The 144,179-nt window shown below is 39.8% G+C and overlaps 1 protein-coding gene across 2 annotated transcripts; it reads left to right on the forward strand.

The window, feature by feature from the left end:
- Positions 1-45,917: 45,917 nt before the first annotated feature.
- On the forward strand, positions 45,918-95,660 carry NDFIP2 (Nedd4 family interacting protein 2). 2 transcript variants are annotated; one of them, XM_054400840.1, is made up of 9 exons: positions 45,918-45,959; positions 68,317-68,473; positions 69,953-70,080; positions 73,943-74,002; positions 76,960-77,047; positions 85,029-85,153; positions 88,082-88,148; positions 91,883-91,988; positions 93,833-95,660. In XM_054400840.1, exons 1-8 carry the CDS (start codon positions 45,924-45,926, stop codon positions 91,984-91,986), a joined length of 765 nt encoding a protein of 254 aa, XP_054256815.1. In that variant the 5' UTR covers positions 45,918-45,923; the 3' UTR covers positions 91,987-91,988; positions 93,833-95,660. The 2 variants fall into 2 exon arrangements, with proteins under 2 accessions (XP_054256815.1, XP_054236632.1); XM_054380657.1 differs by lacking the exon at positions 73,943-74,002.
- The last annotated feature ends 48,519 nt before the right edge of the window (positions 95,661-144,179 follow it).

The following is a 144,179-nucleotide window of genomic DNA, read 5'->3' on the forward strand; positions in this document are numbered from 1 at the left end:
CTAATGTTTCATCTGTTTATTCAGCAAAATGTGGTTGTGTTGGCAGGTGGATTTAAACACTCTCCTCTATCAGTTTTCTGCTAATGTTAAATGTGCTTCTGGTTTTGCATAGCAGATGTAGTCCACCTGGAGTTCCAGACTTGGGGCCCCTAGTGTCTCCCAAAACAAGCATTGAAGCATTAGAGTCCTCAGACATATCTGAGTGGATGATCTGGAGATCAAGGGTTCTACATTCTTGCAGCATACCGTAGTCCCTAGCATAAATACATGGGCTAAAACAGGAGGACTGATGAAACTGGATAGCATCAGGATGGCTTGATGGAAACTTTTTTTTTTTTTTTAAATCTTGTTCAGATTTGTAGTTTGTACTTTCATTGAGTTTTGGGTGTTGCTGTTAGTAGCTATTTAGATGTGTATAAATGTGCATCTGTGTGCCTGTAGAAGTACTGCATTTGGTCTATGTAGAAGGGTCAAATGATGTCACTGTATCACAGTGTATTAGAGGTTGGAAGGGACCTCAGGAGATCATCAGGTCCAATCCCCCTGCCAAAGCAGTATCACTTAGAGTAGTCCACACAGGAAGGTATCCAGGTGGGTGTTGAAAGTCTCCAGAGAAGGAGACTCCACAATCTCCCTGGGCAGCCTGTTCCAGTGCTCTGTCACCCTCACTGTAAAGAAGTTTCTCCTCATGTTGAGGTGAAATCTTCTATATTCAAGTTTGAACCTGTTGTTTCTTTTCTTATTACTATGCACCACTGAAAAGAACCTGCCCCCCTCCACTTGACAACTACCCCTCAGATATTTACAGACATTGATGAGATCCCCTCTCATTCTTCTCTTTTCAAGACTAAACAGCCCCAGGAGTCTCAGTCTCTCTTCATAGGGGAGATGCTCAAGTCGCCTAATCATCCTCGTGGCTCTCCATTGGATTCTCTCCAGCAGGTCTCTGTCTTTCTTGAACTGAGGAGCCCAAAACTGGACTCAGTATTCCAGGTGTGGTCTCACCAGGGCAGAGTAGAGAGGTAGAAGAACTTCTAGACCTGCTGGACACACTTTTCGTGATGCATCCCAGGATCCCATTGGCTCTCTTGGTCACAAGAGCACATCGTTGTTCCATGGAGAACTTGCTGTCCACCAGCAGTCAAGGTCTTTCTCCATGGAGCTGCCTTCCTGATATTCCTTGTCTGCTCTATAGAGAGTTTTATCTCAGGCTTAGGAGGCATCAACATGGGTTTTGAGGATAATGTCACAGAATGGGTCCAGAACTGAAGATCCCTCTCCTTCTTCCATCTTTCACAAAGAGTGAATGTCTGTAAGCTGCTGAACATCTCAAAACTGAAGCACTTCTGTCTTTCCCCATAAATACACCTACAAGTGCTTCAACAGAGCAGAAGGTCAGCTTTGTATTACTTGACTGTGCCTCAAAGAGATCAGTTTATATGAATATCTAGTTCTTTGCGTTTTAATTGTTGATTCCTGCGTAGTGAATTGAATCAAACTGAGCCATTGCCACTTAAAAAGTGTAAAAGCTCTCAGAACAGATAGCATGTAATCATGCAATATGCTGTGGGCATTAGACCACTTTCTATGACCATATTCTTTCTGGGATTGTGTATCTTTCTGTATTTCTGTTTCTGCAGGAAGATGAAAGGTGACAGAGCTGGAGAAAAGGGCCCTGGGTTGCCCTGCTAATGGTTTAGCCCGGATGACCTCTAGAGGTCCCTTCCAACTTCAACAATTCCAGAATTCTATGAAAGGCTTCTGTCAGTGTCCCAAATCCACTGGTGTTGGAATTATTTGTAGCTGGTACATCTAGCATTTAGCCTGAGACTGCAAGTCATAGAATTGAGCATTGCTTTTTTGAATTGACTTAGCTGTCGTTTAACAGGTTTTCTTGAAAGCCAAGGTTAGAACAAGTTTTTATTGTCAAAGGTCAAATCTACAAACTCTTATGTTTTTTTATTGTTGTTTGACTATGGAGACATTACCAGCAAGTGGATATTTAACAGCACTCATCACACTTTTAAAGTCACACTATGCTAAGTCTATATGGTGTATCTCTAAATGGCCTTGTGTTTTAAAAATTAAAATGGGTCAGTTTTGTAATATAAGATGGTCACATTATGGAACCTCATTAGCTTGTACTAAGGCAGGGACAGGATTGCTCCACTTTGCCAATGGCAGCAAAATTAAGCTTAGCCTCCGCTTGTGCCTGTGGAAAGGATGACTAGGAAAGGGCCCAGGGTGTAATTAATACCTCCTTTTCTTCCCAAAATGCTGTGGAGCAGGAAAGACATAGCTCATAACTCAGTCCCTATGACACCAATCAGCAGAACTTCATCTTCCAGAAATCTTCTTAGTGCACTCAGCAAGTACCAACTGTGTAATTCTGGTCTGTGAGCAATTATGGGGCAGAGACACACCTGGGTTTGTTCCTGCATGTGGGGTAAGTAACCACCCACATTCCCCAATTTCTCTTGAGCAACCTGCTATGACAGAGGTGACCATGAGATCCCCATGCCTTGCAGAAACACAGTGGCTCCATGAGCCTGGGTGAGGCTGGAGGCAGCTGTGATGCTGATGACAGTGCTGCAGTCTCAGCTTTTGTGTCATGAAGCATATGCTCTGCATGGGGGATTCACTGCTAGGGAAGAGAGGCTGGCTTCCTAGTAATTAGGCAGGTCCATCCCAAATGTTGTTTCAAAGTCCTGTCTTCTATGTGTCTTATATACCAGCTAATGATCTGTTCCATATTTGGTCATAAGCATACATTTTTGGTGCTATTTAGTGTATTTTGCTACGTAAATCCTATGTAGAAATAAAAGACAAAGTATCCTTTCAATTTCAGATGTTAGTCATACGCAAAGCATATGAGGAACCATACAGGGTCTTGATTTTGCGATTCCTGCTACTCCTTAACTGTGGCCCACGTTCCCATTAAACTGAACAAGTGTGGGGAAAACTTGGTTTTCCAAGCCAGCTTTTGTGCAGGATATGCCATGATGGAGGTAAGGCATTCCTCAGCCACAGCATAGAATCATAGAATCATAGAATCATAGAGTCAACCAGGTTGGATGAGACCTCCAAGATCATCCAGTCCAACCGATCACCCAGCCCTATCCAATCAACTAGACCATGGCACTAAGTGCCTCATCCAGTCTTCTCTTGAATGTCTCCAGCGATGGTGACTCCACCACCTCCCTGGGCAGCCCATTCCAATGGCAAATCACTCTCTCTGTGAAGAACTTCCTCCTAATATCCAGCCTATACCTCCCCTGCAACAACTTGAGACTGTGTCCTCTTGTTCTGCTGCTGGTTGCCTGGGAGAAGAGACCAACCCCCACCTGGCTACAACCTCCCTTCAGGTAGTTGTAGACAGCCATGAGGTCACCCCTGAGCCTCCTCTTCTCCAGGCTAAACAACCCCAGCTCCCTCAGCCTCTCCTCATAGGGCTTGTGTTCCAGGCCCCTCACCAGCTTCGTTGCCCTTCTCTGGGCACGTTCCAGTACCTCAACATCTCTCTTGAACTGAGGAGCCCAGAACTGGACACAGTACTCAAGGTGTGGCCTGACCTGAGCTGAGTACAGGGGAAGAATAACCTCCCTTGTCCTGCTGGCTACACTATTCCTGATACAGGCCAGGATGCCATTGGCTTTCTTGGCTGCCTGGGCACGCTGCTAAAGCATGAACCTTCTTTGCTCCTGAGATGGCTCAGTTATCTCAGATCATAATCAGACTTGTAGTAAATGAAAAGAATAATTGCAAGTGGCAGAACATACTTTATCCATTTGTCTTGAAACCACTAATTTAATTTTAATAAATGGTTTTGTTAATACTGAATGTCAGCCGTCATGGCTGAGAAGCCATATGACTAACTCATCAAGGATGGCTTCATACTACAGAAGTAAGAGCTTCATGTTCAACATACTAGAAACACTGTAAAAAAAATCGAAGCATACCTTCTGTCATATTTGAGGTGAAAGTTGTGTTTTTTACCTGTCTTTCTTCACAATAGACTACTGCATACAGAATCACATATAGTGAAGCCTTGAAGTCTTGGTTGTATGAGTTCTTTCTTGTGGTGGGTTGAAAGTTTCCCTCAACATTGAATTGCCAGACCAGCCCAGTTGGAAGCAAATGAAGCTGAATTTACAAGCAAAACCACAATCTAAAATGAAATGCAATGAATATGTATAAAATACACAACATTTACATATATTTACAGGTATTTACAATTTGTAAACAGCACAAGAACTCCCTTGGCCAAAAACCAGGAGAGCTAACAGCTTCCCCTTCCCTGCTCCCCTCCTTTACCCCCTGGATACAAAAGGGCAAGAGAAAGAGCAGAGAATTGTTTTGTTAGGATGCTCAGCCACAACAAAGAACACAGCCAAGGTCAAAAAAGCCAAGCAGAAGGCACAAGTTAGTGCTTCCCAGAGTGAGGAGTCTGAAAAGAGAGAGAAAGTTAGCCTACACAACCAGCTTATGTTTGTAATCTATCCAATGGGATTGTTTAGAACTTATCATTATTTTCATTTTCAAATTCAACAGTGATGTATTTACATTCTACTACTTTCTTCTCAAGATCTGTGGAAAATTTTCTAGGCATTGCCTGAAACTGCCACATTCCTACAGAAATATACAAATAAATTGCTCCTGAGATGATGAGCCTATCCAATTTTTATTTCCATTACTGTTTATTTTGGGGGAGTTATTTGTTTTGCAATTAGGCAATTTAAAAGGATCTAATTTAAATATTTAAAAGGTTATTTAAATCTTTGCAAACAATTTATTAGGTAAACTAATATTTTGAAGTTTTCAGTTTACCCATCACAGAGGTCAGCAGTTCTATAACTGGCTTGGTTATTATAAATTACTGCAGTATTGCAAATGTTGGGAAACACTGTTGTCCATTTTGCAAGGCATTTTTCTAGATTTCAACCATTCGATCTTGAAAATAAACTTTCAGAAAGTTTGGAAATAAAATATTTGTAAACCATTTTAATTCCCATTTGAAGCAACTTTTAAAAGGAAGCTGAAACAGTACAGTACTTTACATTTTTGTTCGGTGATGTGCACAGGCCTCAGCCCTGATGTCAGCATGGTTAAGATTTGCTTAGGTCAATGCTGCTGCGGAACCAGGAGAGGGAGCACAGACGTTGATTGCTGGTCATGCTGTAGAGGCAACTTGGATTATTTTGAAGAGGAAAATCGATAAATCCATTTTTAGAAGAGGTATTGTAGCATTGTTTTTTCCTTCCTTCAAAAAATACTTTAAAAAAATTAAAATAAGATTTGATTAAGGGGAAATGAACTGGATATTTTGACCAATTCTTATCAAGCAAAAAAAATCTGTTCATAATTTTATGGATGGCTTATATAGTATTTTAACACATTTAACATTATTTTTGGAGTGTTTTTATATTTTATTCTGCATCCATGGAGGAAGATGAAGCTTATCACAATCCATATATAGTAGAAAACTTGATTCACTGCAATCTGGTACTAGAAAGCGCCTTTGAGCATGTTAGTGTGTTTCATAGAATCATAGAATCAACCAGATCATCCAGTCCAACCCATCACCCAGCCCTACTAGACCATGGCACGAAGTGCCTCATCCAATCTTCTCTTGAACATCCTGTTATGATTTCTCATACCATTTTGATGTTCCTGACTTTGTAGAGAGAGTCATCAGAAAGTGCCTTGTTGCACCTTGATAATAATTTCTACTGCTTCATCTGTTGATATAAGAAGGTTGCACTGTTTTCTTGTAGCAGGACTTGGGTGAAGCTTTTTTAATAATTCCCTGAGTTTGAGGCCAGACAGATCCTCTCTTGCCCTGAGAGGGACAAAAGAATGACACTCACACAAACGGATTGGAGAGTGATGGAAAGTTTAAATGGAAAGGTGATTGGTGAAACTACAGAAAACTACAAAGCATAGTGACAAGAATATCCCAAAGCATACAGAGCCCCTTACATAACACACAAAGACTTCCCAATTCTTCCCTTCTTCCCTCCTGAGGGTATACCCAAACCCCCAGGGCTCTTTCTTCCCCCCCCCCCCACTGCTAGGCAAGTCTCAGACTGGCCAGGTCTGAGACTGCCCTCCCCCCTTCTCCTCCTGGCATTAGGCCTAGACAGGGCAAGAGGCCTGAGATACTCCCCCACCGTTACCCGATAAGAGAGGACATCTCCCGTGGGAGCAGAAAGGGAAGAAAGAGGAAGAGGAAGAGAATGACTTTGCAAATGGATTTATAGGGGGCAGGATTTCTGTGTAGAAATACGCTGTTTCCTGTGTCCACCTTATTGGGTGGACAGTCGGAACACTGGAGGTGCAGCTTATGTGGCAGTAACAGGAGGCAGCCAACCTAAACTGCCATACTGAGTAAAATTAAAATGTGTAATCTGCATGGATGGCTTTATGCTACTGAAAGTTCACTCTTATGCCTTTGGTGTTGCCTAAAATGGCTTCTGTGTGGGATTTGTGAGAGGAGGACCCAAGATCATCTATGGATTATTCCTTCCAAAAGTGAATATTTGCAAGGGCTGTCTGGCATTATGATCTTGGTATCTTAGGCCAATATACTTGAGGATAAATACTGCACTTGCTTTTCAAGCTCCAGCCTTTTGCTACTCCCTGTGTGATAAATTACAGTCCCAGTAAATGAATGGAAGCTTAATCAGCAAATTTGGGCCTCACAACAGATTTAAATGAAAATAGCTTTTTTTTCTTATGCTTTTTCATACCAGCATCTGTCTTTTCAATGGTACCATACATGTTTCTTCAAATCTCTTCCTAAAGTCAATGTTCTTTGCAGAACTGCTTGTGGGTGCTTAGATTATTATTTATTCTCATTTACATTTGAAATTAATCTTATAGATCCTAAAGGCATTAACACAGGAGAACTCCAGAAGTAGAATTATTTTGGTTGGCATCAAAACAAAATAAGGAGAATATTGCTTATACTCGTTTCTGCATATTCTTCTGAATGTATTATATTTTAAGTACATATTCCTGTGTTGACACCTCAAGATGGTCATGTTCACAAACTCAAAAGTTTATATCTTAGAATAGTTTTGTTGAAGCCACACAGAATCACAGAAAACATGCGTTTGAACGAGACCTCAAAGATCATCCAGTCCAACTCTCAACCCAGCACTGAAGGGTCAACACTAAACTATGTCCCTAAGTGACAGGTCCACACGCTGCTTAAACACCTCCGGGGATGGTGACTCCACCACTGCCCTGGGCAGACCATTCCAATGTTTGATAACCCTCTCTGTGAAGAAGTATTTCCTAATACCCAGCCTGAACCACCCCTGGTGCAGCTTGAAACTATTTCCTCTCATCCTGTTGCTTGTCACCAAGGAGAAGAGTCTGGTCCCCTCCTTGCTTCAACCTCCCTTCAGGTAGCTGTAGAGAGCAATGAGGTCTCCTTTTAGCCTCCTCTTCTCCAGACTGAACAACCCCAGCCCCCTCAGATGCAGTTCATAGGTCGTGTGCTCCAGGCCACACATCTGCAAGTCTGTAGCCTACCATGGGGCTGTTATGACCTAGGTGGAGAACCTGGCACTTGACCTTGTTATTAGCATTGGCCCATAGGTCTAACCTGTCCAGATCCTGCTGTAAAGCTTCCATACCCTCTAGCAGATTGACACAGCCACCCAGCTTGCTGTCATCTGCAAACTTACTGAGGGTGCACTCAATCCCCTCATCCAGATCATTGATAAAGATATTAAAGAGGACAGGCCCCAGTACTGAACTCTGAGGGATGCCACTAAGTAACTGAGTGCCAGCCAGACTTAACTCTATTTACCACCACTCTTTGGGCCTGGACATCCTGCCATTTTTTTATCCCATGCAGAGTGCACTTATCCAAGCCATGTGCCATGAGCCAATGGAACTGCAGTCTACAGGAGTCTTTTTATGTGATGTATTCATCCCTAGGACAGCCCTGCTACCATAGGGATTGAATTTGATTGGAAATTCCCAGATTTTGCAATTAATTATCAAAAAAGAAGAATCCAGGTCCCATCTGCCACTGAGTCAGTCTGGGACTTCCCTAGTGCCTGCCCTCATAGCATCAGTGGTGACATAATTGCCATCAAGGGGCTCGGTTCTATATTGCTTTTGTATATATTAATTTGTTGTGGTGGTTGTTTTCTTAGGGTTTTTTGGTTTGGTTTGGTTTTTTAACTAATGCTGTTTTCATTTTCTTTTCCAACACGTAAGTCTCTCTCCCTTATTCCCTTTCTTCCTTTTTGGGAAGGGAGGGGAGTTAATAGACAGTCTGTCACGCGTTTAGTGGCTGGCCCAGGTCTAGCCCTTGACACTAACTCAGGCCATAATCCCCAGTAATGTCACAGGGAGCCCCTCAAGTCACAGCACCCATTGCTTACTACTCTAGCTGGAGGCAGGACGGTATGCTTTTTGGCTTGTGAAGCTCTTAAAAGTGAAAAGAGCAAGCCCTTCCCACCTCTGCCCAGAAGGTCTCTGTGGAAGCTAGAAATGCCCCTTTCCCCCTCCCCCCACCCAGTGACTTCTAGGGTATGAGCCTGATACTGCCTGGCAATGGCCCCAGCGCCAGTCCCCAGCACAGGGACCTCCTTGGCACCTTTGCTTGGGCCAACTGGGTACTCTCCTGAGCCCCACCACTTTGCCCCACACAAGGATTCTCAGCTTGTCTGGGTGGGCGAGCTGAACTGTTGCTGTGGTTTCGGGTAGGCTTCACCCATAGCTCAGGGACATGTCAGAACAGCTGGGCCCCATAGCAGCTGCCTTTCTCATGCCTGGTGCTCTCTGCTATGCAGGGACAGCCCTGACCACAGCTGTGCAAGCAGTACCCACTTGTCCTAGCATCGTCCAAGCTACTTCTCCATCAGTGTGTGCAGCTGACCCAGGGCCATATGACAAGGAAGAGGGACCTTCTCTTCAGCAATGCCTTGCTCATTGCCAAGACCAAGTAAGACTTGTGGAGCCCAGCTGCCTTTCCTCCAAAACCCTGGACCTGACACCAGGGCAGGGACAGCCAAGAAACAACCTCCATACCTCCAGCACCATGCTTGATGCACCCAAGGCTGCACCCATGGCAAGAGGGTGCAGAGGGGACCTTGCACCCCCTGCTCATTCACCTTCAGGTCACTCCCAGATTCTCCTTTCTGCAGACATGGCAGCACCCTGTGCCCACAGCTCTGCCTGGCCCAGGATCAGCTGCAGGTACTGATCAGCAAGAAGGGGGTTGGCTGGAGATGCTGCTAAGGAGGAGGAAAGCAGGCCCACCAAATCCCTTGTCCTTTTCTGGCCCCATGGCTTCCGTGTCATCAGTCACATGGCAGGGTTGGACAGCACCTCTGTACTACCCCATGGGGCTTTGTCCTGCCTCTGTGGCTGTTCCCACAAGGCAGAACTGTGCCAGTGCCTGATTCTGCCTGCAGGCTGGGGAGCAGCAGACACTCATGCTGTTTCTCCTCTCTCTCTGCAGCTTGAGGGCCCCTAAGGAGCTCTGGATCAGCATGCACTATGGATAATATCTGCTAGAGACACAGTCTGGGGCACTTGCACTCACATCATGGGAGGATGCTCCAGGCATAGCCATATGATGTGGCAACACATTATCACTCAGCCTAGGAAAGCTGCCACCAGAGCTGCAGGTGGCTCTTGAGTAGGCAGAGCTGGTGGACAGGATTTGAGCAGCTCTGTTCAACCAACACATGCCCAGTCCCACCCTCACCACTGCTGGGCAGTACCAAGTTATTCACTGAAGTTTGGAACTGCTCCCCAAGCTGTCCCATGTGTAAGCACAGGACATCATAAGGAGTGGAAGGAACTTGGCTTTACAATGACCTGAGCAGCTGCAATGCTGTGAGTGTCCTTCCTGTCCCTGCTCTGCCCCCACAGGCTGCTCCAACCCGGCATCAGGTGCATTGCTTCTCACCTTCTGCTCTTTGCCCCTTGCCCAGGTGATGACACAACACACCGGCAGCCTGGAGAAGCTGGTTGAAGACCAGGCAAAGATATCTCATGGCGCAACCACAGCCAGACTTAATTCTCACACATGTCTAAGGGCTGATTCAGCTCACTGGGAGAACATTCTGATGCAGGGTTCCTCAGTGAGATCAGTGTATTTCTTCCAGATTAGGACAGAGCAATGTCTAGTTTCTGTACCTACCATCAGAGAATGTGGACTTGGCAACACAGCCAAGAGAAGGGAGCGATGGGATATCTTCTACAATGATACTGAAGAAAGATAAGGACTCATGATTCATGCAGATTACTGGATAGGCTTTCCCATGGAGATGGAAGGTGGATGACCCAGTTTTTGCTAACTGGCCTCTTTCAAGCACAGACCAAGACAGGGTCTGGGCTAGAACATGGTGCAATGCCTTCCTCAGTCACAAATCCAGAGATGTGCTACCTTCTACAAGGATACTGACACAAAGTTAAGGAATCTTGTAGAGCCCTTGGAAGGAGTTGCCTGCAGTCATGGACAATGGATGATCCCTTTGTTTGTTGATATCATCCTGCCTTTTCAAGTCTCAGGCCCAAAGAAGGAGAGGATCAGAGGATCAGGCACACTCTTCTCAGCCACAGGGCCTCTGCTGTGCTACCTTGTTTCAGAATACTGACATCAAGTTATAGGATCTGAAATGACACAAGCACGCAGTTATAACCGAGGTAATATGCCTTGTCACAGTGGGCAGCAAGCTGGTTGTGACCCAGGCTATCATGGGATGGGTGTTTTCTTGCTTCCAGGAAGATGACTGCACCCTTGGCTTGAGGTTGAGAGAAGCCTGGTCAGGGGTCGCCTGTGGTGAAGGAGCTTGGATGCTTTGTTTGTTGATGTTATCCTGCCTGTTAAATCCTAGCTTCCAGAGCTCATCTCTGCTATACTGTGATGGCCTCAGGACACTAGACTTCTTCTGAAGGCTTTCTACCAATACAATGTTGTTTTAGATACCACTCCATTACATAGTACTTGCTCATTAATAGGTTTCCTAGTGAGAACCAAAGGATATAAACTTGTTCTTTGTTGGCAAAGTTAAAAGCACCCTATGGTGAGGCTTCCCAAAGCCTTCCTGCTGTGCTTGAGTAAAACTTCAGTTGAATTTCAATAGAAAGGCTGAGTGCACTTTTGGAACCTTGTCTCCAATACAATGAAACACATCAGGTCTTTGTTCAGAGAGCATTAACACCACCACAAGGATGCCCACTCCAGTGCCTATAGGGAAGGCTGCTAGCTGTCCTCAAGTCTGTCTCTCATTTCTTGCCACAGCCACAGACTTTCTTTCCCATGCAGTGCAGAAGCCTGGCTTTTCACTGACAGCACATAGCCAACACCTACAGGCTTTGTAACTCACTGTCTCTCTCCATGGCTGCTTATCTTATTATCTTTTTTTTGTGTGTGTGTGTGTGTGTGTATACAGATAAGGACTCTGAGGAGATGCTACAGTAGGCCACAGTGATCACAGAACAGTTAAGTTTAAAATTTTTGATGTAATAAATTTAAGGTCAGCAGAGTTGCTACCTTGCATAACAAGAGAGCAAAGTTTATGCTGCTCAGGGAGCTAGTCTGCAGTGTCTGCTGGTAATCTGCTTTTGAGAGGTTAACTGTCCATTAAATCGGGTCAATTTTAAAGAAACACTTTCTACAAGGACAGAAGCAAGCAATCTCCTTTTATTTTAAGTCAACCTCAAGCAAGTGGGGCAGAAGACCAGCTTGGCTGAACAGGGAACTCGTCTCGGAACTCAGGTGGAAAAAGAAATCGCATGATCTCTGGAAGCTAGGTCAGGCTTTGCAGGAAGATCACAGATCTGTAGTTCACAAATGGAAGGAGAAATCACAAAAGACCAAACCTGAGTTGAAACTGGTCAGTGTTGTGTCAGACAGTGAAAAGTTATTTTCAAAGTATGTTTATAGTAAGAGGTCTAAGGAAAATACTGGACCAATACGTGAAGATGGACACCTGACAAACAGTGATAAAGAAAAAGCAGATACATGTTTCTGTCATTTTTTTTTTGCCTCCATTTTTAATAACAATGATAATCCTTGTGCCCAGTGCTCATAGGCAGAGGACCATGAGTGCAGGAAGAATGACTTCCCATTTGTGGACACTGAAATTGTATGGGACCAACTGTATCAGCTGAATGTTCATAAGTCCATGTGGTCTGATCAGATTCATTCCTGACTACTGAAGAAGCTAGTGGATGTTATGGCAGGATGCCCCTCCATCATCTATCAAAGTTTCTGGGAGTCTGAGGAAGTCTCTGATGACTGGGACTTGGCCAGTGTTATTGCAACATGCAAGAAGGACATGAAGGAAGACCCAGGGAACTACAGACCTGTTAGTCTAACCTCAGTTCCTGGGAAAGTCATGGAGAAGACCATACTGGGGCCTATTGATAAGCATTTGTAACAGGTTAATCCCTGAGAACAAGTTAACCTGTCTGTTCCCCCAACACAGAAGTGAGGGAAAAGAAACACACACACACATATACACAAAACCCAACCCCAAAGCAAAAAACTCTGAGTTGAGACAAAGAGTGAGATAAGAGTTTACTGAATGAGATAATAATAATAGTAATAATAATAATCATCATCATCAATCATCATAATAATGTATAATTCCCTTAGCCTATTTGCAGAAAAAGCACAGCAGAAAGCAGCAGCGAGCAGAATTAAGTGAGCTAAAAACCCAAGCTGCTCTTCCATCCCTCCTTGCCCCACTGCCATCTCAGCAGAAGCGAGCCAAGACCCAAAACCCCCTGGAACCCAAAAGCAGCAGGAACGGGAAGCCTCCTTTTTTTCTCTAGGAAAAGAGGAATTAAGACACACAGAAGATGACAACCACATTTTATACAATTCCACTCTAACCTGGCCTGATCTACAACGACTTTTTTTTCTCTTTTTCTTCTTTCCTCTCCCCATATTGCAGTGTAGGGCCACCGTCTGTTTCAGCCATATGGTGTGACAGGAAAAAAATCTCCACTAAAACCTCTCCGGTTTTGCCACTAGAGGGCTCTCCCCAAATAATTATGGGAAACGGTTGCACTAACACAGACGCTTCTACTCTGGATAGGCTTTTATAGTAACGTTTTGGGGATGGTAAGGGCTAGGCTACAAGGAACTGAACTGAGCTGAACTCAACTGAACTGAAATCCCTGCCAGCTTTTGCAAAAATATTGGTTAGTTTTGTTTTGTTTTGGTTTGGTTTTTTTGGTTGGTTGGTTTCTTGTTTGTTTGGGGAGTTTTGGGTTGTTTATTTTGGGTTTGGTTTCATGTTTTTGTTTTTTTTTTTGTGGGATTTTTTTAATATAGGCATGTATTTGCTGAGGGGTTAACTGCAAAAAAATAAAAAAAAGAAAAACAACCTATGCACATTCTGAAGACTGAAGTAGGCAAAATTGTAGGTATATAAATCTTGGGAAAATATGAATAAATGAATACATACATAAGTATTTGACTTCTTCATTATCACTCTCAATAATATGTCTATAAAGGTGGTGGCTCAAGAAACCCTATTACAAATCTGAAACTAAACCCTTGCACCAGCACTTGGTAAATATGTTGTTTAACTAAAAATAGCAATTACTGTCACCAGCAAAGGGTATCCATGACAGAATGATACTTCCTATAAATACCCTAAGACATGTGGATTAGTTTAATCTAAGGAAGATGTAAACAAACCAAAGGACAGAGCTTTGAATAGAGGAAGTATGATGCTAAGAAAATGTTCAAGGGAAACTTACCTGCTAGTTAAAATCCTTAATATTATGCTTTGTTTAAAACAAAACCAAAACCAAAACCAAAACAACACACTAAAACCCCCACAACCCCCCCCCCAAAAAAAAAAAACAAACAAACCAAAACTCCAAAACAATTTGTTGTTTGTTTAACAACTATTACATTAAGGACTTTTACAATACTATCCCTAAAGAAGTCAACTAATTCTAGGAAGAATTTCATCAGGAAAAGGATTTCTTCTATACCTATCTTACATTTTAAAATATCAACCTGTGATTTTGAGTATCTAAATTTAAATTTTCTGTCTGAGATAGCTGAAAGGGGGCAGATTTTCAAAGGGTAATTGCTTCGTGTTTTCTAATTGTAGTGGTTTCTCAAAGCCAGACACATTCATAACTTGGGTGGGGCTCCCAGAAACTCATTCAGAATAACTGGTGATATTTTAAAATTTAGGCCATCAAGTTACAGAATGTTTTATAAAGAACAATTTGTTTGCCTGCTTTAGCTCTTTTTATGTTTCCATATTTATCTGTAATCAGAAAATGGCTAGAAATTAATTTGATATTCAGAGAATTTGGTGGAAACTCACAAAAAATAGTATCAGATATTCTAAAATATTAATGAGAATAATAGCATGGATAAAAATACTGATAAATAATCCAGTTTACAGTCAGAGGGTACAACAGAACTTCTGTAAAAATAATTCCTTTATATTTATTTGCCATGAAAGCACAGATGCAAGACAAAGAAAGGGAGCTTTTTCAGCTCCAGAATTTGACTCCTGTCAACAATTATTATAATCTTGTCGGTTTAAAATCAGTACTCCTCACTATTTGCTCAAAGCGGGTGTGGGGTGTAGAAAGCCCACAGATAAATGCCACGTCACGTTTTGAGGGAGCAAGAGGAAGACACAGCTTCGCTGACTGAGGAGTTCCATGCAAGGAAAATACCAGCTGGCTTTGAAGCCCAGCCAGATTTAAGTGGGTTAAATTAGTTCAGGTATGGCCCCATTAAAAGCGGGTTGTATTTGGAGTCAGTGGGCAGTCTTACCTAAGGGCACAAAAGAACTCTGAAATAGATAATCTATTTTTTTCTTTGGCAAAAGTTATAAAGCTAACTAAACTGTAACTTAAGTAAGTACAGTTAATCTCCACACCCCCCTCTCCCCCCCAACCATTTTAAGTAGTGGCATCTTAACATTTATCAAAAACATGCAGACATTTTTCTATTGATTTTCTCAAGGGTATATCCCAAGATTATATTGAGATATACATAGCCAGATATATATGTATTCAAAATAATAATAAGGGATAACGAGCAGGAAGAGAAGATAATATATACTAGACAATACAAAAGTTGTTGGTCAGCTATCCTGCCAGCACTTGGCCTTTTTTCGCTGTAATTTTGGCATTTTCTTGTTGGTAGAGGTCATACTCCTGTTATTGATTGATCCTCAATGCATGTTTGGTTTTGTATGAATACATTGAAAGTAGCAATGTTCCTGCTCCAATATTATCCAAAACATTAGTTATAATTCTCTGAGACATATATGAAGCTACAAGGCCATATTGGTGGGGAAAATCATGTATAAATCTATAAATCTGTAGCACCACCTGTAGTAAAAGTACCCATATATATCTTCTGGTGCTCAATATACAGCTGTGTTTTCTTACTGCTTTACAGCTAGGCTCTGTCAGGAAGCAGCAACTTGTCCACAAGGTCCAGAGGGAATGGCAGCTAGGAGTGATGTTGGTGCTGGCAGTGCAGCAAGTCCATGGTGAGACATAGTCCCACAGCACCCAAACAAAAAGAAACGAGGAGAGCTGATGATCATGACCAGGCCAACCATCAGTCTGGGCTGCTGGACATATCCATGAGCATATGGCAGGGCTGAGGTCAAGGGAAATCAGATCAGTAGGTGGGGGTCATGCCGTGGCAGCAAGCAAGCTCAGTCATCTTCCAGCAATCTCCTTGAACATCTATAAGTGATGAGGCAAGTCCAAGGTCAGGGTCCTGGCACAATGGACAAATGGATTAGGAAAATCTTGCAGCCATTCAAAATTATGATATACTGCAAGTTTTTTGTTATTAGTCAATGTTTCATCTTAATTATTGGAACAGTGCTGTTGCCAGCAACATGGCCAAATGCTACGCTGCTGTTCTTCTCCTTGGCTGTTTCTATTTTTTTTTAATACCTATAAATTCCAACTGACCCTGAGAACTATGTCAGTCAGAATAACAATGCATGCTGAAAGACTGTACTGGAAGAGGTTACAAGCTATACAAAATACACAAATATGATTAGCCTCATTTTCTCAGATGAGGAACACCACTTGATACAGATTTATACAAGAAGACCTAAACTCAGTTTCACAGTTTCTGTGCAGGATCAACCTTCTGTCCATCACTTGGCTGACAAGTGGTCCAGGTCTCCCCATAGCAACTAGCAGGTGTGTATTCCCAGCTGGAATTACCCATGACAGAGAACCAGCAGCAGTACTGGATGGTTTCTGTGCTCTAACCAAACTGGGGGAAGCATTTTCACTGCTTGAGCAGTGTGTGACCAGAATGGTAATTTTTGTGTTATCAGGCCCACATATGCTATGGGACATTAGCAAATGCTGGAATCCGTGTCTACTTCCCTCATTTCTGAGGGAAAGAAAGAGGTACTGACACTAGACTGAAACTAGAAAGCCACAGCTGCCTCCATGTTTGTTCATCAGGCATTCAGGACTCCACAGCATGACCCAGCAGGTCACACTGGACACAGACACAGAAACTTACATGGCTGCTTAAGTCTTTTCCTTAAACAGAAATGCTTTTTGAATTGAAGCATTTCCTGTCATCACTTAACCCTCAAGTGCCTTGTTTTCCCCACTACCATTTAGCTCCTTCCTGCACACACTGACCACTGGGCAATGCAGAGCATCTACATTCTTGTTTCCATCCAGCCTTTTTCCTCAAATTTCTGACCGATGAAACAGCCAGGCATTTATAATGTGTCCTTCAACCAGGATTTAACTAGTCTCTCCAACACATACTCAGTTCAAACATGTTTTAAGTCTAACTGAAGTCAGTAAATTTTAGCTCTTCATATTCTGAAAGTAAACAGATTCTGGACCCCCTCCAAAAAAAGGGCAACTGACCAGTGCTCTACATAACCTCCTACACCTGTGGCACTCTCATAACATAATTGTGTTTCATGGGATTAAGCAAAAATGACCTTTTCTTTTTTGTGTCTTACCCCAATAACTGTCAGCTTATGCTCCTTGAAAGTTAAGGAAAGGATCCACTACTGCTTCTCCTCACTAAGTATTGACAGGGTTCAATGGATAGAATAACCATTTTGGTTTAGGCAAAGAAAGTGCAAAGATATCTACTCTGAAGATGTGGAAACATCAGAGCTGGCAGTGGCACCATGTATTTTACAGGATATCAGACCCGCAGAACATCAGGCTCTGGGTGCGTAGTACTTGGTACATCACATCATAAGACCTACCTATCTTAGCCACTTTAGACAGACTTTAGGCACCTAAATCAACCTTTAAAAAAAAGAAATCTTCAGTTCTTCAGTAATCAAAGACACATCTCGTCATAATGAGATACTTAGTTAACTAAAGATGTAGGCACCCGCAATCCCGGGTTTTGTACTGCGATTAATTTGTAACTCGCCCTTGACCTAAAGGCAGTAACATTGACAAGAGTTATAATTCAGTATACCTACTGTTGCATCTATAAGGTTAACAAGAACAGGGGCATCTTCCTGAGGGCAGTAGATGATTTGGGTGGCAGCAGATACAGATAAGTGTGAGAGGCTTGGTAACTTCTCTCTCTCTGCCTTTGCCAACAAGGTCTTCCAGGCCCCTATGCTTAGAGACAGGGTTCAAGGGGAGGAGGAGCAGTCAGCTCTGGGTGAGGACGAAGTAAGGGATTGCTTCAGAGTGATCATGATAAACAAGTCCAAGCAACCTGCAGGGCTGCATAGTTGAACCAGAGAGAGCTGGTCAGTGTCCTTGCAAGGCTGCTTATTATCATATTTTAAAAGTAGTGGAGATCAGTGAGGATGTCTGATAACTGGAGGAAGTTAAATGTTGCACATATCTTCAGAAAAGTCTGAAAGGATGATCTGGGAAAACATAGGCCGGTTATCCTCATTTCAGTCCCCAGGGAAAACCATGGAATGAGTCCTCTGGTAATAAACTTGTGGCGCACAGAGGTGGAAAAGGTGTTGGGAACAGTCAGCATGGATTAACTACTGGCAGGTTATGACTGACCCACCTGACTGCATTCTGGGATAAATTATCTGGAAAGAATAAGGGAAGAACAGAGAATAACACTCAACTTTAGAAAGGCTTTGAAGCTCTCTCTCTTCTTGCATCCATTTCAGGGCTCTATGATTGAAATGGGTGAACAGAGGTGAGTAAAGAATTGGGTGGATGATATGGGGTCAGAGGGTACCAATAAAGATCTCTGCTGTGACCTATCCTGTTTAATGTGTTTATCAGTGACCTAGAGGAGGTGATTCAGTGCACTCCCAGAAAGCTGGAAGTTGCTAGACCACATCTAAATAACAGGATGACAGGGAGGTAATTAGAGTAGCCAGTATGACTTCACAAAGAGCAAATAGTGCTCTGTAGAAGATATGATGATCTTCTGCAATGGAGTAACTGCACTGGTGGGTAAGGGAAGAGCAACTGGTGTCATCTACCGGAGTTCAGTAAGGCCTTTGATAACAATCCTAAATGCCATCCTTGTCAATAAATTATAAAGATATGGGTTTGCTGTATGGACTCTTTGATGGATAAGAATTGGATGAATGACCATGTCCAAAGAGTTGCAGTAAATGTCTCAATGTCCAAGTAGAGACCAGCAAATAGTAGTGCCCCACAGGGCTCTATATTGATACAGATACAGATCCCTGAGGGACACCACTTAAGAAAGATACTGTTCAGTATCTTTATTAATGACATAGTCAGTGGGTTTGAGTTCATACTCAGCAGATTTGCAAATGACACCAAGATGAGTAATATGATTGATTGCCTAGAGGGAAGCAATGCCATCCAGGGAGATCTTGACAGACTTGAAAAGTGGGCCAGTATGAATTTTTTGAAGTTCAGCAGTACCGGATGCAAGGTCCTGCACCTCGACTGGTGCAATCACCAGTGTCAGTACAGTCTGGGTGGTGAATGGATTGAGAATAACCCTGTGGAGAAGGATTTGGGGACATCAGTAGATGAAAACCTTGACATGACCCAGCAAGGCGCACTCACAGCCCAGAAGGTCAATCATATCCCAGGCTGCACCAAAAGAAGCATGGCCAGCAAGTCAAGGGAGGTGATCCTCCTCCTTTATTCTGTACTCCTAAAACCCCACCTGGAGTACTGTGCCCAGTTTTAGGGCTCCCAACACAAGAAGGATATGGACCCATTGGGGTAGATGCAGGAGGGCCACAAAAATGATCAGAGGGCTGGAGCACCTCTCCTATGAGGAAACGCTGATGCAGTTGGGGTTGTTCAGTCTGGAGAAGAGAAGGCTCAGGGGAAACCTAATGGTGGCCTTTCAGTACTGAAAGGGGGCCTACAATAAAGATGGAGACAGACATTTTACCAGGACCTATAGTAACAGAACAATGGGCAATGGTTTTAAATTGAAAAAGTGTAGCTTTAGATTGGACATAAGGAAGAACTTTTTTATGATGAAGGTAATGAGACTCTGGAACATGCTGCCCAGACAGGTTATTAATGTCCCATCATTCAAGATCAGGTTGGATGGGGCTTTGAGCAACCCAATCTAGTGAAAGATGTCCCTGCCCACAGCTGGGAGATTGGTCCAGATGGTCTTTAAAGGTCCCTTTCAACCCAAACCATTCTATGGTTTTAGAAATACTGCATCCATTTTGGGGCAATTAAGTGGAGGAAACTGGGGTGAGTTCAGTGGATGGCTACCAGAGGGTCTGGAGCTGAAGCATTTGGCCTGTGAGAAGACGATGAAGACAAGAGCTTGTGCAGCCTCCAGTGAATGCCTCTTGGGAGGTCAAAAAAGGAGGTGGAGACTCATTCCTCATGGTGAGACAGGAAGAGTTAACAGCCAGGAACTGAAAATGACTGGATACAAGAAAGATTTTTTTCTTCATGAGGACAGCTGGATAGGAAAACATGCTGCCCAGGGATGTTGTGCTGTCTCCATTCCAAATCTTGACTACCTCCATTGGAGGTAGTCAAGATTTGACCAAATACAATACTTAGCAACCTGGTCTGACCTCAGTGACTAGGGAGTTAGACTGGGGACTTACTGAAATCCCTTCCAGCCTGAATTATCCCATGCACTTATGATCTATATGTCTTCATTAATCACCTTAGGCTCCCTTTATGATTGACAACAGTTCTAGGAAGTCATTAATGTGACCTATTTATTATGAGCGTTTATTTTAACTGAGAGGAATGGTGCTATACAACTTGGCTGTTTCATTGCTATGCAGATAGTCCAGACAGTAAACTCCTATCTAATTATTATCCTCTTAATTATCCAAAATTAGGACAGGTGGATCCCATCCTTGATGTTTATTCACACTGAAGGGCCTAGTTTTATACCATGGGTGGAAAGGAAGAAGTTATTTCTGTACAGCATCATAGCAGTTATAACACTTGTCCACCACCCCAAAAATATATCTGAAGTCTGGACCATATTCTCCAAATTCTTACTTTTTTATCCAAAACCCCATTGATACCAACTGATAAATGTATAGAGCATGGGCTTTTTCATTGATTGTGTCTATTTTCTTGCCCAGTTCATTGTTTGGTCACCTTACGTCTTGCATGAGGCTGTGCCCTCTGCCTTGTGTGCTTTCTTCCACGGGCCTGTGACTTCTTCCTGGGCAAACCACAGGGCCAGCTCTCCCTGTTCCTCAGGAAATGACCTATATGTTACTAAGCCTATTACTAGCTTGACAAAATTATAAATAGTTCACTTAGGTGCTTCTGCTGGGGCTTTGATGTGTGGCAAAGGGACGCATTCTGATTTTTAAATTGAATTGCTTAAGAATACCTTTCTTAATGTAATTTTTAAAAATAGACTACAGAAATAACATTCATGCTACCACGAGATCTTGCCCCTTTCACTAGTGTAAGAGTGACTCTAACATAATCTGTTTATACCTACATTTTGTAGCTTTATGTAGACATAAAAAATATTGCCATGTTTATTTATGTTACTAAAAATGTGGTGGCAACAAATAACAAAATTAAGTGCACCAATAAATTATCAGTGTTGATTTTCCCCTTGAATACGATGCTCAGGTCAGATAGTTTGATAGTTTTCAATCCATTTCAATGTGAAGATCTCCTATACAGGAGAAAAATATACCAAATTTAAGCTTGCTAGAAGTACTGTTGCTGTTCTTGGCTATTTTAACTTAAAATAGTACACAAATCAAACAGTGTGTCAATACCACTCTGGTTTTTAGACATTTCAAAACTGTGACTTTAGCTTAATTATAGCTGGTTTTTTATGTCTCATTAGTGTTCTGTGCATCATGATGTTTGACTTGTTATTCATGTATATTCATTATACCAAGACACTTTATGCTGCTTTTCTTCTGTGACTTCGAACTCTAGTGCCTTTTTTTTCCTTTGTGATTCAAGCAATATCTTTGCTCATACTAATTCAAAGCAAGAATGTGATAACTGCATTTGACAGCATAGATGTTGCTGATATAACTCTTGCTTCTGTGAGGTGTATTTTGTCTTCAAACACAAGCACCCCAAGGAACATGTGTGCCTGAGCCTTGGGAATGGGTATTTCATTCTGAAGTTTGTTTGCATTGCTAATTCACAACAGGGTGTAAAATTAAGATTTCTGAGCACAGAAATAAGGACTGATTACCATTCTTTTCAGCATCTCATCCAGAGACATGCATTTTGTTTCCATAATTATGGCAGAGTGTAGACTTTGGACATCCTGACAGATTAGTTTTGTACTAGACTCTAATTTAGAGACTGATTTGCATCTATTTGCTAACCTACTATGAGGAAAATACCTTCTAACTACCAAAATACATTAAAAGATCATATTCACTGAAATAGCATTTATTGGTATGTACAATACAGATTAAACAAAACATATTGGATAAAAATATGAGACCTGTGGCTTCATAGGAATGAAATGGCTGCATACTTCAAGAATATAAGCAGTCCTACCTGTATGAATATTTGAGCTATATTTTAGAAAACTTCCTCCTACCTGCTTTGGTCAATATCCAAGCTTAATATGCAATTTTCTGTATTATATCTTAGATCTGTTATAAATGCAAACACTATTCAAAATTATCTATTTTATTACTGCTATTTGGCAACGTAAATGCTTTTGCTTTTGCAAGGTCTTCATTGGAACACCTGCCATACACTGGAGTCCTTCTGTACTAAAATGCTTCAGTTATTTGCCTGAAGAATACTGCAGAAGAGTCACAGTTTCTTTGTAGGAACTGTATTTATCACTAAGCACAATTAATTACTGGTATGTCTCCAGAATTTTCCTTTCAAATATTGACTCTTGACCATGAGTGACCTAGGACAGATCTTGTTAGAGGCTTTTTTTTTTTTCATGGTGGTTTTGTTATAATTGCCCATTTAAGATTCAAAGACTTTTTTTTCTCCTCTACATTTTCTTACAACTGTAGTGGGTTAAATAACTGAACATATTTCCAGTAGATAATCACAGAAAAAACTGTCAGGATTTACAGCAAATACCATATGCTCAGTCTTCTGTTTTCTTTTAGTGAACTCAGTCCAATGATTAATCTGAGTTGTCTCTAGATGGGGAACTATGAAGCTTCTGAACCAGTCAATATTTTTGTGGACATATGTGGATATCACCTACTTGAATGACAAAAATGAAAATACTTAGTATTGAAATGTGCTCTTATGCAAGTCGTCTGTATTTTTCATTTAAAAATATCACCTGATTGTTAAAACTTGTGTTTTATTAAAAATCCATGTAATTATTAAGCAGACATTGCTCAAATATGGAAGCAATTACTTCCATTCAGTTAGTTATCTCAGTTGCACTTTAGTTGCAAAATATATGCTATGATAAAACAGAAAGTGACTTTTGATCAGGACACATTCACTTGAAGGTCTATGATTATTTGAGAGATGAGGGGTGTTTAGAAACATAGATTTCATTCCTGATTGACATAAGTAAGTTCACAAGACAGTAAGCTGAAGCACCTAGCCGGAGCCTTTTTTTCAGTGGCTATGAATAATATTTAAAAAACCCCTTATAATCATAAAATGGTAGGGGCTGGAAGGGATGTTCAGAGATCATCAAGTCCAATCCCCCTGCCAAAGCAGGATCTCCTAGGGCAGGTCACACAGAAATGCATCCAGATAGATCTTGAAAGTCTCTAGACTCCACAATCTCTCTGTGCAGTCTGTTCCAGTGCTCTGTCACCCTTACAGTAAAGAAGTTTTTCCTCGTGTTGAGGTGGAACTTCCTGTGTTCCAGTTTGTATCTGTTGCCCCTTCAGATATTTGCAAACATTAATAAGATCCCCACTCAGTCTTCTCTTTTCCAGACTAAACAGCCCCAGGTCTCTCAGCCTTTCCTCATGAGACAGATGTTCTTGTCCCTTAATCATCCTTGCAGCCCTCCATTGGGCACTCTCTAGTATATTATTGCCCTTCTTGAACTGGGGAGCCCAGAACTGGACATAATACTCCAGATGTGGTCTCATTAGGGTAAAGTAGAGGCAGATGAGAACCTCCTGTAACCTGCTGGCCACACTCTTGTTAATGCACCCCAGGATACCATTGGTCTTCTTGGCCACAAAGGCACATTGCAAGGGCACATGTGGATAGCTCATTGTCCACCAGGCCTCCAAGGTACTTCTCCTTGGCGCTGCTTTCTGGCAGGTCAACCCTTAATCTGTAATGGTACATGATGTTATTCCTCCCCAGATGCAGGACTCTACATTTATTTTTGTTGAACCTCATTAGGTTCACCTTTGCCCAGATCTCCAGTCTGCTCAGATACTAATTCCTTGCTTGTTTCTTTTTTTTTCAGAAAAAACCCAATATTTTGATAATGACTGTGGTTGATACATATACCTTCCATTGTGTTCTAATAGCATATTAAAATTTGTTTTTTACATGCTGGCCCCCTCCCCTCCCCCCCCAAAAAAATAATATTGTGGTAATATGAGAACGTGCAACCATTCTGTGCACCAATTTGTAAAGCCTCTCTACTTTGCCAGGTGTTACTTCTTTTAAAATTAAGTTACAGATGACACACAAGCTTTTTGAATATCACAGTTTCAAATGGAGTTTAGAGCTCAAAACAAATGCACAGCCCTTTGCACAGATTGAACATGAAGATTTGTAGACAAAAAAATTGAGAATTAAGACTTCAATAGTTCTTATATTCATGAAACAGCATTAGTCTGATCATGGCACAAACTATAAAGAAGTTTTCAGTATAAACATTAAACATCTATATGCTTCAGATTCAGTTCTCCTTACTTCACTAGCATAATAAAAAAGATGGATTTTACCTTACAAGTCATTTAAGGGAAAATAAAATACACAAAAAGACTCCTCTCTGAAGAACTGAGAAAAACATAGTAAATATCTTCTAGAACCTTTTTCTATTTATGTTTGCACAGCTGATGTATTGAGGCAATTCAGCTAGAGATGTAAGTACGATAGGCAGCCACTCTAGTAACTCTACAAGGTGCTTAAAAGCTTTTCCTTGAAGTTCTCTTAAGATACTTTTCCTTTGTCTGAGGGATCATAAGGACCTGTCTTTTTACTTACTTACAGAGGAAACTTAGGTCTTAACCTTAGCTTTTGTTGTCATTTTGCTGCTCTTTTACAGTATTTTAGAACTGAAAAACAGTTTTGAGATCTTATGTGTAGATATTTATCTCTTTAAATTGGTACCAGAAGACATAGACAGCCACTCTGACAAAAAAAAAAAAAAAAAAGGTTTTGGGTTTTTAATAGCAAATCAGGAGGAATAGGAATGCCTTTTATCAATTTTTGTGGTCTTCATCCAAACAGAAGATAAGAAAACTTTTAAAATTAAGTTTAAAATTAACGAACTCAGTTTGAGTCAGCTTTCAGATTGCAATTGTCACTTACAGGAGAACTGGAAGCGACCTCTTTGACACTTTGTGTGGCATGCTGTACCATAGTAGACTTAAATAAAGGTAGACAGCTGTTCTCTTTCTCAGACTTTCTAAACATCAGAAAGAAGCAATCTCAAAACAATCTGAGGTCTGAAAGAGTACCGTTTTCTTAAAACATGTGATTAGGCTCTGACCCAACTCTTTAATGTCAATTAAATCTAGGAATTTTCCTAATTTCCATATATATAATCCTGATGGCAGTGCTCTTTTGACTAGCCTTGCTGTCCTCACATGACACAGTTCCCATCTGTACATCTCATATCACCCTTTTTTGCCACTGCCTGCAGGTAACTGAGGAACTAAGGATACATTTTTTCACACAAGTGAAACCAAGCAATTCACAAAGGTAACTTTGTAAGAGCTGTCTTTGGAAAGTTCACTATATTTTGACTTTCCATATAAGTAACTCTATTCTTTTTGCTAGAAAGCTTAAATGGATATGAAGAGATGCAAATACTTGTATGACTGATCCTTCTTCCTTTTTATATAGCTTCAGTCTTACCAGGGACAACTTTAATTTTTAACTTTTAAACCAGCACTGTGATCTATTTTTCCTTTTCTTTATTGATTTACTGCATTGTGAAATGCTTCAAGTTTCAGCTGCTGTGTGACAGAAACCCAAACTAACCATGGAAAATATAGTGGGGAGTGACTCCCAGGAGCTACAGTTTTATTTTCACCACTGTTATTTATTTCCACCAGAAACAATCCCACTGACATCAGAGGACTACTCAGAGTGAAATAAAATTTAATACAAGCAAGAGGATCACGGTCTGGCTGCCTAGAAAAGTACAGTACAAGTAACAGAACTGAATGTTCAGAGTCCTGCACCAGTCTACATCTAGCTTTCATGTGTCAATGTGTAATCCTGTATCTAAGAAACTGAGGTGGTGAAAAGCTGGAAGGAATATACTACTCTAGTTGATAAGATATAATGGATGGTCTTTTCTCATTGCTTTTAATAAAGAACCAGAGTGGCTTAGGGTAATGTTTTCCAAACAGGTATGGTAAAAGAGTAAGAAAAAAAACCCCAAGAAGCCTAATTTTTAGAAATTCCAAGCACCAAGGTGTGCTTACTAGCCATGCCTGTGCTAGTAGTTTAAAAGACTGGGGAATATCCGCAAGCACTGTAATTTAATGGCATCTATAATTAAACTGCAAGTACAATCCCCCGAAAAAGCCTGGGCTTTGCCCAGCTTTCTAACAATTCCCAGCATGATTTGGGTAACAGCATGAGTAAGAGATTGTTCCTCACAGGCAGTTGAGGCTAGGCCACCTCGTTTTGGAGAGTCTAGTCATACAGGTAAGGAGATAGGGGCTGCTCCATGCCAAATGCCTTTAGTGCCAAAGAACAGTCCTTGGTACATTTGATTTCTTAATATAGATCAGCTGATGTGGAAATTTCCAGATGCCTGACAATTCAGAAAGTCTGGTTGCTTAAGTTGAATGTATGGATTTAGGGCCTAATTACAGACCTATTTTTAAAAAATGTTGGCCTGAACAACAGAATAGGTGCAGGGCAAAGAGTTCTTCCTTAATGCAGTAGGAAACTTGATGGCTAGGAGCCTGCTGACAGCTGGCTCGCTCTCTCCAAGCACTATATTGGCTTTCTTCTCCTCTGGCTGCTCAGTTAATGCCCAGAAATGTTCCATTCATTGCCCATTTGTATATAATTCATGCACACAGAGTGTCTTAGGTTATCATTAGCAAACAGTTGCGACAAAAATAGCAACACAAAAGACTTAATTTGGTTTGCTTATACTCCTCCACTTCCTGTATTACAGCACTGCATTTTCCAGAGTGTTATGTCTAAAAATGAGCTGATGAGATAAGTACTTTCAGGCTGCAAAAATGTAAAATAAATCCTCACACTACATGCTCAAAGAGGAACAAGAAAACCCAATGCTCAGATTTCACTCCTTGAAGTGCACAGCTTTTTTTGGTTTTAAAGAAATGTGAAAACATCAACAGGATAACTTGCACCTAAGTATTCTGATGTCCATCAATCCTCAGATTGCTTTAGAAAGAAAAAATGTTGCATCATGCAGCATTGCATCACATACTTCTACTTCAGGTTTTTGGCTGATACGACTCTCTCAATTTTTTAGTTCTGTTAAAGAACATAGATTCTTCACCACTCATTATGGGATAATGATCCTTAAAAAACCCACAGAGGAAAAATGTGCAGGGACAAGTGGAAGAATCAGCCTGTCTCTTAAGAAAATGACCCTTGAGTGTGACCTTTCTTTTGAAAATATTTACTATCGTAAGGTGTTACTAATGAAGGGATGGAAAATGCAAAGCACAATTATGTTCCTATAAATTCAGTGAAAAAAAAAAATCACCAACCCAAACATTAGTTGGTACTTTATTTTACAATATATTGAATTGTCTTTCTTACTTCACAGAATCACAGAATGTTAGGGGCTGGAAGGGACCTCCAGAGATCATCTAGTCCAACCCCCCCTGCCAGAGCAGGATCACCTATACCAGATCATGCAGGAACTCATCCAGGAGGGTCTTAAATATCTCCAGAGAGGGAGACTCCATAACCCCCCTGGGCAGCCTGTTCAGGTTCTCTCACCCTCGCAGCAAAATAGTTCTTCCTCTTGTTTCCATGGAACTTCCTATGCTTCAACTTCCACCCATTGTCCCTTGTCCTGTCATTGGGCATTGCTGAGAAGAGCCTGGCTCCATCCTCTCGGCACCCTTTGTATACTTAGAAACATGAATGAGGTCACCCCTTAGTCTCCTCTTCTCCGAGCTGAAGAGCCCCAGCTCCCTCAGCCTGTCCTCATAAGGAAGATGTTCCATTCCTTTAATCAATCATTTTCATTTACTTAAGTATTCCATCCACAGAAACAAAAACTTTTAAGAATCATTTATATAAGACACAGTCTTTCACAATGAATTTTTGAAGCTAAACTTATCTGAAGAATAATCTGAGCATTCTGTCTGTGCAGCCAGACCTTAATTTACTGTGTCCCCAAATAATTATCCATTAATGCTTGTAGGAATTTAAACCACTTTAATTTGTTATCATTTATGTTTACAGGCTGTTGGCTGATGCACTTTGTCAGCTTACTGTTGATCTTTAATTACTTTTTCCTAATTAATTTTTTTTCCTACTTCTTGCATACCTTCTATAATAACCAAATTATTGGCATATTTTAAATGATGGCAGAAATCTTCTGTAGCTGTGATACTCTGAAAATTTTACCTTCTATTAAACTATTTTTTTTCAGCAGTCACTTGAAAAAGGATAGAATATATTCCAGACTATTCATAAGATGATGCTATATTATAGACAGATTTCCCTCTCTACCTATTTAGGACAGTTTTTTTTTCCAGCTCCAAATGTCTAACTTTAACATTCAAATGTTTTAAGATTCCTGATTTTTGTCAAAATCAAAGGCTGTTTTATAGAATGTCATGATGTGTGGTGGGGTTTTTTTTGTTTGTTTGTCTGGGGTTTTATTGTGATTTTTTGTTTTGTTTTGTTTCGGCAGGTTTTTTTTCTTTGGGCTGTTTGGGGGGTTTTGTGGGGTTTGTTTGGTTGTTGTTTGTTAGTTTGTTTGTTTTTCAAATTTAGTAAAATCAATATACTTAATAGTATTTTCCATTTTTTTCTTGAGGAGCTGACAAATGTAAAATATTTCATCACCCAGGGACCTTTATTCTAAATCCCATATTGATGTTACCTTCTCATTTCCTTTGATTTTAGGATAATATAATGAAGATGGCATTAATGGTACAGATGCCATGACAATCTTTCAACTTGATCCCATAATGATTTCTCATAAATTGGTATGTATAAGAGATCTTGTTCAACATTTTTGTCAGTGACATGAACAGTGCCATTGAGTGCACCCTCAGCAAGTTTGCTGATGACACCAAGCTGTGTGGTACAGCAGACACGCTGGAGGGAAGGGATGGCATCCAGAGGGACCTTGACAGGCTGGAGATGTGGGCCCGTGACAACCTCATGAGGTTCAACAAGACCAAGTGCAGGGTCCTGCATCTGGGTCGAGGCAATCCCAAGCACAAATACAGGCTGGGCAGTGACTGGCTGGAAAGCAGCCCTGAGGAGAGGGACTTAGGGGTGCTGGTGGACAAGAAGCTCAACATGAGCTGTCAATGTGCACTTGCAGCCCAGAGAGCCACCCAGAGCCTGGGCTGCATCAAGAGAAGTGTGGCCAGCAGGTCAAGGGAGGTGATTCTCCCCCTCTACTCAGCTCTGGTGAGACCCCACCTGGAGTACTGCATCCAGTTCTGGAGCCCCTGTTACAAGAGGGATATGGACATGCTGGAATGTGTCCAGAGAAGGGCCACCAGGATGATCAGAGGGCTGGAGCACCTCTTCTATGAGGACAGACTGAAAGAGTTGGAGCTGTTCAGTCTGGAGAAGAGAAGGCTCCAAGGTGACTTCTTGTGGCCTTCCAGTATCTGAAGGGGCCCTACAAGAAAGCTGGGGAGGGACTTTTTAGGCTATCAGGTAGTGATAGGACTAGGGGGAATGGAATAAAGCTGGAAGTGGGGAGATTCAGGCTGGAAGTGAGCAAGAAATTCTTCCCCATGAGAGTGGTGAGAGTCTGGAATGGGTTGTCCAGGGAGGTGGTTGAGGCCCCATCCCTGGAGGTGTTTGCAGCCAGGCTGGATGAGGCTCCGGCCAGCCTGCTGTAGTGTGAGGTGTCCCTGCCCATGGCAGGGGGGTTGGAACTAGATGATCCTTGTGGTCCCTTCCAACCCTGACTGATTCTATGATTCTATGATTCTATGATCTTCAGACTACTTTAACCTAGCTTGATAAATCTTTTTGCTATCTTATGTGTTTAATAATTACTCAAGAGATTTACCAGTATGTGTTATCTTGCTGTTCCCAAAAAATCTGATTTTCTCTACAGTTTGTTTTTTTAAAAAAAAATGCAACTCCCATGTTTGTATCCAGAAGAATTTGTTTGCTTTTAAAATAATTAAGATGTGGACTCAAATCTTCCCTCACTTGTATTCTCTGAAGTGAAAAGATGCCAATTCTCACTCTCCATCAGATCATTTTCTCCAGTTCAGTGATAACATCTTCCCATGTTCCTTTGCCCTACTCCATCTCCTTCAGCGAGAATTACATATGCAATGCTTTACCACCAGCTCTTTGCTGGCTCTTCCAACACCAGACTTAGAAGGTCTGAAAAAGAGAATACCCAAGAGAAAGATGACAGCAGTCTACAAAAGTAGGGTGGAGATTATGTGTAAAGATCAACTGCTCATTGTCTCTTTGAAAAAATAAACAATCAATATCAAATAAAGATAGTGAGTGACGGATAAAGCAACAACAGAACAAAACGGAACAAAACGGAACAAATAAAAAAACAACAGAAAATGAAAGGAAATACTTCTTGACACAATGCAGAAGTCTTGGCCTAGTAGCACTGGAATATTAAAATGTTACAAGAGTTCAAAGAAACAATTAATACATTTATTGAGGATACAAAAATGGTACTTAGGGTTTGTAAGTCACAGGTTGCTGGTTACTGGGCAATATTCTTGGGATGTGTTACCATATGCTTGTCTTTATTCTCTGTGCATCTACTGTTGGCAGCTTTTGGGAGTGAGATCATGAGGGAGTGGGATATTTTATATAACCTAGAAGCCAAAGTTGTTCTTGGCTTCTTTTCTGCCTTATCAGATTTTTTTCAGGGATTCTGTTTCCAAAGACATGTAATCTTTGAAGCACATCAGTTCTCAGTTGTTCCTGTCTTTATCAAGCCACTGTTCATGTAATTCCTGCTTCCATGCTATCCATTATCCTCCTTGTTTTCATCAACATCAGCCATAACATTCACATGTTTTTAAAATCCACAACCTTTTTTAATTAACATTATCTGATACCCTATCTTTATTTGGATTCTTCCAAAACATAGTATTTTAAGAGCAACTCAGCTATTTTTTCCATTCTTTATTGAGCCAAGGTCTGTTTTGTTCACTGCCTTTCAATGCTTTAGTTTCACATTCCACTCTCCTTATTAGTATTCTAACAGATAAAAGCGGCATCTGACATCAAAAAACCTGACATCATAATTTTTCAAAGCATCTGTATTTTTAATTTTGAACATGTAAAATACATCTATAAAGTCTACATATCTAACAGAGAAAACGAGTCAGTACAAGTACTGCAAGCTAGAGATATTCCTTAAATACAGAATGATCGAGGAGTAGAGGCTATTAGAGTAGTGTAATTACTGCCCCTATGTTTTTTAGTTTTAATTAATACTCGATTGAAATTCATCCAGATTCCAGAAATGAAATGTTGTACCACCTAATTTTATTGTCCAACAAATCCCAGGAAAACACGGCGTTTTCCAACAGAGCCAGATAATGGCTAGGAAAGAGAATCTGACAGCTCAAGTTCTGGCTATTCTCAGTATTCTTGATCTCTTGCTCTACCTCCCCAAAAAGTTTAGCATTTATGTATTTTATAAAGTATGTGTGGATATAGCCCTGTGAGAGAGATATTTTAATTTAACAAATAACTGCTGGAACTGGGAAAAACACAAGCATAAATGTCTTTGTTCAGGATATTACCTCAGCCTACCCACCTTTCCTCCTTTATGTAACAGTTGCATAATTTAATACAATCTGTTATTTGTCTGGGCATTTTTTGTAATAGTAGATTTTTAACAGAAATAATTATGGATCTATACATTATTTTACTACCTTGCTGGGCTGTTGTTATTAATCTGTTACACTTTCATTTATTAATAATTTGTGTCCATGAGAATTTAAGCCAGTCTGTCCATTTTTAATTGTTGAGAGTCTTAAAAAAAAAGTTTCCTCAGAAAGATATTTTTATCATTTAAAAAATTAATTGGTACTGTGCGCTCCTTCTTCATTTATTCAGAGGCTTCTGTGGCGGCTTCTTGAGCTAGATTGGGAGAATGAAGAGAATTAAACAGAAAAGATACAAAAGGCTGGTTCAGCTTCATCAGCTTTCAGTCGCCACTTCAAGGCTTTAAGTTTTCTCTGTAGATGCCATCTGACACCTCAAAAGCTGAAGTATAACCAAGGTTTGGCCTGCGCTATAAATATACCTTGAGTGTCTTAGGGCATTTCAGATGGCCCTCCCCTAGAGTCTTGAATGATGGAAGTGTGAGGAGTTTTCTGTTGGTTGGTTTGGTATTAATCTAGCCTTTCCAGTTGATTTGGTAAGTTGTGTAGTACAACCATAATGTGAAGGGAGATATTGAAAGGAAATGATTGCAGTAATCAAGTCTTGCCTTTGTCAGGAACATGGGCAAGCCTAGCAACCGCCATTAGTTAATACTGTCTTATGGCTATGTTTTTGGGTTTGTTTCATTTTTTTTCCAAATCCATTGGTCTGTGTTCTGATTCATGGATATCTAATCTGTTCCAGAAATGAATTATTTAAAAAAAAAAAATGGAGCAATACAGCAGCTTGATGACACCTGAGAATTTATTTCAGAAGGATTTACACATCCTGTTTTTATAGGTGCTTCATGTCTTTGCACAGATCAAAATAGTTAGGGATATGCAAAGTATCTGGCACTTATAGTTCAAAGATGTTTATTTTAGCTTTGCTTATTTTAACTTTAGGAAGTTCTACTATTATCTTATTCTAGGCTCATTTAAAATAAGAAATGATAGTGAAGTACTGAGTGAATTATTCATACTTGGCTGAAGTGACAACATGTTATTGTACCAAGATACAGGAAAATATAAAACTGTATTTGTTCTTTACCTTTGGATACAATGGTATTTAAAGAAAGAAAACAAATACTGACGTGTAACTTGGCACAATGTCTTTAGCATTTGTGCTTCTATCTGATAAAAGGTGATGCAAGAACTTTCATCCAGTCTTGGTGCAGATAAGGACACTGTTTCGGGAAAATGCCAGGCAATGTAGCAGCTCTTCTGTAGTAGCCAGGGAAAACACTTCCACTTACAGTTAGCAGCTAAGTAATCTTGTCTTTATCCTCTTTCCTTTTTAAGTATCCAGTCCTGCTCTCCTTAAGGCTCACGATACCTTTTGCAGGAAACCTGCTTTGATTTCACAGAAATCTATGGGAAAGCAATAGTCCTTTGGGACAAGTTCATTCCTGTGCCTTTATACATTTTCTATAGCAAGGTTCACAGCAACAGCAATTCCACTACATTTACCTGCAATTCGGAAATAACCTTAAACTCCCATTGATGTTAACTATGTGTGTGTTTAGCTGTCTTAAAATCAAGACAGACATTTAAGATCCTCCTATGGCTGTAGAAAAGCAACTTTTCTATACTTTTATGCCTTCATAAAACATAAAAACCCTTCCATTTATGCCTTTTTGCATCCATTGCCACCTTCTTGGTGAGATATCTGGTGCTGAGGCGCTGCACATCAGCTGCCTCTTCTGTTTTGCTCTTAAAGGAAAACTGCAGTTTGTGTCCTTGTCTGTGTTACTATAAGAGAAAATTAGATTACACCTTGCACTCTGAAGCTAAAAGAAGAATGGAATTGCAGATTTTACAGTCTAGAAGAGTTATGAGTTCTGAAGGGATTATTAAAAAATCACAAGCAACTCTTACACTCACTTTTACTTGCTTCATTTTGTGAAGACAGCAGAGAGCAGCTGCGGTTCTTGTACAACTTGTCTTGATTATCGTGGACACAAACCAATCACAGATTTGAAGACAATATTTCAGATCTTGAGCTCTGCATGAAATTCAATACCAAGTCAACATATAGGGGTTTATTTTTCTGAAGAACCAAGGCTGAGCACTTGCCTATGAATATTCCAACTGTGGTGTACTTAGTGGAAATGTTCAGGACATATTCTAGTTAGTAATGTCTGTTGGGATTATGCATGTAGTCTGAATATTGCCTTTCTTCTGTACTGAGGACATGAAGAATAAAAGAATCCTAATCACCAGTTAGTGGTATTTTTTTCCTATTCATGCTCTTGGGAAGTAAGCCAGTTGCTTAGTATTAGGGCCATACATAGACTCTGACTCATTGATGTTTTTGCCCTAGTTGTTTCTCCATGCAAGGCTTTTGTTTTGTTTTTCTGGTACAGGTATTTAATGTAAGTCTTTCAGATTTAAGAGCTCTTATAGCAAGGCTGGAAGACGATGATCACATAAACCAATTATAATAGGATTTACAAATATAGGCACTAAATATAATTAGTCACCTTTAGTGGCAACACTACTAATGGTGAAGAGGATTAGCAACTTGATATACTGGATATATTAATCACCCAGATTTTGGACAAATGTAGTATAAGAGAGCGTGGTCTCAGCCCATTACCCAAAAAGAGACAGTGATTTCCTGAACACCAACTGATTCGTTATTATTCTCTCTGACATATGAATCACTACATTTTTCAGTAATAAATGTCAGGTATAACATTTAGAAACAGCCAAGTAATGAGTTACAGCAAAGATCCATACTGCTTTTTCCTTTGTTAAATCTGAACTTTACATCAGGTATCTCTACCCTGATGATAAGTAGCCTTTTCAGAATTAGTTGAGGCTAATTCTGCAACTCTCATTACAAAAATATTCCTCTCCTCTTTTAAAGGTACCTTTGTTTCTTTGAGAAAAATGCCTGAGAAGCTGCCTTTCCCCCCCTCTTAGCTCTATTCTTACAGATATCTGGTTCAGATGGAGTTAAGGGTCTTCTAGTTCATTCAAACATCTGGAACTATAAATATTCATGCCCTGGTAGGTTTTCAATTTTTTTTTTCTCATTGGCTTCTTTTCGTAAAAAATATGTGAGGAGTTTGTATGAGGGGAGCTTTCCTCCATCTGAATGCTTGCTCAGAGTTATGACTGTATCTCCAAAAACTTCTGAAGGAGGAAGAAAACCAAGGTTGTATAAAAGCAGTATAGCTACACTGAGTCAGACACCAAAAACCCCCCCAAACATTTAGACCAGTATCCTCTCTCTGATACTGGTCACCCACACAACATATTCAACAGCACTAGCATGATTGTATGCTGAGTTCCTCAATTCTTCAGTAAGCATTTTCCGAAGTTAGCGGAGAAGCCCTTCTTACAGACAACAGAAGGAATGGAGTAAATGCTGACTCCAGTAGAAACAGATTCTCCATCCTTGGACACATTCAAAATTTGACTGGGCATGGCTTGAGGAAACTGATCTAACTGGGCCTGGTCTGAGCAGAGAGTTGGACTGGCTGACCTCTGCATTTCTCTTCCAACCTACATGATTTGGCGACACTATTTATTCAGCATCCGTGAATCCACTGCTAAGAAAACAAAATCCTTCTCATGCTTATCCGGGATCTATTCAGTTATGCAATGAGAACGTCAAAACACACATTCATTAGCTTTTTGAAAGCACACAGGGTATAGCTAGATTCCCACAGGTGAGCTAGATGCCCAAGGTCCCATTACAGTCAGTCAAAATCAAATCAGTAGAGTTGATATTTGCACAAAATTTTAGGAATCTAAGTTGTCCACGTTCTCAACAAACTCGTTAAAAATTTGTTGCATTTAAATTATGGGTTAAATCACCCCTGCCAATATGGTGTACTGCAATTTTTGCAGTTTATGTGGGTCACACATTTTATGCAGTGCTGGGAATTTACTGTTAGCCTAAGTCTTAACAGTCTAATCAAAGAATTATTATTAGTCTGGGCACAATGAGAGTTTAAATTATAATTCAAATTATACAAACATTATGGCTTATGCCAATAACAATACAGTGAAAACTATAATATCTAAACTTCACTGTAATTCTTTCTCTGGTATTTTGCTCACCCTTCCACTGTCACTCTGGTGACACAGTGATCATGTCCTAGGGTTTATGGCTTCTGTCTAAGAGAAGGATGTTCATGGTGAGTCATTTGTGGAAGAAGAATAATATTGAGGTGGGAAGAAGTTCCTCCTGCTCTTTTCTGGAAATAAGATGTTAGTGTTAATGGTTTTTTTCTCTTTATGCTTGGGCCTGCTTAGTGTCACTATTATGTAGTCGCGAATGCAGTTCACTTGCTTCTTGTTCATTAGTTCACAATTCCATAATATATCCAAATCCACTATGTTTGGTATGTTTTACATATATCAGAATCCCATTCTTTGCTCTGTTACCCCTAAATTGTTTTACCCAGATCCCCAGGTTACATTCCTTTGGTGGCAAGTAACTGACTACTGCTTGAACTGTTTACAACTCAAAGGCCTCTGTTATCATCCTGTGTCTGCACTTCCAAGACTCCAGTTATCATCTTATGCCTGTCCTCTACACTGCATTTTTATTCTAGCATCATAGATAGATTGCTATAGAAAGGAAAACTATGTGTTGTAATCTACTACGTATAAAAACGTGTATTACAAAAATTTATATTACAGTATTATATCATTCAACTGTACAGAGACTGAAACCTGGTTATGAGACGACTGCTGCTGCAGCTAAACAAACTAAATCCAACCTCCAGGCAGGTCGAGGCAAGTGCAGATGAATCCTAACATCCTAATGCCTGTGTCTTCAGCTTAACACAGAGCCTACAGCCTGCTTCTAATGTTGGTAACACTGTATGTGTTTGGCTGTAAGGCTGAAGTGTCTGCAGAGCTATTCAGCTCACCCTGCAACAGATGCCTCCATTGGAAGAGTCCAGTCCTACCTACAGTATCCTGAACGTGTTTTGAATCCTGACAATGCATTTCTTCCTCTTCAAGAGGAGTGAATTATTAACATTCTCTTTACCTAGTTCTGATAGTGCTAAGATCAAATAATGTTTCTCAAAGTTATCCTGCATGCTTGGCAAAACTGTTTTGAAATGCAAATACCATGGTCTTATCTACATATGCTTTACCTCTGCGACAGCTCAGAGATCAGAACAACTGGTACATTACACATTTGGAATTAGTTTTTCTATCACTCATAACTCTGGTGTCCAAATGAGCTAAACAAACATGCTTCCTTCATGACTGGAACATTTGCCTCACAGTAGAAATAGCTGAGAGCAGCAAATCCTTCCAAGTGGGCATTTGTGTGCTGAGTTGAACAACTCTCTATGTTGCTTGTTGACATATGAGTTGCAGTCATATTCCTGTAGCGTTTGCTGACTTGTCCCTATACCTGCTACCTGGAAATTCACTTTTGCTTGGCTTCTTGCACAAACCCCAGATATTCATCTCCAGCAAGAGAAGAAAATGCTGGAAAATACTATGCACTCCATCCAACTTGCAATTCCGGGCTTTGTTTCTGTTGAAACTTAGTACAGTATACATTAAAAGCTAGGAAATTTGGTATAATGCATGCCTGAGTCTGTCCTTCAAATGAAGCTGAGATGAGGTCAAAAGAAACACAACCTAGGAAATCAATCATAGATCTGTAAATACAAGCAGAAAAGCCCCATTTCTTAGTGTCAGTCAAATTCTCTCAAAGTATCAGCCAGCACCTCAGGCAGGATGCTTTCTCACATCCATTGGTTTCTAGGTTTCCAAAGGTTCTTGCAAATAATTTTTCATCCTCTTTTTCTTGTCTGGTGCCTTCTCTTCTTTCTGAGACTTAACATTTAGAGAGGCTCTCATTTTCAATTCCCATCATCTTGCTTATTATATTTGTCAGTGCAAAGAGCTTAATAGCAGTATTGTCAGTGCATGATTCAGCACTTCTGGAAGCTCTCCCTGCAGAGCATTCCAAATGACAAGGAAATAAACTCATTTAAGTCTCACTCAATGTTATGGCTGGAGCATACCATGGTTCTGATCCTCAGTCACTCGTTTTGCTTCCTGAGATGGGCACACTGCACAACTAGCATGGTGGTTGATTTCCATAAGGTTTTCACTTCCATATGAGTATGGCTGGCATATGAAGACAGTTCCAGAAATACTGGAAACTGGTCTCCTATGCCTAGAATTAAACTCTTGAATATCCTTTCCTCTTTCATCTTTTCCTTTGTATTCTGTAATGAGTAAAACTAGCCCTTCAGTGGCCTTTTTCTCAACTTCCCAGACAGAAAAGGCTAATCAAATGAGACATCCTTAAAAAAAAATCATTGAACACTGAGAAGTTGGAATAGTCTTTCTTGAACTTGGCAGAGTTGATCTCTGAATATCAACCAGCTCCCCTGGACCCATCTTTCCAGGGTCATATACCATGGAATTCTTCCAAGAGGATCTCTGACAAGGTTGGAGTCTAATCTCCTGAAATGCAGGTTTGTGCTCCTGGATTTTTTTTTTTTTCCCTGCTTCCTCTTCTTACGATCCTCCTCCTGGATCTTCCTCGATCCTGTGTCTCTAGTGATCACATGGCTGCTGCAGCTGAGACTGTCTCCAACTTTCATATTCCTGACCAATTCTCCTTTGTTGTATGTGTCAAGTCCAGGACAGCACATTTGCTTTTTGGCTTCTTGAGACTGATAGAGCTGGGATTGTTCAGCATGGAGAAGGAAGACTCGGGGGGGGGGGTTCCATCTATGTGTATAAATACCTGAAGGGAGGGAATGAAGAAAACATGGCCAGATGCTTCTCAGCTGTGCCCAGTGACTGGGCCAGAGTAATTTATCTTAGAATGAGATGAACTGCATCATGAAAGAGACTATTTTTCTAGATCTGAGCTGGATGTTAGTAAAAGCAACATCTAAATTTAGATGAGCTAACTACTCTGTAGTGGAATAAATATGGGCAACACAGCTGACAAGTATTTCAAGATATGTCCCTCCTTTTGTTCAACTGAACTGACATGACCATCTTCAGGATCAAACTCTTACTGAACTTAGTTTAGAGCACTTCTGTACATTCTTGGCAGCATTTAAGGTACTCCAACAGTGCTACATACAGGCATCACATAACTGAACAAAAGCTAGCTTCACTGAAATCTGCCATTGAAGTTTATTTCTCAAAATTTATTTTCACTTTGTCATAAATAAGCCAATATTCATAACACACTTCCTGCCGCTGCAGTCCTAGGTCAGTTCAGGTGTTGATGGACACTTCCTCTCAGATTCAGTGAATTGGACATTTTTCCCACAAAGTGACACTTTGAAATCAAGAATATGGAAAAGATTTGAGCAATTTTAATAACATTTTTGAATATACGTTTGCATATTACTAGTGCCTTAGGTGCGTCTGGACAAAATTTAGGCAATTACAGAATCACAGAATGTGATAGGGGTTGGAAGGGACCTCCAGAGATCATCAAGTCCAACCCTCTGCCAAAGGAGGATCACCTAGGGCAGGTCACAGAGGAACATATCCATTCAGGTTTTTGAAAGCTTCCAGAGAAGGAGTCTCCACAACCACTTTGGGCAGCCTGTTCCAGTGCTCTGTCACCCTCACTGTAAAGAAGTGTCTCCAGGTGTTGAGGTGGAACCTCCTGTGTTCTAGCTTGTACCCACTGTTCCTTGCGCTATCACTGGGCACCACTGAAAAGAGACTGGTACCTTCATTTTGACACCCACCCTTCAGATATTTAGAGATGTTGATAAGATCCCCTCTTAGCCTTCTCTTCTCAAGACTAAATAACCCTAGGCCTCTCATTCTTTCTTCATAGAAGAGATGTTCAAGTCCTGCAATCATCCTTGTAGCTCTCCATTGGACTGTCTCCAGCAATTGGGCGAACCCATTGGACTGTGTCTCTTGAATCGGGGGAGCCCAAAACTGGACAATTCCTCAAGCTGAAGTAGTACTGTGTATTCTGGCAGTGGGGCACGTGTTGTTTGACTGCTAGCATGCTAGGCCAGCGAAAAAGACCGTTTTTCTCCACAAGTGACCTATTGAGATAAGCAGTCATATTCAGACAGTTTTAACTGTTACTGAAGCTCAATAGGTAAAAATGATGCATGTCAGAAATCCTCTAAAAGGCATTTGAAGGGCTTTGCAAGGTACAGAATGATTACTCAACAGGAAGCTCAAGGCATGGGGCCTTACACAGAATTTAGGGTGAGTGAGCATTGCAGCTGGCTAGGTCAGGTTGATGATGTGGTGGTTAATAGTATGGTAATGCTCTATTTTTGTTTATTTTCTTAGTTAAGATCAAAGGAAAATAAGCCAGCATTGAGACACTGTAACATTGCAGCACTGTGTGGTTTTTAATGCAGTTGCATTACAAACACAGAATAAAAGGATGGTGGTTCCTAATCCAAGAGGTTTATAATTTATGCAGAGTTTTCTTTTATATAGAAGAAAATCAATTTAGGCATAAAGCCTGCTCAAGAGCTGTATATACAGGAAACACATATAATAAAGAACAGACTGAAAGTTATTTAGAACAAAACCATTAGTTGTACTGTGCAGGACAGTGTGTCACAGGACATCTAATTTGAATGATCAGCATAATTTTGACCCTGAACAGATCATTTTCATTTTATAGCTTTTAAAAATAGATTTTTATATTATGTTATAATTGTTAGGAGAAATGCCAATACATTAGACTTACTGACCTAGCAGTTATTTACAGTGAATATATATACACTCAGTTTCCTTGTGTTCCCGCAGCACAGAGAGCAATTACCATTAATCTTTTAAAGCAATATTGGCACTACAAGAGCATGGAGTTCCTTGTGCAACTATTACTCGGTCTTTCCTTTTATAGTTGCATAATGAAATGATTTCCAGACAATATCCAGACCTTAACAGTTTAGATTTTTAGTGTACAACAAATTTCAAAACAGCTTACAGATTGATGAATAAATGTTTAAATAATCCTTTCCCTAAGGAACACACACAAAACCTGTTTTCTAATTCATTGTCCCTTATTGCTAGTACAAAAAAGGTAAGTATTATCAAGATCAGAGTGGAAATGTCTTACACAAATAGGACTTTCATAGCAGCAATAGATTTCTTCTTGCAGAATCCATCTGCACTGATATTCAATGAACAACTTATATTGCCATCTCTATTTTCTACCATTTTCTCTGTTTTTTCCAACAGATCTCAATGGTTTGGAGCTTTTGCTTTTGTTCTTTATTTTCTAACCAGACGTATTTTCTCACATATTTCCCAGAGTCCTTCACAGTTTGGCATATATTTACACTCTTTATTCTGTATTTCTACCACATTGTCATCAATTTTATTGACTCTGCCTGTCTTCTGCATGATCCATTTAACCCCATCTGTTAAATGGAAACTTCAAAACCATATGGGGATTGTTTTGTTTGCTAAATATTGTTTATTCCCATAACAGCACATGCTGGCTACTGTCAAGACTAGGTTATTAACACCAGATCTGTCTCTGAAAAAATACGGATTCTCAGTTCTCAGTTGTGCTGTTTGGGGTTTTTGTTAGGCAGTGACGACCACTGGTGTGTGTTACCCACAAATATTGAAATGATTATATTTTATTACAAAGCACGTTGAAAAAATAATTATAAACTCATAGATTTTAAAGAAACAGCGTAGATTTAAAGAGAATAACTTCAAACTGGCACACACATGTTTATTGCTAAGATTCTTCTGCTACCGACATCTCTCTAAAGATGTGAGACTTAGATCCTTCTTACTCACTTTTAGACCATCCTCTGTCACCTGTGTGAAATGTCAGCCTTTGCACTCTCTCTTCACAGCAACATCTAGTTTGTGTCACATTATGAGTAAATATAACTTTTTAAGAAGAATCCAGTCTGAGAGACAAGCACACACTACCTCAGCTGTTATTTGCAGACTCTGTACCTTTCATTTCCTCTGGATTCATAGCTTACTCCACAAAACTAAGTGATCATCTCACAGTGGCAGCTCACTACACTTTTTTTTTTTCTTCTGCAAAAGTAGCAAGCTATCCTGAAGAAGCTGTACTGCCATTACCGTGGGCATTGGCTCCCTGAATTTGTCTAAAGGGTAGCTATGTTCCTTTGGCAGACAATGTTTCTACCCTTCTATGGTCTCCCGCTTTAAAAGTGCTTGTGGCCAGAAAAGGTAATTAATGTAAGTTTAAAGGGAGAAAAAGACACAGGAATCTGACCATACCCATACCACCAATTTAGAGAAATTACAGCCATGCACAGCTGTGACAAGCTTGCCAGAACATACCTGAACTAGTTTAAAACTGTCTCTGTGATCAACAGGAAATAGCTGTGGCAGCACAGAGATCCATGTAGACTGCAAAATCCATCCTAGACCAAGGCAAATATTTGAGATGTTTCCCACTCTGACCCCTGTGTTACAGTATGACATTTAAAGCTGTATTCACAGATAGTATCTGGACATTCAAGACTATACACATGTATACACAGTGAATGAGGATGACGACAATATAATTGGAAACCTGCATTCAGCTATGAAATCTCAAATGTAGCCCAGTGTTCCTGTTAAGAGTGGCTATGGTACTGCCAGTGTTGCCTAAAAAAGACAAAAAGATGAAGAAAAACAAGCCAACCCCCTCCTGTTTCCTTCTAGGAAATTCAGACCCAGTGGTTTCTTTTAGCCAACTTCTTGCTTAAAGAAGCTATCTAAATCCACATAGAGATTTCAAGTTTTGTGCAGTTTACATAACCAAAACCAGGGAATTTAAATGGAATAGCTTATAGATGCAATTTGAAAACAGTGTGGAAAACAACCCGTAAATTCAGTGCCTGGTTTCAGGTCAGTTCATGAGCAAATTAGGTACATGAATTTCATTAGATTTATATTTGGAAAAAAAAAATCTATTTATTCCCTACTGACATTATTTGTATTAGATGCTGGAAAAACAATGTTATAACCTATAATGTAAATGAAACTACAAAACCTGATTTTTTTTTGTTATTCAGTTTCCAAACAAAAATATACAACTTTTATTCTAAATTCTTTATATGGTACAGCAAAGTAGGACAGATAACACAATATTTACTTAAAACAGTACAAATTTGTAGAATAACACATGTTGAGTTTATGTATGTTTAGTAAGATGAAATTAGCCTAGCAGTGAAATCAACCTATTACATAAGTTCCATCAGAAAACTTAATAAATTTAAGTAGGCTTAGATGTGTGAAGAAGTGAAAAATGTAAAGCAGTCTTATTTGCTTCCTATTGATAGAATAATGAATGAAAAACAAGTTTAAAATCACTAAGTCTTGTGCTCCTTTTATTTCTGCAATGGCATACAGACTTGTTTGAATTCAGATCACTTCCTTCAAGTCAACTTTTCACAGAACTGAGCTTGCAACAGCGATTACTATCAAGAAGATTCTTTTCTTGGCTTGTTTCCATGGCGGAGCAAAGTGTAAATTGTTGTAAACTTGCTGAGTAACAGTAATTATGTTTCTTCTCTCCTAAAACAGATCTGAATTACTACTTTATTTTAAATGCCATTTTGACACTATTTTGTTTATGTGTTATTTAGAACACTATGTTTTCTTAAATGCAGACCTTTATTACAATAAACAATTTATGGTAGTATCTAGATAACATGGCTATATAAGCCATTAAGGTTTAAGAAGGTCATACTGAAAGAGTAAATCTTGAAAACTAGTATTCAAGTGGTTTAGTCAACATGACTTGTTCATCTAAGTAATAAAGTTCTAACAATCCTGAAATACACATTTCTCATGTATAAATACCTAAAGGGTGTGGCAAAGAGGACAAGGCCAAGCTCCTTTTTGGTGGTGACCACTGACAGAACCAGAGGTGACAACACAAACTGCAACACAAGAGATTCCCTCTGAACATCAGGAAACACTGTAAGAATGACTGACCAGTAGCAAAGATTGCCCAGATGGCTTGTAGATTCTTCATCCTTAGAGATATTCATAAGCTATCTGGACATGGTCCTGGGCAACCAGCTCTATGCGGCCCTGCTTGAGCAGAAGTGGCTGGAACAGATGACCTCCAGAGGTCATTTCCAATCTCAGCCATTCTGTGATTAAAGGTTCCTTAGTGCTTCCTGATTACTTTGCATTATGGGTTAGTATTATGCCATATTCAAAACCTCTGGAATGAGACAGTTAAAATATTCAGATAGCACTATTTTGAAAAGACAATGATCTACCAGAAATGCATGACCTTCCTTTTTCAGCCTTCTACCAGTACAATGACTACCTTCCAATGGATCAGATAGCTCAAAGCCCTTCCAGCCTGGCCTTGATGATGTCACATGCAACACTTCCAAAAGTTTCATTTGGGGAAATTTATTTCTAGCAGTATACAAAATAGTATAAGTAAAACTTATTATGTGAATAGTGCAAATTCTATTTCTCATGAACTATGGTACCATAATAAAGCGATTTTTCTTCTATTTGATAAAAGAAGCACAGTGCAGTACTCTGTACAAACTATTCTTCAACTTGATATCACCTTTACCAACAACTGTTCCTTTTAAGACTGAATAATTAAACATAGAAACTTCCATTATGTATAAAGAGGAAAAAGGAGAAAATCCTGTTAGGAAAATAATAACATTAATCCATTTCTAGCCTATATTTCTCTGCCAACCGTGTTTTCTAACCAGGCTTTTGATGCGCAACAGAGTTCTTACCAATGTAACAAATACAACAAATAGAGTAGGCCCACACTTTCCAAACCTGTTTTGTTTGGGTAGCTTTAGTAATTGTTGCATTAGATAGATAGGGGCTGCAAGTGAGGTCCTAGGTGCATGCAGAATGCCTCAAACTTCCACCTCCTCCTCCCTCATAATCCTCCCTCATAATAATAATTGAATGTCTTCACTCCCACTCCCATCTAGAAACAAAACCCTGAGCTCACTCTCCAGTTCTCTGCTCTCCTACACACACATATCGGGACTTCACTCCCTCAGTCGTCACCCAGCTTATCAGTAATGACTGCCTGCATGAAAACACTTACCCTCCTGTGCAGGTCAGCCTCCATTACTAGCAATCAGCCTGGATAAAAGCAATGATCTAGACTAACATTCTGTGATTCTGTGTGTGAATACAGGATAAAGTTCTGTGTGCAAATCATTTGTAATAGTACGAAGCTGCTTTCCTGAGAGTATTTACCATACAGATCTGCTACACATACAGACATTCCTCTCCACTGCTGCTAGGAGCTGTATCTACAGTTATTTCAGAATGACTTCCCACCACAGCTACATCTGACAGTTTGGGAAGTCAGGAATGAGTCAACCTATGCATAAAGTTTTTTTCACTGGTTTTAGTCCAGGAGGACGAAAACATAGAAAGACATAAGCATTTACAATTTCAGGAGTTAAAAGAGAAGAAGGAAGTCACAATTTTGTCACAGAAGGTGCATTGCCTTCAGAGGAAACAGAGGTGCAAATGGACTTAGGACTCATAGTTAAGTAAACTGTCTATTCAAAATCACTCTCCAGGTCCCCAGGATGTCTTATGCCATATCCAGTTTCTTCTTGCCCCACGGAGATATGCATCTAAACAAGGCATGGGTTTGGGACAGAACAGCCTCACAGGATAGCACTACAAAAAAGTGGAGTGGGAAAAGGGCCGAGGTGCAGACACCCGGGAAGCACCCCAGGACAGCTGCCAGCACGGCCAAGTGGCTTGGCACGACACGGCACGGCACGGCACAGCACAATGCGCGCGCCTGCAGCAAGGCTTCTAACAGTCCTCGCAGCAACCCCCAGAGCCTTCAGCAGTACAGCGAGGAAATGGCAATGCTCACAGGCGAGAGACCGCAGGCTCAGCAGCCCCAAAGGAAAAAGGAGAAGAGAAGCGACGCCGGGGCGGGAGACAGAGGAGAAGGGAGGCGGAGAAGGAAGGAGGCGCGGCCAGCCCTGCCAGCGCGCAGCCACCACCATCGCCGAAGGCTCAGGACAACTTTCATTCGCGCAACCGCCCCCACCCGCGTCACCTTCTAGGACCCGGGCTGCAGATGCACGCGGTTCGAAGCGCGCACGCGCGCATGACGGTGCGTCACAACGACGAGGCGGTGCGTGCGGTGTGACTTTGCCGGCACCGCCGCTGACGGGGGCGTTGCGCGTGGTGGGCGGGGCCGGCTCAGCCGCCGGGCTGGGCTGGGGGCGGCCGTAGTGGGGGAGGGCCGTGCCGTGCCAGGGCGGTGGCGGCGGCTGGGCCGAGCCGAGCCGGTCGAGGAGCTGCGTCCGCGGCTGTGTGTGTCCGCGGGCGGCCAGGATGGATCACTACCAGCCCGCCAGCCGCTACCGAGTGGTAAGTGTGGTCTCCCCGGCCAGGCTCACTCGCCTTTCCCCGCCTTCTCGGGTCGGGGAGGCGCGTCGGGGGAGGGGGCCCCCGGGGCGCCCTTCCCTTTCACCCCTTGGTTCTGGGCTCCGACGCGCGGGGGCCTGACAGGGACGTCCTGGCGTTTCTCCAGCGCCGGTACGGGCCCGAGCGCGACTCCATGCCATCGTTTGCCCCGAAGGCGGCGGGGCTTTGACAGCTGGGCCTTGCCCGGGCGGCGCGGCCCCGGGGGGACTTGCTTCCTCTCACCTTCTCGTCTCTACTGCAGCCCTGGCACTCGGCCTCTGAGGGGGCAGCTAGCTGACTTCAGCCGCACTACTCCCCTGCTCGACAAACCGTCTTTGCCCGGCCCCCTTCTCCTCCCTCAGGCTTCCCTTCAGCGGTTGGACCCGGTCTGGGGGCGGCGGGTTTTCCCGAGTTCGGCCCCCTGCCCGTGAGGAGGAGGCGGCGGGCCTCTCCGGAGAGCACAGCTGAAGCAGGACAGAGGTTCACGCCTGCTTCGCTGCGGAGTTAGAGAAGGGGTAGGATTAGTTATCTGGTTAATACGAGCCTGAGAGTGAAGCGGCGCTTCTCCTCTGAAACCTATTTGTATTTAATAGCTTGTAGCAATCTGGCACAAGGATGGCGTGCAATGGTTATGTGTGTGTGTTGTCACCTTTAAGCTAATGTGTGTGTGCACACACACGTGTATGCTGGCTTACTGAAGATTAGATGTAGGGATCTGTAAAATGCAGAAGACTGACCTTCAGCAAGTCTCTGTTTGTGTGTTTGCATGTGCACAGGCACAGATGCATAGAACTAGACTGTCTTCCTAAAGAACAGTCTTCAGTGCTTTGCAGTTCATTGAGTCCAGTTTAAATATTCATTCTTTCTTGAACATCACTACAGAAACAATCCTTTAGGGATGCAATGATCTTTCTTTCTGCCCAAACTGGTAGTACTGTTTATTTCCGGGCAGTTACTAGTTTAGTGTCAGTTATACTCATCTGTCAATCATTAGCTTAATGTCAATCATAATAAAAAATATTTTATAGCTTTTCCAATTATTGGTCGCCAAAAGAAATTACTTTGGTGCAGTCAGTCTCCTCAGAAGTTTCTATTTTATCTGTCAGTTCTTTGTACTTCATGGCTTTGCTATGGAAGTAAGGATATAGTAAAGAATTCCGAAACCTTTGGCTGCTCTGTGTAATTTAAGTTTCTCCTGCAATCTTCTAGCTAAATCTGGAATTATTTATCTTAGCGTTTGTGTGTTATAGCTTCAGCAGTGAGAACAATGTTCACAGAAGTAATCACATTTACATCTGCATGTATGTAGGACTAAATACTGATATTCAGATTGTTCCTAGGCTGTGGCCTAAAAGTAATAGGTTTGAAATATTTGTTTTGGAAATCTTCCAGCACGGGAAATTTCTGCATGTTCTTGGACAATTGTATACTGAGATTGTCATACAGCTGTTGAATGCACTTAGCACCCTGCAACTTCTCAGGAGTGACGTAGGCCTTTAGGATGCTAGTCGGTTGCCCAGTGCTTTATGGGTCAGTGCTTTCCAGCACACTCCTTTTCCTGCACCATGCTACCATAACTTGGAATCAGCAGAAGTTCTAAAGTCATTCCTTCTTCTTTGCAACGGAGAACGAAAATGCTGGCAGAACATTTTCTTAAGAGCCTACAAACACTGTCTTCCTTGAGGCCTGAAGTAACCTGGGTATGTTTTAAAGGGCATGAAAGTATATGCTGTTAAACTTCAGAGAAATATAAGGGAAATTTTAATTCTTTTATTAAAAGGACTAGGAAAAAATGGTAACATGGAACAATGGAATAATTTGCCTCTATAATATTTTTATATTATGTTTGATTAGGAACTTGCAGTAAGGGTGCTGGTGCCCAGTTTTGGCTAAACGCAACCTTCCGAAAGAGCTAATCTTAATATTTGACAGTAGGAGTTGGCCTGCTCAATTCTCTGCATACATTAAACTTTGTGGTCAATTCACATTACTGAATTTTGTTATAGAGGCGTTCTCTGAAGCCTTAACTGTTACAGCACATTAAGTTCCATTGAATTTGTGGTGAATCACAATGAAAGTACATCTTAATGTACTCCAGAGATTAAAACATAACCTCACTGATTACTGTCCTGTAGGAAAGAGTATGTTTTATTTTTTCACTGTTGTATCTGCCTGCTAGACATTGAAGTTTTTGTAATGTTTTTTTTCTTACTATGTTGGGTCAGAAAATTGCAGATACAGTTAATTAGCACCTGATTATTCAAGCATGTGTTGTGAGGTATTTGCTTGCATAATGGCTGTAAGAAGTAGTAAGCAATGGATTATTGCAGATTTTATAGTTGTGTCCTAATTTTTAAGGACAAAATATAGAAGAAAAATATGACTTAACCTGGCTAATACTGCATTAGTTCTGTGAACGTCTCTCTCTGTAGTGCTAAGCTTATGAAATCTGATCAGTTCTGCTGTGCTTGCTTTTTTTTTTTTCCAATTGTGCTCATTCTGCCTTTACTTCTAACTGATCTGTTGTTCTCTACTCAAGGCAAGTTCTTTTCTAAATAGAAAGAGTTAAAGACATACAGTATTATCAAAAGAATTACTGACTTGCATTTCTGTGGCTGGCAGTGACAGTACCACTTGTGAAACTGAAGGAGCTATCTCACTGCGGTCTCTTTTTATTTGTGGTTCCTTCAAGTGAGTTGAAGCCTTTAAGAATAGGAGGCAATTTAGTTTTGAGCTTTGGCACAACAAGCTGGTTTTACGACTTCTTATGAAACAGAAAATGTGTAAGCATAGAGCTAACCTTCAGCTCCTCTTTCTTTTTAAATCTCTCTCTGAAATAGCACTAAAGCTGCGTCTTACTATTTCTTGTGCATCTGTGTTTAATTATAAAACCGTTAAAATGTTTAAACTAGGCAGCTATTAAAAAGCTGATACTTGGAACTGCAGTGAAGTAAGTGTTGTGAGCAGAACGGTCAGTACATCAGCATTATGTAACTGTCTGCTGTGGGCATGTGTGATTTGTATTGCTTTCTGCCTCTCCTTTTTTGTCCTCTCTTTATAGGGCAAAAAGACAACTAATTGATGGGTAAGAATTTGTCATGCTTCCCTGCAGGGATATGACATCAGAAATAAATTACCCAACCTTCGTTTTATTGCTTTAGTTCCTTTTTTCTTCCTTAGTCACTTTGCATGCTGCAGTCCTGTTGGTAAATGTGTCTTAAATTTTACGTTTATTAGAGGTATAGTCAGTCCAATTGTGTAATTTCCTTATTGTATTTTTTTCCTTCCCCTGTTCAGCTGTTATTGTATAAGGGGACTGAGGCATCAAGTTCAGGAAAATTATATAAAAAATTCTTCAGTGAGTGTTCTCCTGATTCTTTTTACCTTTTAGCTCTTTATCATCTGACCTTAATTTGTGCATTATCATCTTGTCTGAAATGTCTGCTCTTAGTCAAGCTCGTTTCGTGAATCTGTACTGAAAGAGTGTAAAAGAAATGCAGCTCTTTTCTGTGGTGCATAAAACTGGCTGAGCAGCTAAGTAGTAAGGTTTGAGATCACATTTTTTTCTTTTTCTCCTATGAAATGTAATTTTCCAGATAACTGAGTCATGAAGAAAGACTTCATGTGCATATGAGTGATTGAGGCACAGAAATTCTATTGAAGCATGCAGAACTTACATGCTGAATTGCTTAAGAATTAGGATCAACTCATCACTCCCCCCAGTCTTTCTTGATTAAAGCTTTGGGTTATCAATCTGGGGTCAGGTTGTCATCAGTCTTTGATTGGGATAATCAGATATATAGGTAGCAAACCAGGACAGATGGAGCCAAAAGCAAGAGTCACCAGTGGGTGTCACTGAACTTGCCATGTCACTGTAGCACCTGGTCTCGGTGGGCTTTCCAAGTGATGTGTGATGCAGGACTTGGAGATGGCAGCATGCTATGGTACAGAACTATTTGTGAAAGGTATGTGAGTGTAAATTTTGTGTACATTTTAGAAACAGGGTTAAGAGGTGAAAATTGCTACTGTAAACACTATTTCAATTCAATTGCCTTCATAATGGAATGTGTTATGAATAGTTTTACAATTACATCAGGTAACGTTTAATTTTCTGTATCCTAACTCCATTGTCATTGACTCTCGAAATGTTATCTGGTTAAAAACCTTAATCCAAGTCAAGTTGTGTATGTCTTTGAAACATGTAAAAGTCAACCTACACAGAAAATATGTACAAAGAAAAATATTTTCTGTCTTCCTTTCTTCTCCTGGTACTGAGCATAGTAGTGATTTGAAAATAAAACCCTAAATATTGTTTATTGTACCTTTGATATAATGCCCCTAGCTTGTATCTAGCATATTTGCTGTAGTATTTACTGGGTTTGGAGAGCTCCTGTCTAATTGGTGTCATTGAACGGATTGAGCTAACTTACATTAGGGAAGGTCTGTTGCTTTCCACAGATTCAGTGGTGTTGGTGTAACTGCATCTAGGAAGTTATAGTTCTAATACTAAAAAATATTGAGTAAAAATGTGTTAAGTGATAAGCATTAGTGTTGCTTGTGGCAGTTGCGCTGATATTTTTGGTGATACAAACATCGTAATCATTGAAGGTGAAATTTTTCAGTACACTGGCTTTTTGCATGTGAAACACCTAGCATAGGTTTTTAGTACTTCAGAAGGGCAAATGTGGTAACGACACTTTCAAACAACAGGGTGTCCTAGCATCTTAATTAGTAACACCTTTCCTTATTTTTTAATGAAGAATCCTGCCACAAATGAATAAGAAAAAATGTCAATGTTGAGGTGTGTTTGTAGATACAGTGGTGGTGCAGTTAATGCTTAAATAGTAATACGTTTTACAAATTTATACGATTAAGGGAATAAACCTCAAATCTCAAATATGTTTGTCCTAAGTCAAGGTGATGAGGTACTGGACAAAAGTACGTTACTGCCTGTTACGCTTTGTAAATTTAAAGTGGAGTCATTTAACTTTCCATAATTGCCATCTCTGGTTTTGGATCTTTTGGAGGGCCACAGATGAACCATCCAGCTTTGCAACTGATTCACAGGAATAAGAGCTGACTCACTGGTGCAGTAGAACTGACAGCTGCAATAGCTGTCTGATTTTTTTAATGTAGTTTCTTTTCGGTGTGGGCACAGAGGGATGTAAGTTTGCACACTAATTTAGTTCTGTAGAGCACCAGTTTTACTGTACTGAAAAAAACAAACTGTAAAATGTATCTGGGTTGCTCCACTTGGGGCTTTTCTCCAGAAGGTCATGGTAGGCCAAAGTTAAGGCTGACTCTGCACAAGAATAGTGCAGGAGGAGAAAGTCTGTTCTTTCTGTTGGCATTGTTGAGCCTGTCTTGTGAAACTGCAGGATTTTTAGGTTCTTGAAAGATGCACAAAGCCAAAAAAAAAAAAAGTATCTATCTATGCAGTGACACTTGAGTCATGTAATGTGAAAGGACAGCTTCAGGCTGGGGCATGCATACATGCCATATCTACTAAGTCTTCTAATCCTACTAAGAACAGCAGAATTTCTGTAACAGGAATAAAATGCCTTCAGATTTCAGGGTTCTTAGCAGAAGTTGGCTATAATGTGGCCAAGCTGGATGTTCTTGTCAGGGTGCTTTTTAGAAGAGAAACTGTAAGACCTCTCTCAGCTTGTTTCTATCTGAAAAGTGTGGTAGGTGCTACGTTAATACAAGCTATTACTAGCAGTCTTTTAGATGAGGAAAAAAAAATTGAACTTTGGACAAATGGCTAATTCTAGGATTTCTTCCCAGTGACAAGGTGTTGACAAAACAAGGAAGATGCGGCAATGGGTAATCTTATCACACCGAACTTTGTGACCTCAGTGTACCATCTTAGGTTTCAGTTGTCTTGAGTTTCATAGCCTCAAACCTCTGTCTGGACTTCAGGTGTGTCAACTATTTTGGAAGGGGGAGCGAACAAATGGATACGTACCCATACATCCACATTAGACAAGCCATTTTCAAATGGAGAAGAAAAGTAATCCTAAGAGATTAGGAATAAAAAAGGAATGAAAAAATTTGCAACCTGTTAGGTCTGAGAGGTACTGCCCTCTCTCCTGCTGAAACTGAGTTATTGCAGAGTCAAAGCTGTGGCTTTGAGCTGTCTCAGTCTTTGGTCTCCTACTTCCTGGATAAATACTGTCACAACTGTCTGATTTTAGTAAAGTGGGTACCCCCCCTTACTATCTGTGTTTTTGATGAAAATGAGTAACTTTTTCTGTTTTCTGCAGAGGTAATTTCAGATTTGCACAGCCAGGGCTCACAGCACGTCAGGATGCAAACGCTTTACAGCTTTGAGGTTTTACAGTAGAAGTGGAAAAGAAATTTCCATTTTAACATTTCACTGTTTATTCCACTTAAGCATAGTTTCCATTTTCATAGGGTAAGATTAGCCTAAAACTGATACCATCCAACTTACTCCTTAGTCATTCTGTAGCCAAAACATTAGATACTGAATCACTCCTTAACTCTAGCCCTGGAAAACTGTATGAAAAGGACAGAACAGTTTAGAAAACAAGCCTCCCAACTGGTGTAGACAGAATGAAATCTAGTTAATAACCTGTATGTTAGTTTATATCTATTTGGAATTCCATTTTTCTTTTTATTGAATTGTGATTCATGGTGCTTGGCAACTCCCTTCTTGAAAGGCGTGTCTTTCTAGTAAAAAAAAAAAAAAGAAGAAAAATTTTGTCTCCAAACTTGTGTGGTAACATTGTGTATTTACCCCATAGTTCGTCCATTTTAGCTTTGAACAATATTTTACCTTTTAACAGTAATCCTATTAATGTTGACTAATTACTGTTGTAGGGGAGGTCAGAATCATGTCCTTAGTAAAGATATATGTGTAGCTTGAGTTATTGAATGGTTTTGCTTTTCCTTGATTAATCTGAAAAGATTACTTAGAGCAGCCTTGAGGAAAGGTTGACAAGAGGATGCTCACAATATCAATTGAAGAGTTACCTCCTTATTGTAGAAAATAAGGTGGTGGGTTTTTTGTGTTTGTTTCTTGTTTTTTCTTTGGCAAGTAGCACAAGCTCATGTTTAAGCATTGCCTTGGTAATGGTTAGTGTAGCTAATATTTGTAATTTTTGAGGAGTGATGCCTTCAGTAAAGCATGAAAAAATTGGAATGAGAGGCATGGATGTTGCTGAGGTCAGTTGTCCAGTTTGATCATGATACTTTGAATCAGTTGCCATATTTTGGAATGTAAGGGAAAGAGCATTTAAGGTATTTTTAAGGAATGTGGTGAAGCATTAAGACTCTTGAATTGAAACTCCAAAGTCACAAAATTGACTTGCATCAAATATGTGGAATAAATTATTAGTAGTAAGACTTGCACAAGCTTTTTGTCCTTAAAAACTTGTTCAAAATTCTAGAATGTGGATGCATAATTTGAACAAATGAGCAGGCCTTTACAGCCCTGCAATGCTGGACCACACCTGGTGATGAGCCATGTGACCTATGTTCCTTTCTTGCTTACCACAATGTCTGCTGTTTTTTTTTTTTTTTTTTTCCCCATCCAAACCAACCAACCAACTAACCAAGAAAAACCTGAGACAACTCCCTGGGATTTAGAGGTAGCACTAGTCTGATTATCTTCTGCTGTCTTCTGAAGAGGTGAAATTGCTAGACTACTGACTTATTTTTTTTGTTGTTTTGCTATAATTAAACAACCTGAGAAAAGTGCCTGCTCCCACATGTATGCATCATCTTTCTAGTAACTGAGATGTCCAGAGAATTGTTCTTTGGACCACATAGTTTGTAGGGTAGCTTTGAAATGCTTAGCTAGCACTCTTTAACTCTCAACAGTACAGTTGAAAAAACTTGGTAGTCTCTGTTGAGACAAATATGCATTCTCTAAAGACAGGGCCCTTTATGTTCATTGCTGTTGTGTGAGATGTTTCTTTGCTACTAAACTTCATTCAAGCTTTGAGTCCCATAGTGGATGAAAGAGGACCACAAATCAAAATGGGAATCTTTTCAGTAGAGCCTGTTCTTCTGCCCGTAACGCGCAGTATGTGTTCACTTGGTGTTGTGTAGGTGTGGGATTTTTTTTAAGATGTTGAAATTTCTGTCTCTATCTCTGTAAATTGAGGAGCTTAAGTACTCCATTTCCAGTTACTGAGAAAATGAAATATGCTGAAGAAGTCAAGAATGACTGACCTGCTAATAAGAATAGAAAGTGTTTACTCTTACTGATTATAATTATCCTCTGATTTGTATTTTAATTAAAAATTTCATTTTGGGCTACTCTGTGTTGTTCAGTGAGCAATTCTTGTGCTTGACTATCTTTTTGTGAGTACACAAGCCATAAAACGTCTTCCTGCAGAATTTGCAAGGACACTTAAGTGCGCTATAGAGATGTATACTTGCATCATTTCCCCTCTTCTCTGAAATGAGGGACTTAAGGTGAAACTACATGCTTTTTCTGCAGTTCAGTTTCCATGATACTTTTCCAAGAAGAAAATCCTCTTTTTCTTTATCCCTCCCTTTATAAAATAGAATTTGCCATTTTTAGTGTCCTCATGCATTGTCTTCATTATGAAGCTTTGTGCATGAGTGTTCTACCATGCTTGGGCCTTTTCACTTAGGGTAGTGAAACATGCATAATATGTTTAGAGAAATATTAAGCTTTTTAAATCAAGATTGGATTTTTCAGCCCAGATGAATGTAAATGGAGGCTAAAATGGAAACTGGAGCTGGAACTAACTGTTGAATGTTGACTTTGCTCATTGTGACAACCCTATCTATTTCCTGATTTTATAGGCTTTCCTATTCCTCTCATTTGTACATGTTCTCTATATTGTATGTAACTTTAGATCTGCTTTCTGTGCTGATTCTGTAAAGCTGCTGGCAAGTAAAAATGTGAACTTCTGACTTGCAGTTCTTGGAGCTGCCACTGATGATTTCCTGATGCTGTCGGTTAGTTGCAGCTGCCAACAAATCCGGATAAAACTTTGCCCGTCATAAGGGAAGACAGTGAGATTGAACAGGAAGCATCGTTGTGTGAAAGCTGGGACCTGTCTGTATGTTGGATACTGTAACCAGTTTTGGTTTCTCACAAGAGGAGCCAAGAGGAGAAGATAAAAGGAAAGCAGACTTCTGAAAGCGGTGTCTGAAATGAGTGGTGGGAGTTGGAAGTGATCAATACTTACGAAGTCAGCAAGGCAGTGACTAAAACAGTTGGGGCGCTGTTATTCAGCAAATTGTGCAATATTAAAAATGGATAGACCTTGCTGAAGTTTGTTTTAAATTGTGGAGAAGAAACTACAAAATGAGCAGCAACTGTATAGTTGCAGGAAGGAATACTGAAAGGAACAGGAAAACAGTTACGATTAATAAGCGGCTCATAGGCTGGTGCCACCAACAGAATTTTAGGTTTTTTGATCTTGGGGAACTTCCTGTGGCACCAGGTCCACTAGCAAGAGATGGAGTATGTCTGTCACAAAGGGGGAGAAAGATCCTAGCACGTGAGAATAGCCTATCCCACAGGGGGAAAAGGGCTTTAGGAAGGGAGTTGGCAGGGCTCACTGACAGGTCTTTAAACTAGATTTGAAGGGTTGAAACCAGTCTCTCCAGACAGAAGAGTGGTAAGCGGGAGTCAGGGGTGAAACCAGCAGCCCAACTGAAGTGCATGTACACTAATGCACGCAGTATGGGTAACAAATAAGAGGAGCTGGAAGCCTTGGTACAGCAGGAAAACTATGACCATCACAGAAACATGGTGGGATGACTCACATGATTGGAGTGCAGTGATTGATGTCTATAGTCTCTTCAGAAGAGACAGGCAAGGGAGAAGGGCTGTCCCTATACGTTAGGGAGGCTCTAGATGCCATTGATCTAGAGATTAAGGATGATCAGGTCAAGTGCCTGTGGGTGAGAATTAGAGGGAAGGCTAACAAGGCTTCCTGGTTGGAGTCTGTTATAAACCACCCAACCAGGATGAAGAGGTTGATGAATTATTCTATAAGCAGCTAGAGGCTGTCTCAAGATCACCAGACCTTGTTCTTATGGGTGACTTTAACCTGCCAGATATCTGCTGGGAACTTAACATAGCAGAGAAGAGGCAGTCCAGAAGGTTCTTGGAGTATATGGAGGACAGCTTCTTACCACAGCTGCTGTGCGAGCCTACTAGGGGTAAGGCTTTGCTTGACCTTCTTTTTACAAATAGAGAAGGGCTGGTGGGAGATGTGGTTGGTTGGAGGCTGCCTGGGGTGCAGTGACCATGAGATAATTCAGTTTTCAATATGCAGTCAAACTAAGAGGGGCATCAACAAAACCTCCACTCTGGACTTCCAGAGGGCAGACCTCAGATTACTTAAGGAACTAACTCAGAAAGTACCTTGGGAAACAGCCCTTAAAAACAAAGGGGTCCAGGAGGGCTGGACCTACTTCAAGAAAGGAATCTCGAAGGCTCAGGAACAGGCTGTCCCCATATGCCTGAAGACGAGTCGCCGGGATAGACAGCCAGCCTGGATGGGCAATGAGCTTCTGAATGAGTTAAGGGAAAAAAAGAGGGTCTATCACCTTTGGAAAAAGGGGGAGGTAACCCATGAAATGTTTAAGGATGTTGCTAGGTCATGTAGGAAAAAAATTAGAGAGGCAAAATCCCATTTAGAACTTAAAGTGGCCACTGCTATGAAGGACAATAAAAAATGTTTTTATAAATATATTAATGGCAAAAGGAGGGGCAAGGACAACCTTCACTCCTAAGTGACATGGAGGGGTATATAGTAACAAAAGATGAGGAAAAGGCATAGGTGCTTAATGCCTCTTTGCCTCAATTTTCAACAGTAGGATAGGTTGTCTTCCAGACAACTTGCCTCCTGAGCTGGCAGATGCAGTCAGGGAGCAGTATAGCACCCCTGCAATCCAGGAGGAAGAACTTACAGACCTCCTGAGCCACTTGGATCCCCACAAGTCTATGGGATCAGATGGGATCCATCCCAGGGTGCTGAGAGAGCTGGCTGATGAGCTTGCCAAACCACTCTCCATTGTTTTTCAACACTTCTGGCTCACTGGAGAGGTCCAGATGACTGGAAGCTGGCCAGTGTGATGTCCATTCACAAGAAGGGCCAGAAGGAGGAGTCAGGGAATTACAGGCCTGTCAGCCTGACCTCAGTGCCAGGCAAGACTGTGGAGCAGGTCATCTTGAGTGCAATCACACAGCACCTACAGGATGGCCAAGGGATCAGGCCCAGCCAGTACGGATTTAGGAGGGCCAGGTCCTGCCTGACCAACCTGATCTCCTTCTATGATCAGGTGACTGCCTGGTGGATGTGGGGAAGGCTGTGGATGTAGTCTACCTGGACTTCAGCAAGGCCTTTGACACTATCCCCCATGGCAAACTCATGGCCAAGCTGTCAGCCTGTGTCTTGGACAGATTCACTCTGAAATGGGTCAAGAACTGGCTGTAGGGCCGTGCCCAGAGAGTGGTGGTGAATGGTGCCACATCCAGCTGGCAGCCAGTCACTGGTGGTGTCCCCAGAGATCAGTGTTGGGTCTCATCCCGTTCAATATCTTTATTGATGATCTGGACAAGGGGATTGAGTCTATCACCAGTAAATTTGCAGATGACACCAAGCTGGGGGCAGGTGTTGATCTATTAGAGGGTAGGGGGGCTCTGCAGAGGGACCTTGACAGGCTGATCAGATGGGCAGAGTCCAACAGCATGAGATTTAACACATCTAAGTGCTGGGTTCTACATATTGGCCACAACAACCCCAGGCAGTGCTACAGGCTGGGGACAGAGTGGCTGGAGAGCAGCCAGACAGAAAGGGACCTGGGAGTAGTACTGGTTGACAGTTGGCTGAACATGAGCCAGCAGTGTGCCCAGGTGGCACAGGGAAGTCATTCTGCCCCTGTACTCAGCACTGGTTAGACCACACCTTGAGTACTGTGTCTGGTTCTGGGCCCCTCAGTTTAAGCAAGATTGAGTTGCTTGAACATGTCCAGAGAAGGGCAACAAAGCTGGTGAGGGGTCTGGAGCACAAGCCCTATAAGGAGCGGCTGAGAGAGCTGGGGTTGCTTGGCCTGGAGAAGAGGAAGCTCAGGGGAGACCTTAGTGCTGTCTACAGCTGCCTGAAGGGAGGTTATAGACAGGTGGGGGTTGGTCTCTTCTCCCAGGCAACCAGCAGCAGAACAAGAGGACACAGTCTCAATCTGCGCCAGGGAAGGTTTAGGCTGGATGTTAGGAAGAAATTCTTCACAGAAAGAGTGATTTGCCTTTGGAACAGGCTGCTCAGGGAGGTGGTGGAGTCACTGTCCCTGGAAGTGTTTAAAATAAGACTGGATGAGGTATATAGTGCCATGGTTTAGTTGATTAGATGGCGTAGGGTGATTGGTTGGACTTGATGATCTTGAAGGTCTTTTCCAACCTTGTTAATTCTGAGATTCTGTGATATGCAACTTGATAGTAGGCAAGATCCCTGTACTAGCAGATTCAGGAGCACAAATTCACACCCATCAAATCTGGAACAGATGCAAATGGAGTAGACATGGGGGGACTTAACCAGCCACAATGTAACAGCCCTGAATGTCTGGGAAGTCTGAGGAAAAGGGATGGCAAGTAAGTGACTAAGGCTCATGTGTTGTTCCTGTATCTCCTGTTGATTGTGGTGGAGATGAAATGTTTTCTTTGTGTGACTGCTGGTCTCAGCAACATACTCCTGTTTTATTAATGTATCTCTTACTTCTAACTAGAAAGCATTCAAAGAGAAGAGCCTAATTTTGTACTTTGTTTATAAAATTCAAATCAGTTCCTCATGCTGTTCTTGAGATAGTATTTGACAAATAGGAGGCTTCCTGGTACATGGCAGTCTTTTCAGTAACTTCAGAATTCTGGAGTAGATCAGAGTTGCAATGTCTCATTGTGTATGAGTTCTGAGTAAGCTTTACACAACTTTTTTTTTTTCCCTTCTAGAAAAAAATACTTTTTTTATTCTAATGCTTGATGATTTGGAAAATATTGGTCCACAGATAGTATTTTGTTTGTATCGTTTGTTTGTTATTATTGGAGACATTAGGTTTTTGTTGGCACTTGTAATGATTAATTCCTCTGACAATGCAACAGGAAAACCTCTTGGCAACTATGTGAAATTTATAATTTTACAGTAAATAGGAAACATATATCTGTTTGGATCATGCCAAAACACCAGTACTTAGGATTTTTTCTGAATAGTTTAGTAGAGAAGAAACCTAAGTACAGAAGTGGAGAGCAATGGATATATTTTTAATGGATAGCACTAAACTTTGAGTAACATTAGCCTCAGAATATTTACTTTTCTGATAGAATTCTTTTATTGACACATGGTATGTTACTGTCCTTTACTATTAGCTCTACCTTTGCTGTTGGTGTGGGTGATGGAAAGGAATAGTAGCTGTGAAGTGTGAAAGCAAATGTGTGCTGTGCTGTTAAATGTTTAATTTAAAAATTACCTCTGGGTTATAATTCATGAAAATGAAATGACAAGTAAAATATATGTAAAGTAGCCACTAGGATGGAGAGAGATATCCTTATGTCTATTTACACACACATGTGTATTTTATTTTATTTATTATTTTCCTACACAAAGTCTTGATCACCATTGTTTGAGTGGGTTCTGTTTGTTGGTTTTTTTTTTCTGACATGCTTCTAAACTTTTGTAGAAAACCCCAACCAAACTTGAAAAATTGAATAGGTTACAGATCCCTAGTCAAAGAGAACTAAAATGATTTAACTATCACTTAAGTGTGTGTAAAACACTTTCACTTGATATGGATCACTCCATTTTTGCATGAGGAGTCTCACTTTGGCAGAAAAGGTTTTCTGTTGCAGCATATTTTTCAACAACATGCAGTATAAGTCTCTTTGGATTCTTTTCAGCAGAGTTTGCCTCCAGAGGTTGTGGGTTTCCATGGTACCTAATCCTTATTTAGCAGACACACTTGGTATTTCTACACAGCTGTGGAGTGACAGCAATGGACTTCTGTTCTGCTTTCCTCCTCCTAGTGCAGATTTTACACCTTTGACCTTGTAACTTACTGACTGCTGTTGAAAACTTCCTGTAGAGATCCACCAAAAGGGGAAAAAAAAAAACACCACAACACTCGCCTGTCATGAAGGGCTATTACTAGATCTAGGTATATTATAGTTGATGCTTGCCAAGTGATGGAATGGTGGTTAAAAAAGATACATGAATCTGTTCTGTGCAGTTGGGAATTTTGATCAAATTGGGTGGCTTAGTTTTAAATACATGAAAGCAAGAAGTAGTTACAAGTTGCTGGACTTCTGTGTTTTACTGGAATGTACTGAAATGCTTTAAAAGCTCAGTTGTGTCATTCTTTGGTAGAGTAAGGCTTTCCAGTTACTACGGGCTGATGTCTTTCTGGGGTATAGTGGCTGTGGTCAGGATTGTTTCAGGAGTGTGTTTAGTGCAGAACGGCAGATAGCTGCCTTCCAGTCTGATATGCGTGGGTTCATGGAAGGATGGTGTTATGGATTTGAAGTAATGATATTTTTATAAGCTACCTTACTGACAAACAATAAGAACTGATACTGAGGAGAAACCCAGTAAGTTAAAATACAGTGTTTTCTGTTGTTGGTGGTGGTGGTGGTTTTGTTGTGTTGGTAATTTTTTTTGTTTGTTTGGTATTTTTTTTCTCTCTAGAATTCTTGTATTTTCTAAAATCATGAAATATTTATTTCAAAGGCCATTATGGAGACTTTTTTTTCCCCTAAAAATGAGAAGTTGCAACATTTGTTTTGTAGAAGGATTTATTTATTTCTTGCATTCTTCTAAATCTTATCTAAGTGTAGTTCCAGCTTAATGGTTTTAGTTTTGATTGTTCATTAACTACCAGTGATCTAAATTAGGGCTGATTGATCTTAGCACTTCAATGATATTTATAAAACATTAAAAAGTAAGTTAACAGCATGAGATGTTTAGACTATTAGGTGTTATTCAAAGCCGATAGAAACTGGTAAACCATTCAAAGCTGTCTCCAATGTAAAGTATATTTTAAGATTTATAATTAAATTTTTTTTCAAGATTTCTTCCTCTTTTTTTTTCTCTTCAAAATCCTAAGATTAGTATTTTGCTATTTACACATGAATAAACCTATTTTTAAACTACTGAAGGTTAAAAAAAATAAAGACAAAAAGACAAAATGTGTTTACAAAACAAGCTTCTAAAACACAGCTGGTGTTTGTTCAGGTGAAATTATTTTCATGTAAGTGGAAAATTCTGCTTTCAAGCCTCAATCTCATCTGTATGAAACATTTACAAATCAGTACCATTAGTCACAGAATCACAGAATACATCTGGTTGCAAAAGACCTCAAAGATCTTCCAGTCCAACCCTTGACCCAGCACTGAAGGGTTAACACTGAATCATGTCCCTAAGTGCCAGGACCACACACTGCCTAAACACCTCCAGGGATGGTGACTCCACCACTGCCCTGGGCAGACCATTCCAATGTATCCTAGCATCCATCCTGAACATCCCCTGGTGCTGCTTGAAACCATTTCTTCTAGTCATGTCACTTGTCATCAAGGAGAAGCAGCTGGTCCCCTCCTCACTCCAACCTCCCTTCAGGTAGTTGTAGAGAGCAGTGAGGTCTCTCCACAGCCTCCTCTATGCTGTGTCAGACGCTACTCATAGGTTGTGTGCTCCAGCACCTCAGTGTCCCCCTTGTAGTGAGGGACCCAGAACTGAAGACAGTACTCGTGATGTGGCCTCACCAGTGCTGAGTACAGGAGTAGGATCACCAACCTATTCCTGCTAGCCACAGTGTTTCTAATAGAAGCCAGGATGCCATTGGCTTTCTTGGCCACCTGAGCACACTGCTGACTCATACTTAGTTGATTGTCAACCATGTCAACCCCCATGTCCCTCTCCAAGTTGTGGCTTTCCAACCACACATCCCCAAGTCTGTAGTTTACCATGGGGCTGTTGCGACCCAGGTGCAGAACCTAGCACTTGGCTTTGCTGAACTTCATACAATTAGCCTTGGCCTACAGGTCTTACCTGTCCAGATCCTGTTTTAAATCTTCCCTACCCTCCAGCAGATTGACACAGCCGCTCATCTTGGTGTCATCTGCAAATTTACTGAAGATGCACTCAATTCCCTCATCCACATCACTGATGAAGACATTAAAGAGGACAAGCCTCAGTACTGAATCCTGGGGCACACCACTAGTGACTGAGCACCAGGCAGATCTATAGCTTCATTCATCACCACTCTTCAGGCCCAGCCGTCCAGCCAGTTTTTGATCCAATGTAGAGTGCACTTATCCATCCCTTGTGCCATAAGTTTCTGACGGAAAATGGTGTGGGAGGCAATGTCAAAGGCTTTACTAAAGTCCAGGCAGACAATGTGCATGGCCCTTCCCTCACCCACTAGGTGGGTCATCTTGTTCTAGAAGATCAGATTAGTCAGGCAGGACCTGCCTCTCATAAACCCATGCTGACTGGGCCTGATCACCTTGTTGTCTTGTAAGTGCTGTGTCATGGCACACTGGATGACCTGTTCCATAACCTTTCCTGCTACTGGGATCAAACTGACAGACCTGTAGTTTCCCGGATTATCCTCCTGGCCCTTCTTGTAGATGGGTGTCACATTTGCTAGCCTCCAGTCAACTGGGAACTCCCCAGTTAGCCAGGACTATTGACAAATAATGGTTAGCTGCTTGGTGAGCACATTTGCCGACTTGGGTGAATCCTGTCTGGTCCCATAGACTTGTGCACATATTAAGAAGCTTCCTGAAAGCTTAATGAAGGTAGTGGTAGCTTTCTTTTTAACTTGCTGTTGCTTTCACTGCTCATATTTGCTACAGTAAAATTTCTGTGGAATATTTAAATACCTGTGTAGCAATATGAAAGATGTCATAAATCTAATGCAGAAATATTGGAATACTTTCTGTGCACTGCACAGGCAGTCTTGAGTATTTCATTGTCTCCCTCCAGCACTAGAAGCTGCAGTAGGTGGATATTTTTGGTTGACTTTTTGGTATATTCTGAAAAACTGACTATAGAAGACCAAAATAACTTCTGCCAAGTGAAGATAATGAACATCTATTGCTGAGTGGTGTTTTTTGTGGAGGAATTGTACCAATTTACTGGTTTCATAGGTTGAATCTGGGTGATCTGCTTAGTTGTCTCAAAACTTTTACTTATAGCAGAATGTTAGGTCCAGTATGACGGAGCTCTGTGTTGTATTTGTTTAACTTGCAAATTGATCACTGTGAGGTCAAAACATAAGGATCTGAACTTCTTCCAAGGTGAAGGATGATTTGAAAAACTAGAAAGGACAGCATGTTAAAAGTACTTGTAATTTCTGATTGCTAGTGTGAATGCAGTGAAGCTCTGTGATGCTTCAGACTGAAATATCACTACTAAGACTTGCACAAAAGTTTAACTAAAAGTCAAGCTGTGTCAACATGAGCTGGTAATAAAGGTATAAAAGTAAAGGGAAAACATCACTGGCTAGTTGTTTGGTTTTGTGTTTGGGTTGTTTTTCTTTTTTTTTTTTTTTTTTTTCCACTATATGGCAGTATCTTCCGTGTAACTTTGTCCTACACTAAAAAATAGAAGTAGCTTGAAAATGGCACATGTTTATAAAGAATATCTTTCAAAATGTTTGCAATGTGCTGTTGAAGATATTTATGTTGCAATAATTTTATAATGCAAATCTTATTTTATGGAATGGGAAAACAGCAGCTTTTGAAATGTGCATGTAACAGAAAATGCTGTTTGTGTGTTCCACTGAGTATGACTAAAGCTAGCATATACTACTTTAATGCACCTGATCAGAAAACATTGTTTTAATCTTGTATATGTATGGTACAAGTGACACGCATCTTATAACTTTTTCCCTTAATTTAAAAAGATTTGGCATTTTTTAATAACTTGTCTATATTGCCTCTCTTGTACAGTCAATTCATCTCAAATGAAGCAAACCATTTATCCAGGCAAGCAACATTTTGTAGGTCAGACCAAATTACTATCTGAAGGTAAACGGATTAAGTAGAGAATAAGATTTTCCTTCCAGTTTAAATTTATATTTTAAAAACGTAAAGAGTAAAAGCATATGCATCAGGCTCCTCAGTAAAGCCTTCTGTACTAAGTGCTTGTGATTTGTGTTCTTTATAGGGTGTCAGCTGGTTACTTTGGAAATAATTGAACAAAGTAACAGACTTAGGGAAATAAATTGTAGGAGAAGATTCAGTGCATCCATTAAAAATTTAAAGGTACCTCTGTTTTCCACAATATTTTGTATACTTCCTAGTACTTGCTGTGAGATTGAGTCATTGGCAGTGGAAGAGCCATTGTTTCTTGATTAAACTTTGAAGTATCCTGACATAGGTATATCTTGAGTATATGAGCAACATGACTTTCAAGCCTTTAATGATCTGTAGGTCAAGAGCTGAAAAAGTAGGGGTTGAAATACTTCTGTGAACAGTTTGAGTAATATGTCTAATAACGAAATACTTGGGTTTTTTTGTTTTTGTTTTTAATTGTAAAGCTCTATGATATAGATACTCTGCCTGTAGACCAAGGTGTGAAGAAAAAAAATTGTTGTGTGTCCCACTCTTAAAATGAGAGGATAGGGGCCAGGGCAAGGTACTAGTTTACTTTTGTCTGTAGTTAATAGGTCCTGGCAATTGTTCTGACTATAATCTTGGTAAAAGCAGCTGTATTGCTTACTGCTGTATAATGGTTCATGGGGGGCTTTGGGAGGAGGCTGGGATGATGAACTGTGAGTTCTCCCTAGTCCTCTAATTAAAAAAGTCAGCAAAGTAATCTTACTGTTGGAAAAGAAAAAGATAGTTTTCAATATTTTGAGTTTTAAATGCTGTTGTAGGTAACATTTAAGTACATACCATAAGTGATGCCTTGATATAGATGTTTTCTGTTCCCTTTTGAGTGTTTTCTGCTTGGTTTCTATGGCAATGAAACCTATGCAGAGTGTCAGGCCTCTTCTTCCCCAGTCTCCAAAAATAACTTCTAAATTTACCAGTCAGTATATGCCAAAATTAAATGTGAAAGAGGAGGCTCAAAGATAGTCAGATTCCTACTGGTTTCAAGCAAACTGTTGACTTCACAGGCGAGAACCAGTGCAGTGTGAACACAAGGCAGAGGTCCTACAAAACCAAATTATGTAACCACATCTACCCTGCTGGCACATATGAAATTTCTAGCTTGCTGGGGCAAGTGATGCTGCATGTGTGGGTTTTCATTGAATTGTTTTGATTTTTACCCCAGTGGAGTTCCCTGGTAAGGAGTTTTTACGGTAACGTTCAAGAAAGCATGTAGACGACACAAAATAATTTCCACAGTAATGGCACTGTGGGTTTTGAGTAGGAAAATGATCTTTGATCAGTGAGCCACTGTGGATGTTTATGTGTCTTCGGGACAATGACAGCACCTGCTATGGCTCCATAGGGAGCAAAGGTTGCAATTGTTGAAGTGGAAGGTGAAAGGAGAGGAAGAATGGAGGTAACAGACAGAAATCCATTAACTAGGCTTTACTTCTTCATCTGCTTCTAAAGCAGGTGGTTGTGGTGAGATAGCCAGAACTCTACACGCATCTTCAAATAAGCAAGGGTGTAACAGCCGTTATGGTAAGATATGCCAGTAATGTTTTATTTGTCTTATTGCTCATCAAATGACAATTTTATTTTAAAATAGTTTTATTTTAGCTATATCCATTGCAACACTAGTTTTTCCTTGTGAAGGATTGTACTTAATTTAGAACCATAGCATTTATAACTTTCAGGCTGTTTTTGTGACCTGCTTGACTTTTTTTAGAATAAAATGTTTTGTTTTCTCACTTGCTTTCTGTTTCCTTGAATATATTGGATTATTTTGAAGTAGCTTTGTTTTCTTTGGCATTAACTACTTTAAATGGCTATTCATCTCTCCCAGGTTACTAATTCTTCTGGTTCAGTGGTTAGCCATTAAATGCCCTGATTTCTCAGTGCCCAGAACCCCTCAGCAACCTCTGTCAGATCTTTTGAAGATGTCTTGTACTTTCATAGTTGTGCTCGTGTGTGTTCTGTGCCTGCGTATGTATATACTTATATATGTGTGTGCCTATGTATGTAGTTTATGTATACATAAACCCTTATGTTATAGCTCTTTGAATGCAGTGTTTAGAAGGACACTTCGAAAATGATGAGAAATGCTATATCAAGTAAATATAACACTTTTCTTAATTTGATACATTTGAAGAGAAGATTGTGGTAGGAGCCATGTGCAAGTTGCATGAAGTTGGTCTATTGCCCTAATTTTTGAAGAATTTTCTGGTTTTGGCCTTGCTCTATGAGAAAGATATTGAGGTGCTGGAGCATGTCCAAAAAGGGGCAGTGAAGCTGGTGAGGGGTCTAAAACACAAGTCTTACAAGGAGTGATTGAGGAAACTGGGGTTGTTTAGTGTGGAGAAAAGAAGGCTCAGGGGAGACCTTACTGATTTTTTCCAACTACTCGAAAGGGGGTTGTAGTGAGGTGGGAGTTGGTCTCTTTTGCCAAGTAACAAGCAATAGGACAAGAGGAAATAATCTCTTGAAAATTGTGCCAAGGAGGCTTAAATTGGATATTAAGGAAAAAAATCTTCACTGGAAGGGTTACTGAGCATTGAAACAGGCTGCCCAAGGAGGTGGTGGAGTCACCATCTCTGGAGGTATAGATGTAGTGCTTAGGGACATGTTTTAGTGGTGGACTTGGCAGTGCTAGGCTAATGGTTGGGCTTAATGATCTTAAAAGTATTTTCCAACCTAAACAATTCTATGGTTCCCTTTAACTATCTTTTCAGTTTACCTACCAACTGTTGAAATGTCTTCTAATCTTGTAATTCCTGCTGTTATCCTTAGTTTTTCATTAGAAATAAAAATGTGGAATTCATAACCTGCAGAGCTTGAATATGTGCCAACAGTGTGCCCTTGCCACTGCAAAGGGCCCACTGATGGTATCTTGAGCTGCACTAAGGAAAGCATTGCCACTGAGTCAAGGGAGATGACCCTTCACCTCTACTCAGCATTGGTGAGGCCACAGCACTATGCTCAGATCAGAGGAGCAACCCAGTGTGAGAGAGATGGACATGCTAGAGAGAGTCCAAAATTGGGCCACCAAGATGATGAAGTGTCTGGAACATCTTACATATGAGGATAGACTGAGAGAGCTCAGACTGTTCATCCTGGAGTAGAGAAACCTAAGGGTGGAATCTTGCCAATGTGTATGTATGCCTGAAGGAACAGTGCAAAGGTGAAACCAGGTGCTTTTCAGCATTGCCCATTGGCAGGACCAGAGGCAGTGGGCACACACCTAAACACGAGAGATTACCAGGTTCTCTGAATATCAGGAAACACTGAAAGTCTTCTCTTACTTTTTATGGTGTAAAGGTGACTGAGCACTGGAAGAGGTTTCCCAGAGAGGTTGTGGAGTCTCTGTCCTTGGAGATACTCAAAAGCTGTCTGTATGTGGTCTTGGGCAACTATCTGTGGGTGGCCCTGCTTGAGCAGGGGGATGGGGCCAGATGACCTCCAGAGGTCTCTTCCATCCAATATGGTACTTCAGTGGCTGCCTTGTAGCATCTTATCTTGCAGTTTACACTGGTGAGAATTAGCATTATTTGTTTAATGCTAGTACTCTTAAAGTTTGGTTCATATTCTAAACACTATCAAGTTACAATAATAAAAATGCAACAACTTGGTTTTGTAGAGAAAGGATTCTTTTCAGACTAAAGAAAATCAGAATGTTTCCAAAAGTCTAAGAATTTACGTGGAGAAGATATCTGATCAGATGCAAGAATAAAAAAAAAAACGAGTTACGGAAGTAGAAATGTGCTGTATTTATTTCTAGATTAATACAGTAAAAGATAGCTTTGCTTACTTGTTCTATTATAAAACAGATTAATACATTTTAGGAATGTATTTAAGAAAAAATAAAAAACGTAGTAGTGTTAACATACTCATATTATAGAATGTATTTTGTAGTCAGCATTTTCCCATATAGTAAAACATTAAAAGAACTTGTATTTTTAAGACTCCGTGAACATCAATGATGAGGAGAAATCTGTTTCTGGAGAAAAAACCAATGTAGTTAAGATTATCTTTAGCTGTTTGCTTAAAAAGGTTTAAATGGATGTCCTGGTTTCAGCTACTTCAAGTGGTCATGTGCTTTTTTTGTACATCCTTGTTTTGTTGAGGAATAATCCTTTCTCTTCTTGAAGATGGTTCTGCAAGTATTAGGTTGTCATCGAAAATATTCCCTGAATGCATCTCAAGTTTGTGTATTTTTCTTCTAAGCTACACAATGAGGATGATCCCCCAGAGTCTTCAGCAGCTGAGCAGCCTTCCACGTCTACAGAGACTACGCAGACTCCCCAGACAGCAGCCTTATCTGAAGCAGATACTTCCCCTCCACCTTACTGTAGCATAGCTGTAGAAGCAGCTGCAACCTCAGGTATTTTTCTTACATAACAGCTTCTCAGGGAGGAGTGTTTATGAATCAGCACTTGCTTCCAAGTGTTTCGATGCTGCAGTATGGTTGGGCTTTTTCAATGCACACACTTGTGATAAAAACCCATGTACAACTCTGTATCTGGTTTGTTCAGACGAAGCATACTTCTGAATTACACTGATTCTTCCAAGTTACTAGACTAAATAGATGTTCATTAATTAATGAAATAGACTTAAATAAAGTCTACATGTAGTTCAGTTTCATATTTAACCTGTATCTCAGAGCAGTGCTCCATTATTAGACCTCATTAGCAATTTTCGTTGACGCTTTATAAAAAAGCAAACAAGAAAAACAAAGCACTGATTTGTCAGAACTCAAACTTTTCCATTGTCTGGTGTGAAAGTATTGCCATGAAAAGATTCAGTTTAAAGGGTGCTTATAAAACTTCTTATGAAAAATGAGTAAGAGCAGTCTCTTTTTCCATTTATTCACTGCTCCCTTTTTCATGAGGTTGTGACTTTTCTTTGGGGTCTGGGAGACTTAAGAGCAGGCAACATTGAAGTCCTTTTTCAGGCAAAGTTGCTTGAATTCATATTTCTCATGTGCCAAGTAAATATTTTAGAATTAACCTCCAACCTAATTTTTTTCATGTTGATTAAAGGAATATTTTCCCATCTGTGCTCTTTGGCACAATGTTTACAAGCATAATAACATATCTTTACATAGAATAATACATAGAATTATCCCTATGTATTACATCTTTGTGTTGGTGTGCTGACACATCTTATTACAATGTGACCTGCACTGACAAATCTTTTACTACATAAGCCATTGTGTTACAAACTACTGCTGTAGGAGGAAGTTTGAGGTGTATTTTAAATCGCTTGTGTTCATTTCATTAATAATTCGATTCTATATGATGATGTTTTGCAGTTTCAATATATAAGAATGAAGTCTGTAGTCCATTTTGATAGAAGGAAAATTTTTAGGATAATGTGGTTTAATGGATATCTTGAACAAACTGAGCTTCACCAAACAGCTGGACTTAGCAGCAAGGCCATGCCAATAAAAACAAATACAGCATAATTATTACTGGACTTAAGTAATTAATTGATGTTGATAATTAAAAGTGCTTTTTGTAGGATGTTTCTATGCATGCCTTCTGTATGATTAGATAAAATATCTTTGTCTAGAATGCCGAAGGATGTAACTCATCAAATAAGACTTTTGTTCATTAATTTATTGGCTCCTTGCTGCATCTAGATTAAGGTTTCTGCCCTAAGTTGCAATTTAAAGCATCATCAGGTTGTTCACTCTTTCATTTTATAAAGCTGTTTTGAAACTAGTAAAAGCATGAAATACAAGTATCAATGTCAGCCTCTGTTGAAAACAGCGTACAGCTTAATAGGTATGTGCATGTAAAATTTAATATTCTTGACAACTTTCTGGCTTAAAAATTCATAACCTCTTTATTTTGAACAGAAACACACAATGAATTTTATCCTGTACCACCTCCATACAGTGTAGCTACCTCTCTTCCTACTTACGATGAAGCAGAGAAGGCAAAAGCTGCAGCAATGGCAGCTGCTGCAGCAGAAGCTGCCCAACGAGTAAGTGATACAGTTCTGCTTCTTTTCAGTTTTGTGGAACATTAGGATAATCTAATTATTTGTAATAATGGGGCCCGTATTATGGCCTATTTATTAAAATAATGGTGGGCTAGTGATTAAATATTTCGAATGTTTAGGTTTTGTATAGATAGTGTAAGTTATTTGTAAAATACTACAGGACATGTATCATATTAACTCTTTTGAGGCATAGCTGTGTAATTTTGCCCTGTTTTAATAGTTTATCCAGTACTTTGCCATCTTCAATTAGATATACACTACTAATATTGCTTTGTAGAGTCTTTGCTACTATTTAGTCTTTCACATGGTAAAATAATAAACAAACAAAGTAGGCCTTTGGAGAGGAAGGAGAATTCTAACCAAACAGAAGGGGTAAAACCCCTTAAATATTGTAGTGGGTTTTTTTTTTTATTGGTTTTGGGTTGTGGGGGTTTTCTTTGTGGTTGGTTGGTTTTTTTTGTGTGTGTTTTGTTTTGGGTGTGGTTTTTTCCCCCAAGTGAAAAGTCTGTATTGTTTGCTCCATGAAAACTTTAATACTGAGATTAAAAGAAATGTTCCAAATACTTAAAAAAACCCATACCATGAATTAAGGATGAACGATAAATTAAGTAATATATTCTGTGTTTACAATTTCATCAGTACTAGCATTATGAAGAATACAGTATTAGAAATGGAAAAGCAATATCTGTAATTACCGTTAAATGTTACTTTTGCAAGCAGAGTTCTTCCCTTTTGTGTCCCAAGTTTTGGAATGAGGAATATCTGACATTTTGTAGTATTGGCAGTAAGATACTATACTAAATTAGGTTTCCAGTGTTTTCACTAAAAATCTCCATCTTGAGATCAATTGTGACTGCATTTGACATGCATTCAGTATTTTACTGACTGCAGTATGTGTGTGACAGAGAAAAAAATTCTGCTTACCTAGTGGGAGTCTTTTCGTTGACTGCTGTGCAGTAATCACAGTGTACTACACTCTTAAATGTGCACAGCTCAAGTTAAAGTGGATTTGCGTAACATTGCCAGTGAGGCTCTTACACAAATCTGTTTTACTAAGTGCATCAGGAAACCAGGAACATGTGCATGGTTACCTGCCAAGTATCTGCTATGAGGTGATGATCCCCAGTTGTAGCCTTTTAATTGCTTTTAACAGGAGCATGGATTCTGTACAATCTGTCCTTACTGCTTCTCATATGAGTAAAACTTTTGCTGAGTATCTGTCTGAATAAAACCCTCAGTCTGAAATTATGAGCCTTAAGCTTACTTGGAACACTAGCAACCCAAGCCTTAAGCTAACCAGTCCTGACACTTTAGACAGGACATGTGTAATTCTCTTGAAAGAGTCTTATTGTTTGTAACTTTTGTGAGTGTAGAACCCTGAATTTCAGAATGAAAATCTCAGGCTGGAGTTCAGCCAATTTCAAGAATAAAGCTAAGCAAAAAAGACCCACCACAAAACAAGCAAACAAACAGAACCCCCTAAAGCCACCCCAAACCCCAACCCAACAAATCACACAGAAATCAGTGGGTTTTGCTTGTCATTTTAAGGTTGTGGGGTTTCTGTTTTGTTTTGTTTTTACTTTGGAGAACTCTTTCACAAGTTCAGGTTGCTGTGTCAGAAACATCTTTAGCCCTTCCTTAGAATATCATCCTGGTTTTGACCAAATTACAAGTTTTTTGAAAAATGAGTTTCTACAGTAGATACATAGAGCTTCCAGTTTAATAAATCTGTGGAGACTGTCTTGCATTGACAAATTGAGACTGCTCATAACTCTGAAGGGAATGAGTCTGTGTATATACTGTCCCCAGAGAACATTCTTTCATGTCCTGTATCAGAGTAGGATTACAGTACTAAACGTAGGATACACTTTATGACTGCTATTGACTGCTTTTGGTGAAAACACTGAAACTGAGAAATAGGAATTTCTGTTGTACCCTGAAATAGTTTTATTATACTTGGCCTTCAGTTAGAAGGGAAGTGGAAAGCCACTTCATACAACTGCAAGAGTAGGTGGAGAGAAAGGCAATGACTCCAAGCTTCTGAAGCTTGTGTTGTGGGAAGAGAAGTCTTGTTTTGATTGGGCAAGGAGGTAACTTGTTCAAAGGGAACAGAGTTGGAAATCAAAGAGGATGGGTCTAAGTCAAAATAAGAAAATGCAGGGGTGAATGGAGAGTAGTGGTGTGAAGAGAGTACAGAGAGATTTAAATGAGAAACAGCTGGGAAAAGGATGAACAGATTTGTGGAGAAAGGAATGTGCCACTGGGAAAGGAGCTGAAGCTAGTGTGTGAGAAAAGAGTAGAGAGGGAGAAAGTTAAGAGGCAGGAGAACAGGATACAGTGACAAAGTGAGAAATAAACTTTTACATAGTCTGCTTTTCCAAAATATGCAGTGGAACTTGACACTTACAAACCTTAATGCTGACATTGCAAGAATTTCACGTATGAGAAGTTGGTAGGAACACACCATCATAGACTCAGGACAGTACTAGGTTAGTATAAGAAGTCCTGCTCAATCATCCTAAAAGCTAAAGTCTTGCTGATTGCTAAAGATCTCAAGTTGGACAGAATTTTTGCTCAGTTTGCTTCTGTGTTTTTTTTTTTTGTTTGTTTGTTTTGTTCTGTTTTGTTTTTTTTTTTTTTAAGCACATGCATGCGGACACACAAACTATATTAAACAGTATTAAAGTTTCAAAGTTGACATTTCTGGGAAAAGTAGGAAATACTGAGTTGAGTTCCAGTTTTGTAGGTGATACTAAAATTATGTAACAGTGCAGTTTTAATTAATGTCATTTTAATTACCTTACCATGTGATACTGACACAAAATCCCTACCTTATTTAATATGTTTGATGGACCTACACTGGAAGGGACTAAAACTCTCATAAAACTGTCTTGATCTGGCAGATGACTGGAATAAAAAAAAAAAAAAGTTATTCTATGGTTAGGGTAGTAGTTTGCCAACTTGAGGGCAAAGGATTTTCATCTGTAGTTCTGAGTGAAGAAGGGATAAGTGACTTAAACTTTGTATGGATTTAATTGTTTTCTCCCTTTCAGTGTTAGAGAGACTACGGGCAGTGACAGCTGCAGACAGCATCTGACTTGTATATTGCACATTTTGCAAAGCATGTAGAAACCATATAACACAGGTTTTTCCAGTTTTTGTTTTCAGCATTAGGAAGTTAGTGATCTTAGAAAAGTGAACTCTGCTGTGATCTGTGACTCTACTTTCTTCCTTGTAAAATGAGGATGTGTATTGTCTCTTCACTGCAATAATGTCAAGAGGTGGAAAAAGTTAAATATCCTTATGTCACCTTGAGTGATACATGATTCTGGTAGTCCAAAGTATGCAGTAAAGAAGGCTATAAACAAAAGAGAGGAAAACTACATGCAAAGGCAGTGTGTTCAATAAACAGCTTTCATATTTTTTCCCTGAGTCATGTAGGGATCATACAAAAACCAGTAGTGTGATCATATTAAATGTTATCATAGGCCCTGCATCTGCGGGTTGTATGAACAGAACAATCTAAACTTTCAGTACTTGTAGTTATTTGTGTAATTTGTTTTAGAATAGATTATGTATAAACATGTATTACTTTCAAATGCTCTAAGCAAAATGTATCAAAAAAATTGTGGCAGCCCTATGTCATCAGTAGTGGCAGCAGTAGTTACCCTGGCTTTTGATGTTTTCCTTTTCAAATTCTCCATGTCAGCTTTGAAAGGTTAATTTAAATGGACAACAATATTGCTAACAGTTAAATGACTTGTTTGTATGTTGCAATGAATGGCTTTTACTTAATGCTTTTCAGTTGCATTTGTCTTACGTTTTTCTGTTTTTACATGCTTAGCACGCCCAGTTTAGGGAGTCTAGGAGTCTGTTTGATGAAATATTCCTCAGTCGTCCAGAGGTATGGTACAGTTCTCTCTAGTTTAGATTTTAACTGTGAATTTTCCTGATGGCGAACAAATGCTTTTGGGGTTAATTGTGCTTTTTTCCCCCCACCATTAATTTCTCCATATTGTTTTATATGCTAATGGTATCATTCATGGGGTTTATTAAGTAATTTTACCCTTTCCTGAGAAGTTTTTTCTCTGTAAATCCAATGCATTATGGAGAGTTGTATCAGTTCAGTCATCCAAGGGGTTCCTGAAAACTCAGGTTCTATCTCACAATGTGCCATACTGACTTTCAATTTGAAAGATGTTAAAAAGCACTGTGGAGGAAAACAGTCCTCTTTTTTTCAGAATACTACAGATAACATTGTTGTTTCCAAGGAGTTAATAGGTTCAACTTCAACAGATGCTCTGTAGCATTTGATATTCTTTTGCTTAGAGAAATTACTCTGTGATATGCCGTTTATGCTGATAAAATATTTTGCTGTTTAGACGTTTCTCTAGTCATAGGAGCAGTAAGCTTTGTTTATACAGATCTCAGCGTATTTAGCAGACAGGAAATATTGTCCACTATCCTTAACATGGCTAAATTTATCAAAAATCACTGTGAAAGTGTATTATATATTATATGGATTTGTGAGTGTTGTGTATCATTCTTCTTACTAAAAAAAAAGTATTATTCTCATTGGTAGCAATGTCAATATCTAATGGAAGTATTACTGAGTCTTGAGCAGTGGCAAATCAGTGTCTTCATGTGCAGCTGGTCATAAAACCACATAAAAATAAATATGTAGATATAGATTGAACAGGATTTAAGCACAGGAAATGTATTTAATTTCTTAAATGTTCTGGGAATGTCATATGTCAGTTTTTGGAGAGAGTAAATAGGACTAGGTTTAATATAATCCCTTTTTGACGCAGAGCGTGATAAATTACGACTTGTTTGCACTTACTACCACAGTGCCTATTTGCATGTCTGCCCTCATCTCACTGGGATATATATTGACCTGTGCTTCTCATAGGCATAAGCCTTAGAGAAACCTGTGCAATACAGGGAAATGTGCTAAACTTGTTATGGTAGCTGAGCAAAACTTTCTGAAGCAACACTTTGTGTTGAGTATAGTTCACTAGTTGGTTTGGAAATGCCAGTCTGAAGTACAGTAGTTAGCTGAGTTTAAATAAGTAACAACAAAAAAAGTCAAAGATTAATTTTTATGTGGGGGGTTTTGTAGACCTTCTGAAATGATAATTGAAAATACTTTTTGTTGCCCTGACTTGTAAAAGGAACTGTTGTGGCATACATTTCAGGGATAAGCACACTCAGATGCAGCTCTTCCTTTAATGCATTTTCAGCTGTTTTCTCCCTTCCCCTGTGTCAGTCTTGTAGGTGCAGCAAGGTTGAGCTAAATTAACTACTGCGTTCATAGTCACTTAGGGTGACCATTTAGGGATGCCTGAAATTGCATTGTAGCCCCTTAAGACAGTTTTTCAGCTAGCTTTTCATGCTTTCCTCAGAATTGTCTAGGTGAATAGCAGTGTTTTTGAAGTAAGTTATCTGATAATTTTGTTAATTAGTCAGAAATGAAGAGCACAGCTGGAAGCTCGCAGCCATGTTGTAAAGGGTAAAGCCACCTGCCTTCAGTTGGTACAGTTCCTTCTAGCACATTTTTAACTGTAATCTCTATACCGTAGTAAATTATTTTGCTGTGTTGACAAAGGTGAAAATGTCAGTCATATGACAGGGCTGTAGATCACTGTAGTTGTTTAATGCTCATTTAGTTATGAACTTAATATAAAAAAATGACATTTGGTACAGTGACTGAATAATGTCTTAATATTAGAGTTGCATTATTTCCATAGTAAGAATTTGGTGTAGGTGAAACAGCTAAGTAAATCTCACTTAAACAGATTTTCCTTGATTTCTTTTTTTTTTAATTTTTTAGCTTGATTCTAATATATTATGATCAGTCGGAGAAAAAATAGGGGAAGAATGGAACTCGTGCATAGATCTAGACCATAGTACTGCTGCTACTGACAGTATTATTTAACTTGCATCATCCTGCAGTATCTTGATGTTATTCATTTAAGTATAAAAGTAGTGTGTTTAGCTGGCTTTACAGTTTTCATCAGACTCTCTTTAATAAGTGCTGTCATCATGAAAATTTTTGTTTCCCAGTCAACAGCTGCAGCAATTCTTGGCTTGTTTTTTATTTTTTTTTTTTTTTGTTTTATTTTTTATCATTTTACTGGTTTACGGAACTGCATACATAAGATATGCTAAATTCTGTAAAAGATAAAGTACTGAGAAACCAAAACCCCCTATACTTTCTGTATTTTAAGATCTAGAATTTTGACATGATGGGAAAAATCTTTGGATCGTTTTGACCAACATTTTTGTTCGTTTGTTTTTTTTACTTGAATTACTGTTGTGCTTTGAGTGAAGACTTTTAAACACTTTTAACGTTCTTGCGCCCTCTAGTGTTCCTAGAGGTTTTCTTTGCTTTGCAATTTTTTTTTTCCGTATGTTATTGACAGTCAAATCGGTCAGCGCGGTGCTGTTGCATCAGCAGTTGGGAATTCTGTGTTTTGGGAAAAAAAAACCAACAGAAAACTTAGAACATACTGTGACTTCAAAAAATATTTAATAGTTTGGCTTTATATCAAATTAGCTACAGTTAAAAAAAATGTTTAGATTGTCTGTCTGAAATAATTTCTAGCTTCATTCAAGATGAATAGGCAGTATATACATATACAGAAAAAATACAGAAAATTTGGGCTATGTCAATATCAGCAACAAATAAAACTTGTTCTATAGATATGAATTATTTTTCATTTAAATTTCCTTGATGTGGATGTGTTACAGAAATGTAAATTATCTTATAGCTTTAGAAACATAATGAATACTTTGATCCTACAGATAGTTATTCTAAAATAAACTTTTCACTAAATTATCACTAACCTGTAAATCCAGGAAGAAGAGTATCCGCCACGGGATGATTTCAGTGATGCAGATCAGCTTAGAGTGGGCAATGATGGCATCTTCATGTTGGCATTTTTCAGTAAGTTATCTTGTATAACAGACCTACTGAGGTGTATCTTAACTGTATCTTTTCTTTGTGGAATATAAAAGATAGCTGTGATAAACTGCATTAATGTACTCTAATGAGTTTGATTATTTTTTGTTATCTTTTTTCCTGTACACAGATCTAAACACTTTCTGTTCTCCTTGGCGCAATTTTTTTTTTTCCTACAGTTTTTTTCTGTGGCATCTGTCACAGATAAGGGGACAAAGCAAAACTGTAAGAAATTATTTGAGGCACAGCAAAGCTGCAGTACTACCTGTGAACTGTGAAATTCTGTTATCTTCTAGTTGGACTACCAACTTGAATTAAAGGCTGGATTGCAAAAATCTGGCAGTGGATTTTTAGGTAAAAGTGCAAGAAAGATGTGCCATATAAAAGCTGCTGATGTTAGCTTACTGAATTAAATAGTTGTGTGTGGGTTTTTTTTGAACTAATACAACCATGCTTATTTTCCAGTTCAACTCACCACTAGTGTATAAAAATGTACTGTCTTCAGGTAATGTGTAATTGCAACCAGCAGTACTATATCACTTCTGCAGGTACTCTGTGTTTGCACTCTGCATGTCTGGTAACCTATGTACTGCAATGACCTAAGTTAGATTTAGCCACTCTAAGTCACTTCTAGAAACAAGCTGCTTTCATTTCACCAATTGTGTATTTCTTACTAATTTCTGAGGATATTTTTTTCCTTTTTGGAATAAATGTGTCAGCCTGGATGGAATCTTGGGGATCTAGCTGTTCTTTTTCATATTCATTGTTATGAAAGCTGGTAGATTAGCCACTGAAATATCCTTTGTCTTTCAGTACAGATTGTGTCTTGCTTTTTTTTTCTTTAATGTCTTTCATAGTCTCTTTATTGAACTGTTACAATGCAGGTTACAGAACTTCCACAGAAGCTTTTTTTTTTTTCGTATTGGTGTACAAAGTGCTAGGACAATGTGGTGTTTGCATGTTGAGATAAAAATGTGTTTACCTTGCGTAGCAAATATATAAATATATATGTAGGGTTATAAAGTGACTTCTGTAGTCTAACCTCTTTTTGTAGTTGGACCATAGAAAGGGTATATATTCTTGAGGGCAAAGGGGCATATGACTTCATTTTCCTTTTTTTTTCCTTCTTCCTTTCCTATGTGCATTTTGTATTTAACCTGTTTAGGTTCTGTTTTATGTGAACTCGTTCTCGCTTTTAAATCCTGGTTCAGACCTTTGCTAACACTGCACTTGTTAGATGAAGTGGATTGTTGACTCTAACATGGTTTAAGTCTGGCTGAAAATGGACTTGTTAGCTTGCAGATAGGAGTACAGCAATAGTAAAAATCTAGCCATGCAGAAGCTAAACTGGAATGAGAGGCTCAAGCTCCAATAAGGCTCACATGCAGTTGTCCAAAACTGCTTGCCTAAAACCTTGTTTCTGAGTTCAAGAATGCAGACATTTACTTGCATAAATTGGCAGCTTTCTCTTCAAATAGCTGTTTAGCTGAGACTGGCTGTACAGAGCATGGCTTTTTCACATTTGTCAAAAATACTCTGTAGCTCATGATTGTTCTTTTTTCTTCTGTTATACTGTCAACATGTTTCGTCCATGAATTCAATGCATAAAATGAGACCTTACACATTGCAAGGTATTTATGCAAGTGTATGTTTAACTGAGATCTGTGTGGGCTATTATGGATAACATTTAGATATGGAAATTGATAGTTTACTTGTTCGAGTTCACAAAACCTCATATAATTTGTAGACCTGCAACAATGTTCAGTAATTTTTTCTTAAGGAAATTGGAGAATTAAATGAAAAAAGCATGTTTAATTTAATAAGGTTAGGTTATAAATCACAGGATCACAGGATGTTAGGGGTTGGAAAGGGACCTCCAGAGATCGAGTCCAACTCCCCTGCCAGAGCAGGACCATAGAATCTAGTGCAAATCTCACAGGAATACATCCAGATGGGTGCATAGTAGGTGATGTATTCCTGTCCCTCTAATAGGGAGATAAGAGTCTCCATAAAGTTGATATATGTAGATTTCAGAGATCAGGAATTAAAACGAAATTTATAGTATGGCTATCTTTTGGGTTTTTTTCAAAGTGTGATATTTTTAAGTGCTGCGAGCGGAGGTGGCAGATCACAGCCTAGAATAAGTTCCTTCACTTAGGGAAAATGCAGGTGAACAGTGTCAGGAACTCTAGCAAGAGGAGCTTGTAAAGAAGCTTGTTGCAGATGTGCTCAAGCACTTCCTCCTATGACTGACTCTGCAGTGTTGGTAGATAGATCTTGGAGGAAGGTGGGAGCAGACTGCTGTTGTTTTAAATATAACACAGTTAACTTTTCTATTTTCATTTTATTCAACTGAATAAAATGAATAAAATTGAATAAAATTTCATTTTATTCAACTGAAGTTGAATAAAATAAACTTTTTTACTGCCTGTAACCACATCGTGTACGTCAACTAGTGATATGTAGCTACCATCTAGTGGTAGCTGCCGAAGTTGCATTAAATTACTATTTCGAGGCCATCTAGTGGCCAAATCTGTTTGTATTTTTCTTTTTTTATTTGTTTTTTTGGGGGGATTTTGTTTTGGTTTAGTTTACCTGTTAACCAGCTAAGTTTTGTTTGTTCAGCACAGCCTAATAGAATGAGACACCATACTCTGAAGGGCAAAAGCCCTTTGTGGGAACAGGTGGGGTTCTTGCTTTAGTGCTTGATTCAGAAATAGCGGAAAAACTGGGGAGAAAAAACCCTGTTTTTTATTCCTAATATGATAAAGGCATGTGTTTTAAGAGATTGCTCTTGAAATCTCTGATTATCTACTCTGTATTAGTCAGGGTTGATATTTGATTGTTGGTTTCTGATATATTCATTTTTTAATGAATAAATGATGTGAAGATATTAATTTTGGTCTAAATGCAAAATGCAGTAAATTTTGCCTTCAGACTACATTTTTTTCTTTTCTATGTAGTCTGAAAGAAAACTGTGTCATGTACAGCATAGTAGAAGCTTTCCAGAATGCAAGGGGAACTTAATATGTGAATTTCTGAGTAATTTCAAAATATTTTCATTTTTCTCATGCACAACAGAAAGGAGGAATTTTGTTTTGAACACCATAGTGGTGTAATGGTGATAGAGCAAAGAACTCTTATGACTGAAGGGATTTGTTTCGTTTTTTTTTTTTTCATGCATAATCTCTAGTGGAAGTCTTTTGAGTCCACGCTGATTGACTCATCTTGATTGATTGTGTGAAATAGGGTGTTTTGGGCAGTAATAAAAGGTTTTGTGTTATATTTAAGGAGTTCTTTAAAAATATCAATTGACCTTCTCACCTGTGAGCCCCAGAAGAAACTGTGGAGCTCATGTGTGTTCTTTGAAACCATGGGAGTCTTGGGTTGTCCCTGCAACCTAGGAAAACCGAATGTTAATTTCAGCTTCACAATTGAGTTAATAGAGTTAAAAATGGAGAAAAGTGTTCAACCACACAGTCAAAGCTGAAGTTCTCATATAGAGATCTGGTTTGTTCTTGAACTACACCTGAGCAATGTGTGCATCTCAACACCAATAAAATCTCATGATGTGGAGAAATGTAAATGTGCATTTTATTCCAGATGCTATTTTTGAATGGACAATAACCATGTTAGCATTTTGTAAACTAATGCTTATACAGCTTTCAAAGCTATTCACTACATCAAAGTCAACAAACTGCACACAAGCTAGGATATGTACTTATGGGGTTTCAAGTGGGTACAAGTTGGAAGACACAAGCTCAGGGTGAGCACAGCCTCCTGTTACTGTATGCTTCCTAAGGAGTGGTAGGCATAGTCTAAATTTGGTGGGAAGATTCTGCAGTATGAATTTGGGAAACTTGAAGATTTTATGTCCATGTCATGAATATTATGCAGGTTTTCCTTAGACATGTAAGAGAACTTGAAGGGAAGTCATTTGACTTGTTAATGTTGCAAGGAGGTAAGGAACTGTTTTGGGAGTGCTTATCTGGCTATCTGGGGACCTTGACTGGCCTTCATGTACAATCACCTAACTTCTTTCTTTGTGCAGAAAGAATTTGACTTGCATGGTTTCTCCATGTGTGGTGGGTGTAATGCAAAGTAATTGGAATGTTGAAGCCTCCAGTTGGGCGTTAAGAAAAAATTACAAATAAGGCTAATGAAGCAGTAGAAATAAATTGCTCAGGGAAGTTTTTGAGCATTCATCTCTGAGCAGAAAAAAAACCAGAGATTGATAGCAAAGCCGTTCAGGAAGGAGCAAAAGTATGTCCTAGTTCACAAATAGAATGAATTCTGTGCAGGAGTAAGAAGAATAGTTTCTAGTGGTGTATAAAATTTGGCAAGTACTATTTATGGTAGTATGCTTAGTAAACCTAGGACAGGTGTGAAACACAACTGAGCATGGCTGCTTTTTTTTACATATAGGTGTTACTGCAGCAGTCTTTTCACAGGCTTGAGGCATGATTAAAGTTTGGAATATGCTTAGGTCTTCAGACCAATTTTCCTAACTTCTTTTCATGATACTGAATATAAACTTTGGATGAATGATTAATGTGTAGCTGTGGAAAGCTAAATAAGGAAGATGAGTTAAAAAAAAATGAACAAGTGACATGCAAGACTGATTGAGGGAAAAGCAAATTTATTCCACTCTACTTGTTATTCTTGCATCTTCCGATGTATGGCAATATGTACAATACAAAACCTTTTCAGAAGACCGCTTAATAACTTGAAACACAGTCTTTGTTTATTGTAAATTGTGGGAGTGGAATGAAAGAATGTGTCAGTATTGCTTTGCTATTTAATGAGTTGCACTGACAAAGTAAGCATGGGTTAATAAGTTATTAATGAAAAAGTACAGCTTTTACGTGTCATCTTTGCATTGCTCATGTAGCTACTGGAGAACGAAAAAAAGGCAGTGGATACAAAGCAGTGTCAGAACCAAGTTGTATTATATTTTACTCCAGCTTCTTTGGAATTGCAGTAGATAAAAGACTTTTGATTTGTAACTTCAATTTTTGATATGAAAAATCCTATGCTGACCGCTTTACCCTAAGAAGAGGGCTTTATGTGTAGAAATAACTGATGGATAGCCTTAGTTTGCATGTTAGAATCTAAGACTTGTAGAACACCCTGTGCTTTGTTTTCTGGGAGTATCTTACTGCAAACTATAAGGAGAAATACTAGTATAACATAATTGTTGTAGTCATTGGATTACATTACACTGTATGGCAAGAAGACTTTTTATCAAAAAAAGACCTTTAGTCTAACCCTTCTCTTCCCAGAAAGCAGCTTCTTACTAGTTTTTCATTATGACTTTTGTTGTCATGAGAAAATAACTCTAATTGTTATATTATTTTTCTGTGTATTACATTAATATGGATTTGCCTTGTTGACACTTCAGGAATATATAAAACCCAAAAATCATACTTTTATCAATTGCACTTCTGTCTGGTGTTAGAGTAGCAGAGCGAGGCTGAAATGATGATACCAGTGAAGTCAGTGTTTCATCTGAATGTCTAAAATTTATTAAAAGAGTAAGAAAAATTAAAAGAAAGAGGACAATAGTTTAAGTTTAGACTCAAGCATGAATCTGAATGCTGATGATCTCTGGGATAGGAAAAAAAATCTTGCTGCAGAGTGATTAGTCTTACAGTGGGAATCAAGAAGATGAATGCAGAATGTGGCTGCATGAAGAGGATGTGTAAACAGTTAAGAATAAGGGTTTTTTTTTAGTTAAAATGCGTGTACAGATCAGGTGTTATAACAATCCTTATTTTTTTAATATATACCTATTAAAACTGAAGATATTCTTCGAATTCCTCTAGTCTGTGTAGTGCATTAGAAACATGTCTGCCTTCTGTACTTAGCATAGCTATCGTTGGAGCCACAATCAAAGTCAGCATTTATAGTAGTGGGGAGAAAGGGAGAAAGCAGTAAGCTGATTTACTGAGACAGGAACAGAGACACATTGAAGAAAAGAACTAGCTTCTGAAATGTTACTTTAAAAAGTAAGGTGGATTTGGAGAACTTGCCTAAAATAGTGAAATTCTATTTTTAAAAGAATGCATCCAAGCTTTCTCAGATGAGTTTTTCTTCTGTTCTAGTTCTTACGTAATAGATTTTTTTTTTCTTCTCTGCATATTGCCATTTGAATCAGCATTTATTCAGTTGTTCATTATGGGTTTTTTGTTGGTTGGGGTTTTTTGTGGGTTGGGGTGTTTCAGGGTTTGTGTTGGTGTCCTCTTTTTTTTTTTTTTTCCTAAAGATTTTTTTTCTAAAGCTAGCGTAAAAGTAAGCTTTCTTATTGCCATCATCTGTTACCTATGTCTCTATATGAGGTAAGGTGTTTTCTGACATGTACAGAATGACTGTACTGATTTTTAAAGTCTTCCAAAACTTATGTTGGAACTTCATTTTCTTAAAAATTAATGGAATACCACTGCAGTTTTACAGACTAATTTTGCATTTGTGGGCAAATCATTGCATCTTCATGTAGATTGTTGGAGCAGTTGTAATACAGTTATAAATTACCAATTAAAAAAAAGAGGGGGTTGTTTTTAGATAATCCTTATTGTCTTACATCTGAGAAAACTTTTGACCAGATTTCTGTTCCAAGTTAGTATGGTTTGGGTTGGAAGGGACCTTACAGATCATCTGGTTCTAATAATGTGGCAGGGACACTTTCTGTAGATCAGGTTGCTCACAGTACCATCAGCCTGACCATGAACAGGGGACTTCCAGAACTTTTCTGGGCAACCTGTTCCAGTGTCTCATGTTTTGCTAGCTTTTACACCTTTACTAAAAAGAGGTTTTTTCCCTGTGGTATTTTAATGTTTGAGTTTTATGTGGGTGGTTTTTTTGTTTGATTGTCTGTTTTCTTTGTTGTTGTGGGGCTTTTAGGTTTGTTTTCCCCTGAGTTTGAGGATTTAAAACATTAAGGATTTGTATGCAGGGGTTGTTCCCCTTTGCACCCTCCTTCCATTCCTGCTTGCCTCTTCAGTGGATTTTCCTGTCCCCCTCCCCATGCTTGTTGTGGTCTTCCCAAATGTTTTCAATTTTCTACTATCTTGTCTTCTCCAGAGTTCCTAAATTGTCTTCTACAGTTCCTCTAGCTTTTCTGGTTTTCTCATTAGTTGCCCTCGCTTACTCCCCAAACTGGGAATTAGACATCACCTAGCTTATACTTTAATTCCCACTAATAGACACAAGCCGAAATCAATACAGATGATGTTGTTTACTGTCAAGTAAATATGCAGACATGAAACTTTAAACTGTAAAACTACTACTGAGAGTTGCGTTCATTTGTGAGTTGAAGTAACAGTGGTACTTATGCTTGATGTCCTTTTTGTGTCTTGATTTCTTAAGCTTCTTTGTAAAACTTCCAAGCTTTTTTTCTGTGTTATACTTGAATATAGATCTAAAGGAGAAGACAATAACCAATGCAACATCAGCTTCTCAACTTACCTTCATTTCTATACTATGTTCACAGAGCAAGAGCGGATACTTTTATTCTGTTTGATGCAAACTGGATAAAGCTGAATGTGCAGCCTTGATACATGCACGTATGTGTGCATATAACTATATTTCTGGTTATAAAAGTGTAGCAAGGTTTTTTTCCATTGTTTTAATCCAAGTTTTGTATGTTTTAGTCCTTTGTTTGCATTTGCTCCTCATGTCTAGTGTGATCTGGTTAGACTTCTGTAGCAATCTAATACTTTCTTTTATGTTGGAATTTTCTCTTGTTTAAAGTAGTGGGTTCCAGCCTGTTTACCATTTGCTTTGTTATTAAGTGACTATACCATGGGGAATGTCTGGGTTCAAAGTCAGTCTCTGAAAGCCTGAATTACCAGAAGGGAATTACTGACTCTGTAAGCATGTCCTTATTAGTTTAAAAGTGAAATTAATGTTGAGTCTGTTTGCTTAGCTATACAGATTAACAGAAGCTACTGTTTCTTTTATTTTATAGTGGCATTTATTTTCAACTGGATTGGATTTTGCTTGTCATTTTGTATAACAAATACCATAGCTGGAAGGTATGGTGCAATCTGTGGATTTGGCCTGTCCCTGATCAAATGGATTCTCATTGTACGGGTATGTTTCTCAATTCATACTGTACAGACTGCTTGTATACCCAAATCTAACAATTTATTCAAAGATATATAATAATGGAATTAAACCCCAGTATATTAAATTCCAGTGCTTAACAGAGTGCCCAGAATTTTCTCTTGATTTCCACTTCAGTAGAGAATTTACTTTCTGTATATTTATATGTGCTTACCAATAATGAATCTTAGTCTTTTTCATCTGACAGCATTTTACGTTCGTGTTTCCACTGAAATAAATGCAGAATGACTCATGCTTTGCACAAATACTTAAAAGCATACAAAAGTGGAGCAAATACCTAAAACGTCACTGGTACTAGTGTCATGTATGAAAGATTTATAAATGGCTCAGCCCATCAACACTTCTTCCTTGTATCTGATTCAAACTTGAATATGATGCTAGTCACATTCTTATCTTCTCAGATGCCCAACTTCTTGATATTTTCACTGCAAGATTACATACTTTTCAGTAAAGTATATTAGACAAATGATAGTTAGCTGACTAAGTGGATGCTGGATGAAATGTATTGATTCTTTCACAGCCTGAAATCTACATGTCAGTGAGACACAATATATAAAACTTTATCTTGTCTAATAAAGAAAGAAGTCTTGGATAATTTGCACATCTTTTCTGCCATACCAACTCTGAATTATTACTTACTTATTTTTTGTATGTGTGCTAGCAACTTAACTTGATCTTAGCGTGATAGCAAAAGGATTGTGGAGAGAAGAGATGGGATGGTCCTTACTGGACATGTCCTGCATCCTTCTTAGAACTGAGGGTGATTTGGTAGAATACTACTGGAATAAATGTTGCTCTGGGGGTTTGGGATGGAATTTATTTTAAGGGAGAGAGAAGATGTGAATTTTTCAACTGTGCATTCATTGTGTCAGTTTTATTATTCCTGTATGCTTGAAAATGTGCTCATTAGAAACACAAAGCAAATACATGCTAAATTTTCTTGAAGAAAATTGTGTTCTAGATTATATTTAAATTCTTGTATATAATGTGTTGCGAATTATTAGAGCTGACCAGTTCCAAGACCTCAGGGGTGGGATTTTTTTTCATGGTGAACATTGTCATCTTGTCTCACTTTCTAGACTAGAGACTAGACATCAGAAAGCTCAGAAGGGGTATGTCAACAGTTTTTATGGTGACATACAAGCATGTGCGTGTGTGTGCACAAGACTCTTCTGTTCCAACTTTGTTTCAAGCTCCTCTGAAGGCTTGTGCTGCCCTTTCTCACTGAGGGTCAGTTGTACAAAACTTTGTAGTGTCTAAACAGGCATATGCTCGCTCTGTCTCAGTTTTTCTAAGAGCGGGGAAGAACCAAAGCATAATTTTGTTGTTGGGGAAATTCTGCAGCCATGACTGCTTCTGCTTAAAGAAAGTGTAAGAGTAAAAGAAAGAGTTAAAATACACCAGTGTTTTTAGTGATGGCTGTAGCAAATCTTTCCAATTGAATTAAATTATAACTTTAAAGAAGCATATTAGCATGTTTAGAGAACTGAAAATACTGACTAGCAGGTGAGGTGGGATTAATAATGTTGTCAGCTTCCTGGCAACTGAGTATTCATTCGATATTTTAATGAAGTGTCAAAATGTGAAATGTTTATTGTGCCAAATTATAGAAATGCTAGTATGTATATAGGAATAATGTAAGTACCAATTAGTAATTCTGTTTCTTGATTTTTCTTTTTTGATTGACCATAGGAATGAATATAGTACAATACTAAATCTTTAAGGAAAAAAATACATGATCTAGCTTTATTCTTGAGAAAATGCGTGGATCTCAGTGTACAGTTACTTGAAAAAAAAAAAAAAACCCACTCCGCAACAGCTATATTTAGAGTTTTCTTAAATGTCTTGATTTTTGTCTGGTGGCAGATCTGTAGTCCAGTATCCAGTATCCTTCCCCCCCCCCCACCCTGTTTTGTTTTGTTTGTGTGGGGAGGAGAGGTTTGTAATTCAGTTGAGTAAACTGAATTACATGCTACTGAAATATCAAAGAAAAGGCAAATGGGAAATAATTTGGCAGGATGCAGCAAACATACCGAATGATCATGGGGTGGGGAAGAGTATGAACAGTGTGCTGAAGCTACCACACAGGTTTATTTCGTGGCAACTTTTTACACACCTCCCTATTCCTACTTGTTTTGTGTGAGTTTTGGAGACATTTGATTAGCCTTTTTTATCAGTGAAGCATGCAGTCTGGAGTCTGGTAAAGGCACAGATACCTGTCTCCAATACCATCACACCCTGCCCTCCAGCTGCCTCCCACATCAGAGGGAGGACAAAACTGTCTACCATGGTCACTAACAGGAACAGTTGAAATGGCACTTCAAGGTTCATTTAGTTAGGTTCAGCTCACTGCTGGGAACTGAATGCTGGTTTGAAAATGAAAAGACTTTAATGAGTTGGGGGTCTTTATGGGGCTGGTATTCCTGGCAGCGATTAACAGTAGGGGGTATACAGAAGGTCAAAAGCTCTTCTTTTGAGGGGTCAGCAGAACATCCCTGTCTGATAAGATTAAACTAATGTGGCTTTTGGTGTTAATATCTAAAGCAGCAGGCTGCTGTAATGTGTTTGGGACAGCAGGCATTGGGGGGGAAAAGGAAAATCAGCAAGCGGTGATTCATTGAAATGGAAAATGTCAGTTGATTCTGGCAAGTAATACAAATTTGAGTTTATTTACACACACACACTTTTTAGAGGTTTTGAAAGACCTTTGCCACAGACTCACCGACATTGGAAATGTTACTTGTATGTTAAACTGCTGTACAAACCCCCTTTTTTCATTTCAGTTGAGTATATTACTTTTGTTTAAATTTACTGTGCTTTCTCTGTTTGCATGGTGCATTAAATGTGTCTTAGTCATCTGTCTTACTGCAACTAAGCCCTGTGTATGAATTTCAGTTTTCAGATTACTTTACTGGATATTTCAATGGACAGTACTGGCTTTGGTGGATATTTCTTGTGCTTGGTAAGTGGCAATTAAAAACATTTCTGGTTTGATGTGGATGTCGTTAAAGATGAATTGTGTCATTGTAAGTGGGATTTCTGTAACATGTTTATCTCTGTATTTTTCTTTATCTGCTGATAGTTTCATATGTTGTTTTCATTTCTATAGTATTCACAATGCTGTTGGTTACAGCAGTGGTGTTACTGTGTGAACTTCAGACTCTCAACCTTTCAGCCTGAAAAAATGTTTCTACATATTTAGTAATTATGTGCATACCTGAGACTTCTAATTTGTGATTTTTAAGCTGCTGCTTCTGATCTAGGGGTGCAGTACTGTGTAATGAAATTTTGGCTTATGTAGAGAACATAAAAAAGTGAGTGCTATGTAGTACTTACATGTATAAACCTGTATATCAGGAATTAAATTTTAAGAAATGTGACTGATCCTAGGAGAGTAGAGTCTACTGTTTGTACATGGATCACAAAATGTCCTTTCCTAGTCCTTTGAAATGCATTCTGCATCAGTAGTTTCTCAGTCAGACGAGAGAATGGCTTCATGCTTTCTGATCACAGCACTCCCATGATGTCAGCTTTCTCTTATGAGATCTGTCTTCCCATGTTCAAAGTCTTACATGCATCAAATTATGCTTTTCTCTCTATTCTTTACTACGATTTACCAAACCCCAACCACTATATATTTTTTTTTCCTACTATGGATTTTGTAATTTGAATACGGAATCTGGAACATGATTTTTACCAAATGTTTTGTTGCATAGAAGTGATTGCTGTTCTCCATTTTATTTTCTAGCTCTTGAAGTGTAGTAAACTGTTGCTGGTTCAGTAGGTGGCAGTCTTCCCTTTGAGTCAATTGACTCAGATGCCTAACAGCAAATGCTAAATTGCAGTGATGAGTAAATTTAGAAAAAAAGGCCAAACAACCCAACACTGAGATCCTGACTGTTTGTTACCTGCTTTTTATCTTATAAGAAATGCCAGAAATCTTAAAAAGATGTTACCTGAAACTTTTCCAGTCTGCCTTTTAGTGAAGTTCAGGGGCATTCATCAGACTTCTTAATACTCAACCTGCTTTCTGCTTGGTTGCTTGAGATGTATAAAATCTGCAAGTGTTAATGCATCACAGCACCAGTCCCTTGAATGCTTTTGTATTCCGTTTGAGGTGATTTCATTTAAGTAGCAAGTGAAATGACTTTGTAGAAGTACCAACCTCCATGTCAACCTTAAATTAAAATAAACCCTTTAATTAAAATAAAACCTTTAATTAAAATAAACCCTTTAGGTGCCTGAAATTGGAATTTGGCACTGTGTTCCCTTGGATGAAAATAGTTTCTTCCCCCACCATGTCTGTGGAAAAAGATCCTTTTTTTCCTAGTCTTTTGCAGTGCTTGCTCGGAAGTCATCTCTGTTAAATTTAGGAAAGCCTTATCATCAGCCTGAGCTGTTTCAAGTTTTTTGTCTCATTTTTTTTTCTTGTGTGTGTGTTTTTGTTGTGGTGTGGGTTTTTTTTCTTTAACTCACAAGGTTTGTAATATGCTTTGGAGTAAAAGGTATGCACTATGCATCCAGCCATCAATGTTCCCTTGCCTTATGAATGTTTAGCATGAAATATGCCAACAGTGTTTTTAAACTGATAAAGTGGATATACTGAGATTGCTATAACACCATAGAAGGATTTAATCCAGCAGAGCTACTTGGCAGGACATGGAGGAGTATTATCAAGTCATGGGAGCTCTGCCAACTAGATCTATCTTTCATCATTTTGACTGACTTTCTCATTAGAGCACACAAAGTAGTATGTCCTGCACCTCTTCAGAAGTGAATGAACAGAGTTGGATTCTTTTGCATAGGCTTTTGGCATAATTGAACCTGCCTTTTGCCATCTTCTCTCTTCTGGGATTCACCTGTCAGTTTCTGATCCCTTCCCTTCTTTCAAATTTTGGAAAAATTTGCTTATGCTGCATGGAAAAGTGAAGTATTCTGCTTCCAAGAAGCTGTCATGTACAGTGAATAAATTGAAGAGAGAGACAATTCTAATTTTTAAATTCAAATGTTAGCCAATGTTTATTTTTGAGAAACATAATGGAAAGTGTTTTCATTTTTTTTCTTCTCTAAACAGAGAAATATAAAATATGAGTTGAAATGGACTCTCTTCCAACATGTAATGCAGAAAGTATGCCTTCAGGCACCTTAAGAGCTTCCTGCACACCTTTTTTCTATTTCAGATGCTTTTCAGCTAGGAATGGAACTATCTCTAATAATGTCTGGGTAGCACTTTCGTAGTAGACTTTTCATTCAGACTTAGTGCTTTCCTCTCTGTGCAAAATCTACCTTAATCACAAAATGTATCTGCCTTAGGTCAAAGTTCCAGTTGTTAGAACATTCTAAGTGTTTGGTTTTTTTCTTTGTGTGTCATAATGAAATTCTGGTTTTAAAAAAGCAAAAGGAATGTAAATAAAATAAAAGTTTATAAGTAAAAAGCATTTAGAGATGAAATGAGCGGAGGAAAAAAAATCAGTCTCTCAACTTGCAGAAATTAAGAAAAACTGCATCACAGAGAAATATCCATGTAAACATTGAGATTGTTTATAATGATCTAAGATGATGAAAAATATAAAGTCCTGTGCTAAAGTTGTTAATGTTCAGTCTAGGTTTTCATGTGAACCTTTGGAATCTTGTATACACAGATAAATACAGTAAGCATCTGTATTACCTCTTCAAGGTACCTATGTGTTTATTAAATAAGGAGAAATGCACTCAAGGCTTGTGTTTCTCTCCATGGGATATAGAATTCAAGTTTTGACAATCCCCTTCCCTAGAACTCTTGGGCAGATGGTTTTATGGGTATGAGATTCTCCTTCTTTCAACTGATGAATGGATTAATCTGCTGAGGTTTACTTAGTGGAGGAAAATGAGCCCAAGAGCTGTGTCCACCATGTGACAATGTGCTTTTCTGGGCTTGTTTATTCAGATGTCCAGTAAATCTCTAACTTGATAAAATGATTTTGGCAACATCATATTAGCCATTTCCATTGTTGCAAATTTAACTTCTGGGTGACTGTTCTGTATCTCTTGTTCCTCTTACGAGAGCTGAAACATTTTCAAATGCAGTTAAACTGAAATATTTTAAATAATGCAAAATGTGGAGTTGTTAAAAAAAAATAATGTAATCCTAACACATGTTGTGTAATTGTGCTTGAATTGACTGCTGTTCTTTCTCCTTTTGGACAGGTGCATTTCTGTGGGCTGTTAAGTCTCAAGCCATAATCTACTGTAATTTATTATGGGGTTGTAGCTTTGTAACTAGAGCAGTCTGTACTGTCTCCCCTCCTCCTCCCCCCATTTTGACTTGCAATACATTCATCTTGTATAAAAGGTGTGGGGTGGTTTTCTTTAATTTGGGTAGCCTTCTAACACACTAGCAACTTAGTTTAGTAATTTGACTTGAAAGGAATGGGCAGTATGTATTCTTTTTATTTTTTCTTTTTTTTTCATGCAACCTTTTTTAGTGGATGGTACTTGAACCAGGAGTGTAACATTTCTGAAAGACCTTCCATTAAGACCGGACCCTAGTATCATAAGATAAAAGCAGAAGACGTTCTTGTTGAATTTGTGAATGATCTGTGAAGGCCTCACATTAGTATAATCTAGGTTTTTTAAAAGTTATTAAAATAAGAATACTGTGGGATAGCATGTGCTTAGGTTGATATACTTCAATATGTACATTTTCTACACTTTCAGGACTCCTCCTGTTCTTTCGAGGCTTTGTTAATTATCTTAAAGTCAGAAACATGTCTGAAAGCATGGCAGCTGCTCACAGAACAAGATTTTTTTTCTTGTACTGAAGGTAAGCCTTTTATAGCAATAAGATTATCTCTCCCAGGGAAACTGAGAAGAATAAATTACTTATATTAAAAATAAATAATCAAACTTCTGTCAGAAAAGAGAAATCACATATGTCATGAATGAACATATGTCATGAATGTTGTATTTATTCTGAATGGACTTGGAAATATATGAGGTCTCTTGAAGGCATGAAATTTGAAAGTAAATAATCCATCCTTGTTGCCTCCAGCCCTCCCTGGAACCAAGCTCAGTAACAAAAATGAAGAAGGACTTGAGAAACAGTATCTGCTGCCTGTCAGGATACTATCCTTTGTGTTGGAAAACTGGCTTTAGCAGTCACCCTGTTGTCAGCAAGTTAGGAAGTGCTAATCTGCCTGCATATTAGATCTGATTGACATGGGTTTGAACATGCAAACAATAGATGAGCATTGTTTCTCTTTAAATGATTGGATTAAGACAGTCATGTACAAATATGATTATTGTGTGTACAACAACGTGCTTTATATATCCTTCAGGTAGCTGACTAATCAGTCTGGCACTTACCCACTTTTTTTGTTTGCCTTTTTAATACTTTTTCGTCCATTAGGTGGATCTATTGGACTTCACTATGTAACTTAAACCAGAGGTCTTCATTTGTCTTCAACTTTTTCAACTTAAACTGCGTGATGGGATGAACTTAAGCCTAAAAATAACTACTGTAGCATTTTCATTACTCATTTTACTTAGCATACTTAAATACTATATTATACTTCGCTGAGAAGCTGTTTGATGTAGTAAGCAGGTTTTCTCCAAGATGGGTCACAAGATCAGTATGAGGTAACTAGGAACACGTTGTTAATGCCTGAAAAAGTAGATGCAGTACTTGCCTACAAAAAATTGGTTACTTTTATGAGAGGTATACATCTGAAAACACCTAATGATTAATACCTATGCTATACTTCCAAGTTCTTGATCGTGGGGGAAATCTGTTAACACAACTGTGGCATATTTCTTTTTAATGTGTCATTTTGTCAAAGTGATGCCTTAAGTTCAATAACTAAGGTGTCTATTGCCTTTTAGTAACCAACCTAAATTGGCAACTACATGGCAGCATTTAATTTTTGTGACAGCTACATATTGATCCTTTTCTTAATAATGTGGTAAGCTATTGAGAATGGCAACATTAGTAGAGATGAGACTGAAAATACCTGTTGGCTTTTAGTATAATGAAGTTCTAAAAAGACTATTTTTAAAGGAATTGTTAGGATTAATTGGTATTTGAAAATTGTGCCTTGAAACGAATAATGCCAGTGTAGGATAATGTGATCTGGATTCTTTGCATTCCTGCAGTTAAAATTCTGCTTTGGAAGAAACACTTAATTCAGCATTAAGTGAAGTTAATTGAGTTTTTTTCTTATCTGAATTCAGTGCTTTGAATTTTTCTGTTACCTGTAAGCATCACAGAGGTCTATGGGCTGGTAAGGTCTGCGGAGTGTTTAGAGACCTGGACGTGTTATTACATACAATTTTTTTCAAGCATTTTAAGTGTTAAAACAAGAAGTGCAGATTAGTTGCTGTCATACTTGAATATCCATATTCTTGCATGGACAGATAACTTCCTCTACAGGAACTGTTGCTTTTAATAAATAGCAAATGTTACCTCTACACTTGCAAAATATTCTCAGGTGTTCTTTTGAAACAATAACAAAATAACAGTAATGTTCCTGCTTTTTTTCCTCCCATCCTGACATGAGGGGAAGAAAAAAGGCGGCTGCTTTGCTGCTTCTAGTACTAATGCCAGTTAGCAATGCTACTTCTACTGAATCTCTGTGATGAACTGAAGTACAACTCTTTCTTTATCTCCAGACTGCATCGAACAGACATTCCTTTCCTCAGTGTGAGACTTCAGATGGTCTGTAACCCTACGAGTTAATAGGATAGAAGACTACTAAAACCAGAAGACAAATTAGTGGCAATACAGCTTCAAAAATGAATGACAGGATAGTTTATGCTCAAATACCAGTTCTGGTCATTCTAGGAAATACTTATAATTGCTGCCTTTTGTTTTAGCACATTTGTATATGTGCTTATTAGAAAGATAGTATCAAAGTAAGGACGAACCATCTATTAGCATAGATTAGGTACAGTCAGACTCAGTTAATCTGCACTTGTCGTATCTGAAAGATTCCAGTGGTAATTTGTTTCACAGTGTGTATCTACTGCTGACGTGATGATCTGAATTTTGAATGCAATAAAATGCATTAAATGATTCAGATTAACCAGTTCAGACAGGTTTGTTTTGCTTTTTTAAAATACAATTTAGATTCGTCTAATAATTGTGTAGAACATTTTTAAGTTTACTAAGCCCCAAAGTTCTTTGTTGTCACAAACATATTTGCCAATATTCTATGGAATTCAAACCATTGTACTGGTTTGCTTAAAACTGATACTCCACTTTGAGTCCCTTGTAAATAACTCTGCATACATGACTGTTTGAATTGCTTCTTAGGAAATACGTCAAAATATATTTTGTAACAGCATATTCTCTAGATTTTGTTTAATCTTAGAGCTACATAGATATTTTTTGTTAATTGGCTATTAAGGGTATAGTTGTTACTATTAGGTGTAATTTTGGAGGTAAAGGTATTGAATTGTTTGTCTCATCCTAACTTTCCTCATATGAATTATATTAACTGGTTTGGCCTTGAGCCTGAAAGTCATTATTCATATGCATTATCCCATTAAAAGATAGTTTGTTCATGTTAGCAGGGATGGACAGGCTTACATCTGTAGTCCTTGGATTGTGATAGGTGCAGCTTTGTTCCCAAAACAAAAGTATTGTAAATGTATTCCATAGGCTATAGCACTGGTTCTGTTTAAGAAGTCTTGAATTCACTATGAGTACAACTTTCACTCTGAGGGAGTCTCAAAAAAAAATTCATATAGCTGTTTTACAAAAGTTGTTTAGAATAAATACTTTGCCATTTCCTAAGAATAAAGTAATTTAAATGTGATTTTGGAAATCATCTATGAAAATTGTGAAATGATTGTTTTTAAAAAAGTTCATGAAGTATCTATGAGAATAACCTTACTTTTAAAGCTCTTAAAGTAGAAAATGTGTATTGCACCTCTCCCAGCCTTCATTTAAGGTACACCATTGCTTTCTTAAAAATATCATCTCTTTAAGGGGTGCTGTCTGTTGTTCATGCATGTGTAGTTTCCTTTGAAATGTGTGAAATCTATGCTTCTCCTTAAGCAGGAGAATACATCTCTCAGTCCTTTGTACAACTGGAATCTCAGTTGCAAAAATATGTTCGTTGTGGTTGCACCTTTAAGAAAAAAAAAAGAAAAAACAACAAATGCTTTCCTCCAGTTTTTCTTTTTATATTGGAATTATGCCTTTATATTACTAACATAAAAACTGTGAGGTTTATGTTGTTATAAGCTAGTGCTGTATTCAGTTTTGTATCTATAATGAATGTTTAAAATATACATATATAAACTGGTCACATCATTAATTTTCTTAATCTTTCAGAGATACTGAAAGTGACTAAAACTTTAGGGGCACATCCACTTCCCAGTTTTTTATGGAAATAATAAAATTAAGTATTGTGTTCAATATCTGACTGGGATTTCCTTCTAAATTTACCTGTTTGTTTCTGTGTTTTCTTTTGCATTTATTGTCCATATGAAAAAGAAGAAGATAATAAAACATTGCTTTGTTTTGCTAATTGAGGCTTTCTGCCTTTTTTGTAATTCACACCAAAAAAATGCAAGCTGCAATATTTGGAATATTAGAATTATGGACAAATCACTTTGCAAAATATGAGCTAACCAATCCTCTCTACTCTTTTCATCTCATGTTTTGTAGCAAAAAAATAAAAACCTGTAAGGACATTTCTTTTAATTAGTTAATACAACTGCGGAACATGCAATAATGACTCATCTTCTAAGTTTACTAAGTACTTTTCCAGCTATATCAATTTTCCCAAATTAAATAACAGCCTTATGACTGAATTATTTGTTTGCTCTGCTACATTTTACAGAAAGCTTCCTACAGATACTTGTGTTGGTTTTGGTTTTTATTTTTGTTTTGGTATTGGTTGTTGTTTTTTTGTTTGTTTGGTTTTTTTTTAGAAGCTAGCCCTGGAAAAAAACAAATCTCATTTGGCAAGAAAGAATATACAGGGTTAAAAATGTGCACATTATCTAATCTGTGTAGTTGATGCAGCAGTTTGCTAGCCTGAAATCTCTTCAGCAGGAGGAACGAAATTGGGACACTGTTTTCAAAGACTCTGCAATCTATTCCAGATGTGTCAAATGCTGCATATTTTCCTTGCTATTTCCTGTGAGCTTGGTTAGGAGCAGCTGGCTCTGTGATTTAGAGACACCTGGCCAGCTTTGCTTTGTGTCTTGGGGGGATGGGAAGGGGAAGGGAAGCTTCCAGTATCAGTGAAGTTGACTGTAAATAGATATTGTATTAATGCAAATAAGGCTTTGAAATTTGGAGCAGAATTCTATTTTACTCAAACAACTAGTATGAATGTAATTTCTTTAGTTCATCTACTTTCATTGATGTGGACATCACAGGAAAATTGATACCTTGAATACGGTTCACCTAGCCTGTGACTCTATTAATGCGTTTCAGAATCACAGAATGTCAGGGGCTGGAAAGGACCACGAGATATCATCTAGTCCAATCCCCCCACCAGAGCAGGATCACCTACACCAGATCACACAGGAGCTCATCCAGGCAGGTCTTAAATATCTCCAGAGAGGGAGAGTCCACAACCCCCCTGGGCAGCCTGTTCCAGTGTTCTGTCACCCTCACAGTGAAATATTTTTTTCCTCCTGTTTCCATGGAACTTCCTATGCCTCAACTTCCATCTATTGCCCCTTGTCCTGTCATTGGGCATCACTGAGAAGAGCCTGGCTCCATCTTCTTGGCACTCACCCTTTACATATTTATAAACATTCATGAGGTCCACCCCTAAGTCTCCTCCAAGCTGAAGAGCCCCAACTCTCTCAGCCTCTCCTCATAAGGGAGATGTTGCACTCTGTTAATAGTTTTTGTGGCTCTGTGCTGGACTCTTTCAAGCAGTTCCCTGTCCTTGAATTGAGTGGCCCAGCACTGGACGCAATATTCCAGACGTGGCCTCACCAGGGCAGAGTAGAGAGGGAGGAGAATCTCGACCTACTGACCACACCCCTTCTAATACAACCCAGGGTACCACTGGCCTTCTTGGCCACAAGAGCACGTTGCTGGCTCATGGTCAACCTTCCATCCACTAGGACCTCAGGTCCTTTTCCCTGTCACTGCTCTCCAGCAGGTAAGTCCCCAACCTATACTGATACCTGGGGTTGTTCTTTCCCAGGTGCAAGACTCTACACTTGCCCTTGTTGATTTTCATTCAATTTCTCCCTGCCCAACTCTCCAGCCTGTCCAAGTCCCACTGAATGGCAGCACAACCCTCTGGTGTGTCGGCTACTCCAGATGATCCATCACTCAGGCTTCAATTTCTCTTATGGAGCAGAGGTTGTCTCCTCTTTGTATCTGGGTTTATCGCCAGTGTAATACAAGAAGTTGTTCATTGTTTCGTAATTACATGTGGCTGCACAGGTGCCCACTCTAATTTTTGAGGTTGGTGTGGTCCTATGACTTCTCAATGCCCGGTTTCAGACAAAACAGACTGCAGCTGTTATAAATTGTTATTAAAATAAAGCACACTTTGCTGCTTGTATGTGTTCTGAGTTCTGAGAGCTGATGCGATATGTTGGACTTGGCATATTACATATGGCTTGGGTCTCTACCTGATTGTTCCCATCATAACACTGATGAGTGCTGCTACACAGTCTGCTCTTGATACAGTGCAGACTCAAGCTGAGATTGCTGAGCATTAAGCAGAGATTCACCCTGGAGGGAGGAAGAGAAACAAGGGAAGGGAGAGTGCTTGGACGTTTGACTCTGTGTTTCCAACAGCTGATGTAACAGGTGTTTCTGTCAAGACGATGGGAGCACATCCAAGTGCAGTCTTCACTGCTGTCCTCCCCAGCTGACCAGCCTCTTTGGGTACCTATGCAATTTCTGGAAAGGGCCCTTAGGTTTTCTTTTCTTCCTGGAGACAACTGGAGCAGTAAATTCTCCTCCATTCAGATAGAGAGAAGGAGATTCCAGTTGGCTGGCTGTGAAGGCGTTTGACCAGTAGTTGTTAGCCTAGCTGGCCCCATGGGAAATGCCTCTGGCTGTTTCCCTGCCTTGCCAGCAGGAATGCAATCTGCATCCCTGTCTTCAGTTATACAATCTGCATGGCATATGCAACCACCTCAACTCTTGCAACACTGAGGTTTACATAAATGAAGAAATCAGTGTTGTCAGCTTTTTTTTTTTTTTTTTTTTTGGTCACAAATCTCATGCTTCTGGACATCTTATCATTTCACTGACTGTAGCTACACAAGATTAAGTCTAGGGTGGAGAACAAGGTATGTTCCCTCCCAGCATGTTTTTTCTAAATCTTTTAGATGGATGTGATGCATTCATGAACTGTTCCTGGTCTTATGTGGACCTGTCTGTAACTATCTGGTACAAAGGGGTCACTAAGGTTTGTTACTGACTTCTTAACTATTGCCATTTTACCCATAAAATTTGCACTTTTCTATTAAGTGGCACTTTATCTTAGAATGTTATCTCTCCAGTAACAGCAACAGCTGTAGCAGGAACATAGCCCCAGACATTAATAGTTCTTACTAGTAGTGTCTAATGTAATATCTTTCAATGAAGGAAATGTTTAAAGTACTGTGTTAAATTTTTTGTATTGAAGTGAGGTTTTTGTTTGCTTCTAACTTTGATTTTTCAATTTAATTTCTATGGAGGTTTCCTTCCATTGGGGAATGTAGACAGCTAAAGGATGAACGTTGCAGTTTTCCTAGGCTGAATCATTTCATTTGGCTGTTCTTAGAGGGTTGTTCTTTGAACTGTGTGAATGCCCAGTTTGATTCTTAAAAAGTCATTGCTTTTGGAACATCCTGAAGCAAACTGACCAAGGAGACATACACAAGATAAAAAGGAAAAAAAAAAAAAGAAAAAAGGAAAAGGAGTTGTGCAAAAATAAACTTAGTTCTGCAAGTCTTGCCTTAACAGGTCAGTGTTAATAAAATCTCAGCAGAGGGAAATGTCCTTCAAATTATGCTCTTACAATGGAATTTGTGTTCAGAGTCATCCCACAATTAGCATATATATAATGCATAATGTAATAATTTGCTACAAAGAAAGTTAATGATTTTTATAAATCAAGGAAGGTATCTGTCCTTTGATAATAGCTGACTTATAATTTTGTGCGCTTGCCTTTTTCTGCGAAATATCTTCAGTGAGGTGTTGGGGTTTTCTTTTTAACTCTGTGATTAGGCTCTTCAACGGGATGTTGTGAATGAAGTGAATGTAGTTCTTAAGATTGGTTGTATGTGTTAAATGATCAAGTGGCTGGAGCACCTCTCCTATAGAGAAAGGCTGAAGGATTTGGGGTTGTTCAGCCTGAAGAAGAGCAGGCTCTGGAAAGATCTTATTGTGGCCTTTTAATACTTAAGAGAGCCTATAAGAAAAATTGGGACAATCTTTCCAGCAGGGCTTGTTGAAGCAGGACAAGTGTAGATTTAGACTAGATGTAGGAAAGACACTTTTTACAATGAAGATGATGAGACACTGGCACAGGAAGCCCCATCCCTGGAAACATTCAAGGTCAGGCTGGGCAGGGCTCTGAGCAACCTGAGGTAGTTGAAGGTGTCCCTCCTCAGGTCACTGCAGGGAGGTCAGACTTGATGACCTTGAAAGGTCCCTTCCAACCCAAGATATTCTATGAGTCTATGAATTTAGCCATTCCTATGTGTGCTACCAGTAAATGTTATCACAAAGCATTTTTTGTTTGTTTTTATTTCCTTGTGGCTTTTGTAAAGCTTTTCTCATCATATTTGGGCTATATAAGTACTATACATAGAATGTGCTCTCTGTGGTCCATGCTTATAAAATGATCTAATGTATTTTATGTGCATGCAGTATACATTTCTCTTATGAAGCCAAGAGAAAAGGTGGTATGTGTTTTAAAGAAGGAAAAAATAAATCAAATGGTATTTATTTTCAGTTTGCTTTGGAAGTTTCAGCAGATCATTTGTTACTTCTCCATCACCCTACCCTGTAAATTGAAGTGGTTTTTACATCTTTATTTCCTTGGGATTTTGTGATTCTGGTTTTTGAGGCCTGCGTTAATGCTTAGCATGCAGTGCTTAGCACAGTCCCGCTCCCCATCTCTTTTAGAGCTTCTAATTATACAGCATCTGTGTTACAAAAGTGTTTAAAGAGCTAGTGTATGTGATTTAATCCAGATTTGGGGCTTGTCAAGTGCAAAAAAAATGCCATCCAGTAGTATTTGTGTTCCTAATTAGTACAGAATTGTTTTGCTTTTCAAATGGGAAATACCATACAGTTAAGCTGTCTCTGGGTAGTTGAGAGTTATCTGTGTGACGAATCAGTGAATGCCATGGGATGACACCTGCGCTGGTCTTGTTTGCCTTCCAGCTCTCACTCATCAGTTTAGTTATGGCAACTATAGTGCTGTGGGCCTCAGTTTAGGTTTGAGTTTGGCAAAGTTGTCACAGCCAGACGATACTCCAGATCCTGAGCTAGTAAGTCTTTTGCAACCAAGATATTTGCATGTCTTTGCTTTCCAAGGCTGTGTCTCGTATCTGGACTACTGGGATGCAGAAATTTTAATATGGAGACAGCCTGGGTTTGATATGTCAGATTGTAACTCAGGGAAAGCAAATTTGGTCAGGCTCTAGTATGTGCCCTTTGGGCCAGTCTGATTGTGACCATCGCTCTCCAGCACAATTTGTCTATCCCTTTTAACTGTCTTTTTTCATGACAGTGAGGAGTGAGTATCAGGCTTTTGTACATAATATTTACGTTCCTTTTAAACCCAGTTTTAGGTGTATTGTTTGGTTGTACAATAGTTTGAAGCTGAGTTTCTGCTCTTGGTATTATGTCTGTGTTTACGATAAATATAAAATTTCCTCCCTGAGAGTCCCAACTCCTACCCAAATGCTATAGCTAGGTTAAAGGATTGAGTAGCCTCTTGTCTGCTTTACTTTGGACCAATACTTTCTGCACTCACTGCAGAATGGGTTATTTGGGATGGAGGGGACCACAGGAGGTAATCTAGTTCAAATTCCTGTTCAAAGCAGGGCTAGTGCTGAATTCAGTCCACATTGCTTCAGACTTTGTTATCTGAGTCTTGAAAACCTGAGCACAGTAATCCCCCTCTCTTCCTGGGCTGCTTGTCACAGTATTTCATTATCCTCATTTGTGTTCACTGACCAAAGTTTGATGTGGGATGTGGTCAATGGCTCCTTCCACAGCACCCCAGAGCTCTGTTTACATAAGCAGATACTCTGCTTATCACAAGTTGACGATGCTTAGGAGGTTGTCTTTCAACTGGTTGTGATCATGTTAATAGCACTGCATTCCATGTTTTTTTACAGGTTTGCTAGAATGAGTACTGTAGCTGGATTTTTTTAAGATTCTAGTAGTCCCTCTTATCACTGTTCCCATGAACAGTGCATTCTGTTCAGCTTACATAGCTTCTACAAACACCAGCATGAGGAAGGATGTAACTCTGCTCTGGGTTACTGAGCAGCCCTGCAAATTGCTCAGCTGTCATGTGGCAAAGGGGAAGAAAGCATCTGGAGAGGAAGACTGTCCAATGGGTCTTCCATTATTTCTTACCAGCTTGTTTAAGCATTTGTCTCAATACTCAGAGCATTGGATGCTGGCAAGTCTCTTAATTTTTCCTAAAATTGTATCTTTCACAAGGCCTCTTCCTCTATACATGGCACCTGGGTATTCTCCTGGGTTTTCCATTTTGGGCTAATTGTAGGTGTAAGTATCTGGATCCAGATACTTAAATTGTGGATTCTGGCTGCATCCAGAATGACAGCAGAACTCATGCCCTCTAATTTCATTTGCTTAAAAGTTTAGTCATCTAGCCTAAGCTAGTCACTAAGGATTACTCTGTAGTCAGATCAAGTAATGCACATGCAAATGATGATTTTTTTCCACCTGAAGCCATATGTCCAAAATGGGGTCAACTGAATCAGCATTGAAAAGTATTTGGACTGCAAACCACCGCTTTCAATACCTTTTTTTTAAAATGTGCCCTGCAGATTCTTAGGAAAACAATGGCTTTTGGTCACATTGAACTTTGCTGAAGAGTTCCTCATTTATAGGAAAATTGCTTTTCTTTCTTTGAAATTCAGTTGAGCAATGTGCCTCAGCTTCCAGTGTTCCTGCCCTCCAGAGACATCTGTCCTGTGACTGAGGATACCACAACTTCCAGAATTGCCAGTCTCTTGGGTTCCCTCAGGATCCTGCCTCACATTTGGCAATAGACTTCACTCTGTGGTGTTCCAAATGGAATGGTTTGGTCTTTGTGAAATCCTGTTTTCCTACAAACTTTGTTTCACAAGCAAATAAGGATCAGCTGTTCTGATCTGAGATCTGGAGGAAGAATCACAGAATGGTAGGGACTGGAAGTGACCTTTGGAGATCATCATGCTAAAGCAGGTGGCATATGTCTGTTTTGTTGTGGTTTTTTGTTTTGGTTTTTTGTTTGGTTGGTTTTGTTTTGTTGGGTTTTTTTCCTTGCAAACATGTCATTGAGCTGTGGGACTCCTTTCTCAAGTATTTTGTATCTTTTGTCATTAGAGTGGTTAAGTTCTTGATGAAGACCACAGAAACCAACTTCTGTGGCCAGGCTCCTTTTTCATATTGCTTGCACGGGCTGTATGTTTTAATGATAAAGCTGGTAAGAATGCTGTGCAGTGGCCTGCTAGTCCCAGCTTGTTTACCTAGTTCATGAGAAGTATTTGTAGCTGCTATTTGGGGATCAATTGTTACTTCAAGGATTTTGAGATTTCTAGAGGTCACCCAAGTGCTCTGAGACCTACAGCCCTGTTTGAGTCTTGAACCGACCACCTGCAAAAGCAAGAACTCTATTTAAATTCTGAGCCTTACTTAGCAGCTTGGTATGATGAATAACAAACCTGCTGCAGGACTGCTGCTCAGCAGCTAAACAGTGCTTTCTAGGTAGCACTTAAGGACTCAGTGTTGTGAATTAAACCAGTTTTGAGACACAGCCTGGGACTCTTAGTGCACTGCTAAATAGCTGCAGAAAGGGATCCTTGGCCAGTGATGCTGAACGTCTTGCGTCTCTGCTACTCTGATCCAGCAGACCTGCAACAGGCTGGCTGCATTCACAATGCATATATGTGGCCTTGGCTGTTGTTGAATTCAGATAGAGTATTATTTTACAGTTTAGTTCAAAGTACTTGAAATGTGGCCTACATTGCAGATTTTCAGGCTGTGCTTTTCTAGCATGAAGCAAGATGGTCTGTAATATTATGGACTGCTCAATGGTTCCCAGGCTGCTGAGGCAGTGTTTAGAAGACTGAGTAGCAGAAGAAAGAGACTCAAACATAGTGCAGTTTTAGTTATGATGCCTTTTGGGAGCCTCCTATGGAATAATTTCTTACCAGAACTACATCCAAGTTCAGTTCAGTCATGTGAAGCGAGCTTAGCTAGAGCAGTTCAAAACTGACAGACGATGTCCTAACAGCTAAGCAGTACAGGACACCAGGGCTCCTGAGCTTGTGTTCAGTCCCTGACTCCCTCATTGAGCAATGGAGGCATAACCTTAAAATCTCTTTTCATGATGCCAAAAAATTTACTTAGCTACAAGCTCAGTCAGATAAAAACCTGGATCAAGCCTCTATACTGTTTAAGAGACTCTCAGCTCCAGGAAATTGTAGGTTTCTCAGGAAACTGATCGAGTTACTCCAATCAGGATTTTCTTGTGAATTGAAACATTAAGCCTGAAAATTTTAGTCCGTTATATGAAATGAGAAGTGATCCAAAACAGTGCAATAAAGATGAAGAAGTCAAGGAGTGTTTAATTATGGCCTCTGGGGAGCTGGATGGTCTACCACCACTTGAAACTTCAAACTGCAAAGTTAAAATGCTGTGTCTATGTGACTTCCAGGCAGGTAGTAGGAGGTGTACATGAATATTTAATTTTCATCCCGTGTGATGTAGGAGTGCTCTCTGCTCCTGACTCTGCTCCACATCTCATCTTCTGGCAGGCTGGTTTCCATACAAAGGAAGGGAGTTGCAGCAAGCTCTGAAAATATCCCCAAGTCTGAACTACGAAAGGAAAGTGTGTTACTGAATACATTCATCCTGCCCAGCCAGAGAGACCATGTTTTCGATAGTTTCACAAGCCTTAGGGCCTTATATCCTGCCAATGTTAGAACATAATCTTTGCTTTGCATTTCTAAGTGGTCATCTTGCTTTCAAAGAGAAGGGGGAGTTAAGAAGAGAGGCCTCTTTTTGTAAGATTGGCTTTTAGTCTGATTTAAAAAAAAAAAATCGGTGTTTTGCTTAAAAAGAAAAGACAGCAAATGTAAATTGTACTGTCTTGTAGCCAGGTTTTCCTCCTTTGAGTTTCGGTGAAGAGGCGCAGAAAGGATCACAGAGCTGTTGATGCAAGGATGAATGATAACTGGTTGTTCTGTGAGGGGCTGGATGAGTATCTGGATTCACTTTTAGGCTTACATGTTGTGCCCACCCAGAAGTCTCAGTAAAAGGAGGCTTCCTGAATTCAGCTGTATAAACATATTTATGAGACTCCTTTCAGCATTGTGAAATAGCATGGTTGAGAAGGAGCTTCTCATGCTCTCTGTACCCTGGCCGCCTTCTCCTCCCCATTCCCTCTCAAGCTACCCAACTGAGGCAGAGAGAGCCTGACCTGAACTCACCAGCCATGAAGTGCAGTGGCTGGACACAGCTTTTCTGCACCTTGCTGTATGAACATCAAAAAACACAGGGACTATGTGGTGAACCTGATGGTGTGCCCCATCTACCCAAACCAGTGAGACTTCTCAAGCCTAAAGCAAACAGCCCTTGCTAAATGCTGAGGTCCACACTGTTGTTTACACAGCAATAAAATAGTGTTTGCAGTATACAGCATCCTTTCTGTATCATTCTGGAGATCATCTCTAGCCACATGGAAGACAAGAGGGTCATCAGGAGTAGCCAACATGGATTTACCAAGGGGAGATCCTGCCTGACTAATCTGATAGCCTTCTATGAAACCATGACCAAATGGGTAGAGGAAAGAAGAGCTGTGGATGTCATAGACCTTGACTTCAGTAAAGCTTTTGATACTCTCTCCCATAACATCCTCATAGAAAAGCTCAGGAAATGTGGCATAGATGGCTGGTCAGAGAGGTGGATTGAAAACTGGCTCCACAACAGAGTTCAGAAGGTCATCATCAGTGGCACAGAGTCAACTTGGATGCCTGTGGCCAGTGGTGTTCCCCAGGGATTAGTACTGGCTCCAGTTTTGTTCAATATCGTTATTAGCAATTTGGATGAGGAGTCCAACAGAGAGCCACAAGGATGATGAGGGGACTTGAACATCTCCCCTATGAAGACAGACTGAGATCCCTGGGGCTGTTTAGTCTTGAGAAGACTGAGAGGGAATCTCATCAATGTGCATAAATATATGAGGGATGGGTGTCAAGTGGAGGGGCCCAAGCTCTTGGGTGGTGCACAGTGATAAGACAAGGAACAATGGATGCAAACTTGAACATAGAAGATTTCACCTCAACTTCTTTAGAAGTTCTTTAGAAGGAGAAACTTCTTTACAGTGAGGGTGATGGAGCACTGGAACAGGCTCCTCAGGGACGTTGTGGAGTCTCCTTCTCTGGAGACATTCAAAACCTACCTGGATGCATTCCTGTGCAGACTACCTAAGTGATCCTGCTTTGGCAGGGGGGTTGGACTCAATGATCTCTGGAGGCCCCTTCCAACCTCTATCGTTCTGTGGTTCTGTGATTCTTTCACTGATTTTGAAAGGTGTAGTGTGTCTGAGCCCCCAGTAACAACGGATTCAAATCTGGTGTGTCATGCTGTAAAAGAAGAGATGCCAGCGTCTGCCTGGATGGGGCATAGCAGCACTCATACTGCAAGGTTTGGGGCTTTTCTCCATACACAGGAATCTCTGAATTAATTTGTCCATACAAAGAAACGATACCTTCCTGAAACAATATTTATTGGATGTTAATATTCTTCAGATTTAATGTATTCCTGAAAAGGGGATTAAGAACTAGAACTGGGGGTGAAAGCCCCAAACCTGGATTAAAAAAATTAACAGTGATTGAAAAAGATAAAGTTAAGATAAACATTAAGCATTCTTTGAAACCCGAATGCCTTCATACTATACAAGTCAACATGGGAAAAAAAGGTTTGCAATTAATAATCCAGTTCCACATATAATATTCCAGTAAATACTGAAAACCAGAATTATTGCTCAAGGTTATGCAGTCAGGTTGGTTTTTGTGAAAATATTATTGAGTTAACTTTTATGGACAACTCTGGTCAGAATTTGTCCCACAGACAGTTTACTTTTTAAAGAAAACATTACTGATAATAGCTGTGTCCTCCATCTCTGACAGACTTGAAAGATGAAATGTGTACGTTACTTCTGTTGTAAAAAGACAGGATACATAGGAGAATAAACAAACATCGATTAACTTCCAGTTTTAATGAAGATGGATGTAGGTTTCACATCTCAGACTTTATCCTCTTTTAACATTCACATACCAGCACCTTGGAAACCAGTTATATGTGCTGATTGAAAGCAGAGTCCACCTTTCATGTCTTTGGTACCTAAAAATATGTAGTTTTTGCCTACATGCAGGGAGAAGGACAAAAACCATCCACTTTTGTCTTGTAAGTGAAAGAAAGACACCCATTTCAGATCTGCAGAGTTACTCGCTGTTCCAGTTGTTTCCCACTGAGCTGCTCTGTAGGCCCATTTTCAAACCTGTAAAAAACCTGTCACTACAATTTGCTTCCCTGTATTACACCTGCTGTTTCTCTATGGTAACAAAAAGTATAAGAGTAGTAGCCATTTGAACAAGTGGCCAAATTTTGGTTACAATGAAGTTCAAGGTTCGAGTAAATATCTTCATCCTGAATCTTGTGTTCAAACATTGGTTAATTCTGTATGTTGGAAAGAGCCTCATAGTTTATGTGTACATCTCAAAACCGCTGCATAGTTTGGCATGGAAAGGGAATAGCAGCAAACTGGCAGGTCAGGAGCGAGGTCAGCTGGCAAAATGGAAACTTGCACAATACCTGCCTGTCGTCGCTTCGGCTCTGGTTGATGCTAATGTCCCTTGTCGCCAGGAGCTCGGAAGCAACCCACAAATCAAACACCGCTAAAGAAACACCCGGTGTGTTGTAGACATTGTAAACATTGCATGACATTGTAAACACGAGTCAGTTTTATGAAAGAAATGCATGTTTTCAATGGAAAGGGCAATCCAGGTTTGGGGGGAAAAGGTTGATGGAACATGGGTTTTTTTGGGGAGTGGGGGCCAGAGGAGTCTCTTCTGCAGAATGAGATTCATTCCTCTGCAAGGTCTCCACCAGGTGTTTTGGTGAAGTCCTGTGGAGGAATTTGCAGTAATAAAAAATGGAGATACAGTGAACAAACCAGGAGTCAAGGATAGATTTATGTCCTTGGCAGCTCAGGCCAATCTCCATATGTTGTTAACATTAGATGGTGAAAGAAATTAACTGTATCATATGCTGTTGCACAGCCTATATTTTGAGCTTCTCTTGTTTAAAAACAACTTAAAATAAATGGAAAGGATAAAATGAGAATTTTCCTCAAGTGAGAACAGATGGTGAAGTTTACAAGCTCTGGAAGGCAGACTTGTCCATGGCCAAGAGGAGGTGGGATGGAGGAGCTCTCCTCAAGGCACCATGTCACCTCTTTCTGCAGCAGCAGTGTTTAAATCCTCCAACAACATGTTTTTTGTTGCAATGATTTACCTTACATAGCCAACCACCCTCCCTTTGCTTTACTGTTTAGAAGCTGACAATACTACATCATTACTCCTGATGACACTTGGTTCATTAAGCTGCATCTTTAAATTCCTTCTTTGGCAAGACTTGGGGCCAATAATGTCGTACTATCAAGCATCTTAGTCTTCTTCCATCCTTATATGTGAGGAAATGTGGGAGTCTATTATTGATTTTTGTGGTATCTAAGTTGTTCTCAGGCGGTCTCTGCCCAGCCGGCACGTCTAGCTCTTCCTGTGCTGTGGTGCCAACAAGCCAAGAAGCTGTACCAGATGTCAGCAGGACATGGATGTACCCTGTCCCTGGCATCCAGAGCCTCCAAATAAATCAGGGAGGATGCTTTTAAAACAATTAGCTCAGGAACTCTGCAGATCAGCCCTATGTTTAATTAATTTATCAAAGATGTGGATTGACTTGTGTTCCTTAATGCCATACTTGCAATTACTGCCTTTTAAAATGTGAGCCTTTTTAGGGTTTTGAAACAATCCCCACTTGCCATTGTGTACAAAAACTAGAGCACCTGCCTGGGGAGGATTTGGTTTTCATTTCACATGCAGGGAAATTTTTAATTCACATTCATTTTAACCATGCCACTTATGCCTGCAAAACAGAGTCCCCAAGTTACAAGTTGTTGAGGGGCTATTTTCACAGTCCTGGATGATGACTTTTTCTTCCCCAATAAAAACTTACTGGATCACTGAAATAACAGTTTCATCAGTGAATTATTCACTGGTTTGCTTTACCTCCCAGTAGAGTGCCCTAACTGATAGGCCTTAAAGTCATTTCCCTCTCTCTTTGTTCAATGTATATTTAAGTAATTACTTCATACAAAGGGGTGGAACAGCTCCAGGAGGAGAGCTTGGCAGAGCAGGGCTGCTTTGTCAGGGCAGGCACGATCCACTCTGGAGAGATGGCTGTGGAGGATTTCACATCCCAGTAGGGAAAGAGAGAGGCTGAACCTGTATCTCCCAAATCCTGCATGTGGGCTGTAGCTGAACCATTTTGTTTACCTTGAAATAGATTAATTTGAGTTGGTTTAATGTCAGTGAAGACACCTCTCTTTACGCCCCATTTTGCTTTGGGGAAAAAGAAAAAAATCTTTTAATTGTTCATTGTTTTACATCCAAGGCTTAATAAAATGAAAAAAAAAAAAACCCAAACCAAACAACTCCCAAGGAATTTATTGACACATCTATAGTTAGCTGGGCCTTGCAGAGAAAAGACAGAGAGGGAAATGCAGCTGCAGGTTGATCCCTGCAGTGCAAGGAGATAGCTTTTCATTTTCCATCTGCTCCTAGATGACGAATTTCACTGCATCTGGAAAATAGTCATGGCTATGGGATCACAGTTCAGCTATGAACTTCTGTGTGGTTCATATTGGTGTGGAGGCTGGGGCTACAGTTGGTTTTGTAATCACTGTTGCACTACTTTAGACTCAGTAAACATTTTGAAAGCTGACTGCAGCTCCAACTGCTAGAAACTGTTTTTCAGTGTAATGTGAGATTCAAAGCATGTTTTGCAGAAAAGTTGAACAGTTCTCATTCACAAAATGTATGGGAGAAACTGCCATTGCTCATGACTGTATTTCTAATGGCTGACAAACCTGGCAGCAACCAAATCACTTTGTAGCCTCTGAAAATAAGAACAACTGAAATACTAGGCCAGTCAAACATCATGGTATGACTGCAAATAAACTACAATATCTGGATGAATATAGGGTGGATTATCTCTCTAATCAAAATTTGTAAGGTGTATTTAACAGTACAGAATCTGAAAATCTCAGAAACAAGTCATCAAATAATTCAGCAATTGGCCAGGAAGTTAGTTGTTTACACTAAACCAGCCTTCATTCAAGACTCTGGGTGTGGATGAAGCATAATATTTATTTAAAGATGGAGATAAAAATTTACATTTCTGATGTAAATACCTTCTTATCCTTAATGTCTCTGGCTGCTGTAACTATGTATTACACTATTTATACAACCAGGAAGATATGAATTAAAAAGGAAATCCTGTACATCTTTTATATTGGGACAAACAAAAGCACCCACAGCAAGGAATCAAAGCCATTGTTTTCATACAGATTTTGTAGGTTTTAGCAAACAAAAGAGCTTCTAAGCGCACAGATTTTCCTCTCACCCTGCACTTTCTGATAGTTACAATATAGATCATGTCTAGAGAAGATCAATCAGCTTTTTTTCCCCCCCTGTCTTTGTGCTAACCGTATAGTAGAGAGTTGTGGGTTTGGTGCTCTCTTCTCTGCTTGGTTTGACAGCAGGCAGGGAACAGCCCTGGGAGCAGTTAATGGCAAAGTGATTGGAGCTGTAAGAAGATGCTCAGCAGGCTGGTCCCAACACGGCATACATCTCCCTTACCAAGGATTTTTAAATTGTTGACTGGGAAAACCCTACTTGCCAGAACAAGATCTTCTTACACACAGTGAGAACAATCTCCTATTGTCTCTGGGGATAAAATAGTGCCAATGAAAGATAAAAACCCCATACCAACATGGTGATACATAACTATGTTAACTGCTTCACTGCTATGTTTTAACTTTTATTTTTAACTTCACCACTTTTATTTTAACTTAACATTTATATGAAGTAAAAGCCTCTGAGAGAGGTGGGGTTTTTGTTTGGTTTCACACATACAAATAGATGGAATGTAGCAATTACATTGGAAAAAACCTCAAATATTAGATGTACAACTGTATATCTATGCCACTATGAATATAACCCTTTTTTGGAGGGGGTTTTCTTATGCCTTGTCTGTATGGTGGGGCAGGAGTGAAGGTTGAAGCATCTTCCACTGCCTTCCCAGCTTTGTGGGGCTGCTGTTACAAGTGAAGCATTCATATTTGAATTCTCTGAAGCTGTAAAGTAAATGCTCTGACACACTTCAGTTTTTCATGGGAAGTGCCATTCTTGAGCATCCTCTCACAATGGTTCCTCCCCACCTACAGAAATAGAGGCTGCCACAGTTTCCCCTCCCTGAGGCAGCCCAGCTCTCTATGAAGAACAGCTGCTTGAAAATACCTGTTTATAGCCTGATGGGATGATGCCTGTAGGGAAGGATTTGCTATGCCCCCAACTCCTCCTTCTCCTCTGACTCACACTACTGATGGCTTGTCCCCATCATGTGAGTTAGTAGGCAATGGGAGCAGGGCAGTTGGGTGGCAAGGTGCTTCTCTGCATCATGGGCTCTTTGTAGGCGAAGGCTGAAAAAACGCCTTCTACAGAGACATTGTCTATGTGGGGCAACAGAGCAGTTCCCAGAAGTGATCTTGAGTGCAGCAAGCTCTTATTTTAACAGGAAGAATGTTTAACCATCTCAAGCCTGTTGTATTGGGTAGCATAGATAAAGTCCACAGGATGTGAAGCAGGAGCGTGAAGAGCCTGGGTGCAAGATGGGCACCTCTTCCTGTGGAAGAGGGAAGAGGTGCTCAAGGGAAATTCCCAGGCTCACTGGACTGATGCTGGGAGGGTGTAGGATCCTCAGGCTTAGGTGCTGCTGGCCACTATAGGCTTTTGGTATCTGTTGGCTACTCGAATATAGGTAACAACAAGGAGAATGTGGTGGTCTGAATCTTGCTCTGTTCTTTTGCATGATTTTCCCCTTATAATTTGATAAGCATGCTGACAAAAAAAAAAATCTGCTGCTTTTTGTCTGATCTCCCATTGCTTTTCCTGTGCCACTCAAGTCTATTTTGTAAGTTAGCTGGAGGGGTGGTGGTATTTTTCATGCTCATAGTACTGGTGTTGCCTCAGATGTTTGCTGAGGGATGCTTTACCTTGAAACATTCCAGCTCTTCCTTTTCTTTTCATTCCCCCATCCCTTGCTCTCTAACTTCAAGCAATGTGTCTCCTAAAGATCAGGTAGAGAAGTAGTTTACAGTGTATAATGCATATACGTACACGTCCAATAGACACACGCATGCACACGTAGTGTATCCGTACACACACACAATCACAGAATCAGCCACGTTGGAAGAGACCTCCAAGATCATCAAGTTCAACCGATCACCCAACCCTAACTAATCAACGAGACCATCGCACTAAGTGCCTCATCCAATCTCTTCTTAAACACCTCTAAGGACGTTGACCCCACCACCTCCCTGGGCAGCCCATTCCAATAGGTAATCACTCTTTCTGTGAAGAACTTCTTTCTAAGATCAAGCCTAAACTTCCCCCTGCACAGCTTGAGACTGTGTCCTCTTGTTGGTTGCCTGGGAGGGGAGACCAACCCCCAGCTGGCTACAACCACCCTTCAGGTAGTTGTGGACAGCAATAAAGTCTCCCCTGAGCCTCCTCTTCTCCAGGCTAAACAGCCCCAGCTCCCTCAGCTGCTCCTTGTAGGGCTTGTGCTCCAGACCCCACACCAGCTTTGTTGCCCTTCTCTGGGCATGTTCCAGCAACTATGTATTGCAGAATAGTTCCAAATGCAGCATAGTCTCTAGATGATTCTGCATTACAAACAGCAGCCCCTCTTTCATAGTCTTTCTTTTTTTCCTTTTTTTTTCCTTTTTTTTTTTTTTTTAAGTTTGGATATGCTCATTGTGGAGAGCTAGCCTCATTATGGGCTTTGCCCTTTTCCATTGATTACATGGCACCAAAATGTAGAATTGAATGCAAGTCTAGGTTCATGCTGAGAAAACCCTGCTAACCTCAGGGAGAAGGAATTGGTTGGTTTTGGAATTTTAATTTGGTCTCAACTGTATTTCAGCTTTCTTTCAAAAATCTGAAATGCATAACAATTAGGAAAAACGTGCTACACAGATCCCTGTCATTGAGTTAAAGTGTTTGTTTGGAATAAATAAATGGAAGTGAAAACCACTGCAAACAATCTGGTTACAGATTGTCATCAAAATTATATACACACATGTATACGTTTTCATTTCCTTCCTCCTCAAGATAGATTATCCCTTAAGCTTCTTCTGTGGAACATGTCTCTCTGGAATTTCAGGAGACTAAAATGTGTAGAAATACAACATGTGAAATCAGAATTACATCTGGTTATGTACTTTTTGACTTAACTATGGCTCAGTCTCTTGCTTCACAACAATATTTAGGTTAAGACCTTCAAGACGAATATTGATTCTCTTTGTGTCTTTGAGTTTGCAGTTATGAGAATTAAATAAAAACATAAAATGAAAAAAAAAAAGGCAAGAAAGAGAGGCTTTTTCTAGTGTAGTCTTTTCCTGCATTGCTCTATGTCTTTTCTAATTGGCAAAATGGCCTGTTATGACAGAGGCAGCATCATAAATAACAAGCAGCAAGCTGTCCAAGTAAGAGCTTCTTTCTCACGCTATTTCCTGCAGAGTCAGATTGTATGGGTTCCTGCAAATATCTAAACTTGGGGCAGTATTTGAACATCCCTATTACCTTTCTAAGCTTTAGATCCAGCTCTTTGATTTGCTCTCTCAAGCTCCTTAAAGCTCCTTCTCTGCCAGTTTGGATGATGTGTAGGAGTCTGTGATGAATACGCTCATTATCTAATACAAAGTGGCATAAAACACTCATGCCATGAACTCCGCCACACAGCTATACCCTGCCGCAATTCTCTGATTCATGCTGTACGAGATTAATAGCATTTATGTTATTCATATATCTTGGTTGACCTTGATCTGTTAGAAACTCCCTCCTTTTTATCTCTGTCCCATACTGGGGAGGTTTTGTCCCACATTAACAATGGATCTTTTGTACTTCAAAGCACATTCCCCCCCACGCCCGACATCCTGAGTTTTAATTTTCCTTACATATATAGTATCTGTTCCCTTCTCTTTCCCTCTCATATTCTTACCTATGTTTAATGGGCTGATACTATCTCAGGAGCTGTGAGCTTTTATTTTATTTTATTTTTTTAAGTCATCTTAAATTAACCCTTTGGATGCTAATTTCAGAAAAAGATTCAAATTCTACTGGAAGAAACAAAAACTTGGTCTAAGAATAAACAGTATTTCCTTGTGGCTTTTATAGGGCCAACACTGACATTTCAGCTGGGATGATATATAAGAAGACATATGTGTGTATGGGGGAAAAGATGATATAGAGTTTGAATAAGGGGGGGAAAAGAGTTTCATAGTTATCAATGTGATTTTTCAGAGGGCTTTTCCTTGAGCACATTACAAAAATGGCATATTCCTGCCATTTGTGTTGCTTCTGTGAATGGAAAGATTAATTGCTCTCTGTGCTTCCAAACTTTTACTCCTTGCTGCAGCACACCCCTCCCCATTCAGAGTGATCTGAGAGATCTGTTGTTTGTGAGGAATTTTGGATTATGTAGGAAAAAACATCCTACTGGAAGTAGATGTCTATGGTCTTATATGTTTTCAACCAACACGTCTGCCTTTGCTGGCTGCAGCCTACCATTACTGGTTAGGCACAAGGAGATCATAGGGTGAACAGGAGCTGGGTCTGGGTCTAGGAGGAGCTGTCCCCTGCAGAAGAGAAACCATCCTTCCTTGGCACCTTGATGGCAACAGTGGTGCTTTGGAGACAGTTTGCTGCCATGCTGGTAGAGAAGGAGTTCTGGATGGGCCCAGAAGCTCTTGTCTTGTCTGTGTGAAGTGGGAGCTAAAAAGGTTCTAGGCAGGACCAGCCCAGGAGGAGACAGAGATACAAGAGCAGAGGTGGGCAGGGCCTGTTGATAGTGCAGCAGGGCAGGGAAATTCAAAGAAGAACAGAAACAGATGCAGAGGAAAGATGAGATAATGAAAAGACCAAAAATGAGAGGTGGTGATGGCTCTAGTGAAAATAAGATCCCCTACATGTGGTGCAAGGAACAGATGTTACCTGTAGTCCAGCCTCACACTTCAAAGAATCATGGCTCTGTTGTGGACTAGGCATCCTACATCCTCTCTTTCTTGTCCATCTTCCACCCTAATTGGAAGAGGGACCCAGCTCTCTGTCCACTCTGTTGCAATGGCTGTGGGACTGCTACTGGTGATCTTGGGAATGCTAGGTACTGCCTCCTTCCCTTTTCTCTTCCTCAGCACATGCCTGAGTCAAAAAATTGCACCTGGCAAGGACCATGTACTTTTTAGGGTTATTATTTATTTATTTGCAACTCCCTCTGGCTTGGGATTGGTGGCTTCTTAATTTTTATTTTCCTATCAGCTTTCTGAAGGACTGGATTAGAAATGTAATAGCTAAAAAACTTAATCTGGAAGCATATATGAACTGAGAGCTGTTGGGAGAGGCAGTATCTTTTATTACGCATAATGATACTGCTGAAAAATTGAAAACTTCCAGATATAGTGGCTCATCTTTAGGTCATGAAATCTTATCTTTATCTTCTTCCCCAGTGATATTGGTTGGGACTAATAAAAGGTAGGATGTGTCTTTCCAAATTCTTCCTTGCTTTTGTCCCTAGACCATCATCACTCCAGCAATGCTTATCAGTAAATATTTGTGGCCAGAGCTGTGCTGTGTGTAGTGGTTCCTTCCTCCAACTCCTTCCTGCCTCAGCTGTCATCTCCTTGCCTCGTTGCTGCTGCTTGTTGCAGCCCCTGTGCTGAATGGCAGCAGCCCAAAGAGCAGGGGGATGTCTGGCTCTGCTCCATGTTCCTAACGCTGCAGCCGCCTGCAGCTCTGTTTGTACAGGATTTGCTGAAAGGGAAATAAAACAATTGTACTTAATGCAGAGTAATTAGAGAAGATCCTACCAACCTTTTTTTGCAACATGTATTGAGTCTGCATATTTTTTTTCTGCTGTTTTAGGTTGTTGGGGTCTTTTTACCAGTATGTGAATGGATAAGAGTTTTTAGAGGAGATAGCACTTTAAAATGTTTACCAGCTTTCCTTGTGCTCATGCTTGTTTTGCCCTCCAGGTCTGAAGCATGTTAAGATCCATCTATGTTATAATCCATTGAATTAGCTAAAGGAAGGAAAAACAGAGACCAAGATAATTTTTTCTAATCTCTGCTGTAATCCTGCAAAGAAAAACCTGACACTTTCTAAAAGAATTCCTAAGTGATAGCAACCTTATCAGTACTAGACCCATGGTTTAACTGTGCTGTGTTCCTGTGTTAAAGGAAAGCTCTGTTGACTCGGGATTTGCCGCAGAGCATGCACTACTTCCATGGGATTAGAAGCCGATATACTTTGGCCTTGTGAAATTGTTTTGCTTTCTTGGCATGTTCGAACTTCTTGAGGAAGTGAAGGACTTCCTCTATGAAGGGCCTTGCTTACTTCATTTCTTTGTGCTCCAAGTACTGAGACAGCAAGTTCCTTGCAAGGTCTGTTCTTTGTTCACTTTGAGTTTATTTATGACATGCATCTGCCTGCCTTTTCCTCTCCACATTCAATACTAAAAAGAGAAAAGAAACCAAACCAAAACAAGAGGAATAAAGTCCTAGTGCTTCTGCAAAACCTTATTCCCTAATCTTTATTGAGGGATAGACTGACACTTTAAGTCATAGTTCACAGTAAATTAAATTGCAGAGTGTGGTGTTAGGAAGTATATCTGAACATCAGTGGGGAAAATATCCTTCTCAGCATCATCCTCCTGCACTTTGAAGGACCTTTGCTACTTTTGGAGTTTTTGAGATTATAAAAGCAAACTACACACACATATAAAAGCAAACATTTTCTAACATGATAGCCTCCACCAGACCACATTCATTCAAGAGGTTTGTCTTCTGGCTTTTCAAGCTGAGCTTTTGTCTAACTTTTTCATGTAACTCCATGTGTCAAATTCCTTTTTTCTGTGCAGGCCACATGAATTCCCACCAGTGCTACAGAACCCAGGTGCTGCTTGCAGAATTATGCAAAGAACATTCCTTAACAGTATAGGGTCCCAAAGGGCTTTGGGCAGGATCAGGCTTATATTGATGCTGTTCTACAGCACCACATAGGACATTGATTGAAAAGTGGAAAAACCTTATCCTGTCTCCAAAAAAGCCTGTACTTGAAAACTGCAACTTTTTTTTTTTTTTTTTTTTTTTGTGAAGCAGACACATAAACATACAGTTTGTGATCCCAGAATTGGTTACTATGGTTAGGGTCTCTCTAGCTCCATGTTACAGTATCACAGCATCTCAGTATATCAGAGGTTGGAAGGGACCTCAAGGGTCCAACCCGCCTGCCAGAGCAGGAGCACTTAGGGTAGTCTGCACATGAATGCCTCCAAGTAGGTTTTGAATGTCTCCAGAAAAGGAAACTCTACAACCTCCCTGGGCAGCCTGTTCCAGGGCTCTGTCACCCTCACTGTAAAGAACTTTCTCCTCATGCTGAGGTGAAAACTCCTGTGTTCAAGTTTGAACCCATTGTTCCTTGTCTTATCACTGTGAACCACTGAAAAGAGCCTGGCCCTCTCCACTTGACACCCACCCCTCAAATATTTATGCACATTTATGTTGAATTCATCCTTTGAGGTTCCCCTGTGGTCATGTATTCATCTCACTGAAGAGGAATGATCTGAAACAGGGATTCTTCTCCCTCTACAGAGATTCTTCTCTCCCTTCATTCAGGCGTAACCCAAGCAGTATGCTTAGGCTGGCTAACTGCATGTTAAATACTTACATTCAGACAAGTTTAATCTTACCATAAGCAAGCAAAGGTAGTTCCCATTTGAAAGTCAAGGTGTCCAGAGAATGATCAGGTTAATACAGAGATATTTGCAACAACTCCTTAAAACAATCCACAGCACAAAGCCACAGATGGGATTTCTTTAAAAGCCAGACAGTGCTTCTACCTTTAATACACAAGTGTACTTACCTAAGCTATTTGCTGATTCCAAACATAACATAAGAAAATGGAACAGAAATAGGGAGAATCAGTTGAAGAAAGATGACATTCTCCAAAGCTACGGAAGGAATTTCCCAACACTGACCTGATCCCTGGGCACTGAAGTCTCCTTCCTGCTGCTTCTGCAGTGATCAGGAATTCAGAGTAGGAGGCTACCTTACACAATGTTGGGGAATGACAGAACTTATTTGAGGGAAGATTTTGCATCATGCTAAGAATGTGTGAGTGCAAGGCAATAACAGAAGTCTGGACAGGCACTGCATTACTCAACAAGGACTGATGAAAAGCCATTGGCATTAATGAGTTACCTGACACAAACATGGAAATCAACCAGCCAAGTCTGATGTGAATTTACCAAATTGGTATAGCATCTTTGAGAATGAATGTAAAATAACTAAATATTTGTAAGAAATTCCAGGAAATGCACTGAGTGGATGTAGCAGGGAATGTGAGAATGCATCAGTGGTATAATGTGTATTGCTGTCCATGTGTTTGTGCATCCCTCCCACTGTATCCCCTATAACCATCTGAAGTTGTTGCCTGCCTTTTTTGGGATCTGGGCAGGGTCTGTATTTTTAGTTTGACTTTGAACATTTTCAGTGCTTGGCTTTGAGTTGCACAGGCACTTGCCATTTCTCATATTCATTGTTTGGGACTGGAAAGCCTTATATAGCTGTGAGTTGGAATATAATATATTCAGCTTTTACAGTCACAGGAACTGATGGACTGATTTACACCACTTGGCATCGAGGGTTTAGGTAAAGCCTTCAAAAACCACTGAGTGCTGTTGAATAGAATGGGAAAATCTTTCCAACTGGTACCACATTTCACAATTCGTTTTACCTTGTTTCTCTTAGAAGTTCCTTTTAAAAGTGGATTCAACCAAGCATTTTAGATGGGGATGTGGAGGCAAGGGATATAGCATTGCCTGGAAACACCAATTCCTCTCTGCTTACTGTGGGGGGGGCCTAGAGGACTAGCTTAGATTACACATTCGTCTTTCAGATTGCTGATATTAGAACTGCTGACAGAGGAATCTGCATCTTTGCCAGTAGTGAAATCAAACCAGAAGGAAAGAAAGTGCCAGGAAGCAGACAGAAGTTGGTACAGAGTGGAAAAACTTAGCTGGGTATTAGGAAATACTTGTGAGATAGTGTGGTTTAGGCACTTCTTCGGAAAGTGAAACAACTACTTTGAGGTTTCAAAGAGATGTCTACTCCTAACTGGGGTCACAGCTCTGAAATAACTCCTGAAGCTTGTTACTTTAGTGGATCTGTCCTCATAAAGGCCAGCACAATATGAGACCCAGGGTTAAAGTACTCTTTGGCAATGCCAGAAATACAAACCCTTTCTTTCCTCTTTTGACTGCCATTAATGAGAAATGGTTGGTTTAATACTTGGCATAAAAGAGAGGGTTCTTGGCCATGAATTCCGCACAGAGGGTTGCAGTTCCTCACAGGTTTGACTTCATTGCCTATTTTGTTTATAGAGATGCAGAAAAATCTGACACAAAAGCAGCTCCTAGATGCCTTTGTGAGGAGAGGGATATGTACTCTGAATTGTCTCTCTTTATATGTGAATTAGGTGCCAGCTTTCTTGACACCATGAAAACTTAGGTGATTGTGGGCATACTCAGGATAAAGATATTTAGGTACCAAAGAAAGTTTGTTATAGAAATCACGATTTGGATACTTTTATTGTGATAATGCATAGACATAGAAGAACAGTGAGAGAATTATGCAAGCACTGAGAGAATTATGCAAGCACTGTGTCCTGGTAGCTGCTCTGTATTGCCATACACACCTTAGCCCAGGGTCATCTTTTGAGTCCTTACCAGAGTTCACTTGTGCTACCTGCCATGAATTCCAGGCTGTGGGGGCTAGAGGACTTCCAGTTCCCAAATAACAGGATCCACCAGGTGAGACTATACTGGTTTTGAAGTGATTCACTTCATTGTATTTTGCTACCTGAGTTATGAACATTTCTATGTATCTTGTAGTGCCAGTTCTAACATTACAGGGAACAGACCCCATATCTTTTCTGTGCCTTGCTTTTTAGCCTCCAATATGCAAAACCTGAAAGCCTCAAAACTTGAACCCTAAGTGCACCTGAAATCACAAGAAGTATCTAAGTTTGAGAACAGTTTCTTTGCCTGTGTGGGCAACAGAAAGAGAATCACCTGCAGACAGGAGGTAGCCCTAGCCTCTGGGCTGAGATGTCTGGAACACCTAGGTAGTATTTGTGTGGGTAACTTATCTGGTACCATTACCACAGATGGGACTTTTGCCATAGATTTGGTGGAAATGGATCATCCTTATCTTACAAACATTTCTTTGTAGAGAAGCCAGGAGCAAAGCAGTGCTCACTTTTTGGAAAAGCAATTAATTTTGAGATGAAGCGTGAATTCGCACGTGCCCTAGGTAGAGAGGTTCTTGGAATAAAAATCTGTTCAAGTGGTTTTGCTAAGAGAGTTTTACAAATTCTGTCATGTTATACACTGCTACTGGTCCTGTATGTTTACTTTCAAATCACATTGTTAGCCCTGTTTCTTGCCTCTTACTGAAGTTCATCAAGCATATTGTTTTCAAGTCCTTTTATGAGCAAGATGAACACTAACGTGTGGAGTAACCTAGACAAATAAACTGAAAGTAGCTGAAGGCTTCTATACTCTGAAGTACCTTATTTGAATTTCTTGTGTGGGAGTATTTACTTGCAAAGGGCAGGATACTGATGATCAAGCATGCAATTAACTGAAAAGGTTCTGTTCTTTGTATAAAACAAAAGTATTTTGCATAAAGGATCTGGCAGTTTATTTTTTTAAGGCTTTTTTTCATTCACTTCTTTAAACAAATGAATGCATGTGTTGCAATATGCTTTACTGTAAGCTGACTGAATGTAGTCATGCATTTGTTAAAGGAAGATCAGCTTTCAATAACTTAAAATCTCACAGAACTGCTGATATAAATTACTTCCTGTGTGCAAGCTGATCTGTCCATCTCTTATATTTTATTCTAATTCATTTCTATATTGTAGTCAGAGGATCTTTATGGACATCCTGTCGGCTCTCCTACATAATGCATTTTGTAAGTCAGCTAACAGTTTTGAGTCTACAGCATGTAGAGTAGCTAGAGTGTCTCTCAAAAGGCATTTTACTCGCTTGTAAAGCTTAATGGCAGAATATTTCTGCCTTAACATTTACAACTCAGCTGTGTTTCAGAAATGCTTTTATGTTATCATCGTTCCTCTGTGCCAGCCACTCTAATGCACCTGTTCATTTTTTGGGTTTACCTATTTTTTTTTTTTTATCCTTTTACACACTACTCACAAGTGCCTGTATTCACAGTTTTTGTTCCTCTGTTTGTATTCTAGTCTGCCATCTGACACCCTGTTTCTTTGCTGGGATGTACCTCTACAGTCACAGCCTTTCACATTTCCTGTTCAGTTGTCATTTTTATGCTACCCTCTGCTCCCAGACACAGAGTTACCTTTGTGCTCTTGACATCTCTAGCAGATGTCTTTATGTGACCTGAGTGCTACCCAGCACCTGTTGATTTTCCCCAGTTCCCATTTTAAATAACCCCTTCCCCTCCCAGTTCCATCAGTTTTCTTGTTTGCTCCACCACACTAAATATTCTTTTCCTTTTTTGATCCTTTCCCTCCTCATTCAGTGTTTAGGAAGAGTAGCCTTTTATGTATCTTCTGCAAGCACACAGTTTTTCTTGCCAACTGCTGTAAAGCTTAGGCATGATAAACAGGATAGAATTTGTGTGGCAGTTTCTACCCTGATGATTGCTCAGTCATACATCTATAAAGAGATGTGTACTATGCAGTGCACATCTTGCAGGGTTAAGCTGCATTAGTACCATACTATTGATGTTTGAGCACAACCTAAGATTGTAAGATTCAGCTGGTATACAGAACTAAAATTACTCAAGAGAGGATTTAATAACCTAGAAATCTGAAATTCAAATCAGGTCCTTGATAATCAAAGCATCACTCCCATGATATCTTAGCTCGTTCCCGAGATGTGCAATACCAGATTGTGGCCATTAGCAGAGAAATGTGGATCCATGGTGAGATACTTTTCAGTCTTACAATGCATGCAGTTACCTCTGATAACCAAGGCCTGAGGGCAGAAGATGCTGGATCACAAATGCTGCACCTGAGGAGCAACTCCTCTTTTGCAAGCACACAGATGACATATGAAACAGGAATAAAACCAGCTGCTGATTTTCCCCAGTCCTTCTAAAGCCTGTATGAGAGTGACCCAACTTCATGTGCCTCATAGAGAAGAGACATCCAACCAAAATTCTGACCTAAGAAATGGAATTACCTTTTCTTAGAACTGCTCTCCTCTCCAGTGTCCCTGCCTGATGCTTTTTACCCATTTCCACCCCAATATGAATGTCTCTGAACTGCTCTGTCCCACACTGAGGATTTTGGAAGTGTGATGTAGAAATATTCAAGCTGGCCTCACATGACACTTACTCAGATTCAGTTCATTTGCTTGACTGAACTATGCAACCCATCTATGCTTGAGTAACACCAGTGAAGCATCCTTCCCTGATTGTGAGCTAGTGGCATAGGTAACAGTTCAGCATCTTTGCTCTGTTTAAAAGGGAAGAAAACTTTACTCTTTGAAATGCGTGTTGTGAATAATTCTTTTAAGAAATGTTTTTTTTCTTAAAGAAAAAGAAGAAAGTACTTCATCTACAAACCCAGTGGCAGATTTTCCCCATGTGGAAAATACGATCTCTGCTAAAATCTAGCAGGTGTATTTGAATTTAACAGAAGATATCAAGGTTCTCTTTAAAAAACATATTAATCATTACTCCAAAGTACGACAAGGATAGGATTTACCATGGTGATATCCAGATGTTTTCTGGGCTCCTCTTTTCCTTTCCTTCGTTCACAGACCACCTGAGCTATCCCAGAAGGCCGTGTCTGCACTTGCCTGTTGATCATTGGTAACACATTGTACAAATTATTTGTTGTGCTTGCTTTGCGTAGGGCCTAAGAGTGTTTTATAAAGTGCAAAAGGAAGTGGTTGAAATTTAGTAAAACACTGAAGGTGGCCACTTAATTCATCAGTGAACTGTGGCCATTTTAACTGTCTGTGTTGGCTACTTCTCCATATGACCGGCAGCCTACTACACATCTGTTTGGGACCCGCAACTGCATTAACCTCAGGATTATGACATCAAGAATGGCATTTGTACAATTAAAAATGTTATCTCACAGGGCAGCCCCTGTTGCCCTTGGCCACCTTTGGGTAAATTGTGTTGTAGGGAAAGTTAAAAAAAAGCTGCTGGAACTAATCCTTTTGATGAAACCTTTAACAAGTATGTCAGGCTCCTCTGATCTTGGCCCTGGCAGAGTATAGTTGTAGTTAATGTCCTCGGCTCTAACTCACCATCTAAGACCCTCTTTCCTGCCGCGTGTTTTCTTCATCAGTTTGTATTTCTGCCAGTCAGTGTCACAAAGCACTTCCTGCTTCATCCCTGCCTGACGGGGTTAAGCCACGCTGATGGTCTGCAGTTGTGTGCAGCTTCATTTTTCATAGATTCTTTCTGATAACCATAACATGAACTCTGGAGTATGCGTTAGGATCTGAAAACAGGCCAAGTGTTTTGTATTAGAGCCTGTATTCCCACATTCACCAATTCTCCAAGGGCTGAAAATGCATCAGTGACATGTATGAGAAAAAAAAGGCTGGGACTAAAATCAATTTTCTCCCCTCTTGCCTACATGAAACAAAATTAAAAGCACAATGAGCCTTATTCTTTTTTTCATTTACTGCTGAAATTCCACTGCTGTCTGTGAAGCAACTCGTTACACCACCGTAACTGGAAAGAGAATCAACCCCAGTGTCTGCTGCAGATGTTTATACCTTAAAAAACAAGAGTACACACAGCTTCTCTATCTATTTGGTTTCTAAAGAGTCAGTAAACATGTTAAGTTTATGGATTGATCTTTATACCCCACACGACTGCATTAACCAAACCTTGTAGCTCATCCTTAATTAATAGTTTGATACTCCCTTATATGTGACCGGCTTTCAATACTGCAGTCTGACCCCAAGCTGTCAGTTTAATGCCAGCGTTAACACAGACTGAAGGAGAACCAAAACAAAATGTAAAAATATAGCAGTAAATAACCTTGTGTGTTTTCTTATCTCCAGGAAGAATTAGGCTAGTTTATTTGCTTGGTATTACAGAATCTTCTTTACTTGCTTTGGAAAAAAAGAATAAAACAAACCAAACCAAAAACCCCACAGAAAAACCCCCCAAAACTGGGGTAAAAAGCCACTACAATGTTTCAGATAAAATGGAAAGAGTTATCTATGTGCCTGTACTATTAATAGATGTCTCTTCTTAGAAACCAGACATTTGTGGTTTTTCTTTTTTTTTTTTTTGTAGCATTAAATTTTCTTCTTGAGATTTCACAATTTTTTTTTTTTTTTTTTTTAAACTGTAATGCAAACCCATGGTAACAATTCTGCCTTTCTGACTGTCAAAGAGATTTCCTGTGGTCTGGTTTTGGCTGTGCACTCAGCAAGTTACACTGTATATAACGCATCTGTTTAAAAAGTAAACAGCTACAGTCATCATTGACATAAAAATTAACCCATGACGCGTGGGATTTTTCATTTTCTTAGTGTGTATCCAAGAGCCATCTGAAGACTCATTGAGAGATGGACAGCCAAGGAGTTGAATGCATTTGAGGGTGGTTGTTGCCATGAGAAAGGCAAGCCAAGTGTCATCATCTGAATGCTAAACAGGGGTAACCATGGATTTGCTCATGTGATTTGGTCCCTTTGCATTGCTCAGAGAAAGGGACAGAGGAAACACTGCTGGGGCCTTTCCAGCAGAGACAGAAGGGAACAGACCCTCCCTCCCTGACAGCACCAGGCTGTGCACACTTAAAATACACCAGGTTCATTTTCTAAGAATAGATCAGCTACGAGTGTTTTTTTCAGCATCATCTGAAGAATAATTGTGGTTTCATGAATTATTTTTCACAGTAACTTCTGAAAAAAAAGGTTAAATCTTGTGAAGAAAAGGCTAAATTACTCTACTCTGGTCAGAATGCAGTGTTTTGTGGAAATATTTACCAAAAGAGCTGCCTTTAGACTTCCTTCCTTCCTTCCTTTCTTTCTTCCTTTCTTTCTTTCTTTCTTTCTTTCTTTCTTTCTTTCTTTCTTTCTTTCTTTCTTTCTTTCTTTCTTTCTTTCTTTCTTTCTTTCTTTCTTTCTTTCTTTCTTTTCTTTCTTTCTTTCTTTCTTTCTTTCTTTCTTTCTTTCTTTCTTTCTTTCTTTCTTTCTTTCTTTCTTTCTTTCTTTCTTTCTTTCTTTCTTTCTTTCTTTCTTTCTTTCTTTCTTTCTTTCTTTCTTTCTTTCTTTCTTTTTCTTTCTTTCTTTCTTTCTTTTTCTTTCTTTCTTTCTTTCCTTCTTTCTTTCTTTCTTTCTTTCTTTCTTTCTTTCTTTCTCTTTCCTGCTGCATTTTTGAATTGGTGCCTTTTTAAGACACCAGATCATTGTCTGTCTCTTTCTCGCAGTTCCTAAGCATTAAAAATGTATTTTTGAGGCTTGCCAAGAATGCTGTGTGAGTGAATAATGCCATTTGCTCTAATGCAACATTAATTCAATGTAACAAACCTCTCGCAGAGCAGTAATACAGATTCCCTTAATAGCTAGCGAGATACCACATTATAATGTCACAACCGTAAAGATTTGCAGTGTATTAGTTTTAGGCTGGCTATTTAAATTTGGACAGTATAGAGTTCACTCTGCATAATTCTTTGTTTTCAGAATGAATCAGAGTATATACTTCCTGCATTATACTGTACTTCTAAAGCAAGTGTCATTAGAGAGAAATGGCTGTGCAATAGCAATGCATGTTAACACATCTTCCAAAAAGATGCTGTTCTTTCTGATACAGAAAACAAGATATTGATAAATTATGTAGATATCCACAGGTATTCATCAACCTTGGGAAACTGAACCCAAGGTTATACAACTAAATTCTTTGTACATAAGCAGATGTACTAAGGCATGGTACAGAGTATTTTGGAATAAGGTCTCATTTCCTCTAACTTGAGCTCCCAAAAGGTTTCTAGGTACATGTAGTTCTAGTGGATTATACATTTTTTTTTTTTTAAGGTGGAGGTCTGAGATAGTTGAAGAGGTTCTTACGTGAAATTGTTTTCTTCTCTCCATCTAAACACGTAACATCAAATGATAAAAAGAATATTTTTTTTCTGTCTAGAAATATTGCAAGAAACAGAAAAGTTAATGAACTTGAAAGGAAAGTTTTTACTTGGAGTAAATTCCTCAACGACCCAGAAGAGTTTCAGAATAGCACATAGACATCTCAAGTGTTAAGTAACAGTAAGTGCCCATATTTGGAAAGAACAAGCCATTTGCATCTCCTGTGGTAGGTCTGTGACATGAAAGGACAGACAGTCCAGAAGTGAACTTATGTGCTGGTTGGTCTTCACAGTTCTCTCCTGCTCTTTCAGGGACTCTTTCCTCTAGCATTTGTGACCTTTCCTCTTCTTATCACAGTGATGAACTCATGCACTGGTTGGTCTTCACAGTTCTCTCCTGCTCTTTCAGGGACTCTTTCCTCTAGCATTTTTGACCTTTCCTCTTCTTATCACAGTGATGAACTCATGCACTGGTTGGTCTTCACAGTTCTCTCCTGCTCTTTCAGGGACTCTTTCCTCTAGCATTTTTGAGCTTTCCTCTTCTTATCACAGTGGTGAACTCTTGGATTTTGCTTTCATTCAAGTATACAAGTGGGACAACATTTCTCAAATAATTCCAACCTGGGAAGTAGAAAATGTAGGTGCCAGGAAAAGTCAGTGATTTCTACCATATATTCAGAAAATTTTGTCATGCAGTGCTTTGGAACAAGGCTGAGGAGGTGGGAAAGCCTCCAGTTTTCTCTTGAAGCTTGTCCTTGTCTACATGAAGACAGGAGTTCTGAAACCTAGGGGAGATCAGAAATGAAGGGTCATGGTGCTTGCTCTGTCAGGGGGCTTGGACTTGATGATCTTCGGAGGTCCCTTCCAATCCCTACCCTTCTGTGATTCTGTGATTCTGTGATGAGTCTGTAATTCTGTGACCAGAAGAAGGGGACAGGTGTTGAGAACATGAGGATTTGAGTCTGTGCTGGGAGAGGGTTTCTCTTTTCCATCCCCTGCCTAATGTAGAAAGTATATCCAATTCAACCTCTGTCACAACTGAGGGACCATTCAGAAAAGAGGTTTTTCAGTGATTCTCAGTCCAAAGGAAGAACAGAAAAGTAAGCCCAGGATTTGGAGTCAGTGGTGTTCTCAGAGCAATGGAGTGCCGGATTCTGGGGGGGGGGGGGGGGCTTCTGAAAGCATTTCATGTTTGGAGGCCCTTTATGGGATGTGACACAAAACCACTTTCTAAGCAGAAAGTGTGTACTTCTAGTGCTGATGAAGATGCTGTTGCAATTCACTCGTTACACATATTAAGTGGATCAATTATTTTGGCTCTCTAACCTTCCAGTTCCAGGAATGTCCGGGGTATTTTGTTCCCAAGCTGTATTTCTTTTTGCACAGACCGCGAACTGAATTCATTTCTCTAAGGAACATGAATAAAGTTTGTTTTTCCTAAATTCCTGGCAAACAAGTTGATGAAATCCATATGGATCACAAAGACTGAATGCTTCAGTACAGTGTTCCTCATGTGCACAAACACTTGTCTTTAAAACAGATGAATTTTTACTGTGGGGATTATATATATATATATACATATTTGAGATCTGTTCTGTGAGCCATCAGCTAGATTTCAAAAAGCATAAGACAGGAAGCTGACTGCTTCTGAAGGTGTTTTCCTTCTTTCTCATGTTAAACATATGTGCTTTTCAGATAAGGGTTGTTAATTTTAATTTGTCATTATATCTCATAATTAAAGAAAAATTGTTAAAAAAATAATCTGAAGCTTTCATTTTAAATCCTAATCTTTCTCAGCCCAAACAGCTGTGACTGTTAACCTTATTCTTACTATTGTTAAAATCCATTCAACACACACACACACACACAAACATCCTGCGTCTCCTGTCTTGGCCAAGCTGCAGATAATCCAGCCTACTGAGATTTGGAATCAATCTCTTTTCAGTATGTCCTGTGCACAACTCCATGACCCAGTATGTCTCCAGCCCACACTTTCCTGGCACTAGACCACCTAATACACACTCAAATGCAGACTTGGGGGCAAGCACTTTGAAAGAGAAGGTGCTTTCTCACGCTTCCCAGGCTGCTCAAAGGAAAACTATGCCCTACTCTCCTTTTGGAAAAGAAAGGGGGTGAGCAGTTTAGCTAATTAAAAGCTGTTGTAGTAGCACTGAAATAAATTAATTTTCAGTTAGCAGAGCGGTTCTGTATCTACTCAAAATCTGTATGGTACTTTCTTATCTCTGTCATACAGGGAAATGTCACAACTTCAGGTCCTAGTACCTGCGGCTGTGTCAGCAGCGGGGCACTGTGGTCCTTCCCTGCTGCACCCTCTTTGGCATCCCCCAAACCCTGCCCGGTGGCTTCTTCATCAACCAGGTGCTGCACACCCTTGCCTCTTTTAGGGCAGGAGCTAAAAGGATCTCACCTCCTCAGAAGACAGAAGTGACAAGAGTCTTAAAGCTTCATGGGAAGTGCATGTGGCTGATACAGCTGAGAGCTGAAAGCATTGATGGAAGAGTGAACAGCAAAATGGGGAGGTGACTAAGTGGGTGGCTAGATTTGAGCAGCTAGGAGGATGAGGACTGACTGTTTCTCCCTGTAAGGAGGCTGGGTGGGGCTGGGCTCCTAGGGTCTGGAGGTGGCTCCTGGGGTCTGGAGGTGGATCCTTTTAATTATAGTGGCCCTGCACAGAAGTGCACAATCATCAGTTTATCTGCAAATAAAGTGTAAACTTTTTTAGTGTACAGCCTCAGAAACTTTTAAAATCACTTGCAAGGAGAATAAAAGCAACTAAGGCAGCTTCCGCTGATTTTTTTTTACTAAATGTTTATTTTGTAAGTGGCATGAACAGTGTGTAGTGAAAAAAAATAAATAATTGAGAAAAGTTTTCCTTGGCAAAAAGAAAGCATTCTAAAAGCAGTAGAAGATGAAATGTCAAGGCAGCTGTCGGGCTGCAGTCGCTATGGTAATCATAACACAACACTGGTTAGTTAGGCACAAGGCAGAGACTCTGGGTAAGAGTCTGGGGGTGGCGGTGGTGAAGGGCAGGTTTTTGAGGAAGTTTTAAAAACCCAACACAGAGAAGAAGCTGTCCTTTCTAAAGGACAATGTATGCTGAATGTTCTGCTAAAATGTATTTATACACTCATTTTGACAATTTAAAGAAAGCTCACCTTAAAATTAGTTAGAGTCAGGCACTTTTTGCAAAAAATACTTCTTGCAGGACACAAGGATGATTCCCTTCATATGGAATTCAAGTATCTTCTATGTCTGTATTCACAACAGTCTGTGGAACATGGAAATCTTTTATTCCTGATTTTTTTTCATCTGAGGACATGAAACCAGAGAGGCTATGGCATAAATTCATGAGAAAACACATCCGAGCTATCTGCCTAGTGAGTTAGGCTCACCCACATCTCCATTTGCGCAGATTTTTGACAGGGGCTTGAAATGAACATGTTGAAGGGAAGGCAGAGTTTTCTCTCCTGTTCCTCCTGCTCTCTTCCACTTCCCACAAGCCATAAATGAACCTTAAATGTGCTATTGGATAGAAATGGACAGTCCTTCCAGTCCATCTTTTTGAAAGGACGGAAATGGGGCTGTTCAGTTTTGAAGACCTGGCTTCCCAGCTTCAGCAGTGGATTGAGACATGGGAAAAAATCCTGGTAAACCCGAGCAAGGGTATATTTGGGGGGAGTTTACCTCAGCATGTCCCATGTTGCTAACTGCTGCCTTGCTGCAAACAAGGATATTTCACTCTGTGTTTGTGTCTTCTTTTCATACCTTTTGCCTGTTGTATTGATTTTGACTAGAAACTCCTTCATGGGATGGTGGGGAGTGGCTCTGGCTTCTATGGCATATGTGCATCACACAGTATGACTCTGAGGGAATTTGGATGCAGTAAGCACACATCACCGATGCAAAGAGTACAAATAACATTCCATATTCTTTCAAAGTGTTGTAATATATGAATAAGCCAGGATGAAACATCTCCTGTTCATCGTTCTGTCTTTCTAAAAAAAAAAAAAAAAAAAAAAAAGATAAATCAAGTTCAACTTCTCAGTTTGATGGTTGTTGTTTTTGTTTATTTGTCTTTTTTTTTTTCTATGGGGAAACTCGAACAGAAATAGTCCCAAATTTTGCATCAGACTTGTCATGGACAGATTTTCTTACCTATTTCAGAACTGATGCTAATTTTTTTGTGGTGCTGCACTGCACTCTCAGAAGTCAGGTGTGTTAAAATATATCCCTTCTCCATTCTGTTTGTCAATTAAAAAACTCCTCTTGCCTTTGTGAATTTAGGGGTTAATCCCTTCTTTCAGCTGGCATTCACCTTCCTGGGCAGCAGCTGGCTTTCTTTACTGTCCTTGAACATCCTCATCCTGGGGACACCCATCCCCAGTGCAGCCCCTCACCCGTGCACAGACTTCTCTGGTTTGACTCCACAGATAGTCTTGCAAGACAGAGACCTCAACACACAGCCTGAAAAGTCATTCCAGCCTGAAAAGTGCCGGAGTATTACACTAATGTAAAGTAATACCTAAACAACCCACAAAATGTAGATGGGAGGAGATTTAAGTCCTGTAATTGCCCTAAGCTTTGCTAATTGTCAGACCACCATCTGTGATAAAGGAAATAGATTTGAACAGGTGTCACTCATCCTCCTTTTATTTATGATCAGAAGTTCACATCTCCTCTAGGCAGGGCAAAGTCCTGCTCTGCTCTATTCCTTTCTGTCATTCTGAAAGCTTGGTGATGCCAAACTCTGGCATGCTACTCTCACTGGTGGTTTCTCTGGCTGGGATCCTGCTGAGATGAGTCCTTGTCCTGACAATGTCACTTGGAAGTTTCATGTCAGGCTTGTTCCTTCATCCCTTTGCTTATTAACTCAGATATCTGACTTCTAAGGCAGGATTTGTCTATCTGTGTCTAAGCTGGTTTCTGTTAAATATAACTAGATAGCTACATTACCTTAAGAGGTTGTTGATAAGTATACTGCTTCTAAAAAAAAAAAGTAAAAATTCATGCTTCTTTCAGTTTTACATAAAATTTAATCAAAATTAGCCATATTGTTAGTTAAGTGTTTATGTTTAACAATAGAGAAGGACATGTTCCTCACCACTTCTCTGTTACTCCAGTGGAAAACTAACTCTCAAAAAAGATGTTGAAAGATGGAATTTTATCAGAAGGGAATTTGAAATTTTGCTGACTACATATCCATCAGTTCTTGCTTGTTAGAGTTTCGGTTTCAGATAGATGTGTATTGACAAGTCTTGGTACTGTGCTTAGTAAAATGAGAGAGCTCTTAAAAACAATAAAAAAATAATAAAAAAGAAAACCAGAACAGGCATGTCCTTCCTCTTCATACCAGTCAAATGGTTCAGGCAATGTTCTCCCAGCAGTGGTGACTGGATCTGTACAGAGAAGACAGCTGTACCAGAGTTTTGAACTGTCAGCTTTATTCTCAGTAAAAATGGATCATTTCAAATTTATCGAAGGACAATTGTGGGGGAGGGGGAAAAAAGGTTTTGGGGTCAGACAAGAAGATTGGCTTAGTTCCTGACTTTTGTTTTGCTTCTTTCTGTCTACTGTATTCAGACTTGTCCATCTACAGGTTTAGATGCCTGCAGTAGGGTACTTGAACTCCACCCCTACAGTCTGACAGAAGAACCGATACTACGGTATAAAAGTGCTATGTTTAATCACTGCTCCCATGAGGACTCTTGGGGTCATGCATTTTTAATACTTCAAGCAAAAATACTATGGATTCTGTCATGGCAGAATGACAGGAGGTGACTGAATGTACGAAGTGAGGTCTTGCAGTCCACTGTGACTGAATAGCACCATTTGTTAATTTTGCGCATTAGACTTGTGACTGATGACCAGTGGAATTCACTACGTTGTGGCTTATGAATCCATGAAAAACTTGCCTTATAATGATAAAATTTCAATGTCTTGAAGAATCACAAAATCTTTTGAAGCTGCATTTTCATCACAGCTGTTCAAGTGAAAATGTAGCTTTTAAGAAAAAAAAAAAAAAACAAAAAACAACCAAACCCCAAACAGCAACAAAACCACCACCAATAAGACAAAATCCCCAAACCAAAACAACAACAAAAATAGATCATATGCTCCAGAAATGGTAAAGACAATGGAGAAGTAGTGAGCTGGGGTAGAAGAGGTAAGGATTAGTAGGTGGAAAGGCAAGAAGCCTGGTGTCCATTTGAAGAACATCTGCTGGGGAAAGCAGATATTTTTAGTGTCACTCCCCAGCAGTGAACCGTTTGTTGCCAGTTTATCTCTATGTTTAAGCAATAATCAAGTTCTTCCGCTCTCGGTGATTCAGTGTAATTTTGTTCTATACAGGATCTAGATTAGATGAAGACAGCTGTGCACATTTGATCAGACTCTCACATTAGCTGAATTTTGACAGGCTGGCACTGTCTTGTTTTAGCACCATCCTCCATGCATACAAATATTCTGACATGAGGGTTTCGTAAACTACATGGCTGAAGCTGACCAGCATGGGAACCTTGCTACTGCAGAGAATGAATAAGTGCTTTGCCTATGAGGTTCAGGCTATTTTGTTTCCCATTTAAGTTGCTTCACTGGAAACGTGATATGTCCAGTTAATCTTCAACAGGCGATCTCAGACGTTATAGATCCACTTATACCTTGTGATGAATTACTTCAGTGTTTGGCAAATATTAAATAACATTTTTTTGTTGACATGGAAGTGTGACCTGCAGGCTGCAGCTGGTCCCAGTGTTTGGTGCTGTTTGTATCCTGCTGTCTGGCCCTTCCTCCCTCTCTTCTCTTCCTATTGAGACGCAGCTGGCTTACGTCTGTCACAATCAATGGAAGGACATTTCCGAGCTGGTAATTGCTGAGACGATCTGGTGGTGACGGCCTCCTGAGCTGCCAATCCAGGCAGCAGCTTTTGGCTCCTGTTGCATACAGTGTGTCTGCAGTTTGACCATTTATCTCACTTTACATACTTGAACTGAAAGAAAGGTTTGTGCAAGCACTTGCTGCTCATTCCCTGGCACGTCTTTCTCCCCCTCATCCCCTCCCTTCCTCTCTTGTGTGTTATCAGCTATTGCAACAGCACTAAAATGTGTCAAATGAGGTGAATACTGTTCTGAGGTAATGCTTCACAGTAACTCTATTCAGAATATGACTAAAAAATAATGACTGGTTTGAAATTATGGGAAAAGAAATACAGTTGTGCTGGAAACATTTTAACCAAACATTGTGGGCCTAAACTGTCAAAATCTGGTCTTTAAACTCAGCAGCAGAAAATTTACTTAGGCATTTCTAAGCTTGAAAGCTGGTGAAAACTGTCTGTTAAGGAGATACATAAAGTGGAAGAACAATTGAATCAGTATTCTGCTGTTGGTGTTTGAATTGTGTCATTTAAGATAGTGGATGATAAAAATATTGAATGGGATCCAGTCTGAAAAATCCTGCTTATGCTGGGATTTAGATTCCTAAAAGCCACTCAATTCCCAGTCTCTCTTAATCCTGTAGGCGTGTAAATTCAGTAAGCCACTAAGCCTCACTACCTAGTTGAAAGCTCCTTTGGCTCCTGGTTTTATTCACCTGCAAATGCTCACATTGCTGTTGCTAGGAAATGGTGTCTGTCTGTCATCTAAAACAGTTTGAGATTCAAGCTGAAGAGGACAGGCACTCAAATGCTGCCCAAGCCCCTTGGAAAAGAAAACGAAAAATGAGATTTCATCAAGCCAATGATTACTTTCATTTGACATAATGACATTGCCCATGTGTGCTGATTAGCTGAGTGTCTAAGACGTTGACAGAAGAAGGGAGATGCTGGGTGGTTAGCACACTGACAGAAAGCTGACAACAGAACAGAAATTCTATTTAACATATTTCTTTCATCCAAAGAGCATGCAGAGCCCTTAAAGCTCTTAGTGGGGCCTAGGTGGACCCAGATAATGGCAGACTGCACCTCCATTGTATTAGATTATTAGATTCTTGGGTAAACAAGAAAAACTACCTTGAGAACAGCAATTACAATAGTAGGTGTCTATCCTTTTCCCTTAATTTTCTCCATTTTTGAAAATCAAACTACATAGAAATCATATTGAAGAAAGCTCCAAAGGAAAAATGATACCTTTCTGCATTCCCTTCCCTTCTCTTCCCTTCCCTTCCCTTCCCTTCCCTTCCCTTCCCTTCCCTTCCCTTCCCTTCCCTTCCCTTCCCTTCCCTTCCCTTCCCTTCCCTTCCCTTCCCTTCCCTTCCCTTCCCTTCCCTTCCCTTCCCTTCCCTTCCCTTCCCTTCCCTTCCCTTCCCTTCCCTTCCCTTCCCTTCCCTTCCCTTCCCTTCCCTTCCCTTCCCTTCCCTTCCCTTCCCTTCCCTTCCCTTCCCTTCCCTTCCCTTCCCTTCCCTTCCCTTCCCTTCCCTTCCCTTCCCTTCCCTTCCCTTCCCTGTTCATTCTTTGTTTAATCTGTTTTTACTTATTTCATGGCCCTACTCTCTCCTCTGCTGATCAGTGCATGTATATTTGTACAGAGAGGAATGCTGTCTTCCTGCTTTGGCATCTTCTTTGTTTAGCTCACCTGTTGGTCAAGACTGTTCACATATGTTTGCTTCACAAGCTCCATGGATACTGCATATGCATCCAAAATGAGGTGACAGACATAATAAAAAGGTGTGTTTGCTTCAGGACAGGTATTGAGAAATACCTGATATGTAGCCACGAGGTAAGTGGAAGTAAACATCCTCCCAACCCTACAGGATAAAGAAAGTTCACAATAATCTCTCTTGTTTCTTATCTCGCCTTCAATGAGTTGCCACAAGATGGCAAGTACTGCTGTAACCACACACACGGTCCCACACCCATTTGTCTTCTCACTATTTTCATCATTGATCTGTCATAGCAGATCTGTACTAGGTGTAGGACGGAGAGGATTACTCCTTTCTTCACTGAATTTAATTCTTCACTGAATTTATGTGGATCTGTGGAGGAATAACAACAGGCACCAGTACAGGTTTGGGGCTGTCTTGCTGGAAAGCAGCTCCATGAAGACCTTGGAGTCCTAGTGGACAGCAAGTTCTCCATGGGACAGCACTGGGTCCTTGTGGCCAAGACAGCCAATGGCATCCTGGGGTGCATCAAGACAAGTGTGTCCAGCAGGTTTAGGGAGGTTCATCTACCCCTCTACTCTGCCCTGCTGAGACCACACTTGGAATACTTCCTCCAGTTTTGGGCTCCCCAATTCAAGAGAAACAGAGAGCTGCTCAAGGGAGTACAACAGAGAGCCACGAGGATGATTAGGGGACTTGAACATCTCCCCTATGAAGACAGACTGAAATCCCTTTGGCCTCTTTGGTCTTGAGAAGAGAAGAGTGAGAGGAGATCTCATCAATGTGTATTAATATGTGAGGGGTGGGTGTCAAGTGGAGAGGGCCAGGCTCTTTTTGGTAGTGTGCAATAATAAGACAAGAAACAATGGGCTCAAGCTTGAACATATCGGATTTCACCTCAACACGAGGAGAAACTTCTTTACAGTGAGGGTGACAGAGCACTGGAACAGGCTGCCCAGGGAGATTGTGGAGTCTCTGTTTCTGAAGGCTTTCAAAACCCACCTGGATGCATTCCTGTGTGGACTACCCTAAGCAATCCTGCTTTGGCAGGATGATCTCTTGAGGTCCCTTCCAACCTCTAATGTACTGTGATATTGTGATACTGTGTGATCTGGAGAAACCCCAATCTGTATCTGTTCTCCTCTCTTACAGTCCATGCCTGACTGTGCACAACTCAGTTTTGAAAGAATGAGCCCCAGAAGGAAGGAGCTCAGCTCAGTGCTGTGTCTGGTCTGTCTGGGAAAATCCATTCCTCCATTCCTGATTCAGTTCCCTGCATGTAGACAAAAAGAAAATAAGATTTTGGAATTACTTTCTGGCTCAAAACCACTCAGTTACTGCAATGTGGCAAAACACTGTGGAAGGTTGTTGGTGTTTAATTTGGCAACTGATAGAAATATATCTTTAAATAAACTATTTTCCACTTATTATTCAGTGATACATATTAAGGATCTCTCCTAGAGCATATTCTTAAAAGGAAAGCTCTTCAAAAAGCCAGGACAAAATGGCAAAGACCTTTTGTGCTGACTTGTTATCAGTGTTCATCAGCTTCTTATGGAATGGATCATGACAGAGCAAATCAGGCCCTAGAAGAGTATCAAAGGTACTAAACTGGTAGGCAGTGAGGTGCATAGGTAACTGATAAAAATACTTGCCTTTCAAAAAATTAATGGAAATGTTGGCTTTTATTCCCATTTTCAATGTGACAGAGAAAACTGGAATTCAAAGACTCTTGGTATGATCTAGGACAGTGTCCTGAAGGGTCAAACCCTAAAGCATGCCCTAACCCAGACAATGGGTTAAGCACCTGTGAATGTGCAAACCTGGACACTTCCTGGGGTCCACATGATCCAGGCAAATGTGTAGCACGTGTGATTAACCTTGTAACACACCTGTGAACTGTGTGTGCCCCTGGCCATGTTTGGATATGCCCCATTCTACAGGTTCAGCAATCAGGTTTCTCTGTTGCCAAAGGCTATTAATTGTCTTTGGACAGTATTTAAACCATCCAAGAAGGTAGGCAGCTTGCCTTGTTCTCACCCAGACAGCAACAAGTGCCATATGCTGCTGGAGTTGCAGCTGAAGAGGTTGTCCTAACAGGCAACAAACTACACTTGGGCCTTGTACCTGGACCAAGGCAGAAAGGGGAACAGCTCCAAGAGAGCTGAATCCCAGAAGAGCCATGGAAAGGCTACAGCCTGGTGATGGAGCACACAAGAGAGAGTCCCCCTAGCCCTCTCTGAGCCAAGGGCAAGCTGCAGACTGGGCAAAAGAGGAGGGAGGCCCCTTAGCCCTCTCCGAGCCAAGGACTGCTCAAATCATAGTCACAGCATCTGGGAAGATACTGGACAGAGGAGCAAGACATGAGTACCTGACTAATCTGCCACAGAACCCCTCAGAATCACAGAATCACAGAAACATTCAGGTTGGAAAAGACCCTCAGGATCACCAAGTCCAATCGGTGACCCTACTTTGCAAAGTTCACCCCTAAACAATATTCCTAAGCACCACGATTAAAAGACCTTTAAACACATCCAGGGTTGGTGACTCCCTGGGCAGCACATTCCAATCCCTCACCACTCTTTCTGTGAAAAAGTTTTTCCTAATGTCCAGTCTAAACCTACCCAGTTGTAGCTTTAGGCCATTCCCTCTTGTTCTATCACTAATTACCTGTGAGAAGAGACCAGCACTGACCTCTCCACAACATCCTTTCATGTGGTTATAAAGAGGGATGCGGTCCCCCCTCAGCCCTCCTCTTTTCCAAACTAAACAGCCCAAGCTCCTTCAGACACTTTTCATAAAACTTATTCTCCAGGCCCTTCACCAGCTTCATTGCCCTCCTCTGCACTCACTCCAGCACCTCCACATCTCTCCTGTATTGAGGTGCCTGAAACTGGACACAATACTCCAGGTGTGGCCTCACCAGAGCAGAGCACAAGGGGACAATCACCTCCCTACTCCTACAGGACACAGCATTTTTGATACAAGCCAGGATGCTATTGGCTTTCTTGGCCACCTGGACACACTGCTTGCTCATATTCAGTTGCCTGTTGATTAGAACCCCCAGGTCCCTTTCTGCCACACAGATCACCAGACACACTTCCCCAAGCCTGTAGCGTTGCTTGGGGTTGTTGTGATCCACATGCAGGATCTGGCATTTGACCTTGTTGAAGCTCATCCCATTAACATTAGATGGGATAGATCCAATCTATCCAAAATTTATCCATGTCCCTCTCTAGAGCCTCCTTACCCCGGTGCAGATCAACACTCCCACCTAACTTGGTGTCATCTGCAAACTTGCTGATGACACGCTCTATGTCTTCATCAAGGTCTTCAATAAAGATGTTAAACAGAAGTGGTCCCAACACTGAGCCCTGAGGAACACCACTTGTGACCGGCCACCAGCTGGATTTAACTCCACTGCCCACCACTCTTTGTGCCTGTTCACCCAGCCAGTGCTTTATCCAGCAGAGTGTGTGCTCATCCAAGCCACAAGCAGACAGTCTGTCCATGAGAATTCTGTGGGAAACAGTGTCAATGTTTTTTTGAAAGTCTAGGTAGACAATACCCACAGCCTTTCCCTCATCCAAGAGTCAGGTCATCCTGTCATAGAGGGAGATCAGGTTGGACAGGCAGAACCTGCCCTTCATCAACCCATGCTGACTAGGCCTGATCCCCTGTGTATAATAGTGCTTGAGATGATCTGCTCCATGACCTTCTCTGGTACTAAGGTCAGACTGACAGGTCTATAGTTTCCCAGAGACTCCTTTCTTCCTTTCTTGTAGATGGGTGTTACATTTGGCACCTTCCAGTCCTTTGGGACCTTCCCAGTTAGCCAGGACTTCAGGTAAATAATGGAAAGTGGCTTGGTGAGCACATCTGCCAACTCCTTCAGCACCCTTGGGTGTGTTCCATCCAGCCCCATAGACTTGTGTGTGTCTAAGAGGCATAGCAGATATCTGACAACTTCCTCATTTATTGTGATGACCTCATTCTGATTCCCCTCCCTGACTCCTAGTTCATGAGGCTGGGTGTCCAGGGAACTGCTGGATCCAGTGCTAAAGTAGGCAAAGTAGGCATTGAGCACCTCAGCCTTCTCCTCATCCTTAGTCACTATGTTTGCCTCTGCATCCAACAAAGGATGGAGATTTTCCCTGTTCCTCCTTTTGTTGTTAATGAATTTATAGAAACATTTTTATTATCCTTAATTGCCATAGCTAGGTTGAGCTCTAGCTGTGCTTTGGCTCTCACGTAGCTTCACTACGTCTTTATAGTCCTGCTTAGAGACCTGTCCCCTCTTCCAAAGGCCGTAGACTCTCCTTTTGTTCTTGAGGTCCATCCAAAGGTCCCTATTCAGCCAGGCCAGATGCCTTCCCTGCTGACTCGTTTTTGGGCACACAGGGACAGCCTGCTCCTGAGCCTTTAAGACTTCCCTCTTGAAGTATGCCCAGCCTTCCTGGACTCTTATATCCTTCAGGGTGGCCTCCCAAGGGACTTTGTCAATCAGTCTCCTGAACAGGCCAAAGTTTGCCCTCTGGAAGTTCAAGGTGGTAGTTTTACTAACCCCTCTCCTTGTTTCCCCAAGGATAGAGAACTAATTCTTAGATCTGTGCTTAAATTGTTTAATTGTCTTCATATGTGAAATGTATCACTCACAACTGAATAACAGAACCTGTAAATATGCTTCACAAAAAAGTTATGGCAGTGTTTGAAGATACCACTGCCCAAAATATTAAATGGTAAAATATATTAAAATACACATTTTATTATAGGCAGCTCCATTCCACAATTTTGTTGCATTTTCATAGGAAATTTCTGTTTTCCTAAAATTTTATAGAAGCAGGTATTTGAGTAGAGAAATCTTGACAGAGAGAATACTGCAACAATTTCCTACTGTCTAAAACTTGCCTGGAGGAATAGGAACGTTTGCCTTTATTTGGAGGTATGAAGAATATTAACTGGATATAAATTTTGAAAAAAAATCTAGGGCTCATTCACACAAAATCTGAATAAATACAATTAAAAAAATAAAAAGCAGATATCATTCTAGTTTTAAATACTGATAATCTGCAACACAGTTCCACAGAATTTACTGTAGGCAATTCTGTGCTTGAGAGAATCATTGTGCATCTGTTCTTATCCTAAACCAAATCTACACCTGCACTGTTTAGACACACACTAGTCTATGGGGCCACGTGGAAACCACTTAAGGATAATGAGGGAGGTGGCAGAAGTGCTCACCAAGCTATCTTCAAACATTTATCAGCAGTCCTGGCTAGCCAGGAAGGTGCCAGGGAAGGTTAATAAACATCATGTCCATCTACAAGAAGGGACTGAAGAAGGATCTGAAGAGCTACAGACCTGTCAGTCTGAGCTGAGTGCCAGGGAAGGTCATGGAGCAGATCATCCTGAGTGCCATCATGTGGCCCACACAGGGCAACCAGGTGAGTGGGGCCAGGTCAGCATGGTTTCATGAAAGGCAGGTCCTGCTAGACTAATTAATCTTCTATGAAAAGTGACCAACTTAGTGAATATTCAGGTGCTGGAACATGTCCAAAGAACAGCAGCAAAGCTGATGAAGGGTGTAGAGCACAAATAATGTGAAAAGTGGTTGACGGAACTGGAGGAAAGGAGGCTCAGGGGAGACCGTATTGCTCCCTACAACTACCTGAAAGGAGGTTGTAGTGAAGTGGGTGTTGGCCTCTTCTCACAAGTAACAAGTGATAGGACAAGGGGAAATTACCCTAAGTTGTGCCAGGAAAGGTTTAGGTTGGATATTAGGAAAAATTTCTTCACTGGAAGGTTTGTAAGGCAATGGAAGAGGCTCCCCAGGGAAGTGAGGGTCAGGAAGGCAAAGGTCCTTCAGGATTCCGTTAGATCCTCTGCCACCCTTTGGCACATGTCATCCCATCCTTGGAGGCTGTGTGAAGCTACAGCTTTCCTCTCAACCAGGAAATGCTGTAGCATAGATCAGCTACTTGCCACTAATTTTCCCACTATGTCTCAAACCCTGTTATCTGATACAGTGAGGGTAGCTGTGCCCATTTCATCTGACAGGTGATGGTCCATCCACTTCCCATTACCCTACCATTTTATTCAGGAATTAACTGTGCAGTAAATAAGTTTCTTGGAGAGTTATCAATATTTTCTTGATGGAGACTTCTGAGAGAAAGTTGAGTGACTGCTTTCTGGGAGGAAAATTAAATTATGTTCCCTACAACTTCCATCTTTCTTAAGGCAGGAAATACACCTTCTCTTCTAAATCTTACAGGACTAAATGATGACAAGGTTCTTGGTGAAGTTACATAAGTTTCTGCAAAGAGGTTTTACATTTTGTTTGACTTGTTCATGCTTTTGCAGCTACACCCCAAGCACTCGTGGGGTAGCAGCTTCCCTCATCATTGTGCAGTACACGAAACAGAGATATTGCTTGAACTAAGAATTATTTGTTTTATGTACATAAATATTTCATTTGTTGTGCCCTGAAATAGAGCATCTCATCTGCTTGACTAAAATAAATCCCTTACACCATGAGTTCATAAATAACTGGAATAATGTCCTTTCTGAGAGTTGTTTTTCATATATAGTCCAGTCAGGTTGAATTCAAAACATTGTTATGATTTTAAAAATATGCATACTTATGGTTTGTCCTGTTACAGGTTTGTCATTGTACTTGATAATAAACTCTACACACTAGCAGCTCTATCAAGGAATTTTCTAACACATTTATTTATCTTTGTCTCAGATTTAGACCAAATAACACTGGTTAATAATCACCTAGATGTGCTTGCTCTCTAAAATACATAGAGCATTTGCTGTCCTGTTCTGTGATAACTGAAAAAATAAATAAGACTAACACTTAGTAATTCTAATGGTGATGGGCTAGACTGTATAGTTCAGTGAACTCTTCATGAATATGATTCTCTACATTTTGGAGGCTTAAATCCATTTTCTTCTTTGCTGCTATGGTCTATTTCATCCAATGTAATTGCATAACTATTTCCAGAACGCTTTCTTCAGATTTGTAAGAGATGTAACTTCTGTAATACCATTTTGAAAAGAAAATTTAGACAAAAATAGGTGTGAAAGCTTTTCTTGATCCCTCTCCCCCCTCCCCCTCCAGCTTCTTTGAACTATTCAGAATCATTTTCTGCTTGCAAACAGCATGGATAAATAAGGTTAGAGCCCACCTCTCTTAAAAGTGTTTTCAGCTTGCTTAATGTAATAGCTTCACACTATGAGTCCCTGGCTGGCAAAATAACAGGTATTATCTAGTATTTTCACTAAGATATTTCTGAGTTTCTTCTAAGAAAAGTGGCACAGGGGATAAGGGATGGTGGTTGCAATTGGTTCATCATACTTTGTCTCTGGTGCTCCTTCTTTGTCGAGGGGAAGATGCTTCACCTTATTCCTCCACTCCAGTGTGGGATCATTATCACGGAAAATAGTTCTCCACAAACTTCTTCCACATGAGTCCTTCCCATGGGCTACAGTTCTTCACAAACTGCTCCAGCCTGAGTCCCTTTCACAGGGTGCAGTCCTTCAGGAACAGATTGGTCCAGTGTGGACCCCCTGTGAGATCACAAGTCCCGCCAGCAAATCTGCTCCAGCATGGGGTTCATTCTCCACGAGTCCACAGGTCCTCCAAGGATCCCACTACAGTGTGGACTTGCCATGGGCTCATAGCCTTCTTTAAGCATCAACCTACTCCAGCAAGCAGCAGGTGAATATATGCTCCAGTATTAAACCTTCCTGAGATGCAGGTAGACAAATAAACAATTTCCACTGCTAGCTCTGCCAAAGTCAATCCTCCTATGTGGTTTACGTAATAGTTCAATCCAGATCTTATTTCTGAAAGGTACTACTGAAAAGACTGTGCAATGCCTGCTCTCTACAGATATTCCATATTGTTCCATCTGTTTTTTTACATAAAGAAACAGCCATTTGACCTCCTACCACATCCCAGGGCTTGCACCACATAATTTTTTTATTCATCCAGTAACAACCCCACTTTGATGATAGTGGTAATGTCCTTGGTCTTCAGACACTTTCAATCTGCAAAAAAACACACCAAATAGTCATCGTGGCTTAAGGCTGAAAGAATACCAGTGTGGGCAGAGATCAAAGCTGTGGCTACACTCTGACAGGACACATGGTTTTATGAAATGATGCCCTCCATTGCAATCCTAGCTTTTGTTTTAAGGACAGGGTTTTTCTGTGCTTATTGGTCAGCATGCCTTTAATATGTTATGGTTTGGGAACACAGGCAGCCTCATGGGGCTCAGAAGTAACTTACTGACATATGACAAGTGGACATGGTCTTCTCCAGAGAAGCTAAAGCATAATGGTGTGGATATATAGTATTTGCTGCATTTGTAACATGTGACATTAAGTAGAAGCATCATTCTCTGTGAATAATGTATTTAACAGTCTTGGGTTTTTGTCTGTAACGTGAGCTGATGAAGGACTGACAGCCTTCAGGCTCATCTCCCCAGCAATCCACTTGGTAGCCTATCAGCAAGGTAAGCAGACTCTGAAACCTATGTGTGCTTCTTCACAACTTTTTCAGCGTCATATTATTTCCGAGAAATATTTCACTTTTGATTAATTGCCTGTCTACATACAAGAAAGTTCCATTGAAAGACTTCCAACATGGCATATGCATGACTATAATTTTACAGAGGCCTACACATACAACAGAAATTTTTTTAAGGCAAGATTATCTAGAAATAGAGTGTGAAAACTCATTTCTGTCTCACAGACTGTTGACATGAAAAAATAAACCATAAGAAATGAAGAGAAGATAAACAATCACACAATATTTGTGATTGTATTAAACTATAATATGAGCCTATTGGCCTATCAAGGGGCTGCCTATCAATGTTTTGACATACGCAGAATTTAAATTTTTGATTTTTTATTTTAAACTGACATTTTCATTTCAAGTAGTCACCAAAACTAAACAGAGCAAGCAAGCAAGCAAACAAACAAACAAAAACCAAGAAAAAGATTAAAAATGGTAAAAAGTGGATGGAAAGTTATCTAAACTACAAATTAAATAATATGCACCATAGGAATGTTACATATTTCACATCGATTTTAAAATCTTCTTTCAAAAGCTTAATTGGTTATTTCACAAAAATGCCTTAATTTGATTATATAGTTCTACTGGAACTGTTCTCGTTTTCCCATTCTTCATTCTTTTTTTTGTTATCCTACTGAGCAAAAATACGAATATCCATAGAGGAAAGTACTAATGCAGCAAAAAAAGTAGTAATAAGCCCTGATGTCTTTTAGTTACATGATACCATTGAGGCAAAATCAAAAGCTATTGAGGCAAAAATAATAACAATAATAAAAAAAAAGTCCAGCAATTATGATCACTTTCTTCTTACTTAATACTAGATTTTCTTGAGGATATCTTTGTTTTCAGCACTATCTTTATAGATAACTCCCTCCTTTGAATACCAAAATTGTTATCAAAGGATATACTATTAAGTTCCAATTCCAGATGTCAAAGCTTTTGATGCTTCTCTTTCCAATGTGAAGAAAGATTTCTATACTGAAAGGCTTGTCTATTCTTCCACCAGCATCAGTTGATCAAAGAACAGATGTCGCCTTTGCCTGAGAATATTGTCCTACTTGTATTTTTTATTATCATTACAGCAAG

This window comes from Indicator indicator, chromosome 1 (genome assembly GCF_027791375.1).
Source record: "Indicator indicator isolate 239-I01 chromosome 1, UM_Iind_1.1, whole genome shotgun sequence".
Taxonomy (NCBI): domain Eukaryota; kingdom Metazoa; phylum Chordata; class Aves; order Piciformes; family Indicatoridae; genus Indicator; species Indicator indicator.

Excerpts from the sequence above, each read along its gene's own strand:
- NDFIP2 (XM_054400840.1), top strand. The coding sequence starts at position 45,924 with ATGGATCACTACCAGCCCGCCAGCCGCTACCGAGTG. Across the intron at positions 70,081-73,942 it reads CAGCAGAAGCTGCCCAACGA|CACGCCCAGTTTAGGGAGTC; the intron begins GTAAGTGATACA and ends TTACATGCTTAG. Across the intron at positions 85,154-88,081 it reads AATGGATTCTCATTGTACGG|TTTTCAGATTACTTTACTGG; the intron begins GTATGTTTCTCA and ends TATGAATTTCAG.